Source organism: Diadema antillarum, unplaced genomic scaffold, assembly GCF_040938485.1.
Source record: "Diadema antillarum isolate AM-2024a unplaced genomic scaffold, OU_Dant_1.0 scf00000183, whole genome shotgun sequence".
Lineage (NCBI taxonomy): Eukaryota > Metazoa > Echinodermata > Echinoidea > Diadematoida > Diadematidae > Diadema > Diadema antillarum.
The window spans coordinates 1,108,066-1,252,244 of NW_027271072.1; the positions used below are offsets into that span (position 1 = coordinate 1,108,066).

General features: G+C 39.8%; 3 protein-coding genes across 3 annotated transcripts; 1 reads left to right on the top strand and 2 right to left on the bottom strand.

Annotated features, from left to right (window-relative positions):
• Positions 1-15,830: 15,830 nt before the first annotated feature.
• On the bottom strand, positions 15,831-94,064 carry LOC139723228 (uncharacterized). The gene is made up of 14 exons (XM_071634488.1): positions 94,014-94,064; positions 92,690-93,283; positions 91,956-92,021; positions 90,939-91,006; positions 89,661-89,877; positions 87,464-87,506; positions 86,676-86,752; positions 86,033-86,141; positions 83,700-83,824; positions 79,963-80,121; positions 74,758-74,808; positions 71,479-73,478; positions 41,775-41,942; positions 15,831-16,287 (listed from the first exon to the last, which is right to left on the bottom strand). Exons 1-14 carry the CDS (start codon positions 94,062-94,064, stop codon positions 16,011-16,013), a joined length of 4,005 nt encoding a protein of 1,334 aa, XP_071490589.1. The 3' UTR covers positions 15,831-16,010.
• Positions 94,065-99,640: 5,576 nt separating this feature from the next.
• Positions 99,641-102,935, bottom strand: LOC139723229 (uncharacterized). Its single transcript, XM_071634489.1, has 2 exons — positions 101,247-102,935; positions 99,641-100,169 (listed from the first exon to the last, which is right to left on the bottom strand). The coding sequence occupies exons 1-2, from the start codon at positions 102,933-102,935 to the stop codon at positions 99,921-99,923; spliced, it is 1,938 nt and encodes a 645-aa protein (XP_071490590.1). The 3' UTR covers positions 99,641-99,920.
• Positions 102,936-109,638: 6,703 nt separating this feature from the next.
• LOC139723230 (DNA mismatch repair protein Mlh3-like) lies at positions 109,639-125,866 on the top strand. Its single transcript, XM_071634490.1, has 9 exons — positions 109,639-112,957; positions 113,212-113,403; positions 113,640-113,824; positions 115,768-115,909; positions 116,334-116,596; positions 117,174-117,276; positions 118,173-118,330; positions 122,931-122,988; positions 125,781-125,866. The coding sequence occupies exons 1-9, from the start codon at positions 109,639-109,641 to the stop codon at positions 125,864-125,866; spliced, it is 4,506 nt and encodes a 1,501-aa protein (XP_071490591.1).
• Positions 125,867-144,179: the final 18,313 nt, after the last annotated feature.

Here is a 144,179-nt window from a genome sequence, read left to right on the forward strand (position 1 = left end):
ATATCTTCCTCCTTCTATATCTTCCTCCTCCTCCATATCTTCCTCCTCTATATCTTCCTCCTTCTCTACATATTCCTTCTTCTCTATAGGGCTTTTTACACTTGCAAATTTTTGCTTAGTCCCGTACCAGCTCTTCTTCTGAGAGTCTGTCTATCCATATCAAAAGGAAGAAGCATGTGGTATTTTCCTGTGATTCGTATTGGTATGCTCCTGATGCAATTTTTTTAGTTATTCCTAGATCATGTTCTAGCTTCTTCTTTTTTTTCCCCCTCCTGGTAGTTGGATCTCCATGAATTGGGTTAACACTTGTTATCAAGCCGCTGCCTGGTGGTATCAAGTTACAGAATGATAGTCTGTCTTCAAGGAAAAGATACTTTATTAAAAAAAAAAGACAGGAAATAATAGAAACTAATGAATTGATATCACAGCGATATTGCATGTACAAATTGGAATGGCTGACACACATCGCAAGACATTCTAGCTCATTGGCTCTTTAAGAGAACAATCTAAGTCATATTACTGGAGTAAAGTTTCATTTACTACCCATAACTGTAAAGCAAGAAATATTTGAATCATGAAATTTTTGTGAATTGGAGCTGACAGCCTTTTACGCTGCATGAAATTTTCGCAAATTGCCACTGGCATTAAATGCATATAGTGTAGACAAGGACTTTTAGCATGGATTTTCATTTTGCGAACATCGGCTCTCGCGAATTTGAAATGCACACTAAAACATTTCTGGTTTTACGGTATTCTGACTTGAACCATTTTCTCTTTTTTCCATTATCAGAATGGTTCCCTCTTCCACCTCCTGTCTCTACAAATCAATGATACAGGCATAGTGAATACATACAACATCCCTAATACTGGGCCCTGTTTCATAAAGCTGTTCGTAAAGTTACGAACAACTTACGAGCGACTGGTGATCAGTTCTTGTGCTGAATTATGGAAATTCTGATAAGTATAGCACATCAAAACTGATCACCAGTCGCTTGTAAGTTGTTCGTAACTTTACGAACAGCTTTATGAAACACCCCCCTATTCACACTTTGTTCACTCACAGCTTTAGTTACAGAGAAGGCCTAGTGATTCCAGTTTGTATAGCCCCGAGTTCTGATATAAAGGATTCAAAGAATTGACATCTAGACGTGACTAACACAAGAAGAATTTTCAGCATGTGAATGATATCCTGTAGTACTAAATCCACAGCATTTATTCCTCCCAGGGGCCAAAGTTTCACATGGGTGGTTTTAGCACTTTAGGCTGCACATAACCCCAACAGCTTTGGGGGTAAACTGTCCTGCTCCTGATGGCCTGAAGTTCATACATATGTGTGCAAAAGGTCTTGAATAAACATATCATCTCATGTTGCTGACCAAAGTGTGAACACACAAGAGAAAGACGGGAATGACTTGATGGCTGTTCAAATTCGGCCAACTCTAACGGAAAGTCTCCAAATGAGCTTATTCATGACTGCTTTTGGACGTGACAGTATAGTAGTCACGACGTGATGTTTCTGATGTATCCTCCTCGAAAGAAAAATAAAGGGGGAAAAAAAAGAGAAACAAAAAGAAACACAATTTTGGCACATTTTCAGGCATAACACAATTGCATGACCTTACTCCAGTTTCGCAGATATTATACGAGTCATCTATTTTATGTGACCAGGCAATATAAAGGCACTCTTCGGAAACAAATATAAAACATGGCACAGATCCACATTCAGATCTGTGGTGCATGGACGAAAGCCAGTGCGACAAGAGATACTTGTAGAGCAAAAACACTAATGTTCTTTTCCCCTCTCAACTTTCTACTCCATAAAACACAGTCTCTCCTGATGTTTCTCCATTTACTAACAATGCATTGCTGTGTACAGGACCCACTTATCATGGGTAAACGTTGTAGTTACCATGGAAACAAGCACAATGCCACCAGCTAATTGGTTGTTGTCTGGCTGTCGCCAAGGCATGTGTGAATATTGAAAGTTGCACATCACTGCAAGTTGCTGTAGGACAGCTCACATTAACTCTTTGTGTGCCATGGTGGAAACCCCCTGTGTGCCACATTATTCTGAGACATGAAGGTAGTCATGGTTTGAGAAAGAATTCTGTTTTTTCCGATTTGTATAACTTCTACAAATTTTTGTTAAGATGGGCATAATAGTAGGCAAAGTCAAAGAGGAATACCAAGCTTTGTTACGATATAAATTGTATGACGAATCTATTTTCAACTTTTCTTTTGAATGACCAGTTTCTACATTACTGTAAAGGCATGACTTTTGCATATAAAACCGTGACAGAAATGTAGAATGTACAAGCAAATCTAGTTGGGAACATCGCTTGATAGTCGACCACCACATAGAATACAAGTCGTATATGAGAGGAACAAAAGCATGAGAAACGCTTTCATTGTGCCGCGGGATTAGCAGTAATTAGCAGTTTATCGATTGGTCTTGGCGGCTTCATTTGTTGAGCAGAATATGCGAAGTTGGCACGCCGTCGACTGAGCCGGACGTGCGAACGTGGCACATAAAGAGTTAAAGATCCCTATATATGTGAAGTACTGTTGGTTCAAGGAGAATTTTTTCTCCTGATTTTTGTCACTTGCACTGAAACAAGACTTTCTGGAATAGTTCACAAGCTGTTTTCAGCCAACACGACAACAACAGGATTAATCTCATTTCAACAAGAACCTGTGACCCTGCCTGATGGCTTGTTCGTAAGGACTCCATGAGCACTAAGTGTAAAATCTGCGGCTGATGGCATCCCCAACCCCCGTGCACTTTCTTGTGTTCCTTGAAGTGTGTAAATATGTTTAGGCTGCTGGCATTGTTCCAGTCAATATGCGGACATGATACCATACAACTTCTGCCGATGCCGTTCTTGAGGATAAATCCTCTTCTCTACCCTGTATGTCAGGGTATAGCCGTGCACAAACTACCTCTGGAACCAACCCCATCCCCCCCCCCCCCCCCTTCCCCCACAAAGCCCTGAAAGACTCCTTTCTCTCGACAGCACATCAAATCTTTCTGCACAAAAACTTGACTAAATCTTGTTTGTGTGGCAGATTCCAAGTTCTTAGAGGCACTTGAGGGGTACAGGGGTACAGGGGAATTTGGACGATACAGATAGACAGCATATATTTGGGCTTACTATCAGAAACCTTTCCTTTTCATCTAAACTCACTGAAATCCAATCTGAAGAATAAATTGACATTACTGTTCATTCTAGGAAGAGGATATCCCTAAGCCAGAAATGAAAGTTGTTTACATGCAATTAATCTTATTGTTGCCTGTTTGAGCATTTGGATGATATTCTGGGTATTCCTCCTTTTTTTTTTTTTTGGTCTTTTTTCTAGTTTAATCAGACTGAACTAGATTTAGTACAAGTAATTTTATTTGAAAGCCACTATCAAGCAAGAGTAGAGAACTAAAATGGACAAGGTCTATTACCGCTATAAAATATATATATAACTCATATTGTAGCATTCAAATCATAATCCTGAGTGTTTCTTCAGATGACTGGAAGATGTCTGCCCTGGATGCACTAAGAAAATCTTAAGAAGACACAGGGAATAGCAGAGGAGCATAGTTTTCATTCCACAATGATGTGACAGAGAACATTGTATGCTGGTTTGAACAAACATCAAAATGTCCTCCTATTGAATTAAGTCAACCAAATCATTTGAGGTTCGGCACAATCATACATCTTTTTAAAAAAAGAAATGCAAACAAGCTGGGATGAAATTCTGATTCATATGATGTTGTTTCTGATTTATGTGCAGGAATATAGAGTCACCTTTCTGCTTGTAAAGAACCTAGTAGTATCACATATGTTAGAACTTTGCCTGGAAATAAATCACATGCATGTCCATGAAATTTTCTTTTATTTTCATACCATTTTAAAGGGGTGCAAAGTTTTGGAAATGTTTCTACCACAATTTCTTGTAATCTTGTTCACCCAACTTTCACACTGCAGACTGGACACAATTTGATACAATGTGTTCCATATCCACAACAGCTATATGAGTAAAAGTGAGTGCCCTGAAAGTACTGGGTTCACTTCATTGACCATGGCAGCTTTGATTTGTATTTTCTAATATCTATTTTTATTCTTTTATTTGGCAAAATATTAAACAATGAAAATCATTAGAGAGGAGCAAATAACACCTAGACTCCTGAGAAGCAACATGTGCTTTAAGTGGAGCCCATATTCTTTAAGAAAAAAATTACATTTCAACAATGATGTGTCAAGATGAACCAAAACACACACACACACAAAACATGTTATAGAGTACTTGTGGCAAAAAGCTGTTATGTGAAACAAGGAAAAATGAAAATATTAATATGATATTGATGACAAGAAGCTATCTTGTGCTACATTGATACCAAATGCTGTCCATTTCGATATTTAAGTAAATTGAGGACCTGTTAGCTTTGAAAATGATAATGCAAAAATAAAAAACAAAACAATAACAAACTCTTGAGGGAACAGATGCATATATACAGTATCATACAAATAATACACATCAGTGAGGGCATTAGTAAGTATTATCCAAACAAAGTAAATTTAATCCTTACCTTAGGAACAGTCCAACGCCCGAGGCAATAGCTGAGGGTGTTTGGACTGTTTTGAAGGTACTGAGTGTGGGTAATTATACTAATCCCCAAATGAAATGATGTGCATTATTTGTTTTATAAACTGATGAAGCAGATCCTTGTTAATTAGATAAATTACCCTTATTGCAAGTAAATAAAATGATGAACTCTCCCCCGTCACTGTCTTGACATGAAGGTACTAATGACCGATCACACGCAAAATTATGTGTTAGGCAAAATAAATGCCTGGTCACATACACGCTTTCCAACCAATCATTCGATTAGGATCTGCTGCATAAATTTATGAATGAATAGATATATATCTATACACACATATATCTGTGAATCTTAAGCTTGGACAGGGTTAAATGTTGTTGCTGTTGTTGCTATTGTCACCACCACTCTAGATTGTTAAATGTCCTGATCCCAAGATAACCTAAATGAGCGCATGAAGGGTTTCGGTAGACAAGCCACTTATCCGAATCCACTCAATGACACCCAGGCCCCGCACTGACGATTGAATCTTTGGGAAGCCGTATCGCTTCACTCCCGTGCCAAATGTTCTCATCAGAGGCGAGTCTCTGTGCCACATAATAGAAACAGGAACAACAGCCACTTGGCAATGTCCAGCAAAAAACTGCCTCCGATCCCTGCCAACTAATCCTCGAGAAAGAAGAAAAAAAGCATTAAACATTTTCTTTTCTGATTCATATATTTCCCTCTTCCTTGATATTTTGGTTAAGTATTTGAAGTGGCTACATAAGAGCAGCTATGTAATCCAAATGAAAGCCATGGGACAACAATTTCATGAGTCAAATACAAGATAAATTGGAAACCAGAAATGACAGAAATAGGGAATTGGCCTTGCTGTACTTCATCACACAGTGCTATAATGCAAGTTTGGTGCATGCAAGTTCTATTCGACTGGCTTGAAACATCTCCCCCATCCCTCTTCTCCACATTCACATACACACATCACACACACACACACACACACACACAACACGCACACACACATCATACACACACACACACACACACACACACACACACACATGTACAGTATCTTGTCAAAGCAATATTTCTCCATAGACTGTGGATTTCCTGACGTGATATTTATTGATGACACACGACAAAATCTATCACATGTGCAACAAAACTTTCCTCACTCGAACGTCCCATCTTTCCTCTTCATGCAGATAACCCATCTCTACTGCATGCCTGTGGCTGTTGAAGAGAAATGGTGGATTATAAGTGCAACCTTACTGTTATTCATCTCTGTTATATGGAAATTTAAATCTAATTCCTAATTCCCCAGGGTCACTCACATAGAGAGCAATAAAACACCCTGAAAACTGACAGACACTTTAAACAGAATAGAAATACAAAACATACCTCTTTGAAAATGGGGAAATGTTGGAAACACTCCATACTTGAAAAGCAATTGACTTATAAGGTCATACCATCCAGGGATATGGTTTCATGTGCCACAACAATTGGAAGAGAATATGTGAGAGACAAAGAAATGGGGGATGGGAAAGAGATATAAAGATTAATGGGTAGACAGATCGATAGAGGTGATAGACACATAGGCAGGTGGATAAATAGGTAGAAATATCTACAGGCTGATGGACAGGTAGATACATAAATAGATAGAAAGATATAGGCAGATAGGTAGATAAAATGAATAGGTAGAAACGTATAGGCAGATAGGTAGATAGAATGAATAGGTAGAAAGATTCATGTATTGACAGCTAGATAGATAATTGATATATCAATGGATTGGTCAAATGACAGAAAGTAAAGAGCGGGAGACAAAGATAGATAAGTGAATGCAGAATATCTCATGGTTTGAAGTCTTGCCGATATGAAAAAAAAAAATGTGCACTATGTTGCTTACCATGCCTTGTCTAGCTGAATTTATGCTTTAACTGGTAAATACTTATTGACATTTAACTAAATGGAAAAAAAAAACCTTGTAAATTTCATCATACTAGACCAAAGTGCAAAAATTTGATCACAGAAAATGTGCAATTATACAGTACATAGATATGATAGATGAATAGACAGAAAAACATTGTTAAAGGCAGATTATAGACTGGCATATACGTAGGTGGGTGGGTGCCAACACTGGATTCTTTTTAAGCTAACCTGAAAACGGTCCTCTTCACAAAAGCATACGGTACACAGCTGACGCAAAGTTGTAACTGCCTGTAGCATATCATATTTCTTCTCCACTTTCTCCTGTTTAACAATGCCCCTGGGAATAGTGCTACTATTTAGATGGTGCAATAAAGATGCGTTGTATTATCATCATTATTATTATCATTATCGTTATCATTGAATGAATAAATTTGAATAAAATGGGAGAATAAAAGAGAATAGAGAACAGAGATATAGATTGATGCATTCCAACAGTTGCACAGATATATCGAGGAAACAGAGAGATAGAGAGAGAGAGAGAGGGAAAGAGAGAGGGTATATAGGCAGGAGAGAATGTGACAATATGAATCAGTTATTAGTAGTTGGAACACGATGGATTAATACTGAATAGTACATAGTAAGAGGAAGAAGTTGTAGCCTCTAGAGAAACTGGCACGGCAGCCTCCATTGTATCAACACTGGCTACACCCTGCCAAGCAGGGCTCATGTGCCATTCTGTTCAATGGCAACATCAGAATCTGGTCGCTACGGAAACGGGGAACACATCCAAGTCGCTGCCTCCCCTCCTTCTGGTGTGGTTATCATCACCCAACTGTGACAGTTAAAACGCGTTTCGAGGAGACACGACCGATACCGCACATTGAGCCGTTCCTGTCCAAACCATTGGCCATATTTCTCCAGGAAAGAATGATTAGATCTTGATTGATCATACGTGTGTTATTTCCTCTGCGTGCTGAAATGTGACAAACAACTTATCAGCTGAGATTTTTTGAGGGCGAGTGCCGTCCTCTCTTCTCCCACCTACGAGCGAATTTGCAGAGAAAATTGACCAAAACAACTAATTAGGCCTATCTACACACATCAATAAGTTAGACGTTTCTTTACCAGATAGTGAAAGATAACTGTTGGGTCATTCATTTCATCCAGAGCTGATACTTTCCACAACTGTTTCTTCCATATACAATTCTATGTTGGCTGACTTGTTGGCCCCAGGTGACAGTTCTACCCAACATAGTGACATTCACGGGAAGTGGTGATTGTGATGATGCTGTTGCCAGTATGAATGGTTATTGTAGGATTCTTACACAATTTATGTACAAGTGTACACATACATACATATACACACATACACACATACATACAAACAAACATATATACATGCATACATACATATTACTTGTATTTTATTAGTACATCATTACTTTATTGAAATATATCAAACAACAAAGAAAACATCGAAAGACACAACCAATATCAATGCTGCATTACATTGCCCAGGACACATACATATCCAGACAGAAAGACCACTCAAGAAAAGCCATTGGAGTGACCTATGTAAAAAGATGATCATTCTGTACAGAGTCATGGCAGGTAGTTTGAATCTGATCCATTCATATAGCATCATGACGTAACGCACAGATACCTTAAAGAACAAGTTCACCTTCATAAACATAAGGATTGAGAGAATGCAGCAATATTAGTAGAACACATCAGTGAAAGTTTGAGGAAAATTGGACAATCGATGCAAAAGTTATGAATTTTTAAAATGTTGGTGCTGGAACCGCTGGATGAGGAGACTACTACAGCTTGTGAGTTATACGCGTACAACAGTATAAAGAAAATGTAAAGAAATTTCAACATATTTTCACTTTTTTTCACATAATAAAATAGCACTTGACTTGCCTTTTTCTAAAGGCAGGGGAAATAATATCTTCCATAACATATGTTGGTAACAAGTCAAGGGAATGTGTACTTTTTTCAAAAGATGACATTTTGTGAAATTCTCTTTATATTTTCCTTATACATGTATTGTTGTACGCATGTGACATCTAAGTGATTCATACACTGCAGTAGTCTTCGCATCCAGCGGTTACTGCACAAAAACTTCAAAAATTTATAACTTTTGAACGGATTGTCTGATTTTCCTCAAACTTTCAATGATGTGTTCTACTAATATTGCTACATTCTCTCAATCCTTATGTTTATGAAGGTGGCCTTGTCCTTTAAATACACTGTACATGGATAAGAATTGTGTGTATACAATGCAGATACTGAGAATCATGTGGGACAATGTCCAAATGATTATTAATTTTATTTGCATAATTACTTATAAAATCAAATGTCGTGGATTGCTTTTGTTTTGTTTGTGTGGTGTCTGAGTGTATTTGTGCCACATGTTGTTCATTCATTCCATAAGATTCAGCAGTGTAAGACATATCGAGACTTTTTACAGGGCATTACCATCACCTGGCCATTTGTGTACAGCTTGGGAACAGATCGACGGATTACATTCACGTTGTTCCAGGCCGCATTCAACAGGCTGCCTGCCTTTGGGTGTGACAACTGAAACTACTGAATGGATTTTTGCAGCTGCAGAGGAAATTTGTAGCAACAGGATCAGCCACTTTGGAAAAGTGGCTGAGCTGCTCCCCTACACAGGTGACAGACAACAAGGAAAGAATTGAATTAATAACCAATATGTGAAAATATTATCTATCTATCTATCTATCTATCTTTATATATCAATCTATCTATCTACAGCATGTATCTATCTATCTATCTATCTATAAATAATTATCTATCTATCTATCTATCTACCTATCTATATATCTTATATAATAAAACAATCCATTCTTACAACAAACTGATATGTAACATATCGTAGATTGCCTTAATTTGTTTTGTGTTGTTCCTTTCTTTCTTTGATGACCGATATTCATAGGAATCTAACCAACAAATTAATCTCCTGTGAAGTATACCTATTATCAACTTCCCCCTTTCACAAGCGATGGAACAGAATCTCTCTATAACACCCTTCCTCCAAAATGGACTATTCCATGCCGCCACAGCATAGCAGTCAATGACCAATTCTGGAAAATGTGTCAGCAAAGTGATGTTATCTGCATCACTTCTCACACAACTTGGCCCATGAAAGGTTTGATGAACAATTTGGCAGCTAGTGGAGACGGTTGATGCAATGTTTACGCCCACACTAACACCAGTGTGCACACACACACACACAAACACATACCTGGTACACACACAACATCAACAACAACAACAACTCTCAGACATCTGTATAAATTATGCCCCTGAGATCTCGAAAAAAATTGCCCGCACTAAGTACCAGACCTGGCACATTAACCTCCATGAAGTCGGCAAGAAGTACTCTTTTGAGATTTCAAGAACGGGGAGGGATAAAGCCCACACACCTCAAGATGGAGTGAGACCCTGGATAACAACAATTTATCACAATCCCAAACATCCTTACAAAGACGCATACAACACACAAAAATGTGATAAGAGGCCTGTCAAGAAATAAAGGTCATTTGTTAACATCACCAATATAACATCAAAAATCATGAAATCAAACCCACGCTGTTCAGAAGAAAAAAAAAATGCCAGGGAATGCTGGTAAGAAACAGCCATGTTAAAAGGTATACAGCACAAGGCCTTTTATTCAACACCAAAATAGGAATACCAGCATGCACAGCAGGATGTTCTTTACAGAATGTTTTGTAAAATTGTCTGCTTGTTCATTTGTGATGACGACTCTGTTTACTTCAACAAAGCATCAATGCTGCAGAACAGACATTAGTGGATTTATATGAATACCACAGAAAACAAAAACAGAGCCTTTGAAAAACAACCTTCAAACCTATATACGTGAAGGAAATCCTGCAAAAGGAGAACATACCTCGCAGATAACGTAGATTCAACTCGGATTACTAAAAGCCCAGCACCATATAATTTCAAAGTTTGGGCTTTAAACAGTACAGAATTACAATTGGAAATATCACCAGGATTTAAAAAAAAACCACAAAAGTATTTTGTTTATTAAAGTAAAACAGGGAGACAAGTATATTTACTCTGGTTTCCAGGAAAACAATGTCTTTCAAGGAAATATAATTGTTCATGTGAAAAGAAAATGAATTGAAAAACAGATGATGTACATTTTTTTGGTTGAATCTTAATGAAGAAATCAACCTTGTTTCTCTTGGGGGATGTGTCATAATATGATATCCCTGATACATCTACAAGACATGTATGCGTAAAAAAAATGTAAACTAACTGATGTTTCATGCTATAAGCAATAATTTTTTTCAATGACGATTTTAACATTTTCCATGTACATTAGATAGCACGGTTAAAGGCACATAGACCCAGTGGTTTAGTCGAATGCGTATGCGGAAGGACGGTGCTAGTTTCCTACAGACACCTACGCAGGGACTCCTCTTTAGTGCTTACGCTTAGATTCATTTCCACGAGTCTGCTGTACTGGGTCTACGCATCTTTAAAGTCATTCAAATGGGCAGAAGTTTCTTCCTGTTTGTGTGAATGTAATAAAACTGTCGCTGATCTTTAATCTTTGTTTCAGTGCTTTCTCCAAACCTATATCATTCTCCCATCTAGCATGCAACAGCAAATACCAGGTGGCCAGATTATTTACCAGACTATGAAAGGTTTGTTGCATATTGTTCTGAAAAATATTATGGGGGGGGGGTACTATTGACAGAAGGCCACTCAGGTGGAATTAAAGTATACACCATGCTGTATTCGCCATGTCGTAAAGGTATCACTAAAAATGGATGTGTCCCTTCTCCATAGAGGATTAAAAAGACACAACACAAAGCATGAACACATGTAATGCACACTGACAATAGGGCAGTCTTCAATTATATAGATAGGGCTGATGTGAAGTGAATCCTTTAAAACTTACAGCTTGATCACGATATGTATATATAAATCAATAAATTGTTTTCAATGCTACTGGACAAAAGAGGTGAGCATATCTTTTGAGTTCACCATGTGTTTTATGCTAAATAATGCTGTGTCATTGGTGTATGCTTGTTTCGTCTTAGAAGTGGCATCTTGTATTTTGTTACTGTTGTGCTCTCGGGTGCATCAGGTGCTCGGTTTTGTCGAGCAATATGCACTTTGCCAAACCCAACCCAATTGTGGGATGGGTACGGGTATCAAGCTGTCCCAGGGAAGGGTTCCCCAGAAACACAGCCTGACAGAATGAGGACGCACTTGTACAAAAAAAAAGTAATAAAGATATGATGCCCGTGTCTGAAACCGACCAAAATTGCATTTCGGATGATGCCATTCTGAACTGAATGTACACCACATTCTTTAATGCAAACATCACATGCTTTGAAGAAAGTTCAAATGCAACCAAATTACATAAATTCTCATGTGAATGTGTTTCATTCTACAGAATTGCTGTGGATAAAAACTAACATTTTTTATCTTTAAGTTTCCAAAGTCAACATTTAGAATTACATGCTACGTTTACATGAAGGTATTGACACTTTATTTCCAGAAATCAAAATTGCATTGTTTATCTTTGCTTGAATTGTTGGAATAAAACTGTTCATCCCTTCTGCTGTAGTTTTCAGTATGCATACGTGCAATATTTTTGAAATAAAGATATGAAATATAAGCCAATATTATGAAGTACGGAGATGAATAATGATAATTACATACTGTCATCCAAAATGCAGTTGACATAATATATGGGTTTAGGGGACTCTGTTTTTTTGTTTTGTTTTTTCTTTTAATTCTTTCTTTCTTTTCAGTACTTAGTTCTATCATGGCTTAAGGAAGTGAAATTGTAGAGATACAGTCAAACTCGGATACCTCGACGTCGGATAAGCCGAATATCACTTACCTCGGGGGCAAAATGAAAGTCCCGATTGTTCCTATGGAGGTTCTGTGTATTAAAATTCGCGTAGCTCGAAAAAGATAACTCGAAGTTCGGTTACCTCGAAGGGAAATCTATTGTCCCGATCTTAATTAACTTATTGTTTTTCCCAGCATGTTGCTCGAATCGAAATTGCAAACATCACTCAGCATCTCCGATTAAGCGCGCGTGGACAGCGAAGACATGTCACAAATGTTTTCACACTCGATTGTAAATATTCTGAGACCAGAACAATCGCGCGCCCAAGGAGAAATACTAGTACAAGTGTACCTTGTACCTGTACCCGATACACACAGCTGACAAGGAAAATCCCCAACACCTACCAACACACGTACATGGTATGCACATAGCACCCGTGCCAATGGAGTGCTTTACGATAGCACTACGCGCTGACCCATCATTTGCTTTTCTTTAACCACTGTGTTTTGATTTTTGATCGAGACAGTCATACCGTGCGCGTAGATTTCTCAACCGTCGGGGCGCACCTGCTTACGTTGACAGTTATATCTTTGCCATTAATCACGCTCCACTGTCAAAACATCAATCTCCCTCGTAGTGCCTTTTTTAATCTTTTTTATTTTTGTTTTTCACGAAGTTTACTTCCCCGAGAACGCAAGCACTGAAACTTTTTTTTTCCAGCAATGCGATTATGAAAATCTGGAAGTATAGGCCGATCACAATGAAGAATAGAATATACAGGGCTCCGCACTAAGTTTTATCGGGCCACCAATATCATTGATTTTTATTTTCTGGTGGTCGAAAGTAAAATCTGGTGACAAAAAAAAAAAAATCAGGAAAAATATTAGAAAAACTAAATCGGTCCTACTAAATATAGACAAATTAATATTAAACATTATTGAAGTGATACAGATGCCCATGTCTAAAACAAATGAGTAGAAAATTAAATCATCTTACTCTGTGTTTAAAGATTTGACAAATAGGCGTAGAGATTATTATAAAAGTTGATGCCCTATTGAGGAGGTCAAAACTTACGTTTGAAATGAGAAAATGGGAGCATTTGCTGACATTTGTTAGCATCCGACATTTGTTTTAGCTTTGTAAAAGGCCGAAAGTTACCGTTATTCATTTTTAAATGTAAAAGCAAACAACCGATATTCATTTTAGAATCTTACGGAGCTGAATACTATCCTAATCTATTTCCAAACGTGAAAGCAAACATCCGCTATTTGTTTTAGCATCTATACTGAGCGGATTAATACCATTAATCATTTCCAAATGTTAAAGCAACAATCTGTTATTTATTTTTGCATCGTACGGAGCAGAATATTACCGTTATTCATTTCAAACATCCGACATTTATTTCATTATCGAACGGAGCCTAATGTTACTGCTGTCCACTTCCGAAAGTGAAATGAATCATCTGACAATTTTTTTGAACGTCAAGGCAGACATCAGACATTTTGGACCATGAAACGTATAGCTGAATGTTACTGATATTTATTTCGAAATGTACCGTAGCAAATATCCAATATTTTTTTATCATCGATTGGGGCAGAATGTTACTGCTGTTCACTTCCAAACATGCCAAACATAAAAGCAATCATTCGACATGTATTTTAGCATCTTCCGGAGCTGAATGCTATTGACATTTACTTTCGAACGTAAAAGCATACATCCGGCATTTATTTTATCAGCGTACGGAGTTGAATATTATTGTTATTCACTTCAGAACATCAAAGCAAACATTCGACATTTATTTTAGCATCTTCCGGAGCTAAATGTTATTGCAATTTACTTTCGAACGTAAAAGCAAACATCCAGCATTTATTTCATCATTGTCAGGAGTTGAATATTATTGTTACTCTTTTCCAAACGTCAAAGCAAACATCAAACATCAATTTTACCATTAAACGCAGCTGAATGTTACTGTTATTCATTTCGAAATTTAAAAGCAAACATCAGACAGTTATTTTAGCATCATATGGACATGATGGAGCAGAATATTACTGCTATATTCTTCCGAACATAAAAACGATCATCTGACATCTATTTTAGCATCTTCGGGAGCCGAATGCTATTGCTATTTACTTTCGAAAGTATAAGGAAACATCCGACATTTATTTAACTATCGCACGGAGTTGAATGTTATTGTTTTTCATTTCCGAACGTCATAGCAAAAATTCGAAATTTATTTCAGCGTCTTCCGGAGCCGAATGTTATCCTTATTCATTTCCGAACGCAAAATCAAATATCTAACATTAGTTTTAGCACCATACGGAGCTGAGTCTTATCGTTATTCATTTCCAAAAGTATGAGCAAACATCCGACATTCATTTTAGTATCATACCGAGTCGAATATTACCGTCATTCATTTCCACAATTAAACGCAAACCTCTGACATTTATTTTAGCATCTTATGTAGCCGATTGTTACCGCTGTTCATTTTCAAAAGTAAAGGCAAACATCCGACTTTTTTTTTTTTTTTTTTTTGGTGGCGCGATCGGGCCACCAAAATCTTTATTTCTGAAATTTTGCTTTCATTTCCGATTTTCACTCAATTCATTCATATAAAAGTTGATTAATTCAATTCAAATTGACAAGCATGCAAACAATCAGTAGGCACTATAACAGACACCATGTTGAACATCGATAAACGTCGAACATCGATAAACATCGGATAAGTCGAAGAAAATTCGACGTACGCGTACCTCGAAATTCGCGTACGTCGAACCATTTTCTTCAGTCCCGACGAATTCGAGGTATCCGAGTTTGACTGTATTGTATACGCTTAGGTGCTGAAATGTTATCAATGCTACAGGGCACATACAATGTTTAGATACTTATTTGCATTAACATGGTAATGCATCGTACCTGTATGTCCTTCAAAACACTAATATACATTCATTCAATATATTTTTCTTTTTCTTAAATAGACAATATGATCTCAGAGGCAATGACATATCTTTACAAATATGATAAAACAAACACAAAACAGGTGGAAAGAATTATCAAAGCATAAACAGAAGAGCCACCAAATGCATAAAAAAATAGTGTTAAAAACAACTTGTGGAATGTTTGATTGGAATATAACATATAAATTATCTGGTATGAATCATAAGCAGAGGCTCATATAATGAATTTCTCTTTTCATCAAACCTAGAGCTTGTGTGTCCCTTTTGCCAACCTTCAAATTAGATTCCTTGCATGAGCTGGCATACTGCAGTGGTAGGTAAATTCAGACCTTTTCTCAGAATCATACAACTAGAAAACATCTTTACGTTGGCGGGCGAAATAATACCATAGCTTTCCAGTGAATTAATTTGGACCCCCGATCTGTTATTTTCCGTACAAAGGGGGAGAATATTCTCGAGTTACATTGGAGTTTATAGTTTTCATTTCCTTTTTAAAAACTCTAAAGGTGTATTACCATAAGATTTCATACACGATGTTAGGAGACACTATTCTTCAACTATGCCAAATTTTGTGACAGTTGCAAAAGGGAAATACAACCTTTAAAGTCAGCAGTAAGAGCAATTATGCTTGCAACCTCTCATTCCAGTTACTCCTGAATGCTGCAGGGCCCTACTTGCGCAGCACCGACATACCCCCCTTGATGAAGTTCCGCAGCCGCTGCGTCTTCGACGGGGATCCGTTCTCCTCCGGCGGTGCCGTGGTGATGGTGGCCGGTCGCTGGGGACGCACGGAGGCGGCAGTGGAGGCACTTCCCCTGTGGGACTGGGTTGGTAGCAGCATCAGCCCCGTCGACGCCGCAGCAGCGGCAGCATCCAGGCGACACACCCAGTACATCATGTGACGGGCATCATGGGCCTCAAACAGGTACTGACAACCACTGGGAAGTCTGGATGTGGGTGCATAGGTTGACAAAGCAGAACAAGAGAGAACACAGAGATAGAGTTAATGAGATGGAGAAAGAATAAGAGTGATACTGGCGACTTCCATTCTAATGAAGTCCTTGGGATGAGCAATTTTCTTTTGTTAAATCGAATTTCGTTATAACCAAAGGGAATTTTGCACCATGGACTTTGATGATAAGAATTTCGGGACCTGGATTTTTACTTTGTTGTAACGAAATAAAACCCATGGAATATACCATTCAAAGCAAGATGCTACATTTTACTTTCTTTACAATGCCTTTATCAGGTAAGTCATCGAATGAATCCATGTTAAGGGTACCCGTACCCCTAAAAAGAAGCAACAAAAACAGTTATTGCAACCAATTGACAAGTTGCCCTACATCGACACACATAAGCACTGATTATTCAGTGTTTTAGTAGTAGCCATGATAAAAAACATATATATCATGGGCAAAACAACACAAAAGTCTTTAAAATTAAAGGAAAAAAGAAATAGTCGCCCATAGAGAATAGATATGATGTTTCATATTTAACAACTAGAAATGTTGCTATGGCGACTGGTATGCCTCTGCCATAATGCATGGTTCTCCTAATACATGTAGGTCTATAGTACAATGTTTTGACAGTGTGTGATGACAGTTTCATACATATTTGGCAAGATATTGAAAAATGACAGGTTTGTCACAGATGTGTTGAATGTTTGCTTTCCTTGAACTAGGTTTGCTATTATTGTCTAAGAGTGCAGGTACATGTATTTGGGGATTTGAGAATTTCTTACTTGACTTTTTATAAGTTTATGCATTGAGTAATTTTCAAGGTATGGAAGAGTGTACAATTTCAGTGTTAAATAATAAAATTTTTGCATTTCAGTCTGGCCTTTAACTCTTGACCTATGACCCTCAAATTCCCAAGAGAATCACTGTCAAGTAGAACATGCATGAATATGTACTAAGTTTCATGATGATACCTTGAGTCACTTTTGAGATATGGAGGAAGAAGTGAAATTTAGCACTTTCACTTAAGCTTTGACCCTTTGACCTTTGACCTTTGGGCAAGAAACTTCCCAGAGAATCTCTATTGGGTAATATATGTAAATATTAAGAAATCCTGCAGGCATTGCATAAATATGAGGGAAAATAGTGAATTTTTGAGGAGTTGACCTTGACCTTTGATCCCTGACCTCCCAAATTCCCTAGATAATCACTGCTAGTCAGTACATCAATGCATATGTACCAAGTTTCATGAAGATGACTTGAACCATTTGCGAGATATGGAGGAAAAAAAAAGAAATTTGAACATTTTTACTTGACCTTTGACCTTTGACCTCATGACCCAAAAATCTCTGGAGAATATTTATTTGGTAGCAGATGTATACACTAAGTTTCAAGAAAATACCTTCGGCATTGCGTAGATATGGCAGAAGTAGTGCAATATTGAGCATTTGACCTTGACCTTTGACCTTGAGCATGGGCACCCAAAAGCTTATAGGCACAACTTCGCCCACCTGTACATATACATGCCAAGTTTCATGAGGATACATCAAACAATTTTTTAGTTACGCTGTCCACAAAAGCGATTACGGACGGAAGGACGGACGGATGGAGGACGGACAACCTCAAAACGTAATGTCTCCAGCAACACTTCATGGCGGAGGCATAAAAATGGTTATACTTATATCATTATGGCAAGGCATGTGTTGCAGCTCCTTGTTTTACTGCTAAAGTTGATAACTACCAATTAGCTATAAGGACATAATGTGCCTCAAGTAATTATGGATTCACTTTCATATAGATACAAAGCATCATATCTAATATGTAAGGCCATAACATTCGTAAAGGAGATAACTTTCTTCACCCCATTTCCTTTTTCCGCAAAGCTTGTTCTCAAAACCGGTTGTGCTGGCCATTTTCCAACGACTTGCTCATACAGACTATACATGTGCCCGATAACATCGAACGAAGGCTTTGTGCAGTCGGAAGTACAGAGTTTGGCATGTATGCCTTCTTCTTGCCAAAGAATTGTTTGAAGAATGAGACATGGAAAGATCTCAGATAGAACTCAGCTCTTTAATCCGATCCATAAGAGAGACATTCAGTCCCCTTTTTTTCCCTGCAAGCTTTAGAATACAGTCACCTGCTGTCACTGCTCAATTCAGTTTATTGTATCAAGAGGGATCTGACAATGGTATTTTCTCGGTTTCAACCTTGCATCTATTCATACACATCTCCCAAGAAAGGTTGGTTGGGATGTTTGGCTGAACGTCACTTTTTCTTCTCACTCTCTTTAACTCTCCTCTTCACAAACATGGGCCAAGTTTTGACTCCGTGCCAAACTGCTAACGCAACAATAGGCGAAACCAATCCTTGCATCCTTGCCAAGGGATGGGGAGTGCAAATTGCAGGTAGACAAAAAAGCCTCGGCCCTGTAGTTTTGTGCACTCGAGTGGAATGACTTGGAAAACTGCATTTCAGTTGACATGTTTAGATGTTAAAGGCACCTTGAAAGCAGAAATGGGAGGAGGCTGATCACATTGGCAAAGTAAATATCACACTTCTGTCAAGCTAATTCATTCTTTCCATTGTTAAAGTTTGGCTTAAATTAAAATGAGTGTGTCTGTTAAAGAAGGAGAATATGAAAAAGGTACATTCATCATACGTATAACATCTGTGCCACTCCCACATTCCCAAAATTTGCTTTTTTAAAGTGCACTCATTAGAGCATGTTTTTATCTTTCTATCAGGAATTCGCAAAGAAGAATGCATGTCTGTATGTTGCCATTATCGGTTTATACTGAAACAGGCATAATGGTTTTTGTGTGGGAGTTCCATTCACTGACTTTACATGCGACCTCAACATGAGCAACTTCATCAGCAGATTTCAGAGGTCTTATGGTTTTAAAGGGAAAACTCATCACTTGTGGGTTCATCTCTGCCTTGCATGTTGTGGCCAAAAAAAAAAAAAAAAAAAAATATATATATATATATACATGTATATACCTATATGATTTGCATTATTCTTAATTCTAATCAATCTGGCAATTTTGCTGTCAAAATCATGATAATGACTCATTTGATAATCAAGAGGAATGCCACTTATTTCTCAAGTCATAACTCAGTGAGGCAGTGTGGCCTAATGACATTAGTTCAAAAAGTGTGAGTCTTCTGATGATATTTGAAATCATTGGGATGAAAAATTAAAGATGCAACAACAAAAAACAAAAACCCACAAAAAAAAAAAACCCAAACAAATCAGCCTTCAGGGACAAATGAAATGTTAAGAATATTGGACTTATCCTCTCTGACATTGCCACTAATATGTGACTAGTCAATACTTCTATGCCTGAATTCTCCTTTCAAAATAGCTTTCAACATTCCAGAAAAAGGTTACACTCCTATTTGTAACTCATATGCAGGAAATGCACATTTTCATGACCTGTATGAAGGAAAAAAAAGAAATGATTCAACAAAATGTGGTAAGCATCTGTCAAGGTAACAGCGGTATATTTTCTCTGAGGATGTTTGAAAATATGTTTGAAGTCCTAAGAACAAATATCTTTGCAAGCACTAAACATAGGATAAATGTTTTGTATAGCCTGTTGTTGCTTTCCTCATTAAATCTTTGATCTTTGTTCTTTTCCTTCTAAAACCAACTTTTGGGCCAGAGGAACACTCGGAGCAAGCAGGTAGTGTAGGAAGAAGGCAAGGGAGCCTTAAAACCATGGACAATGAGCCTATATTTGCATCACACTTGCGTGTAGTCAATATTTATTCCACGGTGAGAGACAGCTGCGATTTAGTGACTGCTGCAAAATGCTACAAGACTCCCTCCCCATCCCATCCCATCCCATCCCCCATCCGGTCCTCCCTCATGTCTTCACCCTCTTCACTGACCTCCTTTTCCTCAACGTCACTTTCCACTGAAGCAAAGATTAGAGAAAACACCATCTAGACCAACATTCAATATTTCTTCAACAGTGAGCGAAGGCTACTATTCAGTGGTTAATGCTAATAATGCTGCAGCAGAAGCCCTCTCTCTGTTTATTTTCTGCTTCTTCCTCTTTCTCATTTTTTTTCCCTCTCACTGCTCTTTCGATCTCCTATTCTTTTGATTTAATTACACTTTGGGGTTGAATTCTTAATATCTTGTCTCGCTTTGATTGATTCGTCGATGGTTTCACCTGAACGAGTTGGCAATTCAGATTCATATCTGCATTTCTTTTATACAGCTTGGGGTTGAATCTTGTCTCATTGGTTTTTGTTTTTTTTTGTTTAAAGCATTTTAATTGAATGAGTTAGTGATTCAGACACATGACTGTCAAATTTAGAATCTATCAGGTGCTGCTATTGGTTCCCTAGTGGGAGCCACATTAAAGCATTAACTCTTTATGTGCCACGTTCGCACGCTCGACTCAGTCGAGGGCATGCCAAGTTCGCATATTCTGTTCAAACGCACAAACCCGCCAAAACCGATCAATAAATCGCCAAATGCCATGGTACAATGAACACATTTCTCGCAATTCCCTTCCTGTCAGATGTAGCAATGCATTCTATGTGGTGATTGCCTATCAAGCAGTGTTGCCTACTAGATTTGCGAGTAAATTCTAAGTTTCTGTCACTGTTTTGCATGCAAAAGTCATGCCTCTTCAATAATGTAGCTACAGGTCATTTCAAAGAAAATGATTTGTCTACAATTTACATCAAAGCAGAGCTTGGCATTTTTTCTACAACTTTGCTCATTACATGTCCAGGGTAACAAAAATCTACAAAAGTAACACAGATTCAAAAGACAATGTTTTCCCATGGCATGACTACGTTGCTGTCTCAGAATAATGTGGCATGCAGGGGGTTTACACCATGGCAAAAAAAAAGGTCAAAAAGAAGAGTCATTGCGGCACAAGTGCTCTCTTTCATTACACTGGCTCTGCTATATTCGCAAGACTCTTGGGAATGGCTGGTAGAAGCTGGATGTAAGAGAAGATGTTTTCTGAGAGAGATTAATTTTTTGTTCTCTCACTCAGCGTCGCCAAAACACCCAAGTGTTCGCTAGTAACACGCGGCGGGTCATGCAGAATCTAGTGCACATGGCAGATGACAACATTCCTACCACTGTTGCAATTTCATCTATACACATGCACATTTATGGCGATGCAAAAACATGCACATGAACTCCCAAGAGAGATTAATTACAGTGAGATTGAATTTACAGGAATAAGACCAACTTCATCAGCTAAAAAAAAAAACCCGGGCAACCCATGAGCAGATGTGCTCTCTCATGTGTCAGTAAAGAAATCGCAAGGAGATCATTGTATGAGTCAGTGAGCGTGGTGTCTTTTCCCAGGGACCACAACATTCACTGCCTCAGGGTGAAATCTAAGGGCTGCGTAGTAAATCTATCTTTCTAGCTACTCGTTTGTTTGTGATACTACAGATAATACCCAGGTAGGAAAGAAGTATCAAGTGACAATTCAATTTCAGCTGCTATTACTGTCTCTCTTTTTTTCCACTCTCTCTCCTTTTTTCTCAAATCAGATCATAATCGTTCTTATTTCTGGTTTTTGGAAGACATGAAACTACCCTGTCTATTTACAGCACAGTCTCCACTAGCTTGTAGAATATTCATATTCCCACCCCCCCCCCCCCCCCCCCCCCCCCCGGCAAACATCCATTCACTTTTAAAACCACAAGTTGTTGTTTTCTGTGTATTGTGATTCAACTATCCTTTTCTTTCGAAAGGGGATACCGATAAATGGTAGGTTCATTGGCCAATTCAATGACTTTCGTGTGACATTCTTGCAATGAGACACGGTCTCGGCACATACGTTCTGCAGGACACGGTTATTCGCTTTCTTGGAAAGGAGCTTGCTGTGGAAAGGAACACTGATGTTTGCATTCAATTTCCCTCTTTGGCAGAAACTAATATATCGTCGCAGGGGTGACAAGACCTTGTATCTGCAATTTTTGTGAAAATGACTTTTTTGGATTAATGGTCAAATAATGGGTTAAGTGTTGTCCTGTCCAAATCCCAACTGTCTAACTCCAAAAATGAAGCCACCACGGCATATCAAAGGAAAGGCTATCCCGTTCACCACAGTGCTTTGGCCGCCTTGTTTTTGGCTCTCCTGAACATTTGACATTTTGTAGATACGAGGTCTTGTCGCCCAAGCGACGATATATATATATACGACTCGCATATTTCCAGAAGTATGTGATATGCCTTGTATTTATTCCCACGCTAAACCAGTATAGATAGATATTCCAAATGAAATATTTGGTCTATCTGGTATATTTGCAGGTTCCTGACACAAGTTTTGGGCTATTAACTTAGATAAATAATGACTTCAGCTACCCAGAAAAGCAACAATATGCAGGTACAAGACTTGATAGCTGTCATATTAACCAAGAAACATAATGAGAATGTTTTCTTGTACAGATCTGCCCTAACTGGTACCAACCAGTTCCAGCCACACTTGTGGCAACAAGTGGATTTTAGATATACCTCTAGTCACTTTCTGGGTATGTTCTTCATACTGACACCCCCCCCCCCCCCCCCACTCCCAACCTGAAATACATCTATCAACTTCTAATTATCCTAGGTCATATATATTACCATACCAGTAGAAGTAAGCAACATACTTGTGCCATCTTTGTCATTTCTTTTGTTCTTTTGTAATGTCGTTAAAAGGAACATGCTAGTGTTCGACCGACAATGCGCTCTTTTTACAACATAAACAATCTCTGAAAGCACCAACCCCCTCATGTTCCAATAATGATTACTCCTCACAATGATCTTTGTAATGTATTGCACTTCCTGCATATATGCCAGGGGAACCAGGGGGTGTACACTGGATCCCCGGCGTACTATACCAGTTACAGGTTGTATTATCGATTATCACATGGGTTATGCTACATTTATGCCATGTTCCCGGCGGCCACGGCAGCCCGTTTGCCCGAAACTCAGATCGCCTGGATAGGAGATCCACTGTCCCTTTTTTGCCCCCACCATAATCTTAGTCTTATTCATTCCAGTCCTCACTCCAGTGAACATTTTAACTGTCAGGCACCGCTGTCATGGCATCTAGTCAGGCTAGAGTACTAGTACACATTTCTTGTTACGTCCAGCTACAGGGCACATGAGAGTTTTGTTACGCCTATTACAAGCTGTCAGGTTTTGCTTCATTCACCCCGTTTTGTTACAGCCTTCTAAGTTTCTCATTAGCACCGTGACTGGTGTGGCAAATTTTTGGACAGTGTAAAAATCTGACAAGGCATCCATGGCAATCACGGCATGTCACGTTTGCTCATCTCGCCCCGCTGTGTTAATGTCTCATGTCCATGTCCATTTTGTCCACAGTGGCCTGAAATGGGACTGCCACAGAGACTCCAACTCTCCCGTTCTCGACAGGAGATCTCCCGCCGAAAGCCCATTTTTGCAAAATCTCCCGTTCTCCCGCTTGAGATTTGATGTTTTCTCCCGCCCTGGCTCTGTGTCTCCCGGTGGAAAGGATTTCTTACTTATTGCTATCGTGTGTTGAAGAAATAAGCCTAAGAAAGCACCAGAGAACATCTAGAATCCTAGGAACTTCGCGCTTCGCACACATCAACTTGGAGTCTCCCGTTTGCTAGGGGTTTCGGACGGGAGAATCTCCAGATCAGAAGGTGATTGGGGTTGGAGTCTCTGCTGCCGTGGCCAGCGGGAACATGGTATAACCATAACATCACAACCAATTATGTAATGCTGCTGCTGCCAACGACATAACCACTGATGATGATGCTTGTAAATGTGGTGACAGGACTGCAAAAGATAGTATGAATGGTGTTCTGATCATTTTGATGATGATGAGTGGGAAGGGTTGGCGTACTGTTCATTATTCTTGAACAAGCTACTGCTACACAAAGCCGTTTTTCATTTGTTTATATACCTTGTCATTATTTTCCTTGTTTGTCTGTCAGCCTTTTTTGAGTTCCACATCTATCTGCCCTTTTTTCGGCTATCTGCCAGGTCTATCCTCTGTCTCATGCCATCCGCAATAGTGTAACGTCCTTTTGCTTCCCTGCCTCCGAGGAATAGCCCCACAAGTGTGGCAACCCACATTGTTCTCTGCAAATGTTAGCATTGTGCATTTGCTATACATATCTCATGGTAAAATATTTTTTTTAAAAAGAGGGAAAAAAAACAGCACTGAGGCTACCAAGCATGACCCAGATTGCCATGAACTTGGTAATGGCACACATGCGGGTTTCTGTCATGTGTGAAGCTAAAGAGGTTCATTCGCAGCTGTTCAAATGCTACGAGTTGCACTTTCCTTTATCAGACAGTAAAAACACAATGCTGTTTTTGCTAACCATTCAATCCAAAAATTGCTTCGTCCAAATAGGACAATGGTACTTTTTACCAACATGTTTCCCCCCCCCCCCCGATACTTTGCATACTTGAAGAGGTGAGAGTCTATACATTCTGAAGCCATTTGGCATTCCTTGTACTATGAAATTTGATTGGGCTCTCCATGATGTAAAAGGTAGTTTACACTGGAGAGGCCCATCCGTTTTTTTTTTTTTTTTTTTTTTTTTATGGGGGGGGGGGGGGGGGGGGGGGACAACTGCTACATGCATCTTCAATTTCTTGCCATTACAGTGATCATAAGTAATCAATCAATCTAGAAAAACATAGAATATATATATATATAAGAGAAATTTCAGACATACCTGCAAGCGACACACAGTTAATGGAAAGCTTTCATGACATACTGACACAGTATACTCGCAATAACTTGGCTTGTGCCAATATCCTTGCAGATCTTTGTCACATTAATTCCACTGGGCCCCACTAAATGTACACCACATTTATTGACATAGTAGAAAGCGAGCCAGCATTTACAAAATGATACTGTCTCAGGACATTGATTCAATCTAAACGCATGCATATGAAAAATGTTTTCTGAAATCACGCGGTGTGTGTTTCGACGTTCGAAATAAACCAAGAATCGACTAAAAGCACCCAACCTCAAATAGAAATTGGCAAATTGCAATTTATGCCACCCAAATGAAAATAAAATGAAATGTCAAGACAATTTCCGGAGTGAGATTGCCAATCTGTATGCAGATTAATGGATAAATGAAAAACAAACAAACACACAAACAAACAAACAAACACAGCAACAAATGCAATGGGGCAGACACATCAAGACAGGTGGACAACCCTTGTGCAGTTAACAACATGGGTTTGACAAAAGGGAAAACAAATTATTTATGCAGGTACAGAGTGCACAAATCAGGGAGAATGGCAAAATGCAGAAATGTAAATGTCACTACAATGTAACCTTTGTAGTAGTACTAAAATTTAAGGAAGGTGAAATCTATTCTCACTTCCACAGTTGGTATAGATGTTGCCTGTTCATTTCATCATCATCATTTTCGTGTTTCACTTAGTAAGATACTGTATGAGCTGAAATTTTCACGTACAGATATTTTTGCGTATTGCTACTTGGAGGACATTTTCGCGTGTTGTTAATTTCGCGGTTGCGAGGGTCTAACGGAACTTAGTTATTAGGCGTTCTTATTTTCACGTGTTGTTATTTTTGCGGTTCAAAGGCGATTCGCGAAATTCGCGAAAATAAAACCACCGCGAAAATTTCAGCTCGTACAGTAGTAAGTTCATTCTCATCAGATTGTTACCACTAAATGAGTTGTTGACTGATGCTCACTGGCAAAAGACATTTTCATGTTCTGGATACTGCCGTAGACAGTTTACCAAATTACTGAATTAAGAATATGTGACCGTGCATCAGAAAACCAACAGAAAAGTTGCACCCCTTTATTTACTGTGAGGACTAAAAAAGGGTTAAATGGGTCAACTGCATCAATTTTTAGTTTTCCATATTTTCTGAAAGAGCTATTCTTCTTCTACATTATTCATAAGTCTGGGATTATAAAATGAACGGGAAAGTGGGTTTTCAGCAGTTTTTCTACAATCCATTTTGGTAGAGTAGTGTGATCAGACATGCCTTTTTAGAGACCTCGGCTTTTCATTTCAAAAAAAAAAAAATCCTTTGCACACTCTGCACTTTCAACTCTAATAACTTTTGGAAGGATAATGCTACTGCCTTTAAAGTTGGCATTAATCACAGACAGAATGTGTTGATAGAGCATGCTCAATTTCAGCTTAATCTGGTAATCCCTTCATAGTTCTTGCTACGATGGTTTACATCCTGTTTTTTGTTCCATTCATCGCGCAGCTAGCACGGCTTGGTAAAGATTAGGTGCTTGAATCGACCCTGTACTTCAGAGCTTCTGTTTTCAGTTCACACTTTTCCAGAGTATGTGCTTTCCTTTCCATGATTTAGATAAGTTAGGGGAGTCCATTAGGATTGAGTCATACATCACTTTAAAACTAAGAGTCTGCTCTTTCAAAATCTGCCCTTAACTAAAATTCCATTCTGTTGGTTTTGTGGTGCAGAGTCACATATGTTCAGTTCACACGCACAAAAAAAAAAATGAACAGTTTAACGATCAGTAATTTCAATGTGGAATATATCTACAAAAAGTGAAGTTGGCTGAATTAAACCTATGCATCCCAAGAACCCCCCCCCCCAAAAAAAAAAAAGGAGATTAATAATGAGAGCAAGTTTTCAAAGGACCATTGACACAAGTAGAGTGGGTGCCAGTGCTCACATAGCTTACCTGAGCCTTTGGCATACATAGGATACTGTAAAGCAAGATATTTTTGTAGCATGAATTTTTTGCAGATTGCCACTAGCATTAAATGCATACAGTTTAGACAAGAACTTTTGCATGCATCTTAATTTTTCGAATCTTGGCTCTCACAAAATTCGCGAAATTAAAATGCATGTGAAGATTTCTCTTTTTTTATACAGTAATGCATGTAGTGCAAATATCAGTTCAGTCAAATTCCTTAAATAAAGGAAATGTAACTCTATATTCAAGCTGACTGTTTGTTTGTTTTGGGGTTTTTTTTTCATAGCAAGGACAGGAAAGAAACTGAAGGTTTAGACAAGAATAAAGACGCCTTGGAATTTCAAAGTTCAACATACTTTTGTGAAAGTTCACAACTACATCCAAATTAGACAAGGTGGTGTCATGATAAACTCAAAATGATCTCATAAAGTCTGTGCATAAAATATCAAATTACCTGACTTGATGATAATTAAAGCAACCATAAAACCCTTCCCGTTTCAAAAGTCATTACTGTCACATAATGACAAACCAAGATCAATTTGACTTAAAGAACATTATTTCCAAAAAGGAAACTCAGTGAACTTTGTGTCCAAATAAATGAGAGATTTTGGGGGCTATGACATTGTCACATCTACTGTATTCCCCCCCCCCCCCAAAAAAAAAGGACCCTCCGCAACGATAAACTTAAAAATAGTGAATCAATCTAAATGTAATGTCAGGACATGAAACTAGAGCTTATTACCCACATCTCACAAAAAACCCCATCCGATTTGCTTCAGTGGTAAAAGAAAATTGAGGATCTTTGTAGAGCATGTCAGGAACCCCTTCCCTCCAAGTTCTGTCCATTGTGTTTACACATGAATAATATGCAGAACAAGAGCATCAAAGTGCTAAACTTGGAAGAAATAGACCCATGACATGCTTCAAAATGATTCACATTTTTCTGTGACCACTTAACCAAACTGAATGGGGTTTTCTGCAAAATAAAGGTAAGATGTTACATTTTTAGACCCTGAAATAGCATTGAAACAGTTTAATCATATTAAAAGTTATCAATGAGGAAATCAGATTGTATTTTTTTGGGGGATATACTGTACATGGATGAAACTATGACCAATATAACTATTCCAGGAAGATGAGCAATAAACCTTACATTTCTATAAGTGATATGTCTCACACTTTTATATTTCATGTGCAATCATTATGGCTGCTTAATGATGCTCTTCTAATCATCATCTAGGCATCCTGATCATAGCATGGCTATATATCCAAGCTATTTCCTGCCGCTCAAAATTGAAGCACCCCATGCAACTTAAAGGGACACAGTCCTCACGAAATTTAAAAAAATATGTTGTTGTTGGTACCTCCAATGAACTACTTTCACCAAAAACAAACTTTAAAATCACCAAATAAGCTCGTACATTTTGGTTGAAAAAGTGTGACTCTGCATGGTGAATATGCTAATGAGCAAGTCTTGGCGGAGAGTCATACGTCGTCGATGCACAACTCTTCCCAGCCGTGTTCTGCTCGTTATCCGTACGCTCCCTAGTTTACCCGGATGCATGAAGACGTCGGTGGCTACTCCGACTCGTATTTGACATTGTTTCTACGTTGTGTGTGTGTGTGTGTGTGTGTTTGTGTGTGTGTGTGTATGTATTGTGTATTATATTCGCACGTGTGGACGGTACAACTAGATGATAGATCTACGGTAGATACGCGTACGCACCCCATACGCGGTTTGCCCTTCGCACTTTTCCAGTCTCAAGCGCAGCTGCAGCCCTACCTGTCGCCGCTCATGCATGTTCTATAGTACGTACAGAGTGTACATATTTGTAGATAGAAACGATTCTACACAGGCCTGCTAGTACACTACAGGGGCGACCGCATTCAGCGTCGTCTGGTCAGGCTATCTTACATCAGTAGTTTTGCTCGAATCGTGCAGAAAATTTCCCAGGAAAATCCTTTTTTCCGTCCCAGACCAACAAAAGTATCGTGAAAGGTGAGCTGTGTGGCTGGGAAATATCGGTACAACGATGCCGAACATAAGAAACTTAGGGCCTACAAAATCTCGAAATCGTGTTGTGACCTACCTGTGCGTGGACAATTTGTGAAGCGATGTTTTTACGTGGACCGGCAGGATGTGGCCCTCGGTTATAAACCGAGAAAACTCCTGAAACCAGATGCAATCCTGACCATTTGCTCACATGAGTTATAAAACAGAAATACCTCGAGCATCGACTTCGAAGAGAACCGAGGGAAAAAAGCGTAGAGAGGTAAGGAAAGTGGCTAGCTATGTTTAATTTACCGTGGGCCTGCAGCCGGGGTTGGACTGCGCATGCAGTACAGTGCCACTGAGCTAGCTGCTGCCAGTGCCGACTGGACATGCACGGCAAAGTGGAGCGAAATCATATCCCTACGACCCCCTGCGTTTACCCTTCCCGGCTCACGTCATATTTTTTTTTTCGAGGAAAGGCGATTATCTGACTACTTACAGAAATATTGAGATACAAACAATATTTTCTTTGAAGAATTCGACTCTCTCATGCACAGGTTATCTTCGGTTTGAATGCCAAAATCGACTGGACGGAGTCGATCGAGTGTACTGTGTATGTATACATTGGTATGGTAAGGATTTGCGCGCGAGAGTGGTTTCTACGCTAAGAAGTATGCAACACGGACGGAAGCTAGAAAACGACCGTGCCTATTTGATGTCAAGTTCATGGTATATTTGGTTTAAAAATACATATAAATTTATGTTTACAATATTAATTTTTCGTAAATTATATATATCTACGCTTGAAATATTTTGTTTGAAATTATAAAACCACAAACTTTCACATTATATGATGAAATTGCAACTAATCATTTGAACACTTAAATTGGTTTTAGAGGCACGGCTGTCAACTTGGTGAGTAGGGCATGCACTACGTAGCATCTTTTTGCCGGCTCTTTCACGATCGCTTGCAGGAATTATTTTTCAAAAATCGCGTACGGAGACAATTTTTGATGTCCAAGCGTATAAATTGGTGAAAGTTTATATTTTTTACTCTTCTTAATTATCAGTACAGTGAAAATCTCAGGACTGCTTCCCTTTAAAGGTGCATGGTCCCAGTGTTTTAGTCAAACGCGTACGCAGGCGCGCGGCGCAAGTTTCCTATAGAGACCTACGCTATCGACTCTTCTTTCGCGCTTACGCTGTGGCCAACTTCCCTGAGTCCGAAGAAGTCCGATTCACTGTAGTCAGTGGTCCGATCACAGTTCGGCTCATGATTCGGCTGAGGGGGATGACAGCTTCAGCAAACTTCTTTTGTGATGTCATAATAAGAAGCACATATGCACGCACCCTGGCATTACTACAGACTGCGCGATGCACAGAGAAGACAACGAAGGCAACATTACTTAGCAACACCTACGCACTTTACTCTTGATGACAGCTCAACTTCGGTAATCTTCGTATCAATGCTAACGGTGATCGGCAGTATCATCAACAGCGCCCTCTACACTACCAGGACTATGCACCTTTAAGTTGTAATCAAGGGAATGGAGAAAATCCTTTGGTTTATGTGAATTTTGACTTTAACAATTGAATAGACAATTGTTTATATCCATCAGGGACTAAATTTTTCGACTTAGCCACGCTTTTGACAAGTGTGAGCTCGACTTGGGTGATATGGAGTGTATAGATACACACATAATCGATGTCCAATGAAGACTTATTTCTACAATGGGGGTTTCAAGCTTTCCTCTCATGGAGAACAACAGAGCAGCACCCTCATAATCGGTTCCCAAATTACACGGTGGAAAATGAAGAAAACGTGTTTAAAAAAAGACACAGCAGGATAGTGAGTTCATGGCAATGAGCTTTGCAAACAAATGGCAGCATAGATGGGCCTCTCTTGTCAAGTGCATGGATCATTTAATGCTAAAATCATTTCATCTATTCATCCATGACAGACAGAGAATGGGACAGGTATCTTTTTACGTCTGTAAAAGGTGGAGGGGGGGGGGGTGGTAGGTTGCCAGCACAATGATTGTGTGTTTGCCCAGACTAAAGATAGAATCTCTCCATAATCTCTCTTGCACGATAGGTCTACTTCATCGTGTTTAAAAAAAAAAATGATACAAAAAAACCTGATTTATCAAAAAAATGTATGAATTTTCCATGTCTTTTTTTAAAATCATGTGACAGAGTGTTGAATTCCCATAAGCTTCAAGCAGTGTCAGACAATGCTTCTTTGAAGCAGCACTGCAATCAGTGATGTTTTACCTCACAAAGAATTCAAGTATTCACAAGCAACATCCTGATCATCACTGAGATGGCTTTCCTAAAGGGATGGTGTAGTTTTGGTTGAGATGGAGCTTCAGGTTTCCATTTTTTTTTTTTGTGAGATAATGAAAAAAAAAAACTCTTATGAAATATGAAAGAGCATATAATCCTAAGAGGAATTCAAAGTTTATTTGATGAAAATTGGGTTTGAAATGGCTGAGATATCTGAAAACAAAGATGTCCTAATAAAAGGTTGACCCACCTTTTATTAGGAACACTTTGTTTTACTTTGTTTTGGATATCTCAGCCATTTCAAAACCAATTTTCATCAAAATAGAAATTGAATTCCTCTTAGAATTGTAACTATACCATCCCTTAAACCCACTGAAGACTATTCCCAGCACACTTGGGCAGGTGTCTATGGAAAACATGCATCACAGCAAGATCAGCTTATCCTCAATGGGTTAAAGGGAAATTTACCCCAAATATATTTGTGGATTCAGTGTATGCAAAAATATTAGTAGAACACATCACTGAGGTTGAAGAAAGATTAGACTTTCCATTCAGAAGTCAGGAATTTTTACAGTTTTGGTTAAAACCATATGTTACTGGGAAGAAGACTGCAGAAATATGTGACGTCACACTAGGGGAACAATGTCAAGAAAATATACACTGGGAATTCCACATTTTTTTTTTTCTAGCAAAACAGCTCATGAATCACCTCCTGCACAAGGCAGGTGGAATATTACCTTTTCCATACTGGTATGCAGGTAACAAGTCAAAGAAATGTGTACTTTTCTTTTTTTTAATGAAATTGTATGTTTCCACCTGTGTTTATTGGTATAAAGAGTGATTTTTCTCTTGTTTTGTAAATCTTAATACTTAATGTTTATCATGTTCTCGAAAACATATTTTGCAAATTACATGAGGCTAGTCAACTAGAGCAGTCTTACATTTTAGTTTGTATGATTTTGGTTGCGTATTCGAAAAGTGAACAGTTCAACCTCTAAAAAATGATTTAGAAGGTGACATTATTTTCATTTCCTTTATGGTATGTAAGTATGTATGTGTACGCTCCTTACATATTAGTGTATCAAGAGCTGGATCTTTTGTTGACAGGCAATGAAGTTTGTGACTCTGCTGTGGCATGAACTTTTTTTTTTTTTTTTGGGGGGGGGGAGACTGATTTTTATGTCTGCACACTTGACTACTCCAGACACATTTGGAAATGCATTCAGGAGACTTGTTTCATAAAAGTGATTCTAAACAAGTTCTTTTATATCAAAGTGCACAAACCCTCAAAGTGACTTTCTACTGAGAGTCACCTTCGGTCAGCCACATTGCTTGACTGTTTGATGTCACCACATTCTATGGTAACTATAGCTGGTTCACATGTGAACTTCTAGGGCTTTATAGGGGTGCAAATTACGGTGTCTGTAAGTGTCATAGCTACCTGCTGTGGGGGGAGGGGTGGTGTTCAGCTACATGCAAGTAGGTGCAATGTTTGAATGTTCCCCTTCATTGCCTGCGCATAACACTGACAGCGCTCTTCTTGATCAAGATGCATGGACATTTATCTCTGCTGATAATACAAGGTGGTTACTAGATGTCCTTAAAAGAGTAATCCGAAGAAGCACATGGTAGGGTTTCAGACAACAGGACAAGGGCAATAAAGACCAGCAAGGCCAACAAAACATGGAAAATGCCTATTCAGCTCTGCCACTCTACTTCCTCCACAAAGGAAATGTCCCCCACCTTTTCTTTGATACTTATGTCGGCCATGGTCCATTAATGCCACTTGTTTTTCTGGGCAAACAAAGCAGGGAGGAGGGAAGTCCCTGCCTCCATGGGTTATGGAGGCCATAAATGCTGGGTTAATGTTCCATCACTGGGCTGCACGGCCAGTGGGGTTTCTCCGGAAGAGACACGCTCCACTGCCGAGATAGGAAAGCCGTTCGGAAAAATGGGCGGCTCTGCCGTGACTCAATACCCCAAATTCAAAGCTAACTTCAGAGTTCAAACTCTGTCACCCTGTTTCAACCTGTTCCCCAAACAATTTTGAAAACTAATTATTTTAGAATGATCTTCCACTTGGTATAACAGCTTTAACTTGGTAGAGACGATCCAGTCCAGTCTGTTTTTGAACCACGTAAGGGAGGCATATCATTATTCTAAAGCAGTGAGCTATTGCAGTCCCAACATGAATTTCAAGCAGAAGAAGAAGAAGAAGAACTTTTTGTCAACACAGGAGATGATTTTCCGGGTTAAGCTACAGGACACAGTGGTGCTGTCTTACTGTATGCAGTGCACGCATACATTGCACTTGCAAATTTGACACAGATATGCCACAATGGAATATAATTTGCATTCACCATTGATCCTAGCTAGGTAGGGGTTTAAATGGAAACAGTGAAGGCAGATTCTTACACAGACTTGTCGGTAATATATCATAACAGACTAGTGACCTATTTCACATAATGGTTCATGTACAGCCTATTTAAACACAAAGAGTTATCAGTTTCTGGCATCGTGATGCAAAAATTGATTGTATTTGCCACTGTTCACAAATGGTCAAAAAAAAAAAAGAAGCAGAAAAACCCACCTCATTCGGACACAAGCAAATCACTTTAAATCTCTGAACAATGACTGGAGCGTAAACCTGGGAACTGTGGTGTGCAGACCTAGGGTGGCAAGTTGCACCATGGGACGTAAAAACATGACTTGGTTTAAATTGCATATCGATTTTATTTGCCACTATTCATAAATGGCTGGGTGGGGGGTGGGGGGGGGGGAATGATTTAGATGCAAGCAAATCACTTTATATCTCTGAATAATGACTGGAACAGGACCCTGGGCATTGTAGTGTGCAGACCTAGTGTGGTGCCTTGCATCATTGGATTAAAAAGGTTTTCACGACTTTTTTTACATGTCTTTCACACACACTGTGTGAGGAAAATTAGTGCAAGGGTTTCAACAAAAACAACAAAAGAATCAAGATGAACTGACTTTTGCATCACAGTGTTGATTGCAAGAGCTATTTTTTTTTTCCATCACCGTGCAGCTTTTGTACATTGCAAATATCAGGTTTGAAATCTGTTAATTTTTGGTATGTGTGAATGGGACCTACAGTGGCTTAAATGTTAGGCTAGAATGTGATATAACAAGGGTACAGGTAACATCACATATTCATCATTATCTATGAATTAAATCAATTCCTTTTAAAACTATGCTGGAATGATTTGATGAAAATGCAATGTACATACAACAGCTCAATGTCGCATACATTGATACTGGTAATGCTAAGTGCTCTGGGCGATGCTAAAGGGAAATTAATTGAAATTAACGTCCTTAAAGGACTCATCACATACATAACATGAATTTCCATTAATCCGAATCAAGCATTTAGTACATGTGTCTGATATTTTGCTGTCAAACAAAACTGCTTGGGAGCATGAGGGTCTGTATTATCTGTACACTCATCAGGAAAGCCAAATTCCACTTGTGTCAACTACAATTTATTCCTTACATTGCATGAAATTCACTAACCTTGGATATGCCAGTGCCATGTCATTTGCTCCTGCGACAATTGCTCCCATAAAATATCTGCACGCTATAAAGCCAAACGGAAATTCTACCCACAAGCAGAACTCTAACCCTAATCCTAATCCTCACATCAAACTAAACCTAAAACCCTGTCACAACCCTAACCCTAACCTTAAGTCCTTGGAGAAAATGAGACTGGAGCAATTGTCGCAGGAGCAAATGTCATGTCACCAGATAAGCCATGCATATATATCCATATTTTACAGCTAGCTGTCTTCTCAGTAGTCACATTCACACAGACAAAATAGTGGGAAAATGATCGAGGATCGAGATACAAATACCAAGATTTCTCATGCCCAGACAGACAGAAATATTCCCCTCGTTGCCAATCGCGATAATTTGTTGAACAAACTGCATATGCCCCAAATCTACCAAAATGGTGACCCTAGCCAATGTGTTCATGCACTATTCAATGTTTTGAATGACAGGATGTAAAATCTCCATATTTTTTTGCTCCAGTGTTCACACACTTGCCATGGTATGACTTACTGGTAGTATTGTGCTATTTCTCAAATCATCGCAACAATTCTGAAATAATCACAAGATTTCTTGGGATTTGGTTCCACACGTCCACACAGGCAAAAGCCTCCAAGTTTGGCGCGAGATGCCAATCTCAAGATTTGTATCCCACTATTTTGCAACCGTGTAAATCCCACTATTGTCTAGAAAAGCATTTTATTTTGGTAATATCACATCACGTTGCCATGATTAGCTCATTTCTCTGATATCTCCACTCCACTGGAATAACAGGAAGCATTGGGGATGCCTTGCGGTCGTAATGAGAGTTTATTGGGGGTTGTTGGGAAAAATGTGTCTCAAGATGAGCCATATGAATGTGTTAATGTGTTTGTCAGACATTGATGTGTCACGAGGTTTAGGAAAATGGTAATCCCCCCCCCCCTTCATTCACAACAATTTTTGCATGTAACAGTTCCTGGTTTCATAGTTTAGCTTTCAGTCTATATTTTTCAATAGTTCAACTTTTACTGGAGACCTTGTGCATCAACTGATGATACAATGCACTCAAGAACTTAAACAAGACAGTTTTGTACCCTTTTCATAAACTCATCCTCCAATTATCTGCCTAAGAATTATGCAGACATTTCAATAAAAAAATGCGTTCACAAACTCTGAAAATTATCCACACTTTTTTTTACGAGCGCCCGTCCTGAAAAAGGCGGAGAATCGTCATGGTGACTGTACACGTCCCTCCTGCGGGAAAGACAGGCGACCTTTTGACCGCTCCCCGGCAATTATCCGCATAACTTTGGATTTGCGTTCAGAAACTCCAAATCTGGCCCCGATGCTGCTATTATGCGGATAATAGAAGCGTCGAAAAAAAGCGGATAACTCTTGCCCCACTCCGATTTTACGACCAAATTATGCAGATATTATCCGCATAATTGAGTTTATGAAAGGGGTATTGGAAGACTGCAACATTCCAAAAGAGTTCTAGTAATTCAGTGATAAATGCAACCACCTTATGGGGCACAAATCAAAACGCTCGAATGTAACAAAACTACTCGTAAGTGAAACAAAGTAGTCCTCATGAAGGGTTGGTCCCACCTTTTATTAGGACTATTAGGACCTTTATATGTTTTTGGATATCCCAGTCATTTCAAAACCAATTTTCATCAAATAGACTTTGAAATCCTCTGAAGTTGTATGCTCTTTAATATTTCATATAAGTGGTTTCTAATTATCTTGCAAAAAGTTAAAAACTGAATCCCCTTCTCAACCAAAACGATATCATCCCTTTAAGCTCTCGTCATTTCTTTCCATGATTTGCCAGGTATAATCTCCAGATGTGATCTCACTGAAGCCGAGGGAGGGGCTCTACCCCTCTTGCAGGAAATAGCTCCGCAGCTTGGTGTCCTGGAAAGAAGCAGAATCTGGCACGTATGCCACCCACACGAAAGATGCGGTCGGCACTTGCCAACTGCCGGCACCACTGCTGCCGCAAGTGACTACCAGCACACACACAAGTGAAAAAAAAAGAAGAAGAAGAAATAAAAGAAAAAACCCAGACAGGCACGAATGCTCTCGTAAAGCAGCAGCATGTAAACATAAAAGTGACACGTTAAGTGTCTGTCAACTCTGCACTACTTTATCAGAGCAGTCAAGACTCATCACTGGCAACAGGAGCAGGGAGAAAAGAAGTGAGAGAAAATACAGACTGACAGATATACACACACACACGCACACACACACACACACACACACACACACACACACACACACACACACACAAAGAAAAGGCTTTGATCGAACTAGACATGCACACATAAGAAAAACAGTGATCACAATAGACATCATGTCTGGATCCTCAAGTAGCTCATTATCTCCAGCAAGATTTCTAAATGTGTATTGTAGGGCAACATCCATTTCGCAGAAGACATGAAAAGTGATTGGCGATTATAGGAGACAATACCAAGTCGAGCTTTAATGGTTGACGATCTATCATTCACCGTTCCACCGGGAGAGAAGTCTGGATATGGCACTCGGCGACAGTCTTTTTCATCAGCTCCACTGTTGCATCATAAATCGATGAAAATGACAGACATGACATCCTGTTGTGATATTTCATCATTGCTTTTTTTTTTTCTTTCTTTCTTTTAATTGTGGTTAGCACATCTTCAAATTTGCCCCTCCTGAGCTCCTGAGATTTCGCAGCCAGCCTTTTCCTCGTAAATTACATTCCGCATCAGCGGGGCGACGTGATAGAGTGCAGCACTCTTGATTTCATGTTGTGTTTGGTGCTGCATGAGGTCGCATAAGAACCACATGAGCATAGACTTAATTTTCTTTGGCATGAACGGTTTGTTAGCATCTCTAGAGGAGCTCGTTCCCTTTGTAATCGTAACACATAATGATTTGAGCTGGTGTCAAGGTTTCCATCAAATGTCCTAATTATGGAAACCAAGGGACTTGTTCCCTTCTTGCAGATTACTGTATAATCGGCATGTCCCCATTTGTTTGTCTGAAGTCCTAATTACAGAAACAAAATAGTGTCAAGCACCCTGACCATTATAATTTTGAACCTCAAAGATTTCTATGATATTGGCAGACTTAAGCACACAATCTCTCTAAAGCATTGTATTGCAACTTATAGCACAGAAAGAGTACCAACTGTAAAGGACAAAGACAAATAATCGTAAGAACTTCAAATTCCATTGAAGGGGAGATGAGCAGTTTTGCAATAACACCCTTCTGATTCTCATTCGGGGATAGACATTCCGTTGAAAGGGGATGAACAGTTTTACATTAACGGCCTTCTGATTCTCATTGGGCAATAGAAATTATTCCATTGAAGAGGAAATGAACAGTTTCGCATTAATGCCTTTCAGATTCTCATTGGGTATAAACATTCCATAGAAGGGGAGATGAGAAGTTTTGCATTAACGCCCTTCTGATTCTCGTTGAGTAATAGAAATGATGGATGCCCGGCGCCGATATCATAAGAATCTTTCTGGAAGAGGTCGGAGGGCCTTCTGTCATGGAGGAGTGGAGAAGTGCTTGGGAACACACAGGCGGGATGCTCTTGACCTTTGTCCATCAGTGAGATTGTCTACCGCCCTGCTGCTCCGATTCCTCCTCTCGACTCGCTCAGGATGTTAATCGAAGAAATCTCGCAAGACACCCGTGCGCCCTCACCTCCGTTCCGGTGGTGGCGCCTCTCTCTTTCTCTCTCTCTCTCTCTCTCGCAAAGCGATAAAGATGATTGGCTCCAACGGACGAAGGACAGGGCCGCATTCCGTCATCGCCAAACTACTGTTGCGTGTGGGGGGAATTTGCGATGGTGATATATGTGAGGATTGGGAGAAATTGGATGGGCCGGCCTTCCTCCCTCCCGGCCCAACAGAGGGATGAGATTATAGCTCAGTGGGATTTCAAGATTGCCAAGAGAGTGACAGGGTGAGCCAAGACAGAGAGTCATTCAGAGTTCATGTTCTATCTCAACATCATTCACACTACTGCACCATTGTTGGATGTGCCATTTCTAGTGCAAGTCATGTACACACTCTGGGAAAAAAAAAATCTCCATCTACAACAAACAAACCAGTCAAAGCAGAATGCAAAGTTTGTTTTCTTGCATGGAAGGAGCATATTGTTAGTTGAGATACAGAACAAGAATTCTGAAGCGTTTGTACAGCGTTATCACCCTCTTAGTATTAAGCTGACTGGCTTTAAGCTCACAGCATCCAGCAAAGTTTAAAAGTGATCATGTACAACAAGAAAATAGCCATACTAGTACTTGTTGTTTACTGGTTGCATCATAATATACCATCTATGGCAGATTTACTCATGACAATAGTACACACTGGCCAGAAGCTGGAAACTTCAAAGGGGTACAACAACTGCTTCACTATGTCCTTTATTTGAAAATGTATCATTGGTTTCTCTTGGCCTATAATGCCTACTTAACATTTCTCTGCCTGAACACATCGTGTTATCTAAATTAGATAGCGACATGCCAATCTACATGCCAATCACAGCCACCTGTCAGACATAGTCCCTATTGATTGGTACATTCCTTGCTGAGGGAAATACAAATGTACATACAGGAAAGAATGACTGCGCTCCAGCCCCTCAATTGACGAAATCGAGAAATTTTGTTTAAATCTGTTATTTTACAGCATCAATATGATAATATACCAGATATAGCTGTATTATATTGACAATTTTACAGTCAGCAGCAGCTGAGGCAAAAGAACACCAATATGAAGGGCACCGTCAACATATTTTTGCAAAACATGTCGGGTTAATGAGCAAAATGCTGCGTTTACAATCTCTCTCATGTGTGTGTAGTGGAAAAACGTAGAAAAGTCATGACCACTTTGCTATAACGAAACTGAAAGAAGCGATTTGGAAACGCATCTGATCCTCGAACACAAGGTACACAAACCACGCTGAACAAGCTGCCTTTTGGTCCTCAACTAAAATGTATTGCGATATGCTTGATGTGCATTGTGAGGGTGGGAGTTCAAAGGTCAATACAAAGGAAAGTGGGTGGGACAAAGATATAGCTAACCACTCAGTCAAAAGCAATGAATGCCCACTAAAGCATGAATAGTCTAAGGCACAATGTCCTGGCACTGTATTACAGTTTTATCAACTTCCTCAAATGGAAAAAAAAAAAAAAAAATTAAATGACAACGTGTCGCGATACCATTTTTTTTTTCAGTATTTTGCTTTCAATCTTATTTACTATTCAATCTATCCAGGTGGCTATATTTCTGTCCATTTTTAAAACTGCCTACCTACCCAGCAAGCCTACATATCTTCCTATAAATCTCTTAGCAGTTATTTTCACATTTCTTCTTTACATGAGGCTCAGAGGGTGTGAAGTCTCAATTACCTCGGCTGTTGTGACACCATGATTTTATTTCTCATCAGGTGCGTACCTCAGTGAGTCTTTGTGTATTTTTGGTCCACAAACCTGAAATACCAATGAGGAAACTGATTCTTTTTTTTTTTTTTGGGGGGGGGGGGGGGGGGGGAGCGTATGGGGATGCATGTATCCAGCTATCTATAGTATATTGAATATTCTTATGCATGGTTTCCAGGGGTTGCATGCACTTATGATGGATTAACCCGTTGAGGACGAATCCCGAGTATACTCAGGCAGGTGTCTATGGGAAATGTGTGTCGTAGCAAAATCAGTCCATCCTCAGCTGGTTAATCTCAGCATTCAGATCGTGATCAACATGGACCCCACTTCATTGCATTCCTGTTATAAATGAACACAATTCTTATTACAATGGAGTAAAAATTTAGGTCAAAAAATTATCATCTAAATATCTTTACATTCTTTGCTGTTTGGCTATGAAAAAATTCAGTGTGACAAAAAACGGCTGGTCCTGATGATTTCATTATAACGAGAATCGCCTGTATTTTGTCTGTGTGAATGGCACTAAACCAACACAAAAAACCAGGTAACAAATTTAGCAGTCTGTCGGCAACACTCTGCTGAGAGATCAATAGATACAACTTCATGGCCATCCAAAGTTTTAAATGGCTCCCCCAAAAAAGAGGCAAATAAAGGTATCTGTCTAATTATATTTGGCAAATAATTGATATTCAAAGTAAAATACTTCACAGCTATAGATGCTCATACAAACTTCACTCCATGTGCGTGGATGACTGCACAAAGCTTTCAGATTATTTCTTTTTGTTTACATTTCTATTCTGATCATCACAGCTTTGTTTACTCTATACAAATGATGCAAGGATCTCAGTTTATTTATATAGATTAAGCTTTTTTTTTCTACAATTATGAGCCATCAGGCATGTCTATCTCATTCATATTCCTGCTTTCCAGTTCAGTGTGCAATTGTTCACGTTACCATATCTTTGCCTGCCAGATAAAGATTGTTCTCATTACATCTGCTTTGATGAGGCCACATGAATTAATGATAACTTAATACACATTGATAAAGGTTACCATCACAATAACGTTAATGTAGGTCCCTCCATGGTTTTAAGTATCATGACGATAGCCATTTCAGGTGGGGAAAAAAAAAGAGAGAGAAAAGATTGTCAAATGTATGACAGTGCACTGCAAATTGCAGCATGTGTAGGTAAACACACTGCAATCAACCATCTACATTAACACTCATTGCTGGGGGCGGGGTGGTGGAAGGGGGAAGTAATTACCTTATGAAATACTGTAAAAGAAACATTCAGGGCAGGAAACTTTCATTCATGGAAGCTGACGGTCATTTTCGTGGCATGACATTTTTGGAGTTTGGCGACTGGCATGCAGACAACAACTTTAGTGTGCATTTTACTCTTGTGAATCTTGGCGGCTCATAAAATTCACAAAAGTGTAATGAATGTGAACATTTCTGGTTTTACTGTGTATATAGACTGCCAAAGAAAGCTCAATAAATGGTCCTAATGAACTTACTGCAGCCTGAAGACATGCTGTCTTGCATAGTAGTCCTTCGCCACAGCAACAATGGCGTTGGTAAGCCTGACAGGGTCCTGCAGCGGCACTCCAAGTGTCCTCTTTCTCTGGTCCTTGTAGAACATCAAGGTTGGGCCGTCCTGGACCAGGTACACAAAGCGCCAGGACCTGGAAGTGACCAGGTGGGGAAAAAAAAGGGGACAGACATTCCTATGAGGACCGTTTGAAATTAATAGACCATCTCTCTATTGTATCAAAATTCATGGATGTTTCTTTTCCTATAGTCTAGTAACAACTCCTTCAATCATATGTTTTTTAGGCAGGACCACTTTAGCATTCATCAGTTGTTGTTACATGGGGCAAGCCGTCTGCAAGCTTTGTGGTTATTAAGGCAAGCTTTGTGGTTATTAAGGCAATCTTTTGTAGACAAAGCACACATAGAATTTGAATACATCACAGAAACAGCCAATCATGATTTGTTTTACGTGATCACTGAGGAAGCAATAAATGCATGTAAGCTAGTATAGATCATTGGATCAACGGTATTATGAGGGACAATACGTTAGAAGTGAAGGGCAAACTGGAAACATCACATTACACCTTCAGACACCAGTCATTTTGTGATTTACAGTTATATGCCTCTCCATGTTCAACTGATAACTCTAATGATTAGAATAAACACAGTGACATCAATTTCATAAACTTCTGGCATAAAATATAGAAATCTATGGAATTCAAGAGATGTGCTCGCTTTCACAAAGTAGCATTATTGGTGACACCCACAGACATGAAACTTAGATGAGGTGATCATTGTTGCCTCTAACTTGTCTGATAGGTTTTGCATAAAGAGGACACATGACTGTCAGGCAGCTACCACCTATTCATGTTAAAGGTCCAGTTTATCTTTGGGAGCAGTGATTTCAAAAAAAGTTCAACATATCACATATGATGCTTATGTGTAGGTTTGTTGTATCACAAAACATCCTACCATATAAAATTTTTGCAATAAAGCCTAAAATATAAGAAGATAGCAGCGAAGATGTGGAGACGTTTCCGCAACTGAAAGATGTCTTGACGACATCCCTGCAACTTCCACGTGAATAAGTTTTCGAGTTGTCACCTTATATGGAAACATCTCACAAGTATCCCTGGAGTCACCTTCTTGGTGAGAGCACAACCTATTTTTTTTCTTTTTTTTTTTTTTATCTTTCAATTCGCTCAAGTTGCAGCAATCTCTATTACAGTGAGATAGGCCCTTAAATGATGATCCCAGGAGACAACTCCCCATCCAACCACCCCCATATGCACAAACACACACACACACACACACACACACACACACATACACACACACACAAATATGTCAAATTTCACCCAGGGTATTTCCGTTCTATTTTTATAATTCAAGTATCACACAGAATGGGCCATTGGAGCATATCAAGCATCAGACAAAAAGAACCATTTCCTTTATGATAAACTTGAATACGAAAAAAAGCGAAAAAGCAACCAAAAAAAGAGTCTGTGGAGTGTGGAGGGTAAACATATTGCATCAGTAGAATGCACATTTGGTATTAATGTACTGGTAGTTACAGACTGTAGGTGGGTTGGGCAAATATTGCACACTGTTCTCTTGAAATAAACTACCATTGTTACATGGTAAATGTCTCTAATGATGATCACTCATTTCTACTCCCTTCATAAAACTAGGGCATTCCATTCCATGGTCCAGTTGATGGCAATAAAAGGCATACCACTTTAAAACATGTAGAATGGTGATTTAAGAGTGCATTAAGATTAGACAATTACAAATTTATGGAACCACATTTATGCAAATTAGGAGCCTGTTGCATTATTGACACTGGCAATTTTTATAAGCTGCAATAAGTGCAGTTACTGCAGCAACAAATTGAGTACTCTCAACTGATTGATTCGGTCCATGATGCTGCCACAGAAACTGCAAAATCATTATGGCTCAAAGCTCATGGATGTCACCCACCCCCTCCCCCCCCCCCCCCTGCAATAATTTTATCACCTTGGCACTTGCCAATATGTTTACATAATCTCTTTCTGTCAATTAAGGTGTTAAAAAAAAAACTCCCTTTGAAAAGTCATTAAAATAATCTAGTAAAATCTGCTTATGTCATATATTTTGTGAGAATTTATTTTTCACAAATTTAACAACACATAAACATATTACCCTTTTTCAACATGAATGCGACGTGCATGCATACATTTCAACATATATTACTGTACTCCACGTTCGCAAAGTTACCAATAACGAAATCGTTGGGAAGTCCCAATTTGCAAAAGATTTGGCTCGCTATATACTGTATATAAATGGCCTATACAGTAGAATAAAACTCCTTTTCTTTTTATTTTATTTCAAAACAAAAAAATTTGCAAAGATTTGCATGCCAACCTTGGTGAGGCATGTGTGGTGATGTCATCATCTAATATGCATGTGCAATTGTGACTGGCGTTCATTTTTCTATGAATCCATTTAAAACTTCATAATATCACAACAAGCTTGTCTTTGGGCATGATCCGTGCAATTTCTTTTTTTTTTGCACTTCCCATTTTCCATGTCTTGTCTGTTAAAGGGATGGTATAGTTTTGGTTGTGTTCCGAATTAAAGGTTGGACCCACCTTTTATTAGGATCACATTGTTTAGGGATATCCCAGCCATTTCAAAACTGATATTCATCAAAACACTCATAAAATATGAAAGATCATACAATTCTAACAGGAATTCAGAGTCTATATGATGAAAATCCATTTTGAAATGGCGGAGATATCCAAAACACAAAGTGGTCCTAATTAAAGGTGGGACCCACCTTTTATTAGGACCATAACCAAAACTTGACCATCCCTTTAACAGAGACTCCAACTCTCCCGTCTTCGACGGGAGATCTCCCGCCGAAAACCCATTTTTGCAAAATCTCCCGTTCTCCCGCTTGAGATTTAATTTCTTCCGCCCTGGCTCTGTGTTTCCCGTTGGAAAGGATTTCTTACTTTCTTACTTATTGCTATTGTATGTTGAAAAATAAGCCTTAGATAGCACCAGAGAGCATCTAGAACCCTGGGAACTTGGCGCTTCGCACACATCAACTTGGAGTCTCCCGTTTGCTAGGGGTTTCAGGCGGGAGAATCTCCAGATCAAAAGGTGCTTCGGGTTGGAGTCTCTGCTTTAATAAAATTTACTTTGTTTCATTTTCATTCTAACAGTCAAGCTGATCTCAGAGCGGAGTTTCTCTTTGAACAATTTGCTACGCCTGAAGTAGCTTTCACGGATACGCCTAGTAATTCTTGCAGAGTGACGTTGACATTGCAACACTCCAGTGACTGACCAAGCCTTGGAAAGAATGAGGACCTCGGCATAAAAAAGACTGCACCCGAAGTCAGGCCATGCACCAGTTTGTATGGTGGCAAATGTCATAATTTGCACACTGACGTGGGGGTAGTTCTGAACCGTCAGAAACAAACAAAACGAAACAAACAAAACATATTTTGTAGCTCATCACTCATCTTACACAAATGATGTTTCCTGCTTTATTGTGGTCTGTGTGTTTTTGTGGTTATGGCGCCACTGGAAACAAAGTAATTGTACAACAATAACGCGGGGGGTCTTCCTATCAGCTTGTTTGTCTTCCATCCTTTGGTCTCCACGGCAATGTGAAAGAAAATATTATCTAAAAACAATACTCCTGAGACTTCATAAAACTTTGAATAACACAAAACTGAAAATCATTTTGGAGCAAATAGAAGCGTTAGGGAGTTCAATAGATGGCTGTACTAAGATTACTTTTCCACAATATGAGATACTGCTCTTAGAGCACCCCCCCCCCCTACACACACACACACACACACACACACACACACACACACACACACACACACAAAATCTGTCAGGAAAATTACAGTTCTTTCTTTATCCTGAATGTATAACCTGCATACTCACATATAGCTCAAGCACAATTGTTTGACCAGCAAGATGAAAACAAATTGTCTAGACGTTACTGAAGGCTGCAAGCAAAGTTGCCAACACTGAATAACCTATGTGAGCCTAACACATTGACCTTTGACTGCAGAAACTTTTTCACCATGCAGCTGATTAAAACTATGACACTTGGTGCATCATGCATTGTCTAGAATTATTGCATTCCTTTGGGTGAGAACAAATCTTCAAACAGTACACTCCCATCTTTTCCCGCAAGCTTGGAACGTAAGATTAATTTGTGTATGCGTGTGTGTGAGTGAACACATATTACGATTTCAGTGTTTGAAATACATGTACCCTTATGTTAAGTCATGTTCCATTCAATTTAACATCTTACATGCTGATTAAGATATCTCCTCTTGGAGAACGTGAAGTAAAGAAAGTTGTGCTGAAATTCTTCTCAATTTGCTATAAACACACTGCTGTTTCTGGCAAAAGGAAGGGACAAATCATCCCAACCTCAATAATTTCGTTTTTTAGATTAGACTGGGCACGTGCTACTTGGACACACAACTTTGACTTGAAACGCTCATCACACTGGGAATCATCCATGTCAACACATTGTGACATTGCACTGATGTCACAGTAAATGACAAATTTTACATTTTGCTCATTAATGAGAAGTGGCACTTTTTGTCCGCCAAAGTAGGCCAGTTCATGTGCTTTCATACACAACTATAGATGCATGCAAAAGAGACTGCCTCGGGGCAGCGCAAATGTGCACGTAGGCCTACCTGGACAGAGCCATATATCCTTTTGATGTAAAGTGAGACACAGAAAAAACAGACTGCATCACGCTGTTAAACTTGTTCGATCAAAATTTGCTATTTACTCGTAGACACGAAACATCCCCCTTGAAAGCATGGTGTGTTTTGGTTTTTTCTTTGACATTTCAGCAAAACCTAGAAATAAAAAGTAAATTTCTGCGAGTTTGGTCGAGAGGATAAGATGAAAATGCAATCATCTATCTGCCGAAGAGTGAGAGGAATGCACGAAGGTTGTCGATGGTTTGTTGGCTGTCCGTCTTCTGGAAGGTAATCATTCCAGACACCGCAATCTTGCGGAAATTTTACCATCGGGCACCTGGCAGATTTCGCGGTATTTGGCACACAAATGCCTTGTTATTTCATCGCTGCAATAGATCACGGAAACCCAAGAAACAAACAACTATTACCACAATGAAATATTAGTCTCAACTGCTTTGTTTGAATTATATCATTGTTGCTGTGTCAATGGCAACATGGAAACAACAAACAAACAAAGACTATTTAAACTCATCAAATATTTGTCTTTCAGAGATGCCTAAAGCCACAACTTTGGAACTGAAAGAAAATAGAATATTCAGATTTTCATGATGTATATCTTTCCATGACAGTTTGGGACATTGTTCAATGATGAAATCTGCCTAGAGCTCCACAGTCATTTCAAACTTGTATGCTGCATATGAATAGTACATAGTCTAAGGGGTGCCAGTAGACTTGTTTAATCTCCTAAACTCTTCTGATTTAAATGTGCCACCCAACTTTGTACGCAGCCACAATAAGTTTTCATACAATTTTGCCTTGTGTAGGACATGCCCATGACACGATGAAGAAACTGGTAGAAACTGTCCTTCATTCTGATAAGAGCTTGAAAATATGTGCCGTTCAACCTTAGTGCAGGTACATGTGATAGATATCTGTTTTCTTCCTTTCTTCATAGAGGAGACTCTTTTTGTCTCGGTTTGTCTCTTGGTGGAGGGGCGAAAACAGTGCAGATATATTTCACACTGTCTCCCCCCCCCCCCCCCCCCCCCGACTTTACCACTGTATTGCCCCTGCCAGCTGTCATGCCTGTTGCCTCATTTGAGATAGGCCTATTTGCTCACTGTATTGTAACACATTTCTGAGGGCAATCTGTAGTAAGTCATGGCATGAAGTTTGTGTGATAGATCGATGCAATAAAATTATGTCTTTATTCCCTTCATTCAGCAATTAAAAACAAAAAGAAAAATCTCCACAGTGCAACTAGATAGAGCGGTCTTTGTGCATGGCAGATTAACAAAATCATTCTCTGTGGCTCACATATCTGCATTTTAATATTAAAGGCATGATTTAGGCTGTCCTGTGTTTAAATGGGGAATATTTCAGTCTTATGGATTGTAATGAACTTCATCAGTGCAGATTATAATTTTTTTTAACCACTATTCTCACATATTTACAATGTCCATATCCTTACAACATAAGTCCTAGGTTATTGATTCAAAATATCAATATCCACCAGAGCAAAGCCCCTAAAACACCAATAACGACCAATGAAGGTAACAAACTGAGATTTAATTACAGAGGATAGACCCATAGTTAAGATACTCCAAGGGCTAAATATAACTTGACATCTACAAAACTACTGACTAGAGTATACATTTTAGAAAGCAGTTGCTACATAATACTCTAGAAAGCACCAACAAAGAACTACACAATGTCTGCCTTCTCTGGTAATCCTGATCATTTCATTTCATTTATTTCCACAACTGTCACAACTTGATTTTTTAAAAAGGAAGAATTAAAAATACAAAACAGCATGGCAATCATATGCAATACATGGTGTGGAGGAAGAAGCAAAGGCCATTGACCTGTCAAGACTTCTACTCTAATTCTCCCCCTCTCCTAATCATTATCTCAAGTTTTGAACATGACTGCGCTTGTTTCACAGCCCTATCTTTCACATAATTTCTCCTGATCAAATCATTTCACCAAGCACATCATCTATTAATGTCTATCTGGAGCCCTGCTTCAGTGAGAACTCAGCGTACACAAAATGTACTCAAGCTTGACACGTTTGAACATACAACAGGCTTCTCTACTGACTGAAAAGTGTCACTGCTGCACCTTTTAAATCATGAGAGGGTGAGGTGCACATAATGCTAGTGGACAAAAAAAACGAAACTCGTAAGCAGGTCAGTTCATATGTGAATAGTATGAATCGATTGCTATTCATCTGTGAAACTTGAAGAAGAATGCGAAAGAACCCTTTAAAGCCACTGAACTCTGACAATGCACGACCTAGAAAGCTAACGACAGTGACAGCCCACTTTATAATCTCGGAGCAGATACTAGTTACGTTCAGACGGCAGGCCCTAACCTCGAGGTTAGGAAACCTCGAGGTTTCGCTCTTGCCCCCTAACTACGACGTGTGTCCACACGACGAATCTTAACCTCGAGGTTACGAAACTTCGAGGTTAAGCTTCTGCCCCCCGTAACTACGAGTGGGTCCTACTCGATGTTAAAACCACAAAACCGGAAGTTTCAGCCCACACTGCTAACAAGGCGTCTATTTATTCTTTAGTCGAACCCTGTCGGACTCGCTTACGGGTACTCTTTTTCTCTGTCATGGTATGCAGAGATAGCACTGCACTGATGACTTTATGCCTTTATGAAGATATTCGTCGAAAACATTTTTTTAGCGTCGGAGAAGAATATAGAATACAGTTTGATAGCGAGTAAATGTTAATTCGACGTGTTCAGTTTCAGAGATCAAGCGCATGGGAAGAAAAGATGATGTTGTTGTGTCATGCGTCATAGGTTTTTCACGTGTGGTGTATTTGTGGTGTACGTTTGGGAGGTTGACCCGGAAGCAGAGGGAAATTGTGGGGGCCGGAGTTTACGGCAAGGTCACTCTTAACTTCGAGTTCGTTGTGTTTTGTGTCCACACGGTGCTTAACTACGAGTGGGGACCCCCCGCGGCTCGTGGTTAGAGCGCTAACCATAAGATTTCTCGTGGCTCGAAACTTCGAGCAAACCTCGAGGTTTGCTAACTACGAGTGCGTCTTCACGGTCCCTAACTACAAGCTCTAACCTCGAAGTTTCCTAACTTCGAGGTTAAGGGCTCCCGTCTGAACGTAACTATTGCAATCTCTGTAAACACACCCCCATCATGCCATCCCCCCCCCCCACCTGCCCAATTCTACATCTCATTTTGAAGCACACAGCACATCACATATTCCATGTTCTTTCTCTTCCTATCCACAATATGATCAACTTTGCTTTGCAGCAAAACCTCTCCTATTTATCTAAACGCATTACCATGTGGTGCTCTTTTCTATTCCATTCCTTGCACTTAACATCAATTTTCATCATCATGATCACAAGACACTCACATGCATGGCAGTTTGCTCTTCTTCTTTTTTTTTCATCCCCGCACTATTTTGAAATTCGCTCTAAGCGAAATTCAGCCATAGCGAGCGCCCTAAAGGTTAAAATATAAATGGATGACAGAATTGTAACACTTGGTCTGGACGAATAAAGAGCAATGCTGATAAGTGAGCACTGGGAATATGGGACAGGGACACTATCATGCCATTGATGTATGAATTCCCATCAAAGGCCAAAATGAGAGTGTGTGCATGTGTGAGCGTTTGTGCGTAAGACCTTCCTTAGTGTATGTGTGTGTGTGTGTGTGTGTGTGTATGTATGAGTGTCCCTTAGTGTACACTTGTAGCATTTACGAGAGGCATTTTCACTTGCGTGCCAAAGCTATAGTGTAATATGCCTCTTTCGCTCAATATCATTCCTCTCTATCTCTGCTCTGCAATCAACCCATTATAATTCGTTAAACCAATGACCAAATCACCCAAAATAGCCACCTCAAGATTTTCCTTAATTTATTTCATTTTTTCTTTCTGATGAGTGAAACCTAACAAAGAGGATGTGGACACTTCATTTCTCATCCTATTAATTCATCCTCTCCCTAATCCAATCATGGTCAAAGCTCGGCCTGCTCTCTCTCTCTCCACTTGAGGCCCTAGGTCTCCCATGGCCTCAATAGGATCAGCAAATCCCGCAAATCCTGTTTGCCGATATTACACTGACGGCCGCATTTGATGCGATGCACGATCATCTTGCTGCGTTCTCCTAAACAACCCTAAAGAAAATATTCTCAATCACTGTCAATCTTATGGAGAAAAAAAAAGTGGAAAAAAAAAGCAAAAAGTCACATTTTCATCTAATCGCTAGATGTGCCCTAGAATTGTTCTATTTTGACGATTTGACAGAATTTATTCATTTGCACATTTATACATAAGTGAATGCTTATATAGCAATGATAGAACAGAACTCCAGAAATGGGCATTTTAAATTATGCTGTCAATTCCAACAGATTATCCAAAGCGTGTTCTTCAAATAAACTGTTGGTATTGACAGCATGATTCATGCCCATTTCTGGAGTTCTGTTCTATTATTGATAATATTATTTTTAACAACACATGGACTACGAATTACTTAACATAATTATATATTATATGTGTGTGTGTGTGTTTGTGTGTGTGTGTGTGTCTGTCTGTCTGTCTGTGTATACATATAGATATAGAAATGTCAGCTGATTATTGGGTTTCACACAATCATAGCATGGATACTAGCACCACATCCTTGACCCCTCAAACACCATTTGGTGATCAATTATTCCCATAAAGTAAAGCCACATGGTAATCCGAGAAGCCTTGACTCCATATGACATTGTACACACGGATGGAACACTGTAACAGGATCAACTAACCCTCCTGCTACTCACCCTCTCTCTCTCTTTCTATCAATGTTTTTGAATAATTCATAAAAGCGCATATTGGATACCAGTGTTTTCTCAAATCTCATTATGGTAATCCCGCCTTGTTCACTTTGCTGATTTACATTTACACTAGCAGTCTGGCTCGTGCAGCTTAAAAGTCACAGATGATCCTTGCCCAAGTGCAAAGTGCTAGGTTTAATTCAATTCATTCAGTTCCCCTAGAAAGGAAAAGAAAAGAAATCCTTTATGCAAAGTGAAAAACCCCATGTACAAACACATAGAATAATGATTATATTGTGGAAACTTGACAATACCTGTGATACAGCACTGCATTAAGCATAGCTCAGCAGGAAAAAGAAGAAGAAGAAGAAACAAATACAGAGAAAGTAAACAGATACATTGTAGATATGGGGAGTCTAAAGTTAAAATGAGGCTTCTCCAAATGCTTTATCTGGAAGGTTAGGTTTTTAAAGGGGAATTCCTGGCTGCAGAAGACTTCTGTTTATCTGTTTGTTGGTTGTGTTTTTGGTTTTTTTTACGTTAATGTGAAAACAGCGTTCTCGTATGTCTGCAAAACTGTCCATTATTGCTCCAGAATGTACACATGAGATGCATACAAAATGCTCAAATTTCAGTTTAAATAACAACAAAAATGTGAATTATTAGCTAAAATGGTTTGCCAGAAGTACTACAATCTCAGAGCTTACCCGATCGTGGTTGCTACGTAATTTTTCATAATCGATGCTTGATCATCAACAGATTGGGCCACAACAGTACCCACCGATCTTCCGCGCTTAAGTAAATCCGCGTGCAGCTTGTTGGAAAATAGGACTGCTAGGGCACGATCTATCATCACATAATGTTCTACCAACACGTACCCACAATGCTGAACGGGGGAAAGCTCTTCTGGAATAACAGTCATAACGATCCAAATTATTCCATCTATACTTTCGATCTCAAAATACTGCAAAACAACTTATTATCCTGGCAAATCACATCAGTCAAACAAGTTTTGTGGTAGACCCTTCCAATGTATTGCCAGTAAATTCCAAATGATGGAAGGTGAATTTTGAGCCCTTCTGAGAACTAGACTATGTTTTAGCTTTAAACACACATGCCAATGAACTATCTATAGTATTACTATGATTTCTGTGAAAAGAACAACAGGAAATAATTGATGGCATTTACGGAATTTATCAGGTATAAACAGTATCAAGAGTTTCTGCAGTCATATAAGAACTATATATGTTTTACCTTCAACCCTTTGAAGACGAGTCCCAGGTATACTCGGGCGAGTGTCTATGAGAAATGCATGTTGTAGCAAAATCAGTCCAACCTCAACGGGTTAAAGTACAATTCGTAAGGCATGATCATTGTGTTGGGGGGTAAATTGCATCAAATTTTCCGTGCATAGCTAGCTAAGTTTATTCCATGAAAGGAGAACTAATTAGAGCACTGATGATGGGATTTCTTTTTTTTTTTCTTTCTTTTTCAAATGTAATGCATTCAAATTAGAGGAAAATAACCAAAATGTCCAACTCAAAGATCATATGCCCTGCCTGAGCGATAGTATATGTAGTATGCATACAGCATGCTTCAAAGAAAGAAAGAAAAAAAAAAGGGTACTCAATTCGTTTAATCCTAAAAATATTACTTCAATATTTCTTGAAATGACTGATATATGCCACAAATCTGTACTCAACCATGCAATGAGTGGGCTTTTCAGGTTCTGCATCCAAGTATCCATTTGGAATCATGCCTTCATAGGTGCATATAGCAGAGTCAGCTAATGTGCACCCTGTAAAAGCTGCTGGGATTATCAAATACACAGGCTCTTTTGACCCATTCTTTTCTTTCTTGGTTTCATTTTGTTGTTGTTGTTGTTGTTGCCTTTTAACAGAGCAGCTAAAATGTGAAGCACCATTTATCTTCCTGTGTGGAGACAAACTGGTTTTGATACATATCTGTCTTTCATCAACCCAAGCAAAAAATGTCACAGCGTTGGAAAAAACTTACCGAAAGAAAATCCTCTTATGAGGGCTGGTAGGTACTCGATTTTATTAGTTGTACTGCTGTGATGTATTACAGGGAGGGTGAATGAAGCCACACCGCCAACAAAGAAACCATGATACAGTACATTGTATATATGCCTCTTCGGCTGCGTTCATCAACTTCCTCATGTTTGAAACGCGTTTCAATACCCACTATCGAAATATGTTTGCAAATGCATTTCAGATCACGTTTCTCGAATTGTTGCATTTATCAACTCTGTTGGGAGTCGATTGGGAGGCCGTACCACTGCGCTACTCCATCGCGCAGTTTCACCCGAGGAGCGGAGATGTGTACCAGGTAGTCGGCAGTGGTTGGCGTGGGCAGGTCCAAGATATAAACGCGTTTCAAAACAACTTTACATGTATCAACTCTAGATAGAAACGTGTTTCTAGCTCAAACGCATTTACGATTGCACTGTTTCAAACAAAGCAACATAACATCAGGATGGAAAATCCTTTCAATACCCCCTACACCACTGGACTGATGAGATCGCTTGTTGTCCCATTTTTTTTTTTTTTTCATCAGTCATGCTTTTGTTGATATCTGTAGCTGTGTTTCGGAGAAGTTCATGATGCCTAAATCACTTCATTTTTGGCAATTCTTCATTTTCAGATTTTTTTTTTTTAAAGATTATATCAACTTGTTTTTGCTCAGAAGCGGGCTAGAAGATAGCATTCTGTATTTCTGAAACAGTCTACACTCTCCTCATTTTACTTCAATAGTGTGTAGCTGCTTGTATTTGGCAATGTCTAACCATGCTGCCAAACTACCTCATAAATTTATTTCCCCACCTCAATTGTAAGAACTTTGATGAATGATTATGTTGCAGATTTTTTTCTTTTTCTTCTATTTTTGGTGCACTTCAACGTTCATATCTTATCTCTGTTGTTCTATTTAATACTGCAAATTATTAAATCTTGCATCAGTGTTATGTTGGGTATTGTTTTGTTTGTGTGTGTGTTTGTTTGTTTGTTTTTCCTGTCAGCTCTATGGCACTGGTTAAGATACAAAGGGAATGAAGCTAGCTATGCTATATTCCTTCCTCGAGGTAATATTGTCAATGAGAAGATCCCAAAATATGTCAATACAGCCACAAAGTATTTTGGACTTACGCTGTACAACCCCTTCTACTTCTCCTCAGTAACAATATGCTCTTGTAATAAAAGAAACAATTATTATGTCATTCTGTCACATACACACACAGCATCTGAAACAAACACACATCATTTCTCCACTGTGTCTTAGTTTTCACCCTCCGCAATATAAAAAATGGGCAAAAGTACCTAATATTCAAGGCTAGAAAGAAGCACACAATAAAATCACCAGAAATTCAATGGATAAACAGTGGGTGACGTCAATTTGAAAAGCGTATAAAACGAAAAAACAAAAATGTGCGACTGTCGGAATTGCTGATCTCTGAAAGAGAAAACCCCTGGCAGTAAAAACACCCACTGTCTAATATTGATAAGTTAACCCTCTTCAAACTACCGTATGACTGTAAATTACAATTCTCAAACACAGTATAGTTAATAGTGGTAATGACTGACTTCTAAGCAGCCAGTTTCTGCGACGAACTTTGATCAAGCACTGCAGGGGCAAGGCACTAGAATCGTCCTTGTCCTTGTATTAAAACCTTTCCTTTGTCCAACAACATAAAACTAAAAGATGAAGTTGTTGGAGAGTCTAAATAAATAACCCACCCTAGCTGGTGAAGTATCCATTACATATTAAAGGGATGGTACAGAAATACTGCTAGTAATCTCGTAAACCATCTTTTGAATGGGATATAAATGTTTGTGTCCTCAATCTGTTCTTTCAGATGTAAAGAATGGCAGTCCAATTTCCACGGTGGGTTTCTGTTGTCTTATAAAAATTAAAGGTACCAGGAACTATTGACAGATTCCTTTTAATCTTGCAAACTTCGGCCACTTATGCCCCAATTTTCAAAAATGACATTCTTGCTGGGAGATATGACTTAATTCAACTGTTCTACTTATACGCAGATTAAGCTCCAATAAATGCCAGTTTATTGCGGATGCACCTTCGGTCTTCAAAGTGTGTGTATTCCTCCAAGCAATAAAAAAACCACCCAAAAAAAAAAAACTCACGTTTGCAATTTATTGCAGGATGCAGAAGTAGGTTGGATATTTTGAAACGGTGGTAACCCCATGCACAAGTGTATGACCTACATATTCTCTGGGCTTTGCCAACTGCCTGTTTACACGCTCAATTAGTCTCTCGCCTTTGAATTTCTAACCGCCCTTTTCTCTAGCGGGCGTGCTGTAGTTGGCTACTGCAGACATGTACGCAGCAAGTTGTCGAATCGATAATTAACCAGGACATCTTTCACGCAAAAAAGGAGGGCGTCTCTGCCATACAAGATACATATTTTCTGAAGCCACAATGTAATATCATATCTTTACGAGGCTTGTCAGACAGTCTGAGGAGGAACCACATCCACCCCAACTATTAAAAAGACTGTACGAACATTTCATACTTAAGGGCAACGAACCCCACTTACATTTCAATAATGTGAATAGAGTAAAAATCAATATAGCACATCAGTGAAGTTTAAGGAAAATCAGATATTCCATTCAAAAGATATGAATTTTTAAGATTTTGCTACAACATTCGCTGGATAAGAAGACTACAACAATTTGTGATGTCACACATGGACAACGATATATTAAAGAAAATGCAATTCGGATGAAGTGAGACATGCCCAGGCATGACACGTTTTAGAAAGTTGTGGTTTATGGGGAATTATACACAAACCACTGCCAATGTACTGGTGAAAGAAGTATTTACAATTGTTTTACAAATATTTGAATTCATAATAAAATGAGAAATAAGTAAAAATACCCATTCTTGCTTGCTGGCACGTAAAGAAAATACAACCTAGGACCACAAGCTCTCTCCCTCTTTCCCATCCTCCTGATCTGATGATCAGCATATTTCTACTTCTAGCTGCAGCATTGAGGGCAGTATATCATCATATCACAGCAATCAGCATTTATGTCCCAACTTTATTACTGCCTTGTATTTGCAACAGAAATGTTGTTTGTGTTTGGTTTTAGCATGATTTCATACCGAAAACGCGTGAGAACACACAGACAATCCTGTGCCAGCCCATGCGCAGAAAGATCCACTGCCATATAAAAGTGATGGCCTGAAAGTTGAGGTCAAACTGTAATAAGAAGAATGAGTAAAGTTACCAAGGTAATAACAACAGTTATGTTCAGACGGTGATCCATAACTTTGACCACATGCTCGTAGTTTAAGTATGGAGCACCAAGTGTCGCATGGTCTCTTTCATCAACAAATGACAATTTCTTATATTGTTTTTACGTCGAAGAGTGACGACATCAATTTCGACAATAAAATGACAATTTCATTGACAAAATAACACTTTCATCATGAAATGACAATTTTGTCAAATGAAATAACAATTTCATCAGGAAATTGTCATTTCATTGAAGAAATTGACATTGTCACTTGTCAAAAAAATTTTTTTTTTGTCCTTTCTGATATCGTTTTCATGTTGACTAGTGACAACGTCAATTTCGTTGACGAAACAACAATTTCATCAGGCAATGACAATTTTGTCGACAAAATAATAATTTCGTCACGAAATTGTGCTTTTTATTGATGAAATTGACATTGCCACTTGTCAACGAAAAAACAATCTCATATTTCGTCATCACAAAATTGTCATTTCGTGACAGATGAGATCATGCGACACTTGGTGCCCCATACTACAGCCACGAGCTTATCCTCACAGTAAGCTTATCCTCGAAGTTATGGATCACTGTCTGAATGTAACTAATGTAGATAATCACCGTGACATCAGTTTCTGAATAATCATGACCTTTGTAGCTCCTACGACAAGACAGTCTATTCATAACGCATATCTTGCCCCACTTCACCGTCTTTTGAAATACCATGTACAGTACAGCTCATCTGCTTTACTACTTTTTCTCAATTTTTGCCATAAGCAGATAAAACACAGTCTCCTACTGCATAGGACTTTAACAGGAGGGGGAAAAAGAAAGGCAAATAGAAAGAAAGAAATGGCTTTCTCTCTCTGATATCCTTGAAGGATGCTTTACCATCCAACAGATATTAACGAAAAATGAACACAGGCGGAACGCTTTCCTCCTAATATTCCCTGCTGGGTAGTTGATGATGATCTATAATCTGACAAGCACCGGTGGTACAGATGCCAGAGCCATCTTCAAATGAAATTTTATGGCCTTTGGGAGGGCATAATAGGCATATGTGGAGCGGGGAAAACTTCCTCAACTTCCCTCGTGCCACACAGCCTCCTTGAAACAGATACTGCATGGGACCTGCTATTTGCTGCCACTACAGTATTATGGGGGACTGGTGAAACCATTTGAAATGGAAGCTATTTCAATCTGGATCGGATTCGGAAAGTAGTAGGTTTTTGTGACTTTTGTGATTTGAAAGCCACAAATATTTATTTCCCAAGAAATTGTCTGGTTTCTTTCTCTTTTTAGTATAAAAATTAGTGATTACTTTTACTCCTGTACATTCCAATACAGTGTAAAACAAACTGGCTTCAGACAACACACCCTAAAAAGTGACAACAAAGATTTCTTTTTCAAGGGTAGGAGAGCTAAGCACATTGAGTGCAACTTGGTGATTTTCATTGATGTTGTTGTTGGGGGAGTCAGTTGCTTTCAACAATCAACATTTACCTCAATACTGTATATCATATTGTTACAAATCATATCAAAGCAGCACAGTACATTTGTCAAAATACTTATATGGTTTAATAATTATGTCTGTTTATCATTTTTTATTATTATATTCTCGATGTATTCATCTAGCTGTGATGTTTTTGTCATAAAGAGCTTTGCTTTGAGATCCAATTCTACACATCTCAAAAATACATCCAACTCCACAAGCATGGTGGATGATTTCCCCTCCTTTTTTCCCCCTTTATTTTATTTTATTTTTTATTTTTTTTTTGGGGGGGGGGGAGGGGATGAACATACTGTTTGAGCCCGACTATCTTACAATTATTTGCTTGCATGCAGACCCCTTTCCTTCTTTTTCTTTCTTCCTAAAAAGAGAGTATAAACCTGGGAGACTACCAGTTTCGATAAAAGTATTGAAACAGAAATATGATAGATTAATGACAGATGAGGTAAGTGGATAGAGGAACTACCACACTCATCACCATTCAAACAGCAGTGAGTCATCAGGGTCATTCACACACGCTGAAAATGCGTGAGTTGAACTGCGATTTAAATAATTTCTTTTGCACACTGGTTCACATGCACCTGTACTTAGGCAAGAAAAAGCTGTGATGTAAATTGCACTGGCTCATTAACAAAAAACGCAATTCAAATTTGCATCGGTTCGAGAGAGGTCAAAATGCGCATGGGAGAGTGTTGGGGTTTGACCTGACTTTGACCCAACTGTCCAGCGCACCTTGCATCATGGGATATTGAAAAAAGGTGCAATTTCGCATGGCTGTCATACACACCTCAAATAATCGCAACTATTCAGAAAAAGTGTGACTATTTCTGAAAAGTCATACTTTTATTGGTATTTTTATAGGTATGGATTGAATCTCAGTTATAGTAGTGATTATCATGTCCACATACATAAAATAGTACAAATTTTTCGTGGCCCAAAATAATCGCAACTTTTGGTGGCTGTGTGAATGGGCCTATCATGTATTAAGGCATTTTGTGGGTATGACAAAGAGCAGCTTTTTCGTTCATGTGATCATGCCATCATTTGCATATGAAATGACTCCTAGGATGTCTTGTACCATATGGAATAAATCATTCATGATGTACTGGAGGTATCATGATCTAGTGAGGAGGAAGGCCCTTCAATGCTGCATTACATATTTCTCCAATTGTCTTTTAAAAAAAAAATCAAAGATTCAGGGTCCGGCTATTTCAGCATCACCTACTTCATTTGAAGCAGTTGCAAGAATCTGGGTCAGATTTTTCTTCTGATGACAAAGATATAGTTATGTGCACAAACACACAAACTTCTCAGTACTCCCACAGTTTCCTTTGTTACATTTCTCAAAGGTTCACGGCATGCAAAAGTACAGAGAAGCACTCTTGTGAATATCGCAGCCAGTGTTACTGTATGTGTGTATCAATGTATGTCTGTTATCACCACACATTATGGCAATGTCTGCGGAGGAGGTATGTACTAGTGCACATGGTCTTCATCAAGACGAGTGTTTTCATTTCACTCAGAGCTGTTTCATTCTCATGATCTCAGATGTCTGGGGATATGGCATTTTATAACAAACTATTTTGACAATAATGTAGCCAATTTTTCTTGAAGTGCTGTTGCCATGCCAAAGCCATAATCATCTAGAAGGTACAATCAGGGATTTTCCCATTTCTCTTTGCAATTCTAGAAGGTGAAAAAAAAAACCTAATTCAGGCGTGCATTGGGATTTTTTTTTTCTTAGCATCGGGAGAGCTTGCAGATAAGCTGTAAGATTTTCTTCTACTTTAAATGCCTGTTTACACTATCAGTCTAGTCTGCAAGCAATCCGACCAGGAAATATGCTTGGTTCAAACTCAAATGTCATTATTCATAGGTTCCCAGGAAAGTGGGTGTCTTCTACAGTTACAGATGTATGGCACAATTCTCCATCATCACTTAGCACCAAAAAAAAAAAACAAACAAACAAAAAACAAAACATGTCCACTGACTTTTAAACCACGATATTGTTTTTGTGAAACCACCTACAAATATCTAAAAAAAAAAGTTTTTATCATATTTCACAGACTGTCTTCGAGAAGACATTTTAAGATCTCCAAATTCTTCAATATAAATCACAAAGATGGAATGGAAACTTACGTCGTGCGATGTTTTGCCGATTAACAATCATTCCAGTTTTGTGATTTATAAGAATTTGGAGACTTTGACTGGATGAATATCAATCTACATCAGTTTATTCAACATTTAAAGATGCACTTAAAATCAAGCAAGAGTGTTGGACAAAAACACAGACAATTCTACAAGTCGAATACATGAAATATTTCATTTTTTGTAAAAATATAAATGTCTCCCCACAGGATGGTACTAACATTGAGAGGAGTTCACAAAATAATACAATCTACCCTTTTGAAATCCATAACTGGTTTTTATCTAAATCTAATTTATAAATTGCTGTAACACTTCAATGAAATGTTTGACAGTTTACACTATCTCAACCAGATACTTCTGTTTCCAAAATGATATGACTACTGGTGTAGTGATACAACCACAGGGGCTCGAAAAAGCAGATATTGGCAAGTGATACAATGTTTGGCGTATATGGATCTCCCTGCAGATCAGCAAACATCATGACGTTTTGACCTAGCGATATTAGTCGTCAAGAAATATTCTCAAAACCATCCCACCGAATATTTGATCTTTATACATTTTGACCTAGCAATATTAGTAGTCAAGAGATATTCTCAAAACCATCCTGTATTTGATCTTTGTCGGTGTATACCCTGGTACCTGTACGGTTGGTGGCAAGCTAGGGTTAGCATGAGTTCTTCCCCCGCTGATGGGGGTTATGGTGGGGTGGGGTAGGGAGGGGGAGGGGTGGTCGAAGAGAGTTGATAAAGAGTGTCATCTCTATTCACCAAACCATCCTGTATTTGATCTTTGTCAGTGTATACCTGTACGCTGTTGGCGACCTAGGGTTGGCATGAGTTTTTCCTCGTTGATGGGGGTGGGGATGGGGTGGAGTAGGAAGGGGGAGGGGTGGTAGAGGAGAGTTGATCTAGAGTGTCATCTCAGATTTAGAGTGATGCTCTCAGGTGAAAGGACTTGGCTTGTGCACACAAACAGGATGCCTTTGTTCTCCCCTTCTCTCTGCCATCCCTGTCTCAGCCCTGCGCAGTCAGCACTCTAACCACCCATTTTTCTTGTCCACAAATCATGTCTCTTCTAAACACATGATTCTGAGAACTGGTGTGGGTGTTTACATGGATACCCAATGAACTTGTCTGTCTGTACATGGTGTTGACTGATGGGCATCTTAAAACCACACAGTAAGGCTAATTGACTGGGTTCCCACTTCCCCAAACTTCTCGTATGAGCACATGTATGTAGTGCATTTCTGTAGGATGCAGTTTTGATGAACATTTTGCATAGAAACTATTTAATCTCATTACGAAGACTTGTCACATTAAAAAAAAAAAAGAAGAATTTCCAAACCTGAACACACCATTAAAGGACAAGTTCACCTTCATAGACATGTGGATTGAGTGAATGCAGCAATATCAATAATAGAACACATCAGTGAGAGTTTGAGGAAAATCAGACAATCTGTTTAAAAGTTATGAATTTCTGAAGTTCCTGCTTAGTCAATGCTGGATGAGAAGACTACTGCAGCTTGTGATGTCTGTGTACAACGATGTAAAGAAAATATAAAGAAAATTCTTAAGATATTTTCACTTTTCTCACTTAATGAAAGAATACCTGACTTCCCTCTTCCAGAAGGCAAGGGGAATAATATTACCCTTAACATACGTCAGTGACGAGTCGAGGAAATGTGCACTTTCAAGTAAAATTTTGTGAAATTCTCTTTACATTTTCCTTATATCGTTGTACACATGTGACATCAAACACTGTAGTAGACTTCTCATCCAGCAGTGACTGTGCAGATACTTTAAAAATTCATAACTTTTTAATGGATTGTCCGATTTTCCCCAAACTCTCATTGATGTGTTCTACTTGTATTGCTGCATTCACTCAATCCACATGTATATGAAGGTAAACTTGTCCTTTAACATTGATGAGATGGGGAACCTCTCTAAGTGCATATCTACATCACCACAAAAAATTTTTTCCATTTTCAAAGATATCAGAGAAATGTAACTCATCGCAGCAAGTCAAACAGGAAGTCTTCTGATCTGAGATTCAACAAATGCCATTCTAATGCTAATTAGCGCATCTGAAGATTGAATTTCTTGGAAATGGCAAAGGCTCTGGCAGAAAGCACCTCTAGCTGTGAAGCTCAGACAGCGTATGGCTTACATAATGAAAACGTAGGGTACTCGTATTTCGAGAACTGCTCATATAAGCAACCTGAATAGTAAATTATGGAGATGCCCATGATCCATCCTTGAACAGATTTTCATACCCCCCCCCCCCCCCCCCCCCCCGGGGGGGGGGGGGGGGGGGGGGGGGAATGAATATGAACTGTAAGATTAATAATTCAGCTTGGTGTATCCTAAAAAAAAATAAAAAAAATTATACATGTATATACAAATATGTACAAAACAGACAACTTGCCCGAGTATGTGATTAAAGTTAGGGAAGCAATGCAAGCCTTTTCATAAATTTGTTTTCAAAAAATATAATCTGTAATCTTGTATAATTGTTGTATCCGGGAATGTTTTTTCCTTATCTCCTTATTCAATCTTTAAACTGCACAGTTGTTGTTGTTCTTCTTCTTCTATACGGCCGTGGAACATTACTGGCAAAGTAAGGTAATACCTGATGTAATGCATCAAAAATCTCTTAACAAGATTCAGCATACAGTTGTAGATACAGTTGTAGATAAGTTTTGTGTGACTTGTTTACTTGGATTCATTTTCACAAGTCCACAAAATCAACAATATTTGCAAGTTGATGCAATCGGTATGATGACACCGCTGCTATCATGTTCTTCAGCACACACACAAAACTGTCTTCAGAATCCTGCTCCACAGGATGATACATGCATCCAACAAAAACTGACCTGTCAAAACAGGAAATAGTGTTGAAACTTATTTTGATTTCATTGACACTCACAAATAACTTATCATTCCGTTTCTGTCTGCTGTTGTTGTTTTTTATACATTCCATTCTCATGAGTAATCTGATGTCCTGGTACATGTCTTGCTCTACAGACAGAACAGCTGCAAACTATGCACACTGCAAAACTTGCTAGAACGTTGCATGAGCAAAAAATCTTTGCTCAAATACTGGTACATAAACCAGTGGTCTTCAAGCGCTATCCGACTGACGCAGAGAAGACTGTGAAGAGTTCAAGAGGGACAAGGAGACAATAATACAACAAAAAAACAAACAAACGAACGAACAAACAAAACTGAGCATTGGGAGAAATAAGCCGGCATCCCATTTGTGGGAAAGCATCAAAATACTCTGAAAACAACAAGTACTAAGTTTCAAACCTGTATCACAGCCGGCACATCAAATTTCCTCCAAGGATGACAAGCTCATTAATTCTCAAGTCCGATCACACTGAACTCAAGTCAAACCCACTTATCAGCCTCTATAACCTCTGACCTGCACAGGGTACACCTTGACAATCAATCACCACCCACCCACCCAGATGTGGAGGAAGGGGGGGGGGGAAGGAGAAAGGAACCTTCGAGATTCTGCCCAAGACAATCTCGGGCTCGAACAGGGCCGTGATGGAGCAATAAGCAGATTCACAGCAAGAAAACCAGCAGTATGGACCATAGTTTGATCACAAATGAGAGCATCTATCCGTGCTCATTGTCTGGTCACATACTGTGCCTGGTAACGCTTACATAGAGACTGCTGACAAGATCTTCCACATTGCAAAAGTTTTACAGATCAAACCAGATGCATCTTAAAGCAGCAGTAAATTCTCTACATCCTCTATAAAGTGTTCTGTCAATTTCACAGATCATACAACGTGCACTGATCTCAAGCTCGAAATTCTCGCCAGTTTCCTCACAGATACTGCAAGTACAAGTCATACAATTCAAGAAGGGTATGAAATGCTATAAAATGTAGAGTATTGTGCAAATGTCATAGGTCACAAAGCATTTGTGACCTAAATGAAATGAAATATGATAATTTACAGATACTTGAAGCTACATTTAAATATGCATTAAAAGCTGCTGTAAATTGTCTACTTATCCCTTACACACACCGCAGATATTACAGACTACAAATTACAAATTTTTCAGAGACTCCAACTTTCCCAGTTTAGGCGGGAGATTTCCTGTTTTGAGGCCATTTTTACAAAATCTCCCAGGTGAGTTTGAATTTCTCCCACTCTAGCTGTGTATCTCCCGCATAAGATGTATTTTCCTATGGGGTACAGTATGACTTTTCCTCAATTTGTCTCCCTCTGCACAAATGAAATTTGTAAGATCGCAACTGCTGATCTACATTTTCAACAAACTCTCTTGGAATATCTCTTGCCATCATGAATTTTCTTCTCACCTAGCCACCTCTTTCAAAAAAAACTAAATAAAGAAAAAATAATAATATTCAACAACTTCATAATTTGATTATACCTCATTCAATTTCTATATATACATGTTTGTTTGAAAATAAGGCTACGATATCACCAGAGAGGAGGATAACCCTAGAACTGGAGCTGGCCGCAAGAAATACTGCGCTTGTGATGTGAGCATAGCGCACACAATATTGTGTGCATATTCACACGATCAGAGTCTCCCGTTTGTTCTGGGGCCCCAGGCAGGAGAATTTCCAGCTAGTTTAAGAGATGCTTAGGGCTGGAGTCTCCTATTTAAATGACATCTCAAAGAAGTGCCCCATACTCTCCCCGTGAAATCAATGTGAAGATACAAAGCAACATTAATGCCGTTTTGCGAATTACATGCTGCTTTCCATTAGAAAGAAGCAGCATGAAATTTCACATCCTGATCGAGGAAGAGGCCCCTCCGTTAACATGATTAAGTTTCTATCCTTTTCCTTCCCCTCCAACCAGCTGTATCCACTTACCGGCACCAGCTGAGAAATGATATGTATCAAACATGCTTCTTGGTCAACAGCCAAATAACGAAATCTGTCACGAAGGTCTGTCTACATACTGTGACTATCTCTGTAATTGATAAACATACTTAATGTGCATGCAGCCTTTCGAAGGCTCCCTCCACGTGAAAGACATTTGTTTGGGCTATATGATAGATACACCACTAATGAACATTATGATATCACAACTACTTCCATCTCAGAAAGTCCTTACCACTCCACATAAGGACAATATTCTTTGAGCGGGTTGATGTTCTGTAATGATACATCACTTGATGCAATTGATTAAACGAGGAGCGATATTTGTCCCTGGCCCCAGGATGCACTCAAGTCACAACCACTGCACGTGCATATGTGACAATAAATCTCGTCTATAGATACCTATTGTTTGTGCACACATGCGGCCGATGCTTTACTAGTATCGATACAGTGGACCCTACAATTACACAGCAACAAGCACTGTGCATATATGCCTATCATTAAAATGCAAGTAAACAAAAGTCGCCCACAGAATTGACACGCCTGAAAAATGTTTTGTAAATGCCACTGATTATATCTTGGTTTTCCCCTCACGGAAATCCAAACCATGCTTTAGATATTTCATTGGCATGTGGCTTTTGAGCAAAATCAACCCGGCAGTCCTGATTCCCTTTAAAGCTAAACATGGTGATTTGGGGGAAAGTGTTCATTTAAGTTTATACAAGAAAGTTGAATTCATCCTGATTTGTACTCAAAACAAAGTTTACAATGAAGATACTTGCATGGGTCCAATGTAATATACTGAATTTCAATTTGAATGGACAAACCTCATGTGATCCACCAAAGGAATCACTCTATTTTCCGGTATAGCAAACATATGCACATACGAGAAGAACCCTTAAAACTTCACTTGGGATTCATACTGCACAATGGTTCACTTTTTTTCACAGAATTTTGCTTTGTCAATTGTTTTGGTTTTTTTTTTTCTTAACACTGGACTACATCTTTAATAATAGCATGATGCAGGAGTGTCACAGGTATCACAGGGTTCCCAGCATTTCAATAAAATAAACTTCCATGATTTTTCCCTGTTAAAGTCATAAAATTCCATGATAATTATTCCAACTCATTTCCAATTTCATATGTTTTCGATGTTGTTGCATTGAACTATTTGAACATAATGTTATGCTCTTCGTGTAACAGAGGAGAGAATGAGGGGAATGAAGAACTTGCTTAATTCTCGGAAAGGAAGGTGGAGGGGGAAGGACAAGCAAGGAAGTGCTGATGGATGTATACGCACGCACTCATCCCAAGGAGCATGGGAAGAACATTCGCCGGGGCTTATCCTGTCACTCCAGGCTCTCAGAATTTGTTTTCTACTCAAATAAATGATGAGACCTGGTAATGGCACACGACACACTCAATCCCCTCTACTCCTACAACACGTCAGCCAGCCTGAGTTACCCCTCTCCCCCCCCCCCCCCCCCAACACCTCCTCCATTCCTCCTGTTACCCCTTCCCCGGAGTCAAGAGTTCAAGTTGGAGGTACAGCTGAGAGCAAACTCAGTCTTGGAGCATCCCTCAGGACACGGGCAAGCCAGCCCCTGGATCTGAAGTGGAATTTGGAAACTTGACTGCAACAAAGTCTTCCCCTTCAACTCACTGTGGGACTCCTGCAGAAAAAGTTCCTTTGCATGTTCGTTGGATGTATCTCTGCTGAATTGGCTTTGCACATCCGAAACCTTTTCAAGATATAATGTAAAACTGGGGGAGGGGTCAAGATCATTCCCTGCACTGTAAGACCGACAGCTACTTTGATGGGCTATATGAACACAGACGTTTTCTGAAGAAAGACAAAGAATTGGCAATAAAAAAGATCCCCTTATTTGTCTCGGTTCTTTTTCTTGTCTACTTTCCTTTTTCTCTCTTTCAAATCATTATATGCACCATGAGATAACATGCTGCAGTTGATTCAAAGTGAATCTGAAATTTCATAATGCCGCAGCAGTCACTGACCTGGTCTAAGATTCTCTCCCCGGGGCAAAAATCAGAACAACTCACAGTTACAAACAAACAAGCCAACAAGCAAATCACATACTGATTTCAAAACTTGCAATCAACAGAATACCCTAGACACAGGAAATATGCTCTGAAATCAGATGGAAATTGTACCCCCCCCCCCCCCCACATACACAGAGAGGCACGCATGTGTACCAAATTGCAGTATGATCATTACTGCTCAAAAGTGCTTGCACTTTCAGTTCAGATCGTCAATACCGGTTCGAGACAATGAACGGCACACGATTCACTAACTACTTCCTCTTTTCGTGGAACACCGAGGAACAGCGCGCAGCTGCATTCGAGCCGGGGTAAACATGACGGACACGTCAGAGTCATTCCCCGAGTTCGAATTTCCACTGGCATTAAGGCAGCTGTCTTGAGATGACATTCATTGAAAACAAATGCAATGGTTTTCAAGTAGATGACTTTGAAATGCTGAGAAAGCCTTTGTGCACTACATTAAAAAAAACAAAAACCATACGCCTACACCTGTATTCCATCAAACAGCTACACCAAATCAAAATAGCACCTCTATCATTCTTATTCTACCATTACCATAATGATCAGCATGTCAGACAATATATTTCAGTTAAAGGTTACATACACATATTTTAGGTAAAGGTAATGTATCTCCTATTCAGGAGGCTGTTCTTCAAACACTGACAGTTGGGATAACAATCAACTACAGGAAGTTAGCTCATTGAACATAGCTGCCAACATGTCTGTGCACAATTTACTAATCATTTTCATGAAACTTACTAATAGTGGGTTATTCTGCCTACAAGCACACAGTATATTCATGATATTAAAAAAAAAGTTACTAATAAATACATACTGAAATTACTACCAATTACTCAATTTTAGTAATAGTTGGCTGCTGTGATTGAATATACATGACATCCCAGAAGGTCTATAAGAGAATCTCATTGAGAGCATGTTAACACATTACACATTGATAATTGCAATATTAAAAATATTTTACGGAGACTACAAAGTCTCATCAAGTGATATTTGTATGCTGTCATCCTAGGAAGGAATTCTAGAAACACATTCAATTTCTCCTGGCAGAAGGCACAGTTAGATGAATCTGCACGTCATGGGGTGATTTTAGCCCTGGTTTTAAATATCAAGACAATTATACAAGCATGGTATGCTGTAAAAACTGCAGCTCCCACAGCGACAACTAATTTGTTGCTAGGTAACCGGTTGTTTCGTATACACTGCCACAGTACCTGCAATCATTTAGAGTTACTACCGTTAAGTACTACATGTATAAGGTGCACAGATGCTTGTTATCATCCAGAGCAGTACAGTCTCAAGAAACTAGACAAGCATGTACTTGAGAGCTGCTATCTTGACTGCCACTGTTGTAGCTCATACTCTGCGGCAACATGGAACCTGAGACGAGATGCGCGAGTGATTTGGACAGGAGGAACTAACAGGCTGAAATGCTCACAGCACTGCCACAACTCTATGAATCCAATTCCAACAAACATTCTGCACCTGAAGAATGGCGATCCCATGGGCAGGCGTTTTCTATAGCTGCATTCACACACAGGAGTTAATACCGGGTTTTGCATTGTGATGCAAAGAATCATTTTACTTGCCACAATTCACATACGCCCCCCCCCCCCTCAAAAAAAAAAAAAAAATGAATAAAAAATTGCTTGGCTGCAAATGACATGCTTTGAATTAGCAAAATGCACATGCCTGAACAATGATCAGAGCATGACCTCATGCACCACCGTGTGCAGACCTAGTATGTGTGCTGAGTTACATTATGAAATATCAAAAAAAAATATGTATTTAAATTTTTTCTTTTGTGTATATACTGTTCACACAAGCCACACAGGACAAATTATCACAAGAGTTTTTAATAATATCAAGCAGGACTGACTGTCGCATTCTGATGCGTATCACAAGAGTTCATGATTTTTTTTGTATGTGTCCACACACACAAATCATCAGTTTTCACATCACGTCATAAAAAACAACTTACAAAAAACATATAATGTGGGGCGTGTGTGAATGCATTTAGAGACTGACCTGCAAGGCCCACCACCTGAAGCAAATTGTGCGTAAGCACTTTGGATAATTGGCTTATTTGATCATGACCACTGCCATATTAGCTGATGAGATGTAAGCTCTGGTGGCATGCCCTTCAGCCTAATAAAATAGCTTTTACAGGGCTTGCCTGGAAATGGTGTCTAATTCCCAATGGTCAATTCACACGACCTTCACTCTTGCATTAGTCTTCTCTATCGTATCCTATTCTCCTGAAATCTTGCCTGGCTTTTTAAACATTGAATGTCGAGAAAATGGTATGCCTCATACCATGCAAGCGACGTTTACGGAAGTTTCTGGGGAAAGACACCGTACAAGACTACATGTACATCTAATGAACTTATCCAATTAGAACATACATCAACCTGTCATTTATTATACTACCACAATATCATCAATACATTTTGCAAAGCTTATTAATAAAGTTCCACTGATTAAGTATCTTTACAAAATCTGTTAACAATCACTGGTTGAGATAATAGGAAATAGAATAAACTGTAATAGACAAAGACTATTTTTGTATGTGTATTTCTTTCAAATATGTCATCATAGTGCTCTCTTTTCCTCAACTCAGAAAGAACAGAGAACATGTTTGGGTTCTCACACAGGAACAATTGGATGACCAATGCCCAAGATGTGTGTTCATGAACCTCTAGGCCCGAATTCACGAAGGTGGTACAAATGAAACCATGGTTTAAACCATGGACAAAAACCATGGAGCGGCAAGTGTCCCACGGAATATTTCGTTACGAAATTGGTCATTTCGTCGACAAAATGACCGTTTTGTTAACGAAATTATCATTTCGTGGACGAAATGTTCATTTAGTTACAAAATGTTGTCATTTCGTTACAAAATAATCATTTCATCGAAGAAATGACTGATTTCGTAACGAAATATTCCATGCGACACTTGGTGCTCCTTGGTGTTTGTCCATGATTTAAATCATGGTTTCATTTGTACCACCTTCATGAATTCAGGCCCTAGGGTTTCGAGAATGGAATAAAGATAATCACTTGCAAACAAGCACATGCAGACAGGCATTCTGATATATCACCTCGATATCACATTAATTATGGAGCAATACAGAGCCTTATATAGGCCAAATAGCCACACCGGTGCTGAACAACAAAGTCCATCAGAAAAACACACAATTATATAAAGCCAGAAGCAGAGGTGAAGCATACACCTTCAGGCAGTCATGGTCAGAGGAGGCTCATCAAGGCATGTGGGACCTCACCCCGACTCGACTCGAAGTCGGGTGCCGAGTGCCGTGCCTGTGATGAATCATGCCAACCAGTAAACATTGTGTGCCCTCTCCCTGACCTTAGTTTCAATGCAAGAGCATCAGTCATTTACACACTAAAACCTTCACAGTACAACTCTTCAACAGACCAGCATACCCTCTCATGACATATAAATAGGCCATTTGGGTCTCATGTTTGCGGAGATAGTCCAGACTAGATGTGATTGATTAGCCCTAAAATTCTGCATGTAAAGCGAACATTTGACACCAAGCACATTGTATGTGTAGCCGTAAAAAATGACATCTGTTCTGGATGATTAATTTCACTGTAACTATCATAAAAAAATCCAGACTGATTTCTTTCTCTTTTCTTTTTCCACACAAACACGTCAAGGAGAGTGTAGAAATACCACTTCGGCAAAATGAAATGAGGCTATGTCAACATGAGGACAGCACATGAGATGCTGAACATGTGGATTCATAACATTTGAGAGACCAAGCAAAAAAAAAAGATATATCACATTTTCAAACTCCAAATCTCTGAGAACGCAAGGTATCAAAGGCAGCTGCCAGTCAGCATCGAGAGGTAAAACTGCACCACCGCTGTCACAAAATTGCTAGTAAGCGATACATCAATGCACGCTTTGCAGCTGCTCATGGCGAACGAAGGGTACAGCACTTCACACCACCACGCGTCACGTGTTCGTTATTACCAAACCTCAGGCAACACTCCTGCTCAGATCATTTGGCTTTCTACCTGAACTATTTTTTTATCACAATGAGACAGCAGTGAATTTTAGACACAGGAAATTGCCCCTAAGACAGGAAGATTGAGGCCACGACACTTTATAATCATGATTTTGCCTTCAGCTACAGCAAATTTTCTCTTAACATTTTTTTTTTCTCTCTCAGAGGAAGACTTCCGCACCTAGCTACAACCACAATGAACAGATTGAAATAATTACATAAAAGTCACGGTTAGTGAACGTGAGACACCTCTCACCTGTCTTTTGCCCTGGTGGCATAGTTGTCCATCACCTTCTTGCGTAGCATCAGACCCTCTGCCACAGGTGAGTTCTCCCCAGCTCCATACTCGGCCTCTTCGTCTGAAAGAGAGTCCTCATCAGAGAGACAAGCATCCTTGTACGTCAGTTTCTGGACACGCCCAAGTCTGCTCGCCCCAAGGTCTGCATCTTGTGTGGCATCCACACAGCCCACTCGACGATGTCTCTGAGTTCTGCGGTGGAGGCGACTTTGTGCCAGTCCCTCCAGACCAATGTTCGGTCCTTCTGATGCATCCCTCACACTTGTGGGGTTCAACTGAGGTTTGCTTCTCTGGGGATATAAGATAATTCTATCCCCAGGTTTGCGAAGTCCAGCTTTTGCATCTTGTTTGAGGTTCCCAGCGATGCAAAGTCCTTGGTGGTCAACAGCACTGTTGGAAAAGTGCTGTTCAATGATAGCATTTTTTTGCATCTTACCGACAATATCCTCTTCACTACTTCGCTCTACCATGCTGTCATTCTCACTGTGCTGGTGAGGTCTGGTCTGAGGTTGCGCAGGTGGTCGTGCAGTCCCCTTTCGGAAGGTATTGGCATATGCAACTTGCCTTAATTCTTCTTCATCTTCAGAAGATGTCCACCCATCCTCTAGAGTTCCAAGACTGCCCTCATCTAGTGGCTGAATATCCTGAAAATCTTCATCATTTGTGTCATCAATACCATAATCAGTTTCTCCCAGTTCATGGTCCATGTCACTCTCTGATGACAAAGACACTGGTTTGTCACCATATTTTTCCCTTCCCCCACGAAATTGCAAGTCTTCATTAGAGTCAAAATCATCATTTGCCACTTCATGTGAAAACCGCTGCTCATGAGCATCATCCTTCTTCATGTCATTGCCAACTGCTACCTTTTGTTTGGTCTCAAGGAAATCAGACTCTAGACCAACTGCCTGTATACCTACAGGAGAGGTTTCTCCCATCAAGGATTCTACATCTGGAATGCGGCACTTGGCAATTTCTCCATCACCAAGAGTGAGGGGACTGCCCTGGTTGTCATCACGGTTGGAGTCGTTCGAGTTGTTGGAGGAGCATGCCTGCTGTGGTGTGTCACGTTGATACCGTACAATATGATCACCCTTTCCTGCAGGAGTCTTCCCGTTGGTTCCTACGTCTCCATACCTATCCTGTACTGTGCCAACACCCTTCCCTTGGAAGGAGGATCTGCTGCTGCTGGTCCGATGCCCACTGGCTCGGGGGCTGTTCTTCGACTTCTGTTCTGCATCGGGGGAGGGTGTCCCTTGTCCCAGTAGAGTATCATTCATGCCAAACCTGGGAAGGCTGCTGCTGTTGCTTGCAGCATCGAGGGCATTTCTGCACTGCAGTTCGTTGATCACATCACTGTACAGCCTCTGGCAGGATGACGACACTTCACAGTCTTCACAATGCCCCGCTTGCAACGGGCTACTCTTACACAGGCAAGAAGAAGCCTGGCTTGTGGTATCTGACCCATGGTAATCCCAGGGACACCTCTGCAGTTGCTCTCTTGCTTGGCGCTTTGCTCTCAGCTCTTGCCATGCAGTATGAGGCTTCTTGGAACCACCTGGCCATGGGGAATCCACACTGCGCTCACTTATGTCTTCGCTGGAATCACAGAGAGGACCTACAGACTCCTGGTTTTCTTCCATGTTCTCCAATGTGGACCTCGCATCCTTGGTCGCTATGGAAGGAAGAGTCTCCTGACTAATGCTATGAGAACTGGTTCTCTGGAGAAGAACGGTATCCTCCCCTGCTGTGATGAGGACCGATTTGGCTACGGAACAGGTGGTGTAGCTCTGCATCCTCCTAGACTTGTCATCATCACCTTGCTGATTAACCTGCCTCTGCGTCAGAACAACAGAAGTCTCCTTTGTTCCTCTTGGTCGGGGAGTATCCCTCTCCGATGCCAGAGATGGACGATTGAAGGCGATCTCTCTGATGGCATCCAGCAGTTGGGCCTTGGTCTGCATTAAATTGGAAGAGAGAAGTATTATTTCAAAACTCTTATTTACAAATGTATGTAGCTGAGCTTGTGCCATACCACAATTAGGACAGGTAGTGCATCACAAACTGGTTTTGAATCTGTAGGCTCTACCTATCTGCACATCAAGAATCTCGCCTCATTCAACATATTCATACGGATGTGGTCAGCTGGCTAAGCCACATCATCTTGAAAGCAGGAATCACATTGGGAGAAGCTTTCATGTAAAACCATCTATTATCACAGTCTATTCAGAAATATTTGTTCTACATGTTTCTACACACTCAGAAAAAGGCTAAAACTTCTCACATATACACTGTATCTCATCTGAAGTAACAAGTCATCCATATGGAAACAAATCCAATCTGACAATAATACACAAGGAGAACAAGCTGAAGTCAGAGCATGGGATTTGTGTAAAATTAGGGGGATATGTACAAATGTATCATCTCTGAGATTGACATGGCTACATAGCCATTGAGAAGACTTTCCACTGTTTTGTTCACAAGGTATAATTTGTCTCAGATCTTCCTCTGCCCTGTTTGATGGCAGACATTACAGGTTACCCATTATATCTCTTAAGCATAGTCCTAAATAAAATGTGTCCTTCAAGAAAATATTGCAACAATAACATTTTATAGCACACAGAACAACCCAATTCTTTATCATTGTTTGTTTGATGCTCACAGAACAGGGAATAATTTTCTTGGTATCGCATCACAATTTGCTATGCATTTTTACACCACTGCTACACAAACTAACTTTTGTGTAGCAGTTTTCTTACATAGAAGTGTACAGGATATCATTGAAGATATTTTTCACCAGCTGAAATTGCTAATCAAATTTGAGTTTGAAAATTATTCCCTGCAGAATAGCACATTACATACTCACAGACAAGCAAACCATTTTCATTATCATTTTCATTATCATCTTTCATTTTATCAAATGCATTTTATCAAATGACAAATTTACTGACTTTGCTTTGTCTTTCACAAACTTCACTGACAATAAAAATTTCAGGTAAATTTTCCTTCATGCAAACAAGGTCAAAGCAAACACAAGACATTTCATCCCCCTATGATATACTTTACTGAATTTACACATTGCAACAATTCATTCTCACAAGCCTGCGCACTGAATTTGAACACTAACAGCTGCAGAGCATTAAGCATGAGAGCACAAGGCAACTGCAGTGAGCTACATTAAAAACCCCTGGGATTTGTCATAAATCGTTGTACATCTGACATTTAACAGGTTCATACCTGCAACTCCACTTCCCTTGAATCTGCCCGTTCAGGTTTAACCAGTTTTGCCTGTACAAATGAAAACAAGATGATGTGATTACCGTACATGCCACTTCTTTCCGATCCATCACACAACGTTAGTTTCTTTTCCTGCAGTGTATACTCCTCTCTATCCAAAGCATTACAGATGTGGTAGAACCTGCCACGCAGCTAAAACTCAAAGCACATTGAGATCACCGCATTGATTTGTTTTTGTTATCTTTACTGTTTTCCATTATCTTACAACAGCCTGACAATGCAACATCAGAAAAGTTCAATTTTAAGCATCTTCAAATGGTGGATACATGTATATATACTGCAGCTTCAAACTAGCTACTTCAAGAGAACATAAATGGGCATACCTTGTCGATATACTGTATACGCTATAATTTTAGCATACATAAATTTACGCGAATTGCCGCCGTCACACATTTTCGCGAGTGGTTAAATTCGCGATTGGGGGACCAGAGAAAATATGCAGTGGCAAAGAAAGTGTGAATTTTCAACTTACAGGCAAATAAGAATGATACTAGTTTATACACTGCATGAAAAAAACTTACCAAACTCTGCGAACTAGTAAGTTAGAATTCAACATTTTTGAAGTGGTTAAGTCCATCGTGCTAGATTTCTGACGAGTGGTCCCCTAGCGATAATGGATTGGCTCTCTGCAGTATACGTAAGTAGACGTGAACGTGCTATATGTACGTAAACAAGCTTAGCCAGTATGGGTCTGTTCGGTAAGCCGTAATGTTCGTATCATCAAGGCAAGGGATTCATTTTGAAAGGTAATATGTTTGCGTGTTATTAATTTCGCGAATAGCTCCCGACTCGCGAAATTTGCGAAAATAAAACCCCCTGCGAAATATATAGCGTATACAGTATTTCTCTTGTGTTAATTGTAAATCAAGTTCTCTTCACATTAGTCGGCAAGTGCATAAAATTGGCTTTACATAAGCTGGCACGTGCATAAAATTGGAGCCCATGCCCACGGGGAGAAAATGGAAAGGCAAAACTATCAAGTCAGACACTGCAAGTGACAGCTTGAGGGCAAGCCAGTTGTGGTCACTGACTAATTATGGCCGCTCAAGGCCGAGGGCTGGCATGACATGAAATGATGAAACAGCTGGTCACTGCAGATGACTGTACACACACACACACACACACAAATGTGCGTGCACATAAACACAAACACAGACACACCGACACACAGACACACATACACATGTACACACCTACACACATGAGGTAGGAGCAGTAATGCTAGTCATGAGATCCACATGTGCGTGCGTGTGAAAGCCTCATCATGACATCTGCCACGAGGACAGACCAGATGATGGCTGGGACTCCCTTCCTGCACTTCCGTGATCGGTGGACTACGCATCACTCTGCGGCAAAAAACAAGCTCACCCTAAACATGGATGTAGAGTTCTCCACATGTCTATTGAAATACAGCGGAAAGTAATGTTCTGGACATAACAGTCTGTCTTCCACATTGTGACAGCATAACAGGGTTGGAGAATGTGTTATGTTACTTTCCCTTTCCTTGAGCTCAGCAATACAAAAAAAAAAAAAAAATGAACGACTTTGTTGACACAGACATTACAATGACTGATGGTAAACTGCTGTTCAACATAACCCAAGTTCCATAAATGCTTAGAATAAAATGGATGACAATCAATTTAATGAGTTGCTCATGCAAGACATCCATCTTTGAGGTAAAACAATCATAGAGGGAGCAGTTGCTATGATAACAAAAATGCTAATATTGAAAAAATACATGTACCATGATTACGATAATGACAGTAATGACAATCATAATGAGCAATGTGCTAGCACTGAAGTAATTCATGTTGAAACCTCGTGGTCAAGTCAACAAACTGATTACATCCATGAGACACATTTTACAGTTCGCAGCAGAAACAGAGTAAAAATTAACTTAACTGTTATATTGGCATATCTTTTTAATAGTCCAATAAAAAAACACCACATTAAATCTATGACAAAACAAGTGGGCAAGGACAATGTAAAGTCTGTTACTCTGTTCCCTCTTTGTTTTGTTTTTTCATTGGCAGAGACACACATTGTCACTCAAGGTGTCTTGAAATAACAGATTACTCTCCCATCTTAACTTGACCTACAAAACATTCAGAAGGTATTGAGGCAACATAACATTTATCATGCAGTGATACTCTCCACATGTTAAGTGTGTGAAATTAATGGCAAAAAACGGGAGTGAGATTTTGCAATGGTCAATTGCAAGCAAACCCCAAGCCAATCTGTACACTTAAGACTGTTTCATACCACTGGAATGCACCTCGGCCCTGCTTTACTAACATGGGACCTATATCAAGCCAAACAATGAACCTAAAGTTGAGACAGATTCAGACCAGATCTAGGTCTGGAAGGGTACATTATAGACATTCGAGATATACAGTATTCTAGAATGTGCAAAGGTGGGTACAAGATACTATTCCCAAATGCCTTCACAAATTAGACCCCAACTTCTGAGGACTGTTTGATCCCCAAATTGTCCCGAAGATCAGTTGAATTAGGATTGATTTTAAAGCCCTGTGATAGGGTCCCCTGATTTCCACTACCACGTGTGGGCAACTTCAGCAGTATCTCTTTGACTTGTCCAACAAAGTGGGTTATGATTTACATTCAAACCGTGGAAATGCAATATTTCATGACAGATTCTGTGAATTGTGGGTAACCAGGTAATCAGGAAAAAAACAACTGGCATAGAATTGACAGCACCATGAAAACCTCAACATACTTCTTTCAGACATCAACGACAGGAAGGTATAAAATTGACCCCCATATGTGTGCTTCCTAGTACTCTGGCAAGATTATCAACACCCCATTAATAAAGCCTGGAGACATGACTCATCAACATCACTAACCACTTCATTTCAAAACAGATTTCACTGAATACACGCATCACCTAGCAGGTGAGTTTAATGGTCACGAAATGTACAAAGACGATGCCACATATGTACCAGCAGATGTAGACTGTTTTGGATAAAACTCTGGCAACGTGTTGATAAGCTCCTTTTATCCATCATCAGGAAAATATACATGACCTAGGTGCAAATAAACGCAGATCTAATACGTTTACTCTCGTCCAATCAGAACAGGAAGCTACCACAGCCAGCACTTCACTTTTCACGGTCCTCTTTAAAAAAAAGGGGGGGGGGTGTGTGACAAGGCCCCTCATTTAAGAAGGTTCCTTGACATGTCTGGCTCAAGTGTCCATGACAGATGAGAACTTGCACAGAATATTGTTACTGGTAGACAAAACTAACACACAGAGAAGGTTCATGGGAGTTTAAGGGCAAAAACAAGGACACACTTGTGGAGGCTTGAATATAAATAGGTGCTAACACTTCAGCACTCACGTGGTACACAGCATCTAGCCACACGCAAAGACGAGTGATCATCAGTGGTAATTCATAAGACTGTTTGCCAAACACATTAACTGAAAAGTGGGTGGGGGGGCAGTGAGTAATTAGATCCCAAACCATGCTACATTCACTCAAAACATTCATCAAGTTTAAAACAAACTGTCTTTTTGATGCACGTTGTAAGTTGCAGTAAAGCTTTGCAAAGTATGTCTTGACTAGATACCAATAAATTGAAAGGAACAACATCAGAAATAAGCAGACAGATAAATTAATTAATAAATAAATCCATAGTTTGTCTAATATCTATTCATTCATTCTTTTATCTGTTTACAGCTATGTTTTTTAATACGATACATAAGTTCTCATGACATGTAATGGATGAAGTGTACATAAGATCCTGATTGTCTCGTCTTATAATTACTTCTGATGCTGCATACAAAATCAAAACATTGCCCAAATGTCTAAAAATGGAACAAAAATTGTGAAAAGCTGACTTGTATCTTACTCTATATTGGAGTTACGAACACTCATGTTTCCAGTTGAAGCACTCCTGTCATGTTAATTCAGACATGTAAGTTTTCATTAATGTCTGTTTACAAGATATGACCCTATAACGAGCTTGTTGAATTTCTTTGCTAATACATCAGCCATCACTCCGTTCTTACTTCCATGTGATTGGGAACCAGACAATATTTGATACTGCAACTTTTCAGTCAAAGGACTCCATTGGAAACATTTTGAGCAGCACAACAAATATATCAAATAATAATAGAAAAACTACCTATTGATATTGTAAATTACTCACTATCCAGGCCTAATGTTCTTGGTGATTGTATAGTACAATCTACAAACGTGTCACTGACATTAAACGTGATTGATGCACATACCCTATGTGCAATGCCTGATAACTTTCCACTGCAGTTTGTATTTTTCCATTTGTTTTATTTTTTATTTAAAAAAAAACTGTTTATAGGTGATGATAGAAATGGTTTGCTCTTGTTAAGGTACACACACCCACACACACACACACACACAGCCCCACAAAAACACACACTCATACAGACATATATCAATCTTTCGGCCTACAACCACAGACAACAAAGTGCATGATATTTGCAGCAAAACTATTAGAGGAAACTCATTTTAATTTCATTGCACCAATGCAAAACACTTGGTGACTTGTACACGAAGTTAGTGCAATTAAAACCAAGAGAATCACCATATTTCATCACACTGTCCTGAGAAGAACACATAGTAATGACAAGGAATTACTGAGGCCTATGTGCTTACTCTTGGGGATAAAAAGCATGTTCTGAGTTAATCCCATTTATCTTTTCTTGGTGATGCAATTAGTTTTGTTGCTGGTTAAAGGATAATTTCTATTTGCTAATACCATAAAGCAATGACAGAATCCTCACATAAGATTGATACTCTCAAAAATAAAGAATAAAAAGCTAGATCGTAACGACCTAAACAGTAAAATGCGATGCCATTGGTAGTCACAGAAATTTATACTTTCAATACACCATTTCTCCACAGCATCCAAGAGCAAAGTAATTAACTTAGATACTCTCTGCACCATCAACATTGACACATCCCGTCTGGGTGGCCCCTGCATTGGGGTGGTGGACAGTATCCCAGACGAAGAAGAAGAAAAAAAAAAGAAGAAGAAAAAAAAAAGGAAGAAAAAAAAAAAGAAAAAAAGAAGAAGAAAAGAAGAAGAAGAAGAAGAAGAAGAAGAAGAAGAAGAAGAAGAATGAGCTGACGGAGTCGACTCTACCTGCTGGTGAGATGGTTGACGAGACGCCTTCTTGACACACTTCCGCAGTCGCTTCCTCTCCGCAGCGAGGTCCCCAATGTCGTCCTGCAGGCTGGAGGCCATCTTCTGCAGCTCAGCCTCCTTGAACTCAAATTCGGCCACTCGCCGCTCCAACTCAAACTGCGGAAGGAAACGTGAAGAACAGCTCAATATCGCTTCAATCCATCCCTTCCACAATTTGATTCCCATGAGGCACTGGGCCTCTCTTTATGGAGAGACATGGACAGACAGATGGCCCTAGAGGCACAAGATTACGAAACACGTGGTAATGCATCACACATTCACATGATTATAGTGAAACAGTAACTGAATATTTTATAAGTACCTACAAGTAACAGAAAGATGATATAACATTTCAGAGGAAAGCAGACTTAATCAAAACTAAAGTAACACTTAATGCCTTGGGCATTTCTCAATATTAGCAGTGGCCCGGTTGGGCGGGGCCACTGAGAAACTGATGTTGGGCCACCAGATTTTCAAAAAGGTTATCTTTTAGTGGCCCGATTGGGCAACTACAATTCTAAATATATCATTAGGTTCCCCATTATTTCAGGCTAATACATTTTGTTGTTTGGGCCACCACTTTTTGAAATTTAAAGATATTGGTGGCCAAAACTGGCCGCCAGCAAAAAGGAATTAGTGTAGAGCGCTACCTTAGGGCCAACCCTAATTACATTTTGTGTTATTCTTTGACATGCTCAAAGTCGGGTGCTATCACTTTATCACAAATGCAGAGGGCATATCACTCTATTCTAACCTCAATGGCTGGACTTTACAAAGGTAGTTTACATCTAGTACACAAATTATTCAAATTTCGATTGCGGAAATTTGTATCGCAGTCCACGTATGCCAACATGCATCCAATCATGAATGCATGCTCACAAGAGCATGTGAAAGACCATGAGCACCATGGGCTACACTTTGTAGATTTATGCTACCACTGTGAATTCAGCCCATTGAATGTACTGTGGTGACAACCTATGATCAATGAAATACCATCATGAAATAAATATCATAACAATCAATCACGGGTTGCTGGGATTCCTGTTTCTTCTTTACCTGTGATCAGTGATAGAAAGTTTTATTGGACATGCCATGCTCTGCCATACTGCCACTTAGCTTCTTTTTTTTTTTTCTTTCTTTTTTTTGTGAAGTACTCAAATATGTAGTACACGCTAGCTTGCTGGCTAACAAAAAATAATAGATTACTAGATGATCCCATAACAGGTACATCATTGCAATCTCTCTTCACAAACATTGCCATGCCAACCATTCAATATATTCAAGGATTGTCTGTTGAGGCTAATTCTGGACTCACAGCAACTTATCTAACATTTCACTTCATTTCATTCATTAATTTTCACTTTCAACAAGAAAATACAAATGTACAAAATATACAAAGATAAAAAACAATACACATACTCCAAATTATGTGAAATTATAGTATAATCACAACATGATGGGCTGTAGAGCAAATAGAATACTAGGTCTTGATAGGGTAGATTGACAGAAGCTGGTGAAATTATTAACATGTAAACTGTATTTTCTGGCAATGTAAATGTGAAACATTAATCTGGGCCCACTGCATAAGACTATGGTAACTGTACAATCAATGGTAACTTGGCAATCTGATCCGAGGTAACCATTAGAAATTTCTGCTTTGATTGGCTACGGAACAGTGTTGCGATGATAGTTACCACTGATTACTTAGTTACCATTGATTCTAAAGCTACCACAGTTTTATGCAACAGGGCCCTCATCAACCATCAAGGTGTATTCTAATAAGCAATCATAGCCATTCCGAAAATTGAACAGATTTGGCAGTATCTCAACAGAAAGTCTATTGAAACTCTTGTGCACTTGTTAATAATGTCTCATGTAGATAATTGTAATGTTTTGTTGTATGGCCTTCCAAAGAAAGATGTCAACCGGGTTCAAAGAATTCAGAACACAGCAGCTAGATTGATAGTGGGTGCACGCTCTAGGGACTCTATTACACCAATTCTGCATAAACTTCATTGGTTATCAGTTGGAAAACATGTTGTATTTAAAGGGGATGGCTAGTAACTGATCAGTGGGAATCAGTGGGAATGCTGGAGGATGATTGTTCCAATCCCTGTGGGATTCATTTAAGAGTACATTATATATCTATTATTGTGTGAAAATTATTTGCTTCAGAATGGTCTCATATTCAAGTAATGTGCAGTTTAATGCTTCCAGGTTAGCGTCCCTGGTCAGTGACGGGGCATTAAACTGCACATTACTTGAATATGAGACCGTTCTGAAGCAAATAATTTTCACACAACAGTAGATATATAATGTACTCTTAAATGAATCCCACAAGGATTGGAACAATCATTCCCACTGATTCCCACTGATCGGTTACTAGCCATCCCCTTTAAGATACTTATTATGTGTTTTAAAGCTCAGAATAATCTTTCTCCTTCTTACATTACAGAACTTATTCATCATCACATTCCAACACGAACTCTTCGACCATCATCACATCTTTTTTCAGTCTATCCTGTAAACACACAAACATATGTGATCTGCTTCAACAAAAGGATCCTAAAGTCGCTGATGGCTGAGCTGACAAAATCGAGTTTGAAGTCAGATCATCAAAATAGGTCAAATCGATCGGTTTTCTGTTTTTGCATAATTTTGTAGTGTAATATATTGTCTATCAGCTGCCGAAATTTCGAAGCTAAATGACCAAAAGAAAGGCAAGAAAGTAGCGTTTTTCTGGGCCATGATTTCCGATTTTCAACGGAACAGAAACGTGTCCGAAGATTTGGATTTAGCGCCGCAGCTACACTCCGCCCCTAGCAACGAGGGAGTGATCTTATTGGTCAGTGCGTGGCATCCTGGTTACTGATTGGTCGTGCATAGACCGCTGGCGCTAAGCTTGAATGAACATCGTGGGGGTTGCTAAGAACATACCTTCTATTGTCAAGCGGTGAAGACTGTCTTGCCTCCCCTTGATCATGTTAGCGTCGGAAGGAAAACTTTGAAGGTGGTTTTCTCGAAACGCTGATTTCCTAAACCACTCGATATGTGCTAATAAAATCATTGATATCTCTGCAACAGAGTACTTTCATGAGTCATGTTATATATGAAATTGAAGGGGAAGAGTAAGGGAATAATATCATGTCATTTTTAGAAAATTGTCCTCCCCGACTTTCAGATCCTTTTGTTGTAGCGGGTCACATATGGTAAATGATCCTTCACATCATCAGCTCCCACTCTTTGAAATTCATTACCTTTTTCAATCAGAAGCATATCTTCCTTTGATTCTTTCAAGAAGGCACTGAAAACTTATTTGTTCAAGTATTGATGATTGTATATGTTATGTCAAGCGTATAGAGAATTTTTTTTAATTATTATGCGCTTTATAAATGTGAATTATTATTATCATTATTATTTTTATTCTTTTATTATTATTATTATTATTATTATTATTATTATCATCATCATTATTATTATTATTATTATTATTATTATTATTATTATTATCATTATTATTATTATTATTATTATTATTATTATTATTATTATTATTATTATTATTATTATTATTATTATTATCATCATCATCATTATCATTACTGTGAAGCACCATAGGTCAATGTTACATATGAACTGGAGAGGGAGACTTTTCCCCAGCACTGACAGGACTTGGGAGTATTTTCCCTCCTCACCTTGCTCTCTTGAAGTCCTTTGATCTCTCTTTCCTTCTCTCTCAGCACCCCTTCACACTGCACGACAAGACGGTCACATGACTGCACCTCGTCTCTCAGCCGCGAGACGGCGTCCTCCAGACAGGCTGAAATTCAACCGATCGGATTCGAGGCAAGTGGTAGTTTTCAGTCCACAGAGCCAGCAGTCACATTGTCAACTCAGATAACAAGAGGTTATTAAAACTGTGCTAAAAGTATTTAAAAGCAGTATGGATTTGCAGCTACATGACCTACAAATGGAAAAATATACAGTACTTGCAGTACATGTGTACTTCAAAACAGTGTCAAAATTACTGAATAGAACCGATTCTACTAAATAGGGCTTATGGAAGCAAACTATATGCACTGTAATATTTTCATATTGATCAATTTCAAATGACTAAATAGAACTGATTCCATCAAATAGGGCCTATGGAAGCAAACAATATGCACTGTAATATTTTCATAATGATCAACTTCGAATGGTAGCATTTTCGATTATTATGTGTGATAATGATCATAAAATCACTGTTTCAAACTAAACAAATTGCTTTGTTATTATACATTCTGGATTTCAGGGAAATCCTATTAGCTCTCCACTAAACAATTTTGTTAGAATAAATTCAATTGAAACAAGAGACCCGCGGGTCTAGCGCTCACCTGAGTATCGCAAGTTCACCTTTCACGCAGTCACTAATCTAAATTATTCACAGCTCTACCAAAATTTGACCAGGCATTCTCAAGTAGAAGATGAAAATGTACAATAAGGGCCCAATTTTTTTAAGATTCCTTAATTTGGGGGGATTGGGGGCCCCCTGGGGCCCTCTGGGTGGGGCATGGTGCCCATTTTGATAAATTGAGATCCTGACCCCCTAGGGATGCTACCTGCCAAGTTTGACAAAAATCCATCATGAGGTTTTCAGGAAGAAGATGAAAATGTACAATTCAGGCCCCCATTTGGACCCTTCCAACCACCACCCCCCCCCCCCCCCCTACCCAAGAGGGGCACCCCTGGATCTCCTATGAACAAACTTGAAACTACAGTCATTAATGTACTCACTCATAGTATTATCTCAGCTCTATATATAACTTCTGATTCTAGAGAAGATTTATAAAGATTCCTTCATTTGGGGGATTTGGGACCCCTGGGGGCCCCCTGGGTGGGGCATGGTGCCCATTTTAACAAATTGAGATCCTAACCCCCTAGGGATGCTACCTGCCAAGTTTGGTGAAAATAGGTCATGGGGTTCTCAAGAAGAAGATAAAAATGTACAATTTAGGCCCCATTAGGACCCCTCCTCACCCCCTCCCTCCCCTGGGTCCCAAGGGGGGCACCCCTGATTCTGCCATGAACAAACTTGAAACTACAGTCATCAATGTACTAACTCATAGTATTAACTTAGCTCTATCACTTCTGGTTCTAGAGAAGAAGATTTTTGCGGATATTCCTTAATTTTGGGGGGTTTGGGCCCCCTGGGGGCCCCCTGGGTGGGGCATGGTGCCCATTTTCACAAATTGATTTCCTAACCCCCTAGGGATGCTACCTGCCAAGTTTGGTGAAAATGGGTCATGGGGTTCTCAAGAAGACGATGAAAATGTACAATTTAGGCCCCATTAGAACCCTTCCCCACCCCCCTCCCCTGGGTCCCAAGGGGGGCACCCCTGATTCTGCCATGAACAAACTTGAAACTACAGTCATCAATGTACTAACTCATAGTATTAACTTAGCTCTATCACTTCTGGTTCTAGAGAAGAAGATTTTTACAGATTCCTTAATTTTGGGGGGTTTGGGCCCCCCTGGGGGCCCCCTGGGTGGGGCATGGTGCCCATTTTAACAAATTGAGTTCCTAACCCCCTAGGGATGCTACCTGCCAAGTTTGATGAAAATCGGTCTTGGGGTTTTCAAGAAGAAGATGAAAATGTAAAAAGTTTACGCACGACGCACGACGGACGACGGACGACGGACGACGGACGACGGACGACGCACGACGCACGACGCACGACGCACGACGGACGCCGGACGAAGGGCGATCGCAATAGCTCACTTGAGCCTTTGGCTCAGGTGAGCTAAAAAAAAAATTGACTGAGGAGGCACCAGGGGCCCAATTTTATCAAAAGATAAAATCGATTTAAAATTTCCTTCACACACAGCCTGCCATAGACTTATCATAGAAATCAACTTTATAATCAATTTTAACTCTTCATAAAACAGGGCCCTGGTGTCAACCAGCCCATCACTAGGACCAGGCCTGTTGAAACGACCACTGATTTCAATGCATCATAGAACTTGTCCCGCACTTTAGAAGGTCACTAACCCTTATCTGACTGCAGCAAAGAGTTAAGCCTGATGTGGCCGACCAACTTCTCCTTGGTTTCCTTCAAGCTGGCATCTTTGTCTCTGCACTGCAGGCTGAGGTTCTTCAGCTGAGAACAAGTAAAAAGATAATATATGAAGCACATCAATCTGATTTGTAAACAAGAAGCTCCCTATTTCTGACCCCCCTCCCCCCATTAAAAAAAAAAGATAAACAAAACACCAAAACCAAACAAAACATGAAAAACAAACAAGACCAAAGAAATATCTTTGATATGACCTGACACCTATCAAGTATCATTTTGTGTATTTCTAGATGAGAAAATAGTTTTATCAAAAATGTCTCCAACATTAACATTATCATGAAATAAAGTAACACATAATGTTTAAATATACTTTTTGGAGATCCTTATGAACGGGTACAGTTAGAGCAATTTTTACCATGGAAACACTTTTAATTCGAGTGATCAGTTTGGGCTTTCAGGATCATTTTTGTTTCCTGACCGCTGCCACGGTAAATGCAATTATTGGAACTTGAAATGATAGAGAATCTCATTCTGGAAAGAAACTATGAGTCATTAGATAAAGACCCCACTACTCATAAAGGTCAGTTTTGTTGTGTGAGTAAGCAGAATTATCTCTACCTGAGTTTCCATGTGCTTCTGTGTCTCCTGATACTCTTCCAATAGTCTGAACAGGTACAGGTCTGATCTTGGTCCATCTGTATAAAAGGAGACAAAGCATGAAAAAGTCAATGTATTACAGTATGATATGTATGGTTATTGTCTGCAATATCGTGTTGGGCTCTAAATTTATAGCTGTCAAAAATACACTTCACACCAGCAAACATGTGGTTGCATCTATAATATCAGATGGTACCATTTTGTTTGTTTAGTGTGTATTGCAACTCTGAGCAAAGTGTCCTCCCATAAGAAAATTAACAAAACCAGAGACATGGATAGCTACACAGTTTGACCTCAAATGCACTCTTAAGCCAGAAAGATAACCGTTCAGTGCTTGCCTAACTTACAAGTATATATGCATTTTGCCACTTTTTACTTGTGTTGCACACATTATTCATTACTTTTCTAATCTTCATCTACATTGCTACTTGCCATCAAGAGTGATACAGAAGCAATAATTATAGACTTATATATGCTGTTGCAGTAATAAAAAGTCAATTTGAAATAAGAGAGTGCTGAACACCTGCATGGTTATTGGCACCCGCTCAAAGGTTCGACCGTGTGCAAAAGTGAATAGGTTTCTACTTGTGGCAGGCAGTCAAATATTGGACGGCATTGTGGTTAATCATGGGTGGCTTGCATTAGTTATATTTTGTACAAATATGGGTATAAAACAGAAAGTCTACATTTATGTACAAATAGACTATTGAAATGCAGGAAGCATCCAAATTCCAAGGTATTTCACGTACTTTGTGCCTGGTTGAGCTGGCCGCTGCATTCATGATCCTGTATCTAAAAGAAATCACATGAAAATGTGAATGTTTGAATACTGATGGATGTCTACATGTAGAAAACTGTTAGTCTATTGACACAGTGTCAAATCAAATATCAATGTATTGGCTTTGCTGTGCCAGCACATCACTGCATTTAGATCTAATGCGCTAAGGCATATTACAGTACAGACACTACATTGTACCTGTGCTGTGGTATGTGTGTGTATTGACCGACAAGTAGGTCTAATTCCGCGAAAAACTTCTCATTTATAATAATGACATTTGCTGGGTCAGTTTTTCGCTTCTTAGACAGACACCATTGATACATACGCTATTGCGACGGTTTCAACCGTTCTGGTTGAAACGCAACTTCGACCCAGTTCCCCCCGCATAAAAATGATTATTATTATTTTTTCCTGCTTGGTTTTCAAACCAATCTGGAAAAAATATATACAGGATTAATCAGTAAGCATTTTGACTCACCTCTTCCACTGTTTCCTCCTGTTTTCTGGTTGTTTCCTCCACTTCTTTGCAGCGCTCCCCAATGCATCGCCGCCTTCGTTTGAAAAATGACCGCACAAAGTCTATGGCAAGCCAAATGCTCATTCACAATATTACAAAGTTAAATTAGTGCTCTAACAACTTACTAGTACTTTAGTCAATAAACGTAAGTGTACCGATATAGTGATTGTATGGAGCATTTGACTTGCCATAGATGTTCGTGTGGTCATTTTTCAAATCAAGGCGGCGATGAATTCGGGAGCGCTGCAAAGAAGTGGAGGAAACAACCAGAAAACAGGAGGAAACAGTGGAAGAGGCGAGTCAAAATGTTTACTAATTAATCCTGTATATATTTTTTCCAGAGTGGTTTGAAAACCAAGCTGGAAAAAATAATAATAACCATTTTTTGGCAGGGAGAACTGGGTCACAGTTGCGTTTCAACCAGAACAGTTGAAACCGTCGCAATAGCGTATGTATCAATAGTGTGGAGTCTATCTAAGAAGCGAAAAACTGACCCAGCAAATGTAATTAAATTTATTATAAATGAGAAGTTTTTCGCGGAATTAGACATCAAAATTTACTTGTCAGTCAAGTGTGTGTATTGTTACAGACTGGGTCTACGGTCTAGACAGGATAATGTCATGTCATGTTAGAGTCATTTGTTTACACCAGACAGTCACTCCATCCCATAGTCATACCATATAAAAGGGAACATAAATAGATTTCAGAACTCATAGAGTCATGACATTGACATTGACATTGCTAGTCAATTCTATTAACTTTTAATGTTTACAGTCATTAATTCTCCACAAAGTTACGAAAGAGATCCTAAGGAGTATGGCAACATTTTATGGCACTTGAGATATAAAATGGACTCTGACAAAGTTGAAAGAGTGCAGAGAAGAGCCACTCGTATGATTCCTGAACTCAAATGTTTGTCATATGAACAACACCTGGAAAAACTCAACCTACACTCATTATACTACAGGAGACGAAGAGGCGACATGATTACTGTTTATAAATTGCTCAATGGAAAGTTGGGGATTTCTGGTGACATGTTTTTCGAACCAGCCATCCACTCATCAACAAGAGGTCATAGATACAAGCTCTTCACCAAACGTTCAAGATTAGAACTGAGAAGTACATTTTTCAGCCAGAGAGTAGTTGCCGACTGGAACAGATTGCCTGCTAATGTTGTTGAAGCTTCCTCGATTAATAATTTCAAAGATTTATTAGACAGACATTGGAGGGGGGGGAAATTCAAAACCTCTGCTCCTCAACGCACATAAAGCAACAAAGTTGAAGATGATGAGACCGGAATACTACAGGACCAGTCCTCTACTTCCGTATCAGATGTGATGTGATGTGATGAAGAGAATGCATAATTACTCATTTGGGCAGAAACTGAGTCCCTAGATCCCGTAGTGGTTGCTGATGTTAAACATCTCTAAAAAAGGGGTTTTACAACTCTAGTCTACACCATAACAAATATTCCAATACAAGGGACCGTACGATATGGGTGGGCCTACGAACGAACGAGCTACGTACATCATTCATTCATTCTAACGTTAGAACTACTTGACAAACATGCTAACATTTCACTGCAACGATTTAGACTTACATTTAGTAAAATTTCAATTATTACATCAGGAATATGGTAAAAGAAACTTACAGTTGACGCACACAGCTTTGATTTCGCCGAATTTAGTTGTGAATTTGGCACGGTATAATCATCCGTCTGGACAGCAGCATCCGACAGCGCATATTGGAAATTTTCTGGCAGGAGATGGCGCTCGACCTCGTCAACATCATGCGATCTGCGCTTTGCCGACCTCTCAGTCAGCAGGTGCTCATACAACTCGCAACAGAGCTTTCTTGATGCGTCCAGTCTGTCCAAAAATTACAAGTTTGTACACGTAAGTAATAAGATATATACAACGATGATGATACATGTACATAGTATGCAATACACAGGAAATATCAGATAAGCAGTCTGTAGCGGCCACCCCTGTCTATAACGGCCTCTCTTTGCGTCTCCCTTGGGTGGCCGCTATAGACAGGTTTGACTCTATCCGACTTTCAGTGGGGCTTTGCAGTTTAGCTACCCCAAACGAACACACAAATCCTCATATCTTTAAACAATTCCGTATGTATACATTTGTACCAATGGGTGGGAGAGACCTCCCTGCTTGTACAACATAATGCAAAAATAATGTTCAAAAAATATTGGTAACGACACGACAACTGTCACTTAAATAATATTGGATAGCCTTGAGGTTAATACAAGGAAATATTGGACGAGCTATGCACAAATATTGGACGAGTCGAAGACGAGTCCAATATTCTGCTTAGCAAGTCCAATATTTCCTTGTATTACCGAAAATAGGACATCCAATATTATCATTATTATCCTACAGAGGATTTTAGCAAAGAATATTTTCACTTACCTTTTCTGTCTCTGAGTTTTGTATGGTCTCCTACTGTACTTGATCCTGACATGGGGTATGGAACACTCTTCAGTGCAAGTTAATCCACTTCATTCCCAGATAAAACAGTGATCTATGTATTTTGATGTACAATTCTAACTAATTAATATATGAAATTTGTTTGTATAAACACAGAATTTTAGAAAAAACGATATTTTAGTTGATTCGTGATTGACCAATCACAAACGTTTTTACTTCATATTTCGGGTCATCTCGTACACTGAATATCAAACCAATCACGGTGTAGTTTATAAAAACTTTGGGGACTCCCCCTCTTGCCGTCCAATATTTTAAATATTGGTCGCCTCGGCAAAAAAAAAAAAATAAATATTGGTCGAGTTCAACAAACTTTCTAAGTGGGTCGGAGGTTATGAGGTGCGTTGACAAAATAACGCTTGTATTTGGGCTCTAAAAATCCTCTGTGTGGATAATAATGTGTCATATTGCGCGTCTAGTCCACTCACTCCTCTCGTAGAAGTTGCCTCGAGCTCGATTCGTCGGCCAATGTTTCAGTCACCCTTGTTAGCTCATCCTGCGGAGCAAACAGACAGACCATCAAATTTTGAATACAAAGAAGAAGAGAAGATGACATTTGCAGGTCTCGATTCTTTTAAAAGAAACCAAAACCATCTTCTGTTTAACTCATAATGTCTTTAAGTAAGAAACACCGAGGCACGCAATGGTAAAGCCATGTGTCAAGCGATGAGTTTATACCACCAGCCAGCGTTTCAGTCAACGCTCTCAAAATAATTCCGTGATATTGTTTACAAAATAGATCACCGAAGATAATTTTCGGTTATCCAAACCTTTTCACATCATTACTTCGATTCAATGATACAATTCGTCCAACTCAATTCTGATGCCCGTCCGTGTACGCATTTTCTTCCTCCCTCCGAATTTTGAGTTTTGCGCGAGGATTTGTTCCCATCTGTAGTTTCCTTCCCTGAGTCCAAAATGATCGGTTTTAAACTCAACTCATGACTCCTTCTCACCCCCCCCCCCCTTCCTTGCTGCAACAAGGCAACCTTATATGGTTTCATTTCGTACTATGGTTTTTCAGTTTTATGTCCGATGTGTTGTTGTCATACTATAAATGTATGTTGCTCTGCCCGTTTATGGCAACATTTTTCTGTACCTTTTTAGAGAGGAATGTGTATTACAAGTTCTGCTTTTGAGCTTCCCCTTCATTTTCGACGTTTTCGACATTATTCAATACATAATAGTCATGCGTCTCGGCTTCACAATTATTGTGTGTTTACTGTATATAAAAATCAATATAATGTAGAATATGTATATCGCTTCTTTGCGTGATGTTTTGAGCACGCGTATATTCTTTGTTGAAAATGAAAATGAATAAATGTAAGAAAATGAAATTAAATAATGACAGCAGAGTAAAGGAAAGTAAAACCTCTCATTTTGGTTGGTTTCAGCGATGATAAAGTTTTTGGGTTTTAATGAGCCAGTGATAAGAGAAATCTTACCTTATAGCTTGTGTTGGTTTTGTTCAAGGCTTTGATAGTTCTCTGTGACTTCTGGAGCTTGTCCTCCTGAAATTCAAAAGGTGAAAAGGGAATTAAAAAACATGATTGGGCCTTGTCTAAGAAGAATAACATCATCATCAACAACAGCAATACAATAACAACATCAAACACACAACAAAACATTCGTGACTTCGCTAAAAACTGGAAACGCAATCATCTTTCGCTCATGGGGGGGGGGGGGGTGACAGAAGTATGATGCCCCTATTTAAATACAGTAATTTTTGCCATTTTACATAATGATGTGTGTTTGAAATATAATGTTTCTTGGTCATTTGAGACAGTCTTGCAATGAATCTATTTCAAAGTGTTATAGCTTTAAAAATGCATACCCCTTTGTGAACGGACCTGAACTACTTTGCTGCTTCTTTGAACACTGGACGTGAAGACTGAGATAATGATTATGCCCGACTGGAAAATTTACCAGGGGGGCCATGACGACACTTTTGTGTACGTCATAGAGCCTGTTACCTAGAAAAGTTACATTTGATATCAAACACAAAATCAAACTTAAGTCATAAAATCTTGATTCTGATTGGCTGAAAGAAAGTTACGTTTGATTTTTAAGCTTGCTATCAAAAGTAACTTTTTAATGCAACAGCTAGGCCCCAGTTTATTTTTTGAACGATGATCAAAGCGCTCAAATTGTAATACAATATGTCTACGTATAAACATACCAGAATGGATATAGCATTAAATTGATCATCGATGTCTCCAGCTACACTGCCTTTCGTGGTTGAACTTTGAATCGCCTCTTCTGTTTTAGAAGAGGACCTCACGTCGCCTTCAGGTTTCTGGGCCTCCGATGGATCCTTCTTCTTCAAATATTCGCGATCAACACAGGTTGGGTGACCGACGTTTTCGGCCGCACCGTCTCGCTCAAACGCAATGTCGACAACTTGATCATTGTCCGCTGTCTTCTGCTTTAGATCGCTTCTACTAATTTTTATCGATAACTCCGACTTTGCCATGCCTTCTTTCAACCCTCCGATGTTGACAAGGCTTACGGATCGACGCGGCACGATGGCGGCTTGTTTGACCACGTCGTTCGCCGGTTCATTGTCCTTCCGAATGCCGTCGTCGTCATCAGCGCCGTCATCGACGGCCTTGCCTTGGCCGGTGCTGCCTGCACCGTGGACGGTCTTGATGGTAAAGAGCTGGAGCGACGAGGCGCTCTGACTTGTTCGCATCTTTCTTCGGCTCGACGGTGGTTCGGAAATCCAAAACCAACCCGCGGTTGCGTTTGTCGTCGACGTATCACCTTTAATATTCTGGGGGGGGGGGGGGGGGGTGACAGGGGGGGGAGGGTTATTAAGGATTATTACAAATATGAAAGATGGCTTCATTTTGAAGATGTTCCTTCCGTAACACACGCACGCACACACACACACGCCAGAAATAAATAAATAAACAAACAAACAAACAACAACAAGACAAGCAATCTAAGAAACCACTGATCAAAAATACGAGCTCCACGGAGGCTTGACGCTCGGCTAAGGGATGCACTCCCGAGATGCACCTTCCCTGTTGTGCCCCTCGGTCTCTTAGTGACTTAATTATATCTAGTTATAATGGTTATCATGGTGTGCGCAATAATCACCAATACTTTTAAGTCATAATAATTTAAATCTTCAAGCAAGATTCCTCTTGGCCAGGGGAAAAAAAAAATATTTGGCGTCGCTCTTTATTCTTATCATATCAAGCAAATCTAATGCTACAATGTATCTAGGCCCGGCATGCCTTTCTCTAAATCTTAAAAGCCGTATCAGAAGCACATTAAAAGCATCTTTTTTTTTTTTTCTACTGTACCAAATGGCAAATGGTATCTGTCAACAATTTGAAATGTGACGACACTAATTGTAGCTCTTTCTATTTATCCACAAACTGTTTCTTGTTATCTCAGTTGTCTCGTAGACCTATCTATTCACAATAGATTCGATTCATCCATGAAGGATGAGTCGACACGGTAGACGAAATGGCAGAAATAGATGAGAAACTTACACTTCCATCTCCAACGCGGTCTCCGCACCCGGTAGATATAGCGTGATTCATTTCAGGTTTATGCAAAGTTATGCGAACGTGGTCGGCAAATAATGCTCCAAAACGGAAAATTATTTCGAAGGTTCAAATAGCAGTAGATGTAACAGAGCGTATAATTTTTCTGTAGTGTATAGGCCAATCACTTCCAAATTACAATGCGCGCATCAACACAAGTGAGACGCGGGTGAATTGCGCGCTATCAGCACCCTTGTTCTTATTGCATAACTGCAGGAATGGATGAATGACCGAGTATTGCGCGTGACGTGTACACTGTTATAAAATGACATCGTGAGTATGGATATTGCTTTATTACGTGATCACTAGCATGAAGGGTTACCCAAAGTATGAAAAAGTATGACAAACATGCCATTATTATACTACTAATTCTCTTATTCCCCTTTTTGGGTCTGACACCCCCTGTGACTGACTGGTCCTGACGAAGAAGAAGAAGAAGAAGAAAAAAAAAAGAGAGGAATAACAGGAAGAAAGTTAAAAACGCAACGAAAGACAAAGTATGTCAGCCTTTCTTTTCTTTCTCTCCTTGTGTCTGTCTGTCTGTCTCTCTCTCTCACTCTTCATACACCTCTGCATGTATTCTGTCAAAGTGGAAATGTATTGCACCTAATCGTACTTGTTGAAACAATATTTTAATTTTGCAACATATTACTTTCATTTTCGCGCTGGTATCACAGAGTGCAAAATACACAAAAATATCTACACTGCAAAATTTTCCAAGTTCAAGGTATACATACATACATACATACATACTCCACTCTGCCACCACAGACACATTTGCACATGCACGTTAACATAAGAAACAGAAAACATTTTGCATCGTTGTCACAGGCAGCACGTACACATACACACACAAAAAAGGGTGATTCATCCCATTCTTTGTTTTTAAGGCTTATATCTTTATTCCTGCACACATTGTTACACAGAATACACTGGCAAGAAATGCTTTCTTTTCTTCATACTCAAAATCACTATTAAGCTGGGGATATTTCAGCAGAATCAAATATAATAGCACAAACACAATATTACATCATTGTACAGTATTACATATCCCATGAATGGAGAATGAAGACATTCTTATATCAATTTCTTGGTAGGATCACAAAAGAACAATTCGATGTTTACTTAGGGAATTTTGACAGCACCTGTTACATAATAATTATACAACTCAAATCAAACTGTAAGTGATCACAAGTATAATTTAGCAACGAGGAAATCTGCATATTTGTGAAGAACATGCAAAAATCAATGGACTCAAGGCTGGAGAATACAGGAAAATCCTAAAAATTCCAATTTGACTTTCAAATAGTGACATCATGTTATTATGGTACATCAAGCCCAGGGATATAACATCATTGCTATGATGATTGTAACTGATTTGAACCGAATGCTTCACCATTTCCCCACAGACACAGTGTGCCACACTCGGAAAAGGAGAAGAGTTATGAATTGCTCTGACTGAATGTGTTGTTTACACCCTTCCGGATCAGATATGATGTAAACATCAATGTGTACAGCAAACACGACTTCACTCAGTCCCACAATGGTTTTCAATGATTTTACGGTAAATGCAGCTTGATGCACTGACAGGGTGGTTTCACACTAAAACAAACAAACCTCACTGCATCTAATAGGGACATCATATATACACGTACACTAATATTATAAGTGACTTTCTATGAACTTGGCAAAACCTCACAGCAATACATTATGGCACAAAACTGCATCACATTGGTTCACTGTATAAGTTATATTGACAAGACATAATGAATAGATATACTATGTGAAACATGTTAATAGTCTACCATAAAAAATCATATATCACAAAGTCACATCGTGTTGACAAAATATGTGTATAAAAATATATAATTACACATGTTTGCTCTAGCAGCGCTGTTTAATAAATCTGCCTGCTACAAAACATCACAATAATGTGCTACCACAGAAGCTGCATTTGAAATGATTTATTTCTATTCTGCTCTTCTGTCAAACATGGTTTTTCACATACAGTTGAGAACTAAGCAGCTACATGTACACAGTCTCAGCCAGTTTGATTTACCTATCTGCAAGAAAAATTGGCTTACACATTTCTTGAAGAATGTTTAAGAAACTAGTGAAAAGAAAATGTGCTGTTCAGCTTTTGTTTATTTACATGTACAGTTTACACAACAGAATTAGCTGTAAATATAGACATCAGAGTGGAATTTCAGTGAAATTACAGAATCAAAACAGCAAGCATTTCAGGAAAATTGAATGACTGATGTGAAAAGTTATGATTTTTTTTTTAATATAAATCAAATACTATGGCATCTCATTTGCACCTGTACAGATAGTGTTCTTACTTCTGAGACTATTACACCACTTGCGTAGTACATTATCTACTTGTTTTTGTACATCTGTAGAAAACAAAATGATCACAAAACTTTAAACATTTTCTAAACTGATACAAATCCTTTGTCTAACTGCTGCATTTGAAATAACTTACTAAACAGGAGTTTATCAGTTCTTTCAGTTCTTGAATTTGTTTGATTGATGTCTATTGGTTAGACAAATCTGAAAAGCAGGAAGAATCCACTGACAAAAACCACTTACACATGCATGCTAATGTACAAAACATGTATGAAAGGAAAATTTCATTCAAAGACTTCTGTATGTTGATAGCACACATTTACAGTGGCAGCAAGACCTTTGCTTTCATAGAATACATGTACATTCAAATTTTCCAATATCCACTGTTTTTTTCTTTGCCAATCCCATACATGTACTCCTTTATGCATGTAAACAATACCAAACTGATAAAGATTTAAATAAACAAGATCATTTTCTCTGTGATTAATTTGATATCACCAATGTATCATTATCGATAAGAAGCAGGTTGCTTAGTGTATTATGGATGTCCACTCTGTGGTTAAGGATACAATCTTTGTTCCGTAAGCATAATGGTACAAATCTGTTGTCAGTATCAAAATAGATATTACTCAAGATATTTTGCACACTGCCACACTTAGGGCCTACTGGACAAGGATGATATATAATACAGCACTAATGTAGAACCTACTTTTGATCGGCTTGCCTTCTTTTGCTTCAGCAATCTTGCAAGTCTGCACTCAAAGAAACTCTTTAAGATTCACATGCTAGGTCTGTTGGTAAACAAAATGCACTGTGCATATGATGCCTTTACATCACAGGTTAGATAAAGACAGAAGAATATTAACTGAGAAACTCTTAAATATCCACGTATTTCAACACGTGACACTTTCAAGGCTGACAATACCAAAATAACTTTTTTAAAAATAACTTTTCATACTGTCAAGGACTTAAGAGCAGGTGGATTTTGTGGTGCACTGCTCTCCTTTTCACCAAAGATGCATTTGAAATATCACCGTGGAAACATCTTGCATGGATTCACTCTTTCCACGCAAACCATCTGCCATGATGTCGCTTGCAACTTCGCTCGATGCCATTGGGAGTTGAACGATGGATGGCACATTATACAAAGATATCGCCTGGCAACAGTGAAAACACTGGAAAGCAGGCTACCTCACTGATAAAGGATTACTCGGCTTAATGGATCACCCCCAAAAAGCCCAACAGTCAGCTAATGAGTATCGTCCAAGTGGTTGTTGCTGTCATTTGAGGTCATCACACCTCTTCAGTGACTGATGGGATCAATGCGTGTGCTCCACGGGTCCTGCTTTCCTCAGGGTCATGACCCATTCTTCAAGGGGGCACAATGGCTTATGAAATAACAAGAGGGCTGCAAATCAATGCACGCCTTAACTGAACAAAGAGATCCGCTCCCTTTCTTACAAGACACTCGACGGGAAGTTAAACAGGTGGCTCTGAATGCAGATGGGTTAACGCTGTCTGTCGCATGAAGGCAATCTTCACAATGGACCACCAGACACGCATTAAGGCACATGATAAATAGATTAATACAGCACTAGTTCTGGATGACAAATGAATTGGCACTAGCATTGACTAGAATCTTCATACACACACCAGGGGCTGCTTCCTCCTGTATGGTGGACTTGCTGTTGGTACACACAGTAGCTGTGCAACCATGGCAATAACAAGAAACCAACTAACAATGAATGGGTGATATTTTGGCAATTAGAATTATCCTATAACCAGTAGTTACAATGTATCACTGCAATCTTTTACTGTAGCTCTTCCTGTAACATATCAGTTAAATTTGTAAACCTGTATGAGACCATGAAGCTATAACATCATAGCAGCTCCATGATGAAACTAAATAGATTTATCTATCTTTTGACATCATATCATTATCAACTGGCTTTTGTCATACACTTTTTAAAAGAATTTTATTTTCTCTAGGTACTAAGCCATGGTGCACGTTATGCAATGTCTGTATACATTGTTAGATCTGAACACGACATAACATGCAATGCCACACATGTATGTGCATATGAATTCACTGTGCGTGCGCTCCCTTTAATTCTGTTTTCTTTTTTTAAATAAAAGAAATACATGGAAAAAAAGTGAACATCAGGCGCACGCCCCCTTTAATTTTGTGTCGTGTTTTTATAAATAAAATTATGCATGAAATTGCACGATGACCTTTTTTTTTTTTGCTTGTCAGCTGATTAAATGTGGAAGTGGCACTAGAAATATAAACTGCACCCCCCCCCCCCCCTTTAAGGAATTCCTGGATCCACCCCTGTGTATAGAGTACCCTTTACAGCACATCCCCTCAACCTCTTGTTTGAAAAATACAATATTCAGCCTCAACACTTGCATGTTTTAACATGAAGTATGCACTACAATGTACATCACATAAAATTGACAGAAAAAGATTAAAGATTGTTCAGTTGCTTCTGAGCAAATTACTAAACAAGTTTTTGCTGCCTCGGATCTTTACAAGCATCTTCCTGACGTTGATACAAAGGTTTAAACAAACCAACCAACTATATGTGAAACGACAGAGAGCACCATTTCAACATCATACTCTTCAGCATGTTTTCTCTGTTTGACTGGTTGACTTATGACGTGTTTAACCACAAAGGAATGATGTCCACAGATGTGTTCATCACTGAGGACTGAGAAAACCAACTGTGATACTTTGGAATGCTGCATGAAAGCTAGTGACATTTGTAATCATTACAAAGATGTTGACTGGTAGGGAAGAAATGTATGAATGTAAACTAATGTTCCTGACACAGAGATTAAAATGCTGCTAAACCTTCCTAAAATAGAACCTACAGCTTGTACATCAGCGACGGAATACATGTAATACATAACCTGTAAGAGCTTAGTGTAAGACTGTCCCATAATGTACACTGAGATAAAGCAACTCAATGGAACCTAATGTTATGCAATTATTCTTCAATTGTTATTCCCATTCTGCAGAAATGGCAATATTTGCATTCTGCTTTGAAAATCTGTGTCACTGTGTGAAAGATCCATGCATCTGTGTAGCCTGGCTGGATGATGATCTACAGATGATCTCCATGTTCAGATGCACTTGTATTCACCTGCAGTCAACACATAGAGCACTTCTAGTAGCAATTATTCAACTTCTGAATTTCATACAGAATAGTTTTGTACAGGAGGTAGCACTGGTTTTGTGTTTCTGTTTATTTCATTTGGCCAACAGAGCTTAGATGAACCTCAGAAAAAGGACTCACATGTGTGAACAAGAATTTAAGATAAATCTGAAGAATCAGAATGGGGACACATTCCCCCTTTGCGTTTGTTTGCCTTTTAGAAGCTGCAAAGATCTGTATTCACACAAAACGGCTAAACAAGACTGCATGCTATGACATTACAAACAAGTTTCCTGAGGAACAGTATGTGTCACTTCAGCTGCACTCACGGCAGACACTGTTGGGCTCACTTTCGGCGCGGAGGTTTCGGTCTGCTCTTGATATCCTTGCATTTCGGAATATGCCTGGCAGCAGTGTCCGGGTTGAATCGTCGCTCACAGTATGGGCACTGCTTGTAATCGGGGTTCTCTGAAGGGGGTGGGGGCGGCAGGTCTGCCAGATTTCCCCCTCGCGCCACGTAAGCCTGAGTCTGCCGAGCGTCTCGGATGGAACGTATAAACTCCTCGTGCTTGCGTTTCCAATTTGAGGGCTTGGTCTGCTGAAATGAAGGAAAATTATGACAAACAGACTATGAGGCCACTGTTAGATGGTATCCTCACAGTAACACATGGAACTCGACTGCAAACAAAATTTAGCTGCAATTTTATGTTTACAATGGAGCCTTCAATGAAATGACATGAAAAAAATTCAACTATAATTTGCAAAGCAGGCTATTTTGAAGGGTTTGACAAAGTCTTGAACTTTCCAATTTTTACTGGCAGTTAAGTTTCAGTAGAAAATTGACAGTTGCAAAAAGAAAAGACTTATACTGGTGAACAAAGACTTTTACACAGTGCATGTACTGTACTTTAGATTTACAATACAGTTAAACAAGGAATGTTCGCGTGCATTTTAATTTTGCGAATTTTGCAAGAGCCAAGATTTGCGAAATTAAAATGCATGCAAAAGTTCTTATCTACACTATATGCACTGAATGTTAGAGACAACTAGTGAAAATTTCATACCGCGAAAAAGGCTGTCGGCTCCAATAGGCAAAAACTTTATGCCGCCAAAATATTGTTTTACAATATACAAAAATTCTCTCTATGCACTGAAAATGAAAACAGATCAAAGTCACCCAGTAAGCATGGGCACAGGTATGTTCATTTCACATTCATACACAAATTGTGAGAGTACTGGGAAATATCCCACAATTCGTGGATGCAAGGTGACATAGGAGCGACTACTGCTAATAAAGATTTTTGTTTCATTCAATTCTTAGAAAAAGACAAAGAAAAATCTTTCATCAGGCACATAAATGTCTACAAAGAAAAATATCAATCTCCAATACCAGCCACTTGGAGTACTACATGTATGTAGGACTGATGAAATTTACACTTGGTTATATTACTTTGAATTCCAAACATGTTGTATCAAACGCCTTTTAAAATCATGTGAAGGGTAGATTAAATGCTGATCACACGAAGTGGTGCAAGAAGTACTGATGTACGTTGTGGTGAGAAAACCAAGTAAATAAATGTGACACATTACTAAAATAGCACTTGCTCAGAAACTCTACATACTTAATCCTTTACATTGCAAGAAGTGGCTATATATAGGAAGCCTCACATACCTTTGGTTCATTCTTGAGATGCTGGCCATGTTTCACATACTGTGCAACTTCGGTACCTTCGGTCCGCTGCTTCGTCATATCGAATACTTTGCGCTTCTTCTTGGATGCCTTTTTGCACACCACAGCATGCTTGGCAAGTCTGTCTGATGCGAATCTCCGCCCACAAACAGGGCATTCCTCCAGATCAATGTCAACCATTTCTTCGTCCTCCCCGCCAGCTTGCTCATAGAAACTGGTGACATGGTAGACAGGCGAGGGGGGCTTGTAGGGGGCAAAGTCCTCCTGCTCCTTCACTTTGGGTTTGGGTTTGGCCTTGGGCTTTGTCTGCAGTGCTTGCCGCTGCCTGGATTTAAACTCCCCAGCCCTGCTCTCGTAGTCATCGTTGTTGTAAGGCGAGTAGCCGGCATCTTCGTAGGGATCTTCTTCCGCAATCTTTGAAGACACTCTAGATGCCTTCTTTGGAGCAGCCTTGGGCAGAGGTTTTCGAGGGGTGAATGAATCCTCTTCATCACTGCTGTTGTCTTCCTCCATCTTTTCCAAGTCTTTCTTGTGTCTGGCGATCAAGTTCTCTAACTCGCGCTCTTTGGCCATCATGTCTTCATACTCTTTTTTCCTCCTCTCCTTGGCGGAGTTCATCTCCTGCTCCAGCTCCCTGTCATAATCCACCGTATAATCAGTCTTAGGTTTGGCGTTCTCATCATATTTTTTCAAGCGTTCCTGCCGCTCAAGGTCTTGCTCCTGCTGCCATTTCTGGAAGTCAGACAGCTTTTCCTTCGGAGGTTTTCTCTGATTGGATTTCCCCCTGGCAATAGGAGGGGCAACCTTTCTTGAATTCATTGGCTTTTGCTGCTGTGGCTGACGATTGTGATTACCCTGCAGGTGACCTCCTCTATACGGGTTGTCAGAACTGTCACTGAAATCTGTCTTTTGCTTCGTAAGATGACGAGAAACTTTTTGCGGCTTAGATATAGGTTTCATGCTGTAATCTCCATCATCATCATCACTATCATTGGGCAAATTTTCTGATGTCTCAAAGTGATCATAACTGGAAGAAGCGTTTTGCGTTTTATTCTTCATGGATTCGCGCTTAATTGGGGCCAGTGGATTTGACCGTATTACTCCCTTAGCTGCCTTTCCTGTTGGTTGTTGCTGATAGCGCTGCTGCTTTGTCAAATAATTTTGCATCTCTTGCTCTTTGTTCTTCTCAAGTCTTCTTTGTTCATCATGTGGGTGTTTGTTTGCAACTTCTTTGTTTTGGCTGTTGATCGACTCAACATCGCTGGCTAGACTGCTAGCCTTCCTCTTCGCTTTCAGTTTTTGCTGGAAGTGTGTGTCCCTGGAAATTACATTAGAGGAGTTCTGTGACTGCTCCATCTCCCTTCTCTCACGGAAGAAGTCTCTGACGATGCCTTGGCTGTTGCCCTCTTGGCTGTTATACCGCTGCACCTTCTGAAGACCCTGTTCATTCTGACGCTGGTAAATGGCTAACATTTTTTCCTCTTTCTCCTTCATCAGCTTCTTCTGAAAAGATTCCTGCATCATGAGCAGTCTGGAGCGGTGAGGGGCACTGACGTGGCGGGCCTCGTCACGCCTTTGAGAGACCGGAATCCTCGAGGAAGCTGCAGGCGCTGTCCTGCGCACATTGTCTTGATATCTGGACATGGTGACAGCAGAACTGGAACCTGCCATCTTACAATATGAAGCCGTGTCCTTTTAAATGAATCTGTAACAGTAGAAAATAGGGATGATCTTACTTAAATCAAAATGATGCTGAAATTAAGAGCTGATTTTTCAGTAAACTTTCAGCTGACAGGAAATGTATCATGACTCTTTACCTGCTCCTCTTAAAAGTATAAAAACAAAACAATACAAAAACAAAGAAACAAAACTTTCAAAAGTAATTCAGAGCATGAATCTGCTAACATTACCTGTAGTCTCTGCATGCTGGGTCTTACTCCTACGTTGGTATGAATGATGTAGGCCTAACGGTTAGTTCTAATGTTACTGTTAGTTCTATACCCAATTTAGTTCATCCCCTCAGTTCACCCCCTTCTCTGCTATATGCCTATGACAGTAACCCAACTGCACTGCACTGCACTTTGGGGGATATCAGACTTGCAGGGGCTGGTGGTATAAGACCAGTTTCATGATTTTATAGCATGGTACAGATCGATGGTATATTGCGCCGCTACTGCCAGTCTACTGGTATGCACCTGCCTGTTCCATTCAAACGACCATGCACTGACAGACCCCTATGCCATGGCCTATGACTGTGAGCTATGCCACCCAACCATTTCGAAGAATGCACGCGTAAACCCCATCAACAACAAAATCAACCCGATCAACAAGAAATAAACCACATCGAAAACGAGTTTCAACTACATACTGTGTAAACTGTCTGCTACCGCTGCATCTTCTCATCCATGCTTGAACTGGCAGTTTCACTCGTTGACAGAATTTAGGCTAGATAAGAATGCAGCGTTACAAGGAATGATCAAGAAATCGATAAACATTTTCGGATCCATCATTCACCCCCACCATCATTGTTTATCACGGGCGTGCGTGAGGATTGAGAACCGTTTTAACAGCATGCATACAGTCGGGGTGTTACGTTGGATAGAATGGTGCACGCGCGTACCATTTTGTCCACCAACGCAACGCATACCGTATATACAGTACATGCATTGCAAGAAGAAGATTGCAGTGTTCCGCAGTGTTCTGTGCGGTCGGTTCTTACCGTGTTGCCATAGAGACGGTAAACGATTTGTCTTGGTCGCATCGCACACTGTACGAAGAGGTTCACATGCACTCTTTGTGGTGGACGATCAATCACCCTCTATCCGATATCTCAAGCGGGGAGATGTGAGAGAACATTTCGGGAGTCTCCTATATATTTCCCTGCTTCGTGCAAAAATGATGAGTACATGAGGAAAAGTGGGGTAAATGACTGCAAGGAACGACACTGTGATTAAAGGATGCCTGAAATTCTGTGGTGCGGATCGTGTGCCACATGATTAGGCCTATAGGTTAATTATTGTATAATAGGCCTATAAAATATATTCCCTTGCATGGTTCCCCAAGATCAAATTCAGCTCTTATTCATTATAGTCCTCATACAATATGAGACTATAACCCCTACATGGCGGCTACACATGTAGCTTGAAACTAGGAGAAGGTGTACACTTCCGAGTTTTACACACTCAGTCGTCATGAATTTTCTTCCTTTTCTTCTTCTTCCTCTTTTTCTTTGTTGTTTCCCAGATTCCTTCTTGGAAGGGCATTTCATTTGGGGTTTTTTAACTCACTTTCCTCTCATTTCCAGTACCAAGCGCCACTGAGTTGTGTGAACTTACAAATTCGGAGGCATAAATCTAACATTATTCTGTCTTGCCATTTGAGGGATAAAGCACACCCTTTTAAGTAAACGGAACATACAGTGAAATGACGTGTTGATATGTGATTCAATAAGAACGGAAGAAAACACTTTCTCCAGCATCTTTGTATCAGGGAGCATCGTGTATCTCGAGATTTAAACTGTTATAGGCCTAGTTCAATTTCCATTTCTATTTCAATTTTATTTTCGTATTCTCGATGACAAATACATAGGGACCTATAGGCCTATAAAGTATTATATAACAAAATGTGGTAATTGTATCCTCTGGATAAGCATGCAGCTTGGATATTCAAGACAGTGGATAAGATTATAAATGTGTATATAAACAGAAGATTTTCATTCAGTTGTGCTCAGTGCGGGTTTTTTTTTTAATTAGTTTTTTTTTATACTCTTATGGACAAGGTGGGGTCTATTTTGCCCACAATGCCCCCTTTTACCCATCAGGTGTATAGTAGACATGATCACAGGCGACTGTTTAGGTTGTTTATGAGTGATGTTCGTGATTCCGAAGGTTTATTAATCCGAGACTGAAAAGGAGGTGTGTACAAACTAACAACCTAAAATCTATACGAACCTTATTTCGTTTTCAGATTACGGTGTAATTCTTTTTTTCTATTTTCCTCATCCGAGGTACTTTATTTTTCCACATAACTTCGTATATATACAATCACTTTATCTGCAAGTATCCAAAAGGCGTTCAACATAATCATTATGACAGGAAAAAAATAACTAAAGGGTACATCAATGATACCAACCAAAATAATTGCGTATTCTTCTTAATCCGATATCATCGAATCTTGTTTGGTTGCACTTCAAACTGATATAAAATCTTAATTCCGCTTTTAAATCAAAAGTTTTCAGATTAATGGAATAACGGGATAAAGAACCTTTGTTTCATTTACGGATTAACGACTCTCCGGAAAAACAAACTTTTTTTTTCCATTTTAGGATTTACGAACATTCTACACACATAACGAACTTTTCATATTCGGAATTACAAACTTTCGGAATAATGGACCTTTGGAATTATAAACCTTATTTCGTTTTTTTTGTTTTTGTTTTTTTTTGTTTGTTTGCTTGTTTGTTTTTTAAAGGAACCTTCAAAATAACGAATCTTATTTCATGTATTGATTAACGAACCTTCGGAATAACGAACTGTAGAAATAATAACAGGGCCATCTGAGAAAGCAGTGATGATATTAAAGTTCGAGAAGAGACTACTGTATTATATTACTCACACCATATAAGATAAAATGCAATCTGGGCCGTGCCCTGGAATAAACCTGTAAGAAAATAGTAGACTGATGTAAACAAGGTATGGGACGACTGCTTGCCTCTCGATTTTGGTGATGACGCATGATTAGTTCTGACGCTCACTTTATATCATACTCTAATCCTAATGGAGGAGACAATAAAAAGAATGGATTATTGAAATGTTTCTCTTATCGTAGAAATACCACTGGTGTCATAATGATGTTAAAATTATTTCAAACGAAATCATTATTGTGCTATAAAGACACCCTAACTGGGATAGAAAGAGAAGAAAAATAATATGTAGAGTGCAGTGTGTTTTGTATAGAATGGATTGCTCTTGCGTTTTGTTGTTTTCCATTATTTCATTTTACTTGGTGAGGATAACAGTTCACATTTAAGAGTACAGCATGTATCGCTGTGTTTATGTTCTGAAAAGTGCAAAAAAGAGAAAGAATTCAAACAGACTAACAAATAATCAAAACAAACAAACAAACAACAACAACAAAACAAAATTAGACTTGGGAAGTGGAATGAATGAAAAATAAAACAACAACAACAGCAACAACAGCAGAAGTTACTACATCCTCGCGCTAAGTTCTATTTGGTATGACGTGATAGACCCTACACTCAAGAAAACAGGTTCAACTTTGCAACTCTCTACCCGTTTCACACTGGGAGCACGTGTATGGGTGCAACTTTGTACCATTCTGGTCTGAAGGTCCAAAGTTGCACCCATAAAATTGCTCCCAGTGTGACACTGGTTAAGGTGCAAAATTGAACCTATTTTTGTTACTGTGAACTGTACTAATCATGCTACATATTACATTAATGTTTTAACTGACCAAAGAATTATCGTTTGAACATAAACTTTATTTTGTGTGATTTTTTTTTCTCAGTACAGTAGGGCCTACTTTTGAAATTCTTTGCAATCGAACAATAGCAACAACAATAACAACAACAACAACAACAACAACAATAAAGGGCAGCTCAACGCAGTTATTATTTACTTCTTTATCCTCATCTAGCGCGCGGTAGTGACGAATCCGGTAGCTCTCATGTGGCTCTCAAAGCGTGCGATTCCACAGGATTGGGGGTGGGGGCACGTGCACGACGCAAGGCCGGGGGGCGGTGGTGGGGGGGGGGGGGGGGGGGGGACGGGGGCCGGAGTACGATGTACGAGTCGTCAAGCCAGTCTGAACTGTAGGCCTAGTTGTACGTACTGTACATTGCACTCATCTCATCAGCGTTATCACTGATATCAGCGTCATACAACTCAAATCTCCTGCACTGCCGCACAGGAGAAATGGACATTCTGTATTACTTGCTGGTTCCGTGTATTTCTATGGCAGGTTGATGGGGGTAAGTTTCTATTATGATAAGTTATCAGCTAGCTCCCCTTTACTGTTGCAGGAAGGCAGAGGCAGAACTTTTATCTTCTGCTTAGTCCCTCATACTAAAAACTACGTTCGTTGATGGGACGCGTTTTTACAGCGACTGGGCTGTGCTGTGTACACTGAGTTATATTTACGTTCGTTGCATTTACGCATACAATTAAAATTACAATCAATTGTATTTCGTATCTCACGCAGTGGTGCCTTGTCTCAAAATCAGGGCTCAGAAGTTTAGTAGTAACTACCGTGAAACAATTATTGAAGATTTAAATATGTAAACTTTAGACCATGTGTATTACTATAAATACTAAACGCTCCAGCTGTCCGTGGTAAGCTATTATTATTGATTGTTGTTGATTGAATGATTCCAATTCCAAGGTTCTCATCTAAAGTAAATTTACCTAAGATTATAGACTTAACTGTTAGTTAGCCTACTGGATAGGTCCTTGGTCTACACGATGAATGTGAGAGTGGCCCTAGTGGTAGCAATTCCCCTTTAGTAAGTTTTATAGGTGATTGAGGAAACCTGGGGCCTGTCTTATAAAGACTTGTGATAGAAATCAATCACAAGTTTCATGTGAGCTTCAATGCAAGTTGCGATTGATTTGGGGACTTGTGATTGATTTGAAGGCTTTATAAGATGGGGCCCTGGGTCTAACATAATAGTACTCTATTTCTAACAATAAGTACTAATGACAATGTAAAACTGTTATTATTTCTAGTTTATTTGATGCCGGTATGAGTGCAAAAAAAAAATTTAAATGGATAATGACAAAAATAGATTGGACTGGATATTATAGAATTCTATCTAGGGTAACATCCCCAGTATTTGGTCACTTAAATTTTTTTGCAATATTTTTCTAACTTAAAATGATACATACATACATCATATCAACAGCAATGTATGTGAAATATATCAAATTTCTTTAATCTCAACTTTCACTAAAAATTGTTAAATATCTCACAGAATTGCACAAAATCCCGAAATATTTCACCTTGAAAATTCCCCAATATACGGTCACCGGCACCAGTATTCGGTCACGTGATGTGCGCGTTCAAAGTCAATGCGTGTTCAAGGCAGCTGAAAAATGCGCGCGCGCTACCTTGTTGGTGCAAAATTGCATCGGGGATGTTGTGGCGACCGTTGGTGACCGAATACTGGGGCCTCGGCACTTGCATTCAACCCTTGTACATTTGGACACTGTATCGGCAGGTACGGAAATTTTGTTTTTCTTTAGCGTTTTTGAGGATACCATTACACTCCAAGCTTGCGATAAGCGAAAAATCCTGCGAGAGAACGGCGTATTTCTCGATTTTTAGCGCTTTTTCAGCGACCCGTACTCTTAAAACTGGGCCTTATCCGCGTGCGCTTTTGGAAAGTAGCGCCGATTCTGCACTTTTGACAGTAAAATTTGGGATTTTGAATGGATTTTTGGAGGGGGCTAAGGGAGTTTCCTGTTGTGAATGAGTGTGCAAGTATGTGAATTAATGTGATTAGCATGTGTTGTGACAGTTGAACTTACTGGCTGGTTACTAGTGATAAGTGACCGAATACCGGGGGCTGACTGAATACTGGTGCCCTTACCCTATGCCAAGACCACTAGTTGTCGAGCGAGTCTTCATGAAAAGTTAGCGTAGCTAAATATTTCTTGTTGTCATTCAAGATTCTAAATGCCTGATGTGTCAAAATCATGTTCTTACAGGTAAAAATGTATGTTGCTTGCATGGGTGTGTCCTGTCACTAATGCTTAGAAATTTGGTGAACATTACATGTAGGTTATTGAATTTTGGAAAATACTTCCTTATGTGTCCCCCACCCCACTACTTTTTCTAATACCACTCTAAATTTACCCTTCCCTTGTTAGCTTTATATGCACAGATGCACGCTGCACTGCCTCTTCATAACACCATGGGTGCTTGCATGAATCTGTGCATGTCCATTTATAAGCTAGCAAAGACAGGGTAATGGTGTAGAGTTGTAGTGGGGGCCCTAAGGAAGTCTTTCAGAATTTTCATACCTTTTTCTTGTACGTTTTTTAGTCTTACTCACTCTAAGGTTCATCATTTTGCCGTCACTCCTGAAGCTTGCCATTTACTCTCTGTGAAACGTTTCTACCAATGTGTTTTCAAATGCCTGAAAATGTGATGAAGGAAAAGAAAAGAAAAAATAAGTTTTAGGTATATTTTAACTGCTGCATTATATATAGCACATATAAGCACATATATATATATACACACACAACAGAGATTCAGTGTCCCATATCAAAACTACACATGCATCATGTTTGGACATATCATGTCCCTTAATGAAGACTTCTTTTTGTTTGTCTGTTTTTCATGTCCAGAGATGGAAATGACTACTGAATGCCGGCCACCGTCCATTCATCTTCTGTCTCATGATGTGCGCAGCAGGCTGCGGTCTGGTATCGCAACACCGTCACTGGTCCAGTGTGTTGAAGAACTGGTTGTTAATAGCATTGATGCTGGAGCCATGTGCATTGCAGTCCGTGTTGACATCCCCAGTTTCAAGCTTCAAGTTGTGGATAATGGCAGAGGTGTAGCACGTGAGGATTTGTCACTTCTCGGAGAGAGGTATGCCACCAGCAAGCTCCATAATGTGGAAGGTCTCGAGAATATTTCCTTTTACGGATATAGAGGAGAAGCTATTGCAAGTATCAGGGATGTTGCATCAGTGTTAGAAATCAGTTCTCGTGCAAGAGGCTGTGATGTTACCTACACCAAGATATATCATCATGGAAAAGAGGTTGGTATATCAGAGGATGCAAAAGCCAGACCAAGTGCTGGAACAACGGTTACGGCTCACAACATGTTTTATAACATGCCTGTCAGGAGGAAAGTGCTTAATTTTCCATTGGTCTATGAACGCATTTGCAAGAGATTGCAGGCCATTGCGCTGATACATCCAAGTATATCTCTCACCTTGCGTGATGACAGCTGTGGCGTTAAGTCAATACAAACCCACAGCTCTTCGTCAGTAGTCAACACATTTGGCCATCTGTTTGGCAGAGAACTGGCCAATTGTTTGCGCGAAGTAAATTACCGAAACGGTTACTTCAGTTCATCTGGGTACATTGGGGTGAAAAGCCACCGCAACAAATCTTTGCAGTTTGTGTATGTTAATGGGAGGTTGGTTATGAAAACAAAGCTCCACAAGCTCCTGAATGAACTGTTGAATCGCTCACTCATCACAAAAGGCAAGGGCAAAAATTCTGAGATGGAACGGGATGGTGGTGGGGATGGCATCTCAGCCTCATGCCATCCAAGCCCGGGTGGAGGTTCCAGTGACTATGGCATCTTTGTGGTAAACATTACTTGTTCTCACAGTCTGTATGACATCACCATGGATCCGACCAAGACGCTTATTGAGTTCAGCGACTGGGATGGAGTGTTGGCCTGTGTGCATGGCTTTGTCATGTCATTTGTGGAGCAAGAAAACATGTGCCTTAAGCTATGCAGTGAACCTGTATCAACTGAATCCCAGAGAGATAAAGAAGAAAAGACCTGCATTTCTGATCCGGGTGTAGGACGCTCTGCAAAGGAAAATCTGTGCAATGCAATTAGTACTAGTGACTGCAAGAATACGGTGCAATCTACATGTGTGAGAAGACAGGTGCATGCCGAGCAGGACGTTAACTGTGAGACTGAATCGAGTGCTTCTGTTGGTGTTGGCGAACCTGACGATTCTCCAACTATGTCGATGACACGAGCTGCTGTACACTCCCCTGAAACCAATGCTCCAGAAGATGTTCTTAACATGCCATCAGATTCATTTATCACAGTACCAACTACCTCCCAGTTTGTGGACACTACATCTGCTGAGTCACCACTTTGTATATCTCCTAGGACTGACCTCTGTGCTACATCAAACTCTTCCACTGTCTCTGCTGATGTGTCATTCTGCGAAGGGACAAATGGAGACTTTCTGGAGTCGCAGCTTGATCTGAGAAAGTCTGCAGATTCAGATGAATGCTCTCCAAATACCATGACGATGGAAACCTCATCCAGCAATGTTGATCAAGAGATTACAAAATTGACACGGCAGGCTCAGTGTAGTGAGGCTGCAAGTCATTGTGAATTAAAGAGCAGAATGTCGTTTAATGAACCAAGTTCTAAGCAGGGTTCTGAAGTGCAATATTCATGTGGCTCACCAGACATAAACACAAGCAATAAAGTGAAGTTGTGGAATGATGAGTCAAGGACAGATTGTATCCATAGCAGTGGCACAGCATCACTGGTGAGTAGTGCTCTTCAAAGACACCAGATATCTGTCAAGGCAAAATGTACTTTGAATGCTTTCAAGAGATCTTTGAGGCAAAACCACCCTGCAAATGCGAGTGAAACTAAGCAGAGTTTCTCACGCCATCATCATGTTTCAAGTACCAAGCACCACAAGACTATTTCTTTAAGATCCCATGGAAGCCCTGGATTTAGAAGTCGACTGGCAAGTCTGAACGTCAAGTGCCAGGAAAGGAGGAGTCAAATGAACCCACTTAATACTAAGTGGATTAATCAGGGAGTTGAATCATGTGTATCTTGTGACCGATCACCAGCTCATCCTTTTAACAATTGTAGCAAAACTGCTGTAGACAAGAATAATAGTGATAGCAATGTACAAGTTGATTCCAGACATGAGACCCGTCCATCTCATGAAAGGGTGCTGACCAGCATCGTTTCAAGCACACATCACTCAAGTGATTCATCAAAATCTGGAGATGCTGCTGAAAAGTGTTACCACTCTGGAGTCTCTGTGAATGCAGCATGTACTTCGCAAAGGGCATCTGAAGATTTGCTTTGCCCAGTCAACACCAAGCGACCGAGGCTGAGATCAGTTTCTGAGATTTCCCCAACAGTAGTTCCAACCTTTGAACCGAAAAGCCATTATGAGGTATGTTCATCTGTAGAGTCTGTGGATCATGTCTTCGGCCCAGAAATAAAAACAGCAGCAACTGAGGATGCCACAAAGCAGATGGCAAATAACAAAGCTGAAGGGAGTGATGTATTGAAATCAAAGCTCGTTCATGCAGAGAATACAAGTGACAGAGATGGCATGAGATGTGAAGATAGACATCTGGCTGTCATGGAGGATCAGATTCCTGAAGGCTCTGGCACCAGTCACTTGTTAGATTCACTTCAAGGAAAAGAAAACAGCAGGGTTGGACAGTCCTTATCCCAGCAAAGTTTACCAGTGATGGCAGGGGCAAACAGTTCAGAAAATTCGAAATCAAGCTTGCCCATGCCTTCAGATTTTGGGAGGGTAGTGGAGAAGGGATATGATAAAGTTCCTGAATCATTTTTCAGCATGGAAAATGAAGAGGAAGAACCTACCCAACAATATTCCAGTGTGATGAGGTCACCTTCCACAAATGTTCAAGATCCTCCAAAGATTTCAGTGGAATCAGATGATGTCTCTAGAGTACAGCGAGATATCGCTGACAACAAAAATGCAACATCTTCTCACAGTCCGTCTGAAGACCTTGTTGCTGGCATAGATAATGAGTGGTGTGCTATCTATGAGGCATCGCTTGGTAGGAAGGTTTTCATCAACCGCATCACTGGTAACTGCTCCCTGGAGGATCCTAATCAGGAGAACCAGTCCGCTGGAAGGGATGAGGGTGTTGCAGCAAAGTCTTTCTTCACAATGGTAACAAAAAGTAAGTATTGTGAGAAACAGGTTCTGTTAATTTGTATGTAAATCCTAACCACCAAACAATGTTGCACTGTCAAATATAAGTCTCTGACAAAACTCATAATTTCTTCACATGAGTTAACCCGTTGAAGACAAGTCGCGAGTATACTCAGGCAGTTGTCTATGGGAAATGCGTGCTATAGCAAAATCAGCCTGTCCTCAATGGGTGACAGAAAGGGAAAAAAAAAATAACCCTCTTTTTGACTCCTTGCCTCACAGGAGATACGCTTGCTCATCCACATCTGCCCCACAGCGCCCTGCCATTCGTTTCCACACTGAAAGACAACAGGGAGATGACAACATCGTTGGACTTCACCTGTCGCCCGCTGTCTCCTGTATCCATGGCAACATTGGATGCTGTTATGGACAGCCACCAAGAGGATGATGAGGACTTAGCAAAAGTTAAATGGGGTAGGCTGAGAGAGAGTTCTGTTGACAGTTTGTCTTAGTGATTTTGTTTGAGATATTTTGATACAAATAATAATTAATCAATGAAGTTTAAGAACAATTTACCATCAGTGAATAATATATAGTTTTCAAGTTCAGCAATTAAGCAAAAACTCATATCCATCGTGGTTTTATGATGCCAAAAGGCAATGATACACAGCTCTGTGTAGCTCATCATATTATTATCTTTGTGAGTACAGGCACAACTGCTGCCAGTGAAACTTGGAATGCGCCCTCTACTGTCCAAGGGGATGATGGACAGCCTCTCCAAATTCTACCAGAAGTTGGTGTGAGGACCAGTGGTATCGATGCCAAGTTCTACACCAGCCTCATGACTTCTCTGAACCCCTGCCAGTTTCATAAGTCAATGTTTGAAAATATAGAGGTTAGTTTCTGGGGTCTTTGATGGTAGAATCCCTATCCTATGCTGAACATACTGAGGGTTTGTAATAGAAGGTAGAACTCTTTAACATAGATAAAAGCCTTCATTTTTACCTTGGAAGAGAAGGGCTATAAGCAAACAACGAATTTCATTCACAGTTACAGTACATTATGGTGGTATGGTATTTATCACAGTCTAGATTCACAGATAGTAATAGATATTCAGGTACATGGACAAATTCAAACTCAAATGAACGTCAAAGAATATGTGTATGTGAGAAGCTTTCGCAGTGATAATAACCAGGGCTGTGTGTGCTCTGAAATTACTTTTACATGTCATTTGGCTACGTTCTCACTAATCAAATTTTGCCTGCAGTGAGTAGCTTCAAGATTGAATGTAATTGTAACTCTCAAGGTAATTGCATTACAATATCAAATTCATCACAATAGTGTGATGCTGGAATCAGAAAGGAATCATTTTCCATTCCAGAAGGCAGAAGGAAGACAGCATGAATCAAAAGTGATAGGTTTGTAGAGATTTTTTTATGCCTCCGCAACGAAGTGGCCGGAGGCATTATGTTTTCGGGTCGTCCGTCCGTCCGTCCGTCCGTCTGTCCGTCCGTACGTCGGTACGTCCGTCCGTCCCGTTTTGTTTTTGTCGATATCTCAAGAACCGTGTGGTGGTTTTATATCAAACTTGGTATGAGGGTATATCCTTGGGGGATAATACTTTGTGTGGATTTTAGGGTCACAGGGTCAAAGGTCAAAGGTCACAGGTTATTTTGTGAAAAAAAAATTGAAATTTCATGTTTTTCTCCATATCTCGCAAATGGTTCAAGGTATCTTCATGGAACTTAGTATATATGCTTGTACTGATGGGCAGTGATTATCTAGGGAAGTTGGGGGTCATGGGTCAAAGGTCAGGGGTCAAAGGTCAAGGTCAACTCCTCAAAATATCACTACTTTCCTTAAAATGCAATATGTCTGAAGGTTTTTTTTTTAAAAACTTGATGTATGGCATGTACTACCCAATATATATTTTTTGGGAAGTTTCTTGCCAAAAGGTCAAAGGTCAAAAGGTAAAAGGTCAAGTGAAAGTGCTAAATTGCACTTTTTCCTCCATATCTCGAAAGTAACTCAAGGTATCATCATGAAACTTACATATTTATGCATGTTCAACCTAACAGTGATTCTGTTTGGAACTGTGAGGTCAAAGGTCAAAGGCGAGGTTTAGATAATGCTATTTTCCCATTTGATACTGAAATTATACTTTTTCTCAATGCATAAACTTATAAAAGGGTCAAAAGTCAAGTAAAAATCATCAGTAGTCCCCAAATACCTGCACTCTGACATTTTAATCATTCATCCAATTGAACCTAGTTCTAGGAAAGTGAACATTCAGCACATTTGTGTCAAACCTGTCATTTTAATATTTTGCCAATTGTGTGAAACTGTCATCACACATTGTCAAGACATTGTACTATAGACCTATTAGGAGAACCATGCATTATGGCGGAGGCACATCAGTAGCCATAGCGATATATCTAGTTTTCTTTTAAATCCTATCAAGTGCATGACATTGCTTCAGAACACCCACACTCGTACGTGTGCACACACACACATTCTATTTTTGAGGTATCTACGTAATAGAGATACTTCTCCTATGTAATCTGTCCTTAGTGCACCTTGAAGTCTTTTTGCTTGAAGCTCCAAGGACAGAAGCATATCTCACAATGAGATACCGGGGTAATGTCATCATCAACAATAGCTGCCTGTGGCAAATAATCAGACCCTGGCCTGAAATGGGATTCTCGCAATCGACATCCTGAAGAAACCACTTCGGTTGATGGCCACCTCCATGATCACAGGTGCCCCCGAAAGTGTGAGAAACAGTATCTGTGATGACAGTGAGATGATGCTTGCTTTCCATGCCATCTTTGCATCTAGGTTGTTGGCCAGGTGGATGCCAAGTTCATAGCATGCCTAGTGAGCAGTGACTCCCAGCAGCCCGGGAATCGGCCTCACCTCCTAGTGCTGGTGGACCAGCATGCTGCCCATGAACGCATCAGACTTGAGATGCTTACTGCAGGTACTGGTATCAAAGAGGAAGTCCATCTCATAACCTTTGGTATCTTCTTGAAAATGTGATTTGTGATTATATATCTGTATGTGCAAAAGAGGTGAATAATGTTCCACTGCAAGGGATGGAGAAATACTTGTCATTACAAATGAAGCTACCCAGTTTTGAAATCACCCACATCTCAAGTTTAAGTCAGTAGTTGGATACAGAAAATGGAAGCTGTTTACTGACTATAAGCTGTTTCAGTATACTGGCAATTATTGATACCTACCACTCAAATTTTGAGAGTATCACAATCTCCCATTAAATTGAGGATTTACTCCACATGGGTGTTCAAGTAGTTTATTACCAGTCTTTCCTTAACAGGATCTAGAAATTACTGAAATGTAATCTTGTTTGATTTTTTTCATCTCCACATCCACTGTCCTGTCAGAGTGTTACTCTGGTGGCACTGACGAAGACTCGCGCATCATCCGCTCTGCCTCGGTGACCCCGCCCATTTCCGTGAGATTGTCCCCATCTGAACTGCGCCTAATGCAAGCCTACAGGAGCAAGTTGGGGCGAGTTGGCGTGGGCTTCACCGTGCCCGACGACGGCGATTGCGTGCTGGTCACTGCACTGCCAGAGTGCGTGGTGGAGAGGGAGGCCAGTGAAACCAAGCGAGGGCGTCCCACCGTTGCTGTTGGCATCATTGAGGTGATTGCATCACATAAGCAGAACAAAATTTTAAGTCATATTTAGAAGATATGTTTGTGTTTGCAAAGGTGTGGAATCTTTCTAAACTAAGTGACAAATTTGCAGCTTTCCTTGTATGGACAACTGAATATGAGTTCCTATCCTTTGAAGGATCTATGTTGAGCCCAGTGATATTTCTTTTCCAGTAAACAGCATGATTTTTATTCCCTCTACACAGGAATGATACACAGCAATTTGCATTTAACATTATCTAAGCCATTTCATGTTATATGCAGAATGCTGCACTAGCAAGTAATGTTTCTACATATGATGCTAACTCATGGGGTATGCTGCTCTTTTTCAGAAAAAATATGACATCAGTACTCATTTACTAGGTGAAGTAATACTGACTCTCATCTCTGTAAGTGGCATTTCAGATGAATACCCAATAAGTCAAAGATCAAAATAATGTTCACAGAACTCTGACCAAAGTCCACAAAGTTGACTCATATTTACTCTTGATGAGTTATTGTACAACGTTTAGTACAAATATGGAAGAGTGTGTGATGATGAGATTTTCATCCCCCTGTCTCCCCAGACCCTCATCAAGGAGGAACTTGATGTCATACAGTCCCAGGCCGGTGCCAGAGCAGCGCTCCCCAGGTCCATCACCAGGATCCTCAACTCGCAGGCTTGCCATGGTCAGTGAAGCAGTCATGCTTGGGTCACTCGAGTCATCTTTCTCACAGACTCTCACTATTTTGTGCACTTTGTTTTTCACATAGTTTCATTTTTTTTTTCAGTTTGTTTGCTGAAGTAGGACCCTACATGTAAAGTTATGTTCCACCCCTCCCCAAAGTAACAACAACAGCGAGGTGCACACAACTTTCCTCTGTAAAAATCTTTAAAGGTAAGCTGCATAGAGAAACAGTGCAATATTGCCACTAGAGCTAGTAGATTTTGAGATTTGATGAAAACAAACTGGACTGAAAATATTTACATGTAAATATTCACAAATTTGACATGATCTTGGCTCCTTGCGAAATTTGCAAAAATTTCATGCGCACACAAATTTCTGGTTTTACAGTAAGTAACACTATGCCTTTGAGTTGTAGTTACCATGTATTCTTTGACAAACGGGTAAATGTCGATGTGTACAAGTGCCTTTGTCTTTTAATTACATGTGATTAATTCATATCTGTTCTTTGTACCACTTGTTCTGAAGAATGAAGCAGAGCAACTCCACAAATGTGTATTCAACTATTAACCCATTGAGGAGTAGCTGACTTTGCTATCACATGCATTTCTCACAGATTCCTGCCTCAGTATACTTGGGAGTGGGCTCCAATGAGTTAAAATCAAGACGTCTGTGGCTATGCAAGGTTGATTCTAATTTTCTTTTGTGATAGAATAATGATATAATAATTTTTAATGAATAAGCATGCAATAATGAAATTGTGCATTGTCTGAGAAGTAACTGTGTTAGCACAAATTACTGCCTGCCATGTGATATCAGTTAAAGATCATCTTCCTGTTTGTTTGTTGTTTTGTTTTTATTTTAAGTTAGTGAACACCCATAGCCTCTGCTTCCCTGCAGGTGCAATCAAGTTTGGTGATGTCTTGGACCTGGCCGACTGCAGGACTCTTATTGGTCAGCTGTCGTCATGTGACCTGCCATTCCAGTGTGCTCATGGTCGTCCAGCCTTCATGCCCCTTCTTGACCTCAGAAAGTTGACTCACTGGGAAGGGCAGCAGGTAAATCATCAAATCTTGGTTACTAAAGGCCACCACATACTACACGACTTTCTGACGCAGTGCAACCGAAAGTTGTGTTTAGTTGTTGTTTTTTAAAGTGACTTAAAGGCATTATTTACCATTTGCAGATGAAACAAAAACCCAGATGTATTGCTTCTAAATAGTTCTAAAATGTGAGTTAGGCACAGAAACAACCATTGTAAAAATTTAAATCAGGATAATCAATATTAAGTATTGTTGAATATACAAAATGTGAATAATACTTATAATAAGATTGTTTCTAGACTAAACTGTCTGCAGTTATGGTTTGATAAGAAACACAGTGATATTTCCCTATATTTTAGGTTTTATTGCAAAATTTTTATATGATAGGATGTTTTGTGATAAAACTGACCTACAGATATGCATCAAATGTGATGACTCAAAAATTTCAAAAATTATTGCTCCCGAAGGTAAACTGTACCTTTAATGATTTAGAAGTTACATTTAATCATCTTCTTGGGGGGGTGGGGAATGGAGGTGAGATGGGTGAGGGGTTTTTTTTGTTTTTGTTTTGTTTTTGTTTTTGTTTTGTTTTTAAGTACAGTATTCATCGCATAATCGGGCATCTGATAATCGGGAACCTCGCTTAAATGACATACGCTTCCCAGAAACATTTCCAATGCACGTTATTTTCACTAGATAATCGGGCGGGGACCTCTGATAAACGGGCCAATTTTTCTTCAAGCGATCTTTGATTTTGTTGATACACGTACATGTATTTAAAAAACATGCCTCGCTCACACAACTCAGGCTGTGTACGTTGTTTAATCTCAGTCATACCCTTTGAGGGCAAAGTCCAAATTCCTCGTCTCTGAGTGTTTCAACTTTCAATACACTGTGATCTGTGCGTACGTTACAATCTTCTTCAGTTGTGAATGAGCTAGAGGGTCGCGCCGAGGGGTAGCGTGGTAGTGTATTCATGCACAATAGTCATGTACAGTACGTCAGTATGCATGTGTGTGTATATGTGTGTGTGCACTACATGTACATGTCGTATGCCGTTAGTGTATGGTGAATGCTCATTGCGAAATCGGGCACCTCGCTTAAAGGGGCCGTGTTTGCTACTCCCAACCTGTCCCGATTATGCGATGAATACTGTATTATGTATCTTGATTCACAGTCATCAACAATTTATTTTTTCTTTTATCACATTGAGTACGTTTTGACTCGTGACCAACTGCCAGTTGTAGCAATCGTCAGCACTTCTGCTACAAGCAACATAAGCACTTGCCTACATTCACACAGGTGCTCCTTTGAATGAGTATCATTATTCTGTGGCACGAGTTCAGTGCAACATGAGATTCATTATGTAGGCAGATATGCCGGTATCAATGCTCACAAGATTCAAAGCTGTTTTTTGTTTCACAACAGATTACTGAGCTGGGCCCTGTTTCACTAACATGGGAAATATATCAAGCCAATCAGTGAACCCACAGTTGGGACAGATTCAGATCAGGTCTAGTTGGGAAGGATACATAGACATTCTAGGTATATTCTAGAATGTGGTAGTTTAGTGCAAGATATTGTTACCAAATGGCTTTAGTGAAACAGTTCCTAACTTCTTAGGACTGATTGATCCAAAAATTGTTCCTAAGATCAGCTGAATTGATCTTAGGATTGATTTTTAGAGTTTAGTGGAACAGGCCCTATGCTTGTCACTCATTTTGATCGTTAGATGATGGGAGAGAAAAAATGAACCAAATTATTTGAGTCACCATATGGTGTTTGCAATTATTGTGATTGGATCAATGCTGAAGGGGGTCTGAGGTGTGTTACAAGTCACTGCAGTGCTTTGTAAGGGCACTGTTCACAATTAATATCAGCCTTATTCACACAAGAAGCCAGATGGTTAGGCACATTGAGGAAGAAGCGTTGAAACAGCAAAACAGTTCGTTTTTTTTTATATCACATGCTTTCTTTCTTTTTTTCATAACCTCAATGCATTAAAACTATAATCAATCAACTCTGTTTGCAATATGCTGGTTTGAGCATAACTACCCAGAAATGAATCGCTTTTGCGCTGAGTGCAGTGCCGCAGAGATTTTGTGTTGAATAGAGTTGCTTTATGACCATGGAGTCACGCAATTTGCAATATATAAGCTATGAAGTTACAGTTTTTATTTTGTGGATGCAAGTCCCAATTTTACCACTCGTTTTATAGCTTCCTGCCAGATTTTATTATCATAGCTCCTTTTCATCGATCATATTCCATGTAGACATGCTGTACCATATAATCATATACCACCAATGAAAGACATATACGTGGAAGCATAGAGACTTCTTAGTAAGAGGAGTCAGCACAACAGCAGTAATCTTGTTTTGTTGGTGTTTTTTTAAGACCTCAACCATTTCTGTTAAAGCAGGCGGAAATTTTTATTTATTTATTTTTTTATAGTATAGATAGTGTCTCTGTCGTATAAGCATAAAATAAACAGATGTTTGAATACGATTCTTCAGATCACAAACCAAATTCTTTAATGCAGAGCTCCTCCCCCCTTAAAGGAAAAAAAATAGGAACAGAACAACGACTTTGTGCTGAGCAACGCCCACATATACATGTAGGTTAACACCATTGTTTCATTGCCGATGAGTTAGTCTGTTAAGTGCAGACTCAGTTTACATTTTCGTCGAGAAAATTGGAAAAAATTATCTTTCTTACCTAAAGCATTACAAAAAACCTGTGATCAACTGAACCATTCTCTCCTGTGGTTTTACTGTATAATGTGAGGGAATATTTTATGGCTTGCCCCAATAGTACTTACTGTGATAAGATTTTGCATTATTCATACGTGTGTGTACATTACTTACCCTTTGATGTCAATATTTGTTGTGTAACCATCTATCAAAGTTTTTTATGCATTCATACAATCTTTTTCATGTTTCATTCTTTGCGCAATTCAATCTCTCGACTGCGAGACATCATTTATGTGATAGCAGTTTTTTAATTCTTTCAAATTACCAATTTCATGATTATCAATCAGTCTGTATGTATGACAGAAGTCAAAATTAGAGCATCAATAATGAAAAAAAAAGGAGAGAGAGAAAAAACATCAACAACATATAATGAACTTGGAGCATGAATATGCATGAACAGGTTCTCAAAAGATTTTGACCTGAAATTTCAGGTGACAGGTCCTTTCATTTTCCTTCTGTCTGAAGGTTTAGAATTGTTGTTTGAAATATATGTTGGTGCTGATCTGTGAATTGCGTGCACAGGAACTACATCAGGGGTTTGCTTCTCGATAAACTAAGCTGGTGATGTTGACTCAGGATAGGGCTAAAATTACAGCATTTGTATGTTTGTTTGTTTTTTCCTGACGATGAACGAAATGTCTTCTGTTTCAAGGTGGAGAGTTGGTGCCTTGAGATTTCAAAATCATGACTGCCTGCTTTGTCCATGATCTGTCTTGTGTCAGAAAGTATGGAAGAAAACTGGTTTTCTGTCCTTCACCTCACCAAGAACTCAGTTTCCTACATAATATACATGTGTATTTGCATACAGAAGATGATGAGAGTTGCAGTTTTTTTTTCCTACCATAATTGTTGAGATTGGGCATACTAAGGTTCCCAAATTCTCATCAGTCACTGTCTAACAGTCCATTGAGGCCAAGATGCCATTCTTTCCTATTGTGCAGGAGATAAAGAATGCACTGAAAGCCACCCATTGAACCATTTCCAATGGGTGCATTTATCCTCTAAATTTCTTTCATTATTTATTCACCTTCTGTAACTCGGTGGTTTGTCAAAGAGAACGGCCATTGTTTGTTCAGCTTTATGTTTTCAGTGATGTTTGAGGTCTAATAATTCAGAAAATGCCAAAATGAAAGACAATACGTTTTTTTTTTTTTTTTTGGGGGGGGGGATGTTATGGAATAGAATGGGAAGCGTCAGGATGTAATCGAACCACCTGGATGGCAGGGCATGGACTCTGTGGTATAAGAGATCTCCATCCAAGCATGCCGATGCCCACAAACACACGGATTCAGCCCAGCGGCTCTATGCCTCCACGAGGTTGTCATTGATTAATGTAGCAAAACTTGAGCAGGCAGGGCTCCCTTCCATTCCACCTGTCAGTGAGCTTGACTTTACCCTCCCTTCAGGCTCCATTGCACCACTGAGACACCCCAACCACAAAGCAAGCATGCCATTCTTCTACAAACTTGGTTCGCATTCTCCTTTTATTTTTTTCAGAAATTCATTGATTTGTGGTCGTGGATGAGCAGCTATGCAGGCCGTCCCTGCATGTGTATAAGACATTTAACTTCATTTGACCCCCCCCCCCCTTTTGTCCAAATGTACCTCACATAGTTCATGCTCTGTGTAACATTTTTGACCATTTTTTTCTTTCACAAATTCTGCCATTGTTATGTATTCTTTTCTGCTTAACTTCCTTTCTTTTTTGAATGAACACTGTCACTTGTCCCACTTCAAATCACGAGCCGCAGCACTGTCGGTGGCATGCTCAATAGGAGATAGGCTAGGGCGTCAGGCTTTAAGATAAGAATCTTTCTCTTTTTCTTCCCTATCTCTGTATGCACTGTTGTCCAACCCCTCTCAGATTCTAACGCTCTGCACTCGCTGCTTGGAGAATGCCTCGGTGCAGAGTGGCATGTCATGTCCCTGAAGGGCAACAGCCCTTGCCATGAAAGGGGGCAGATTCCCCCCCCCCCCTTTCTTTTGTTTCTTTTTTCTTTTCTTGGTTGTCAGAAGTTTGTACCAACTGTGAGAAAAACGTAACCTTGGATGAGAAATATTTCATTCACAGCCAGTCAGGATGCAAAGTTTTGTAGTATCTAAAAAGAATAAGGGGGGGGGGGGAAGAAAGAAACATAACCTACCAAAACAGAAACAAAACCAACAAAAAAAGGGTCGTAATTTACCAAGCTACCATTTAGAGTTTACCGAGGGCTAGTTAGTAGAGAGATGGCAATTGAAAGGCACTGCAAAAACCTATAGTCTGTATTGAGAAGTGAAGGCTTCTTTAATGTACCACTAGATTGGTTGGATCGATATGAGCTCTGAGAGGAAGATGAGCAGTCGGAGGCCTGAATGTAGAAGATGCTTATCTAGATGAGATACGCCAAAGTTCTGTCCAGGTCCTGGAGCTCAATCAGCAGAAACTTCAAAGCCCAAGCGCCGACAAGATGTCCCCCTCTAATGATGGGAACCACCTCCCATCCCCTCATTTGGTCCAGAGTGCAAGCAAATTGTGCAAATTGTTCTCCCATTCATCTGGCGGGGGCGGCACGAGGTGTTGATCTTATCGATTCCTCCTAATCTTGCCCTGCCGAGGGGCGAGTGTAAAGTGCATCGGCTATTTCAGTTTGACGAAGAAAATTGCCAGGATGAAAAATCACTAAAATTCACATTGTCTGCCCCTGTGGTTGCTACATGTATACCTTCTATCAAGTTCATTGTAGATTTGGCAGTTCACCAATATCTGTATGCAGAGAAAAAAATACACTTGTTGGAATGTTTTAGGATATAATGAGATATATGTCTTGGTGCAAATTATTTAGCTTCTTTTTTCTGACCAATCAAATTCTATTCTTGAATGCTAAAATAGGTTGATATATTTGAAACTCAATTCTTATTCTTTCTTGTTGTTGCTATTGTGTAGTTTTTATCATGTGGTCACATTTTGTTGTCCCTGAATGTTTAATGAACAGCAGTTCTTATGAATTCTGCTGCCACATCCTAAATCCTCTGACCATGATAAATGATCCCTTCAGGTAAACATGTATGCCACATACCGAATGTATGCATGAATACTTTAATACAAGCACACATACAAATGTACAGACATATGTACAGGTTCATATATGTACGTATATTCATTCATCTATCTAAAGATAGAGAGATTGATAGAGAGATGAATAGAAAAATAGATATCTTGCATCTATATAAATGTCATTTATGTGTGCCTGAGGATGATGGAACAAGAGGCAGGCTGATGAATCTGTCTCCCCCCCCCCCCCTTGTCTTCTTGTCATTATATGACTGGCGTGACACAGGGAGATCTTTACCTATTCTTCGCATCATGTTTAAGGGCAGCCCAAGAGGCAGAATTAGCATCCTGATAAATGATTAGAGTGATTTGTCTCCTTGTTAGAATACCACGTCTGTTCCTTGCCACCTTCGCCATTATCAGGTGATTTGTGTGGTGCCCGGCATGGGGATGAGATAGCGGAGGCGCATTTTTTTACGATGGCGTTACGACCAACAAGAGTACAACCTGTCTCCAGCATTCTTTTACTCAGTGGATGGTGCCAGAGGCTCAATTTAACTGCAGGCAAAGTGAAAAAGGACTAAATAGGGAGTCACAACCAGATGTTTGCATGGCGCTGTGTTTGCCATACATGTACATGGCATTTACGATTCTACTACTGTTTGAACTGTCAGCCCATGTGTGATTTGAATTCAGACGGCTGCAATGACAAATGGGTATAAATTTGAAATCATTGTGTAGAAATTCCTCCACTTTTTGTGTTGTCCATGTCTTGCCTTCTTTTTTTATTTCACGCAATAGTTGTTCTTTGTGTTTCAAAGTAATGCAGCTCAGTTCATACTGCTTTGTCGTGCCTCTGTTCCGTGGCTGAAAGAATGCATAATTTGTGCTGTGCTTTGTACAGGAGAGCATGAGCCTTGAATGACAATGTTTAACATGTCCTTACTTCTTGTATTGAACCCCAACTTCTCAAAATGTTCAGAGATTGGTTCATTGCTCTGTTGCGCCATATCTATATAGACTGTGATTTTGACCCCTCATCTTCTGCTGCTTATCAACCCCAGTTTGCTCAGCAAATCACAGTTAACTCTTGGGGAAGCATCCATGTCATTGTTTTGCATTGAATACATTAATAGACTTTTTCTACTATTATTATTGCCAAATACTAGGCTTAAATGAACACTTTGTTGCTGTCAGATGGACGTGCTGGCAAGCACCATTTATAGTTATTTCCATGAATAATCATGCTTGGACCCATTGAAAAATAGCTTATGTCAAATAAGTCTTCCCGTGTTGAAATAAATAGATGATTGAAATGAATGACAGCACAGTGACACGACATTTGCTCCTGCAACAATTGCTCTGGTCTTATTTTCTCCAAGGACTTAGGGTTAGGGTTAGGGTTGTGATAGGGTTTTCGGTTTAGGTTGATGTGACAATTTGGAGTAGGGTTACGTTTGTGGGTAAAATTTATGTTTGGCTCAGCGTGCAGGTATTTTATGGGAGCAAATGTCACAGGAGGAAACGGACATCACAGCTGCTAATTATCTCAGTGAATCTCAAAACCAAGATGCCTATTTTCACAAATGACCACTTTCTGTTCATGAACAGAGTGGAACTATGAACTGGCTTATTATCTTTACAGTGCTCTCCCTTTCAATCTTTTATTTCCTCCTGCAGGCCACAGTGACTCCTCCTCCTCCTCCTCCTCCTCCTCCTCCTCCTCCTCTGCCTCGTCTGTGGAAGCTGAGAAGACGGAATCTTGATGCAGACACATGAGTGAGAATGATCCGATGTTGAATGTTACGCAGATTTGAAAGGAGAACTGTATATATGTCCAGGATCTTCTTCGCTGATTTGATTCTGAGACGTATGTAGAATTCAGTTGCTCATAAAATATGAAGTGCCATATACACTGTATATGCTGCTGCTAATATGCAGGGTGTTTCTGCTGGAGGATTTTTTTGCAATCAGAGCTCTTTCATGTAATGATGTTATGAAACAAAAGAGACGGACTATTGTAATTACTCAGTCTAGTCTAGAGAAGTGATTATGTATGTGTGTGGATGTGTGAGTGTGTGGGTGTGCCACTATGGTAACCAGAAAGGTGAATTCAAATCAAATATAGCAGAATAAGAACAGGAAGTGGGACTGACACAAGTCTTATTACTCTCCTTACTTATGGTGAATGACAAATCCAGGCTGTAACTAGGGGTTTTTGTTGTTGTTATTGTTGTCTTTGAGGTCTGAATGTCCTAGTGCAGTTCGGCGCAACGATTAACATTAGTGATAAATGTCCCTTCAAGAAATGAAGCCATCAAGAATTGTGTTTAAATGCGTTGCGGGTAATTACTTGTTCAGTGTGGAGACTGACTGTTTGTAAAGACCATGGTATTCAGAATTATGGGTACCATGAATTTTACTTTACTGTAGTAAACCCCCATTTAGCAAGTTTTCTAATGTTGTAAAACATTATTCCTTCATTTATTCCACCAGCCATTGTAGCAGTAAAATGATTGATTGGATGCTATCCTGTCATCTACACTGGTGAACTTCTGAATGCTTCTGACACAGTCTAATGAATCCCAAACACCAAGTCTGAATAAATAATTGTACTTTGCAGATATGGGAAGAATGTTATGAAATGCAAATAAAAATCCTTTGTGCCCAAACCTATCACAGCATTAGTGTTTGACTGCAAAGAACAAATTCCTGTGTCTTGAAAAAAAAAAACAAAAAAAAACACGCATTTGCAACTTATTCTCTACAAGGAGTAGAAAGGAATTTCAATAATTTGCATGGAAAAGGCTTGATTGTTTTCCCCATGTAGATTTCCCCACAGATTCTCATGGTGTATTGTATCACTGAAAGGTCAAAACTATAGGTCATGGGAAGTAGGCCTATGTCAGACCATGCAGTTATGCAATACATGTATTGTGTTTCACTATGCAAAGTAATAACCTGCAGCTGTAACTTGACGATATAAGATAGTGACAAGTTTTCAGCTGTATCCTCAGATGTTGCAGCACAGTTATTGTGCAATGTGTTAAGAACGAAGAAGAGTGCAACTCTATGGCCTAACGTGTGATTAGATAAGATTCGTCTTCATTTTTTATGTAGTGGTAGATGTATAGATCTCAAATCAGTTGCTCAAGTGCTTCCTGTGTCAAGGGTCAAGACATAGTCCTACTTCCCACGACCTCTTACAGAGGTCATCTTAAAGTGTAGTCTGCCCGTCTTAAGAGAGAAGAATTTGGCAGATAAATTACGTTCACACTCGAAAGCGAGGTGTGAAGATTAGAGAATGCAGTGATTTATTGGGGTGGAACTTCCTGAGGTTATCAGTGCTGGCGTGCTATGCCATGTCATTTGTATGGGCTCTTGGCACAGTATCTAGAGTTGGAGTCTTCATTTTAGCATTGATGTCAAGTTAAAGTTGATGACAGCTGCTATAAGATAAATGCTCTAAATCTGTTATTCAGTCTACTTCTTAGTTGATTGTGGGTTTGTTTTGTTTGTTTTTTTGTTTTCTGTTTTTTCCAGGGACATTGTTGCAATTTTGGACAGCCGAATGCACATGATTTTTAGAAAATATACTTTCTGCATCAGGTGGATATATGCTTGTTGGGTTGAATGGCCCCCTGAATCCCTTGTATTTCAAATGATAAATTAGAATCACCTACTGTTTGTGTGTTAAAAAGCAGAGTCTTTGCCTTATAAATCTTGCCAATTTTCAGCAGCTGATTAAAATACTTTCTTGTTGTTTCTGTATTTATGCAATATGGTCACTGTTGGGATCACAACCAGTCTATTTTGTTTTTTGTTTCAATGTGTTATCATCCTTCACAGTCAACCACAGAGATTGTAAATAAAGTCCTGGTGAAGGGCATACTTGAAATTTGATATCTTATCAACAATTGGCTGCCTAATTGGACGCGCTCTCCATGTTTAGCAGTTGAAGAATATGTATTGTAATTGGTTTTCCTGTGTATGGAAATGAATTTGTTGTGATGATATTGGTGCAGATATGTGATTGTTGGTCGAAGGCGAAAAATCTCCAAATGCTTCGTCGATAAAATGAGAGTAGGGCATTCATCGTAACATTAGCCACATGAAAAACAAGGGCCTTGCTCCAATGTAAGCTCTGTTCTCCATCTTCTATCAGTGTCTCTCTCTCTCTGCAAAATGTATTATATACACATAATATATTTCCATGTTGTTCCTCTCTTCACTCCTCTCTTTCGCACTGTCTGGTAGCCATGGCACTTTTGAGGAGGTACCAGAGATTGTGAGGGAAAGAGGGCAACTGTATGCTACTGTGGATATGATGCATCTTACTAGGAGTACATGTATTTCTGTCAGTGCATGTAGCTTCTTCATGGTCAAAGTGGTGCTAGGTTGAGATCTCGATCTGTTTATTTGGGGGGGGGGTGAGGTTGTGTGAGGGGAGATGGCTTCTTTAGGTCTGATACATTTTTATCTCGGAAAAGAGGTAAAATAGTTGCACATTGTTTCACATTTTATTTATTCTCATCTGAGGCGAAAATGATTAAGGTTTTAATGCATCATTTTGATTTACACCAATCCTCATCTTTTCCATTCTCACTAACCCAGGATCATCCCTTTCCAAAACACCACACACACACACACACCACCACCACCACCACCACACAAAGGCAATGCACACACCGCATACACAAAAGGAGACACACACACACGTCACACACACACACACACACACACATACACATGGTCTAAATTCACTCCTGCTTCCAACTTTCTAGATGTGAACAATGTGAACACGACATCTCCATCAATGTTTGCTGTTCCACAGGGGGTGTCCCATCCATCGCCGAGTCACAATGAGAATTCAACTCGACTTTGGTTGTCAGCCCGCGCGGAGAGCGCGCGCATCACCGGTTTAGTCTTCCTTTCCTGGTGCCGTTACAATTCGCAAGTGTTCAAAGGCTCGAGCAGGCGCCCTTCTTTTGATGGAGCAAGTTTAGGACTGATCTCTCAGACTAGATGTAGCTTTGTGACGTGAGAAGCGTCGCGGTTTACGCCTCTGACACCCAGCCATTTGTCACTGTTAAATCCCGTTCACAGCTCGCCTGTCACCTTGCTCAATTTCAAACGAGTCCCAAATGTGTCCAGAAGAAAAAAAAAATACCCGAAATAGGGGAAAGGAAGCAGGGGGGAGAAGGAGGAGAAGAGAGAGAAAATGGCCCCAACAGCCACGTTCCCGAACTGATGGTATGTCGATTACGTCCACTGCGATTATGGGGTCTGTCGACGCAACGAACCGCTGTCAACCCACGGGAGACATTGGGCTGTGAGCAAAGGGTCAGACGAGCAAGGGGTTTTTAGTTTTGCAGTGTGACTGCGGATTTAGCCGAACACGATTCGTGAGGCTAAAACTTGGGCCCGATGAAAGAAGTGGTGTCGGAAAACCAGCTCGACTGGTCCCGACGGCAGCTTAGCTAAAAGCAGGCGCTAATCCATGGGGAGGAGGGCTAGAGTACCCAAAGGCAGAATCTTTGCCTTGGCCCCTAATCGCGCCTTCCAGACAAAACCACGAGAGTGGCGCCGTCGCTGTATAAGCATCCCCGCAACTTCCTTCGTCATCTTTTTCTTCTGTGCTATCATTTTATCTCATTCAAACCTTTTACCAGTTCCAGCTGCAAGATTCTAGCATAGCGATATAGATTGAGTCTGTCTTCGCACGAACTTCACCGGACCAGCGTCCCGTTTCCAATTTTTGTTATGCAGTGGAATGCATTCCGTAGAGTGATTAACAACATCATGTGTTTAGTGTGGAGTAGGCCTTCTATTAAAATGTCCGGGAGAAAAATGGAGGGGGGGGGGGGGGGGGGGGTGGAGATACGCATCGGACTTCGATGATTAATTATCTCAAGTGAAATCGTATACCCCGGCAAAATAACAAACATAATTCTTCCCGTGGCATGCGCACTTTATATGGCTCAAAGAGGAAAGAAGCATTCTATCGGCCAAAAGCTAGGCCACTTGGCAGGCTTCTCTTCTGCGGCGACCCCGTCGAGAATGGCGGCAGGTCGGATGCAACACTTGGTCGCCAGCTGGGGCGAGATACGTCTCCGCGAAGAATTACGACCGATGAAATGTTGACACGAAAACAGCTCGAGACATCAGTTACGTTCAGACGGCAGGCCCTAACCTCGAGGTTAGGAAACCTCGAGGTTTAGCTCTTGCCCCCTAACTACGACGCGTGTCCACACGACGAATCTTAACCTCGAGGTTACGAAACCTCGAGGTTAAGCTTCTGCCCCCCGTAACTACGAGTGGGTCCCACTCGATGTTAAAACCACAAAACCGGAAGTTTCAGCCCACACTGCTAACAAGGCGTCTATTTATTCTTTAGTCCAACCCTGTCGGACTCGCTTACAGGTACTCTTTTTCTCTGTCATGGTATGCAGGGATAGCACTGCACTGATGACTTTATGCCTTTATGAAGATATTCGTCGAAAACATTTTTTTTTTTTTTGCGTCGGAGAAGAATATAGAATACAGTAGCGAGTTCGACGTGTTCAGTTTCAGAGATCAAGCGCATGGGAAGAAAAGATGATGTTGTTGTGTCGTGCGTCATAGGCTTTTCACGTGTATATAATATTATAGTGTATTTGTGGTGTACGTTTGGGAGGTTGACCCGGAAGCAGATGGAAACTGTGGGGGCTGGAGTTTACGGCGAGGTCACTCTTAACTTCGAGTTCGTTGTTTTTTGTGTCCACACGGTGCTTAACTACGAGTGGGGACCCCCCGCGGCTCGTGGTTAGAGCGCTAACCATAAGATTTCTCGTGGCTCGAAACATCGAGAAAACCTCGAGGTTTGCTAACTACGAGTGCGTCTTCACGGTCCCTAACTACAAGCTCTAACCTCGAAGTTTCCTAACTTCGAGGTTAAGGGCTCCCGTCTGAACGTAACTATCGACTGCTTACATCTCTTCCTTATCTGGTGGCGTCTCTCACCAGATAAAGTATCGCCACGACATCGTAAAACGTCTCCCGCGCGCTATCTATCGCCGTCGCCCATTGGCAAGCACGCGCTGATTTCTAATCTCACATTACCCCCCCCCCCCCCTTCCTCCTCCTCCTCTTCCTTCTCTTCAAGTCATATTCGGTTATAGTTTAACAGAGTGGGGTCAAGTAACACGTAAATATTTCTGTCCCGACTCCGTAACAAGCTCATTGAAAGTATGATATCACCTTCTATATCGCATATGTTCAATCGACCCGAAAGGAAAAGTAGGTAAATGTCTTTAAGTGATCTTTGCTGCCCGGCCTCTCCCAGTCTATCTATTAATTTTGTCCGTCTGTCTGTCTGTCTATCTGTCTCCCGGTCTCCTAGTTATCATGGCCTCGTTTTGTTTTGTTTTGTTTTTTTCGTCATTGAGACTGCGGCTAGCCGTTTCTTTCTGTGTCAATTGGTTTGCACTCTATTTAGTCCAGATCCCATTTCGAGGATTATTTATTCGAGAACGGATGCTCACCCAGATTTATTCCCGGGGATTTATTACATAAAGACACACACACACACACACACACACACACACACACACACACACATACATACACACACACACACACACGAACACACGCATACATACATACATACATACATACGTACATACATACATACATACAATCTATCATGCATTAAAGTTCTCTGATAGGATCGGGAGTGTCTTGTTTCATTTCTGTCACATTACGCTGATCTTGATGAAACTGTGATTGAGGAGGGATTATTAATTAAAACACATTTTGTGTAGTTGTTTTTTTTTTGTAGTGAATCATGCTTTTTTTAATATTTCCGTTGGAAAATCTGGATTGATACGTGGTATTCCCGATTCATTTTGATGTACTTCCGCAAAACAAAACAACAAAAGTAACATCTGCACTACACAATCCCAGGAAACGGAGAGGCAAGTATAGCCTATACTTTGTCAGAATTTTATTTTCATCATTTTATGGTACGCCTACATCTTGCGTGCTCTTTCGCCCTATTTGTGTTCTGCAGTAGATATGTAATCCTTCCTGTACACAGTTGTCCCAATCATTTACCCCTCCTCCTCCTCGCCATCCCCTTTTTCTCTCTCCTCCTCCTCCTCTTCACATCGACGGCGAGATCCGTTATTCCGTGACGAAAATGATGTAGCAGCGACTCGTGGGTTCTCCGTGGAATGTGCCAGGAGAAGGCATTCCCGTACCAGCTCCAATGAAGTCCGAGTTACATTGACACATCAGCTTAACATTCGCAGGTGTGGGAGGGAGGGATGCGGAAGAGGGGGGAAGCCAACGAGGTTAACCGCCTCGCGGAGAGGTCGATGGCGCTATGTATTACACGTACACACTGTCATTACCCCGCCCGATTGAACTCTGCGATGATGCTGGGGTTGTTGTTTTGCAACTCCGCGAGCCTAGCGCAGCAGCGTCAGTGTGCTCGCGGGCCAGCGCGGATGCCAGCGCGAAGGGGGAAGGGGTGGAATTCCTGGTAAAAGCGTGTCGGGCGGACGCCGCGCCACGCAGACCGCCTGCTGGGGTTGGTCGAATGCTAATAAACATTGACACGTGGTAGGCAGTGGCGCCACGGAGACCGTTCCCCCGTGGAATTACGCCGCTCGCCTTGCCATTCCTACGCACACACTGCGCCAGAATGCTGCTACTGGCATAAACAACTCTGAATTCTCGACCTATCTTTCTTTCTCTATACCAACTTCTGTCCGTCCTCGTCTTTACCCATGTTGTTTTCTTCTCACATTTTGATGTCCTCTCCGCTCCCCTTTTCATCAACCGGTATTGATGTGTCATTTTTTAGTTCATAACAGCTCATTTAAAAATACGTATTAACGTTCTCCTTGTTCGACTGAGAGTGAACTCTTCCGCGACCGTCAACCTCTGCTTGTTCTTCATAAGATTCAAACCTGTCCTTCCCTGCCTGTTTTCTAATCATTTTGTCTTCTTTTTTGACTTTCCTTCATGTAAAAACTCACCAATGAGAGAAATCAACCGAAAATATTCTGTCAGCATGACTCTTTGATGTTGGTCCACATTAATGTGGCTGCGTGAATGTCCGTGGGTGTGTGTAGGCCCTGCATGTGTGTGTATGAATATATGGAATCTTATGATTGAATATAATTTATTGAAGTGTAGGATTAAGATGTAAGCGGGAACCCTAGAACTGCATGGAGGAGGGGGCTAAGGAGAGTATTGTGTGTGTGTGTGTGTGTGTGTGTGTGTGCACGTGTAAGTTTGTGTATAAGTTTATGATGTAATGATTTTCGGCTCACGTACCAATTGATTGTTTTTCGTTTGATTAATAATTGTTGATTGCATATTGTTTGCATGCATTCAAGATGGATGTTTTGTTGTGTGTATTTATAGAAATCAAATGAATATTGTTGAAAAAAAAAAAGAATACAGTGGTAGGGGCTGTTTAAACGGTACAGGTGGCACCAAAGGATTTCTGCGTCTAATTTAGTCTATCCAAATCCGAGATCCAAATAGTGTCACTGTTTCACCTTTTGAGCGCATAGAGGTGCTGTTCCTGATTTCACAATTCTTAATGCAGTAAATACTTCATCGTTACTGAAGTTGATATTTGAAGACTTCAGCTGGTCCGTTTGACCGAAGAAATCAATGTTGATATGCACCCACACAGAACTGATAACTGTGTAATTAAGTAAGTCTAATTCTAACATTTTGGAAGCAGAATGGAAAGGAAAGATGATTAATTGTTATGAGAAAATCGTAAAGAGTACAAAGTGGCGAAAGAGACGTATCGACAGAAGAAGCAAACGTGGAGAGAGGGAATAGAAGTATAACGTATATCCATTGTGTTTCTAAAGTGTTTCCATTTCATTGTTCTATATATTTGCTTATCTTTTTTGAAGTCAATTCACTCTGAGACACGTACATTTGGAACGCCATGAAACATTGTCAACGGAGAATATGAGGACGATCTCGAAGAAGATATATTACTTTATACAAAAATAGTGAAAGGAATAGGAAAAAGTTTGACATAAAAGGAAAAACCGCCAGTACAAAATGATAGCAACGATCATTCTTCGTCTTTTGTTCGAGTCATAAAGTATCGCTAAGAGGCCACTTCGCGCCTGCAATCATGCGAGAATGTTGGGAGCTATTTTTGACCACGAAATTGTGCAAACAAACATATCTCATGCATGTTCAAAAAGTGAAGAGAGAGAGAGAAGGCGGGGGCGGGGTTGATGACATCTTCTGCCATAAATTTTGTGGTTAGAGCGTGAAATTTTGAAATACATACCCCTGTTGCTTGATGTTTTCCTCTTTTCCATTATCGCCGTTTTTTTTTTTGTTTTTTTTTTGTTTTGTTTTGTTTTGTTTTGTTTTTTTTTTAGTGAGGACACTTCTGTGACTGCGGCGGCGACCCGTGTACTCCACACTAACACTTGTTCCACATGTATCACCCTACTTTTCTCCACAGCGAATTACAGAATACATGGAATGTGGGCTGGCAATGTAGGCGACCCGTGAAATAACAGTTGTCCGCTTCGTTCAAGTACTCTGCTCGCACGGAATTTGATGGCGATCGTTAAAGTATGCAGTGTAGATATATAGCCAAAATTGCATTTTCATATTTCTCACAAAATATAATGATTTATAAGTAATTTTCAAATGCGAATCGCATCTAATAGGTATAGATCATGTGTTGCCCTCCCAGTTATTAATTATCATGCCCCACCCTCGACGTTTCTATATTACTATACCAAAAAAAAAAAAAAAAACAAAGCAAAACAAAACAAATCAAAAGAAAACAAAACCAGCACTGACAAACTTAACATACGTTCCAAGCTACGGCTCTCTAGACATTTAAATCTAAGGATTTCCTTCAATGCCATCTTTATAGTTTGATTCTCTATACGATGTCCTGGAGTATAGACTTTCATGGCAGAGACAAAACTTTTTTTTTCTCAAATTCTCAGATCATTAATGAAACAGCACTCGTGTATGACATCATTAACAAATGATGCACAGGGCAGAGATTTGGATTTAGACTGTTTCCAAAGTTAAACGAGAGCATCCAATTCTCACTGATCCACGAATAGGCCTGTACATCATTCGTTTTATAAAATGGGCCTGTAAATTCGTGAAATTCAACCCTTTTACCCATCATGCGTCCAGTTCACCTACAACACCATAGAAGGCTTGAGCCATGCATTCGGATTTTACCGGACGCATGGCTCAATGTGGATCAGTAAAATCCAGTGCATGATAATTGACCGATCAGATTGCAGAGATTCTAAAGCCCATTTCATGAAATTGACTTTTTCACACCTATATAGAACTGACCAACCCGAATCATAGGCTGTCCTCAAACTTGGAAAAGATGAGGTATGAAATACATGCCGCAGTCTATAATGCTTAGACTCTGAGGCCCAGCACTTTTCTGGATGTTCTCGGTGTTGATACAGATAGTCAGGTAGTAAAAGAGTGGTGTTCTTCTTTGCATGTGTGTGTGTGTTGGGGATGGGGTGGCGGTTACGAGCTGAGCAGTTTCGAAGCGGATTTTGACACGTGCGACAATATTTTCATGTACCACTGCTATCAGTGAAGTGACCATGTATATATTTCGTAACCCTTTGTATGCTTTGAGTACTGATTTAAAAAAAAAAACAACCCCAGCAACAACAACAACAACAACAAACAACCATAGCGTTGTACGCACGGTCCAAAGTCCCTGGCACAGAAAAGGTGAAGAGCTCATTTTGTTTGACCTTGAACTTCACTGGCCGAAAAGTTCATGTTATTTTCAAATTCGGTCACTGCTCATTTACACCTTCAGGCAAACACACGCACATCTTAAGTAAGAATCTAAAGATTTCAACTTTGAAAAGCGCCAAAAGAAATTTCAAACGCATTATGAAAGCAACGGATGACATCGTTTTAGAGAACATACAATGAAGGAATAATTTCAATTGAAAGTAATTGATTATCATCAAGCGACCCAAATTGATTCCAATTTTGATAAGGGAAGTCAGGATGACATTCTTTTTTTTTTTCTTTTTTTTCATCACTACTATTAAAGATTTGGACGTGTAATATGACTTACGAGAATTCAACATTCTCAATTCATATCTTGCTAAGATTGATATGACAAGAAATATAATCCAAAGACCGAAGCAGCATTTTATTCATGACTGAGAATGGGAAGTACATGAAATCATCATTGTTGTTTGTTTACTTATACAATCATCAGTGATTTTAGCCCCGGCATCAACGAATGCTTCATTCAACTTTGTTGAATCCAGATAGCTTATATGGGATATAACTTTCAGTGTGATGTGAAAGGCGTCAGTCGAATGGTGGACGACGTTGTTGCACGTTTGAGCACACGGTGAGTCTTATGTTGACGAGGAGAATAAGGTTATGTGGCTACTGCTCACTGGTGTCGTTTCTACAGTATGTCCCCAAAAAAATTACAACGGGACCCCCCGCAATGATATCTTTAAAAATCATCAATCAATCTAAATACAAATTCAGGGTATGAAACTATAACTCATTGTCCACATCTTACAGAAAACCCCATTCGATTTGCTTCAGTGGTCAAAGAGAAATGAGGAATTTTGTAGAGGATGTCGGGAATCTCTTTTGTCCAAGTTCTGTCTATTATTCACACACTAGAGCATTGAATTGCTAAAATTGGAAAAATTAGACTCATGACATGCTTTACAACAATCTACATTTCTCTGTGACCGCTTAACCAAATTGAATGAGGTTTTCTGCAAAATAGAGCTAAGATGTTATATTCTAAGGCCCCGAAGTAGCACTTAGACAGGTCGATCATTTTGGATGTTATCAATTCGAAAATTTGATTGTAATTTTTGAGGGACATATGCCTATTGCAGTATGTCCCACAAAAATTACAATCAGATTTTCGCATTGATAACATCCAATATGATTATTTTTTTCGATGCTACTTCAGGGTCTTAAAATATAACATCTTAGCTCTATTTTGCAGTAATCCCCATTCGATTTGGTTAAGCAGTCACAGAGAAATGGGGATTGTACTAAAGCATGTCATGAGTCTGACTCTTCCAAGTTTAGCACTTCGATGATTTTGTGTGTGAACAATAGACAGAACTTGGACAAAAGAGATTCCCGACATCCTCTACAAAATTCCTCATTTCTCTTTGACCACTGAAGCAAATCGAATGGGGTTTTCTGTAAGATGTGGGTAATGAGTTATAGTTTCATACCCTGAATTTGTATTTAGATTGATGCAATCTTTTTAAAGATATCATCGCGTAGGGCCCCGTTGATTTTTTTGGGGGGGACATACAGTATAGTACCGAAACCATGAAAGGTTGCAAATCTCGAAAGACAACTAAGTTAATTTCGTAATTATCATCTCGACAATGCAGGTGACGGGGTCCGTTCACTTATTCAATACTTATTCCATTTCATTTTGCTCATTTCCCAAATTCTGTACTTAAATACGGACTTCAGATGACACTATGATTTCACGTATCAGGGCAGTTACCCCACCCCCAGGACTTTTATTACCCCCCCCCCCCCCAACTAAATGCTGGTTAGTGATAAGGTTGGAGTAAGGATTAGGCTTCGTAGGGTTAGGTTTAAGGTTAGAGTTTGGGTTAGGGTTAGAATTAGGGTTAGGGTCAGGGGAAGGGCCTGGGGTAATTGTCCAGGTGGTAATTGCCCTAGACCCATGATTTCAACATGGGGGGGAAAATCGTTCGTCATGGCCGAGTGAATTTTGTTGTTGAAATGAGAACCAAAAGATGATTTGTTGACTTAGCTTTCTAAAGATGACCCTGCAAGAATGTAATTGCCTTGGGCTTTGTTTTGATATAGTTCTAGATATGACTCCTTTTCATATTTGGCTTTTGTCGTTATGCCCTCGTGCTTTGCCGTTATTGTGCAATACGGTTTTTTAACGTATTTTCATGACGTCATCTTGGGATAAATCTGTAAACTTTATGATTGATAAGGGCCTCAGACTTGCAGGATTTTTTTTTTCAACCACAATCTTGTCGGTAGGTGGTGCTTTGTAAACATTTTAGCCTAGCAATATAGCAATCCAATGTTTAATCTAATAATGGCGCATTGAAGAGTCTTAATGCTGTTTAATGAAACAAACGTTTAAAAAAGTCATTAGAATGCCCCTCTTCGAACACGTGATGGTGGCTGTAGCCAGATCGTCTTTGAGCTCTTTGAACTTGACTTAGGTGCAACATTATACATGTACGCTAAAAGAACATATTGAAATGTACAACAAGTAGTAACCTTACCTTTATTCTGTCTCACTTATGTAAGTTTTCAGACGTCTTTTTCTTCTTTCCATCCATTTCCCCCTATATTTTTTCATCTCGGAGGGAAAGGGTTCATGGGCCCAGAGCCATCATAGATGCATTAGCGTTTTCTTTCAGGTCGTTCCAAGGGGCATTCCTCCCGTAGTCGAGTTGTTTGTTCAACTAAACCAGACTGGGCAGGTTCAATCCTGGGACTAGCCTCCGTGATCCTTTCCGGCACCAGCGGATCTCTTCAAACCGCTCTCCCCGGGCCACTCGGCATGCTTCGCGTTTGGCGTACCACCGCGGTAGCAGAAAGCCTATCTGTCGTCGCATTAGCACCATTGCTTTCTTTTACTCTTGCTTCCTTTTTTTTCCCCAGTACATAATCGCATTTCTTTGGTCTTTTTTGCTTTGGGAGAGAAATAAGAAAAATTAGGGCAGAGATTTGCCTTCAGTGACTTTCAAAGCCATAATCATTTTCTTGAATCCGCTGTGTTGTTTTGTTTGATGATGTTGCTCCTTTATTGACCCTGTTGCAGTAAATGTTAAGGCACAGCGGTGTATACATACAAATGTGACTTACACAAAGACGGCTCAAAGTTATGAAAGAGCAATGCACGATGTCTCCAGCGATGTGACAAACCTCCAACTGCATGCTCTCCAAATTTCTTTATCCAGGAATTTTGATTTCTTCCTCTTCGTAGTCCCCCGTTGCACCTTTGTTTATTCCAACAACAGGTTTAGTCGGGATTTGTCGACATGATTGCGACCTCCCAACGGCTAGGTGTGATGGGCACAAATCCTTTGGCGCGATGGGAATGCTTATACAAGACATTTATCGCTTCATCAGGGTCCATTGGCGAAGTATGAGATATGCAGATAACGGTCAAATATTTCTAACGTTTTACACCTCGTAATATCATTTGATGAAAATGTTGATTAGCACGATGAAAATGTGTACATGATGTTCACTATTTTTAATGATATGCTTGTAGTGCTATTGGCTTTGTTTGTTTGCATTCGTTCTGCTTCTCAAGGGGCGCTGTGGCATAGTGGATAAGACTCCCGACTCCTAATCGGAGGACCCGAGTTCGATTCCCGCCCAGTGTTTACGTTCTTGGACAAGATGTTTTTACCCACAATGTCCCTCTTGACCCAGGTGTATAAATGGGTACCTGGCGAGGTTGGGGTAATAATCATGGCAGGGCCCTCAGGTAGAGCAGTGGCAACACTGAAGAGGCTACCCTCGATAAATAAGACCTTATTATTATTATTATTATTATGTCAAAGCAAAATTAGGATCAAGTCGTTGTGAAGAGTTACACAAAGCAAAACTAAATATGCAAGAAAAAGAAAAAAAGCAACTGTGCACACATCATGTCATAACTCCACACTCCACTTGTTAATCGTCTTTTGCCTATTGGCTATATAAGACGAATAACCCCATTGGATCCAACCAGTCCTCATACACCATGCCTGGCCAATACAGGAACTTTTGTGCAATCGTCATCCATACAAAGCAAATAACAACACACGTAGATGTAGTATCTATCAGGGGCGGATCCAGGAATTCTGTAAAGCAAAAAGGGGGGGGGGCGCAACTATATTTCTGGTGCCACTTCCGGTTTCATTTCTTTCTTTTTTTCATTTATTTCTTTTGTTTTTAACGAAAAATAAAGGGGGGCGTGCGCCGGTTGCGCCCCCCTCTGGATCCGCCACTGTCTATTAACTTTCTTTGTGTATCTAAAGTACATGTATTTTTGTTACTTTTCTCCTTTATTTAGAACATTTTATCCTTCCTATTGTCTTAACTTCATGTAAAAAGTAGTTCGAGTAATGATATGCATGCCGATGAAGATTCAAACGTTGAATCGAAGTTACAGTTGGTGGAGTTTCACAGGAACTTAGAACGAGGAGTGGATAACTTACTGGTATGTAAAGAACTTATGTAGACCGCTAATGGCACGAAATAAAAGAAAACATAAAAGTGGGAAGGTATTCGTTATTGCATTGTCATCTGTATACACCAGTTACATTTTTTTTTTTGTTCCTTCGCTCCTCACCCTCCAGGGCTGTGTCACCATTCATGATTACCAGCTCTCTTTAATCCTACCCATTTGGGGTCATCCCACGAGACCGACACCCACGAGTCATACGGCCTACGAGTTCGACATTGAAGAAAGGTCCATGAATTATACAACCCATTAGTCATGCAGAGAATGAGTTCGACACTAGGCAAACAAGGCCCACTAGTTCGACACTATAGGCAAACTTCAGGCCCACGAGTTCAGCGTTACACACGGGACTCGATCGATCTCGTGGGCTTTGTTTGCTTAGTGTAGAACTCGTGAGCCTTGTTTACCTATAGTATTTTACTCATGGGCCTTATTTACTGAGTGTCGAACTCATGCTGTGTGACTCGTGGGCTGCATAACTCGTGGGTTGTATGACTCGTGGGCTGTATGATTCGTATAGGTGTCGAACTCGTGACATGCAACCACCCATTCTTCCTATTCAATTATTATAATCCACGGTCGAGACAACCTCTGCCCCGTCATACTATATCATACAAGGGATACCTACTGATAGTATTCCATTTGAATGAGATTTTGTTTGATAAAAAGGTCTGTTTCTATTTAATGTAAAAAAAAAAGAAATAAGAAAAAGAAGATAATCTCTTTAGTGCGGAAGAGATTATTGTAATGTAAATGCAGAAAGTTATCCAATATCTCAAGGTAAACACAGTCGTGTCAGTAACATGATAGGCTTTGCTTCTCTCATTTCAAGACAGGTAGACATTTTAAATCAAGGTACACACCACTGTCAGAAAAACCAAAACTAAAGAGAACATAGCAAGCAAAAGTATACAATAAACAAAGAAGCAGACAAGTAAGATAAACGTTAAAGATACATAAAAGTACCCATATCAAATTTGTGGCGTTTTAAAATCAAATATTGATTCGTGCATTATGGATATAACGTCGGGAGAGCGAAGTTTCTTTGTTTGCCTTTATTGTAAATCAGTCGGTTTCATACTCACACATTCACGCCGTTGTACAGAAGCAGAAAATCCAACCAAACCAAAACGAAACGGAACGAAATTTAGCAAGAATAAACAAACAAAATTTATAGTCGGCAGTCATTGTCACTCCGTGAGCGATGTGATGATGTCAAATCTTTATATAAATATGGAATCCACCCAGAATCGCCTTCAGCAAATCGTTCGTTGAGGTTATAAACCCCGTGTGAGTGTAATGAAACCAAAGTCGCACAGACAATAACAATATCATGAAATGGTCAGTGACCAGAACGCGGCGCCACGGACTAAATCCCAAGAAATAATCAAACATTATACACACACTACAATGACTACATTCAAAACCAAAGTCAACAACAACAACAACGAAAACAAGACAACGGTAATACTTGCTCTAGAGTGGCGCCGCCATAAACAACAATAACTGTCGACCACTGCCCGTCTTAGCATCTGCTCGGATATCTTTTGCACTTTTAGTTGAGATTCAATTTGAGCTGTGTCTGAGCACACACGCACACACACCAACACAATCGCTTTGTCATTTTTTTTTTGGGGGGGGTGGGTGGGGATGGTCCGTTTGTGGCAAAAAAAAAAAATGGTTATTGTATGTACAGGACATGCACACACATACGAAAAGACTTTGGCCAATGTATACATGAACTGGAAACGGAACGGATCGCGACGTTCCCACGCCCTCGCGCGTGCGCAAAAAAATGCGGGAAAAGAACACTTTTTTTCTCTCTCGGAGACGCAAAATCACTCGCGAACGAACTGGCATGATGGCATGGTAACCTCTGGAGAATCGTGGGGCAAAGTAGCAGACAGATAAAACTTGTCAACGACGACGTTGTTAAGAGCGATTCCCAGCACGGATGCCTTTAATATGAAGATGGCATTTCGCGGATGGGCTGCGATGGGCTGCTTCTGTCTGTCCATCGAGATCACTGTTTCTACCGAAATGTATAATCGCCATTGTAGTCCACGACAGAACGAAGGTGGAATAGTGGTGATTGTAAAAAAAAAAAATCATAATGCTAGGGATATAATGTTTAGCGCTTGTATGATTTCCTATTCGATGTGTGTCTGATGTGTGTAATTTAAATCTACCTTTCCTCTCCTTTTCTAAAAATCTTTAGACTTGTGGTGGGAATTATGCAAATACATGTAGGTCCTCCTACACTGTATAAGTGGCAACAGCAGCAGTAGCAGCAGTTTTCGTATGTATAGCATTGGTAGAGCAATAGTGGTAGTAATGTTATGCTAATGTTACTGCCGTTCTTACCGTTACAATGTTGTTGATTTATTCTGAGAGTAAATGAGTGGAGTGGCTCAAGATGATTCCCTTACTCAACCTTGACCGCGGCGACAATGAACGTGAACGATTCGCCCACCACGCGGACCGTGGTGCACGCGAACTTCAGTTCACACACCTACGCGAATCGGGCACAATCCTATACAATCGCGTATACACGAGTGACAATGAAGGTTTATCGAAAGCTATTCATATACCATTCATAGTGAAGCGTGACGCGCTGCAGTGGTGAATGAGTCTTTTATAATTGCAAAGTTTAGTGAGTTCATCCTTTTCTGCCTTCTGTAAAACCTTTAGTGCCATGGAATGTCGATTGTTAATTGTTTATTTGTTTGTTTGATACGTGTTTATATACATTCTGTAGTTGGAATGCATCCATGATAGCAAACAATCCTAGGCAAACCAAACGATGGCTCGCGCAATTGAATATTGAACGATTAGTTAAAAGCTGCTCCGTGTATGTTTATGCTTGCTGTTGTGCGCATGTGTTTGGGTTGGCTATGATTTGGTTTGGTTTTGTGTTTTCTGTCTTTCTTTTTCTTTTCCTTTTTTCTTCAGTCTACTAAGTTTCATTAGTTCAGTGCATACTGTAATTAGTCATCGCTCATGCTGATGGTTTCAGCAGTCCCCTCAACTTCCAACAACGTTTCTTCCGTACAGTAAAATCATATGAAATCACATGATTTTATTTCTTTACACTATATTTCCCCTTGTGAAAATGAGCCTCAGTGATTTCGTATAACTTTGTATATTCAGCTGTTATGCTGTCATAATACTTTGTTGGAAAGGAAATAGATGAAATGAGAAATGAATGAAATGTATTTTCGAGAATCAGCTGCGCTTTACGAGAAAAGGAAATTACAAAGAGAACTCCACCACCCTTCAAAGTTATGTTCAACCTATATAATGGTACATGCGTGTCCAGAGTATTCTGTTCATCAGATTGGAGGAAGTAACTACTGATTGAATCGTACAGGCACTTAATATGGACCGGTAACGAATCATGCTTATTTGTGGTCGCTTCAAAATGCTGTCGAAAATCAAAGTGACAAGGAATGGATTGAAAATGGAGCAATTTCGTCGAAGCATTAGTCTTGACAAGACGAGAAAGTAAGAGTAAGGGGAGAGAAGGGGATGGGAGATTACCACCGACACGAGTATGCAGACGACGGAGTGGTGGTTTAGTAGTGTAACGAGCGCGTGGTCGCAAACCGGAGATAAAAATATACATATTACTTGCAATTGTTTTGTTTTGCATCCGGGTAATTCCTCCAGTTGATCGCACAGGGGAACATCTGCCGGGGAGCATCATCGGGATCGTGGCGAACTGATGTCGCTAGCACTGCATGAGGTTTGAAAAGGAGGCAATAACGCCTCGTTACGGCCCATACTCGAGCCAAAAGTGA

What these genes read in the sequence shown, in the direction of transcription:
- LOC139723228 (XM_071634488.1), bottom strand. Translation starts at nt 94,064, where the DNA reads ATGAATCACGCTATATCTACCGGGTGCGGAGACCGCGTTGGAGATGGA. An exon ending in AAACCAACACAAGCTATAAG is followed by an intron (nt 91,007 to 91,955) that starts GTAAGATTTCTC and finishes TTTGCTCCGCAG; the next exon opens with GATGAGCTAACAAGGGTGAC. An exon ending in AAGGACTTCAAGAGAGCAAG is followed by an intron (nt 80,122 to 83,699) that starts GTGAGGAGGGAA and finishes TTCCTTCCGCAG; the next exon opens with TTTGAGTTGGAGCGGCGAGT.
- LOC139723229 (XM_071634489.1), bottom strand. Translation starts at nt 102,935, where the DNA reads ATGGCAGGTTCCAGTTCTGCTGTCACCATGTCCAGATATCAAGACAAT. An exon ending in ATCTCAAGAATGAACCAAAG is followed by an intron (nt 100,170 to 101,246) that starts GTATGTGAGGCT and finishes TCATTTCAGCAG; the next exon opens with ACCAAGCCCTCAAATTGGAA.
- LOC139723230 (XM_071634490.1), top strand. Translation starts at nt 109,639, where the DNA reads ATGACTACTGAATGCCGGCCACCGTCCATTCATCTTCTGTCTCATGAT. An exon ending in CTTAGCAAAAGTTAAATGGG is followed by an intron (nt 113,404 to 113,639) that starts GTAGGCTGAGAG and finishes TTGTGAGTACAG; the next exon opens with GCACAACTGCTGCCAGTGAA. An exon ending in CAACTCGCAGGCTTGCCATG is followed by an intron (nt 117,277 to 118,172) that starts GTCAGTGAAGCA and finishes GCTTCCCTGCAG; the next exon opens with GTGCAATCAAGTTTGGTGAT.